The sequence below is a fragment of the Carettochelys insculpta genome, chromosome 29 (genome assembly GCF_033958435.1).
Source record: "Carettochelys insculpta isolate YL-2023 chromosome 29, ASM3395843v1, whole genome shotgun sequence".
Classification (NCBI taxonomy): domain Eukaryota; kingdom Metazoa; phylum Chordata; order Testudines; family Carettochelyidae; genus Carettochelys; species Carettochelys insculpta.
In genome coordinates, this window is record NC_134165.1 from 15,554,110 (window position 1) to 15,655,484 (window position 101,375).

The window sequence follows — 101,375 nt, forward strand, 5'->3', positions numbered from 1 at the left end:
GCCCCACCCGAGCCTCTGCTAATGGATGCACCGAGATGCCAGTGAGTAGCCCGGGGGGAATGGAGGCAGCTTAGGTTTCCAGGAGCGCAGAGAGACGCCAGGTGCCTGGGGTGGGGGCCGTACCCTTCCCTGCTGGGGGAGATCAAAGCCAGGCTGGCAGCGGGCTGGGGGGCCTGGGGGGTAAGTGGACCCTCCCATGCCCCAAATCTCAGCTCTCAGGGTTGGCGTCTCCCTGACTCTGACCTTGGCACCAACCCCCAGGCACCCACCTCACTCCCTGCCCTGCACCTGCTAGAAAGACACTCTCTTCCCACCTGTTCTTGTTAGGGAGCAGGGTCTAGTGGTTAGAGTGAGGGAGCCAGGCCTCCTGGGTTCTGTCCCAGCACTGGGTCGGCAGGGGAGGCCAGGATACATGTGATGGCACAGCCTGAATCTGACATTTGAAAATGCAGCTGGCCCAGCCCACCTCTGTCACACAAGCAGGGGCTGGGGGCGCAGCTGAGTCTGCAACGAGCAGGAAGGGGCCTGGGTATTCTAACATGGGGGGTCAGCAGCTGGTTCAGTGCTACGGGGAGGGGGTGGAGCCCTGAGCAGGACTAGATCCCAGGCAGGTGGCAGAGGGTGAGGGAGTGGTTCTGGCTGGGGCAGGCCAGGAAATGGCTGCATGTGACCAGGCTGGGACGAGGCAGAGCCCTACACTCACCAGTTGCTGGGGCTGGATGCGGTGGCTGAGTCGTCGGTTACTGAGCCCAGCCCCAGAGGAGGGCTGGGATCAGCCACAGGAGAGCCCCAGATTTAAGGCATCTTGAAGAGGGGAAACTAAAGCAGGATGCCCTCAGAGCGGCCCCTGGACACGTGGGGGCAGCTGAGCCTGCTACGGAGGGGCCAGACGCAGGTGCCTGCTCCCTAGCATAGACACGTCTCTGTGCTAACCTTTTCTCATTGGCGGTTTTTAATGTGATGTCAAACCCTTCTATAGCCTGGGGTATTAAGTCTTTTTACATGGAAGTGTTGGAGAAGAGATCCTAGAACTAAGTAAGGCAAAGAAAATGTCTTTGGTTGTTTGCCCAGTTGGGAGAATGTGATGTGACTGGTTGAGGAAGAGGCCGACCAGCACCTCCAGGTACTTGCGAGGGATGAAAGCCAGATCCCAGACCAAGGAGAAGAAGAAAGGGACCTGTGCAGTGGGCGCACTGGAAGAAAACTGGACATGGTGACACCTTGGGCCAGATGTCCAGCTGCATATGTCGATGACAGCTCTCACAAGCTATGCGTAAGCATGAGCTGGCTAGCTGGTGTCGGCCTGCAGGCAAGAGAGAACACTATGAGCCTACGGCATCTTGCGGCAGGACCCCCCCCGCCCACCACCGGTCTCGTCAGCACTGGAGCATCCATCCAGCTGGGCAGAAGCCCAGCTCCAGCCCTCCTCATCTGGCCAGTGCAGTTAGGGGGAACGACTCCTGGTAACAGCAGCAAGATGGTGTGTGTGTGGGTGGGTGGGGGTGCGTGAGTGTTTGAGTGCAAGAGAGGGTGTGCATGCACACACATGTGTGTGTTCATGCGTGAGCATGTGTGTGCATGCGTGAGTGTGTGCATGAATGGGTGTGAGTGCAGGTGAGTGTTTGCATGCATGCATGAGTGTTTGCATGCATGCATGTGCAAGTGTGTGTGCATGCATGAGTGAGTGGTTGTGCATGTGTATGTGAGTTTGTGTGAGTGTGCGTGCAGGCATGCATGAGTGTGTGTGTGTGCATGCATGAGTGTGTGCATAAGTGGGTGTGCATGCATGTGTGAGTATGTGTGCATGCATGCGTGAGTCTATGTATGTGTGCATGTGTGAATGTGTGTAAGTGGGTGTGCATACATATGAGTGTGTGTGAATGCAAGTGAGTGATTGCATGGGTGTGTGTGCATACACACGTGGGCATGCACCTGTGTGATTGTGCGCATGCATGAGTGTGTGTGTGTGCATGCATGCATGGGTGTGAGTGTGTATGTGAGTGTGTGTGTATGTGACTGCGTGCATGTGTGTGTGTGTGTGTGTGTGCATGCGTGGGTGTGCATGTGTATGTGTGTGTGTGCATACGTGAGTGTGTGCATGTGCATGTGTGCGTGTATGTGTGTATAAGTGCACACGACATGTGCTATATGTAAATGTGGCGTCCCCCCCTAAAGACGGGGTGCCATAAGTGCCATCCCAGGCAGCGGGATCTCAGACGAGCCATTTTGACTTTGCCGCTGTTGGCTCCACGCCCCCCGTGAGGCCCGTGTAGGGCTCAGAACCTTGGCCACCCCCACACGTCTGCTGGGCACCCTGGCTCCATGAGCCTCAGCTCGGTCCCTGGAACGCCCGAGTGGCTCTGCCCCGCTTGGGCCTGCCCGGGCCCCGGGCCCTCTCTCCCCTGGCTGCCAGGCGAGCTGGAATTTCAGAGCCTTCAGCATTTCCGCCGGCTGTCCCCTGACGCAGCGCTGCCTCTATATATAGCCAGGGCTGGGGAGAGCTTCCTGCCCATCCAGTATCGGGCCGGGGGGCTGGGCTGTCTCCCCACAGTGCCCAAGGTCCAGTGCAAAAGTCTTGCCTGGCACAATGTTCCCAGCATTGCTGCAGCTCCCGGATGCACCCCCAGCCACCCCCCCCTGCTCCCAGCCTTAAGGATGAGGCACTGCCCGTGTCTCTACCAGTGTTAGGGCAGGGGGCTGGGACTCCTGGGTTCTTGCGTTTGTTCTAGAGGGGAGTGGAGTCTAGTGGTTACAGCAGGGGCTGGGACTCCTTTGTTCCCTCTCTGGCTCCGGTGGGGAGAGCTGTGGTTAGAGCAGGGGGCTGGCTGAAAATCTAGGTAGGATCTGGTAGCCAGGACTCCTGTGCTCCCCCGTCACGGCTCTCCCCCTGAAGCTGGACTGTCGATGGGCGCAGCAAGGAGCAGTTTGCCCCACGAGTACCTGGGCAGGGGGATGTGGGGGACCGTTGGCAGGAAAGCGCTACTGTGTCTCTGCTCTGACCGGCTCTCCCCCGCCTCTCCGCTCCTGGCTCAAAGCCCCACACTCCTCATTGCCAGATTTACACCATGCAGCTGAGAGACGAATCCAGCCTTGCATCCACCGGTGGGTCTGCCCATGACCCCCTGGAGCAGGCGGCTACCCCAACCACCCGCTGCAGCAGGATCCCAGCAGAGAGACAAGAGGGTTTGCTGGCTCCTACTTGGAAGTACGTCAGAGCCCCTGCATTGTGCAGCACAGGGTGGGAGGCTCATGGGGGCACAGCAGGGCCCCCACCCCCTCCCTATCTAGGGCAGGCCAGGGCGTCTCCTGCAGCTGCACAGGCCTAGGAATTAAGGCATCTGGGGAGCACTCCAGCAACCTATGAATTATTGAGCAGCTGTCAGGCAGATTTGCAGAGACGCCTTCCCCTGGGCGGCCACAACCCCCGCCCTGTGCTCCCCCCCAGCCACCGTGGAACACACCAGCCAGGCTGCTGGGAGGGGCAGCCCAGGACAGGGGTGACCACAGCAGAGGAGAGGGGAGCCCAGGGCTGCCCCTCCTAGTGTGTGTGTGCCGGGGGGTTGGCCATGTCTGGGGCACCTCTGCTGCATATCCATGGCCCACGTGACCCTGTGTGCGGCTCTGTACCCTGCAGGGGTGCAGGCTGGAGGCAGGAGACCCGGAAGCCAGGCAGAAGGACCTGGGCAGCTGCCAGCTGGGTGGGGTGCCTCATGGGTATGTCAGTGTCACAGGAGCCAGGACAGGGGCAGGAGGGGCGTCTGCTCGCCCCACACTGCAGCGTCTGGATGGTGCCAGGTGTGTCGGGGGGGCTGCCTGGTGAGTGTGGGACTGTAGCCCCCCCACCATGAGCACAGTCCCCTGGCTGGTGCGAGCAGCCGCATGCACAGCTGAAACATTCACCAGCAGCAGGAGCTAATGCAAACGTGCGCCTGGGACAGCCAGGCCCGTGGCCTTGCACACTTGTGCCCCTGGGGCGCCTTGGTCGCCCAGCTCTGTTCCTCACCCACACTGCACGCCTGGCCCTAGCGCGAGTTCTGGCTCTGGGCCCAGGCCTTGTTGGGCCACTGGCTCGCAGGGTGCTCTCTCGGAGCAGGGCAGCCTGGCAGGGGTTCGAGCCCTGCCTACCTTCCGGCACCATTGACTCCATCTGAGCTCAGACACTGGCCCCTGGTTTCATGTGGATGCAGAATTCTTCTTTGCTTCCTGACCTATGCTGCTGTCAGCAGCTGCCCCAGGCCCCCCCAGAGGTGGCTGCATTTTAGTGCCAGGCAACACCTGGAGTGAGCTCCGCACTCTGGGCCCCGGCTGGCTTTTCAGGGGTTGTTTCCCCAGGGTTTAGAAGGCTGGTGGCTCCTGTGGAGCAGGTGCATCCCCTGGGTGCAGTGAGGGCCCTAGGGTGAGAGGTTCAGGGTGCTACCTGCCCCCTCCAGCATGGCTGAACCCCTCAGAGAGCAAGTGGGGCTGGGGGCCTGAGCAATGGCCTGGAGTGTGGGGATCACCCTGGTGGGACCTGCCGCCCCTGGGGAGATGAGCTTGAATCGTGTCTGGGCCCCAGTGACTCTGCTAAGTGCTCATTGCCCCTTTCCTCTCCCCTTGCCCACAGCCCCCATCAGGGCCCTGGCTGTGCTGTCCCAGGCAAGCTGGCCCCACCCACGCCTAGGGCTGGAGGCCAGGGCCTGGCCAGGGCCAGGAAGTGGGCAGGGGTAGGCAGTGCGGGGCTGCGAGTGGGGCAGTCTGGGCGTGAGCGGGAGAGCAGGGGAATGGGCAAGGTCTGGGGGACAGTGGGTGTTGTGCCCCAGAGGGGGCACCCCAGGGCTAACGGGTGCAGGGCACGGCCCCCACGTCAGCTGGCAGCAGCAGGGAGAGGCCACCAGAGGGCGCAGGGAGCTGTGAAATCAGCTGTCCAGCCCTGCTGCAGCTGGGCCAGTGCACTGCAGCCCCCCAGCCCCCAGCCCCCGGGCCAGGCCTTAGCACCACACTGCTGGTGGGAGCGGAGCCCCGGCCACAGAGTCCAGCTGCCGGGCCGGGGGGGGTAGGTGTGTGTGCGGCCGGGGGGGGGTGCCTCCTGGGGGTAACCTGGCAACCAGGTGACACCTCTGGGCTGCAGACAAAGGGGGAGGTGGAGCCTGAGGGGTGTGAATGGGGACCGGGCGTTGGGGAGCAGTGAGTCTGGCCTGGGAGAGGGAGAGACACAGGAGGGGGCCAGGCCCCAGCTCTGGGGACCCCTCGGGGCCTCCTCTCCCCAACATGGATGGGACTGGCTGTCTCTGCCGGCTGCACTGACTCCTCTGTACCACGCTCTGTCCTGCCAGCTCATAAACCCGCTGTTCTCCTGCTGAGTGAGAGTCACTCCTGCCAGCAGACGGGTGCAGAGCTTGGGGACCCTGAACCCCATCACAGTGGGACCTAGCGCCAGGGACATCTGGGCTCAGGCTTGGAAACGTACAAGTCACACACGCACACCTGCGCACGGTCGCGCTGGTGCGTGCAGACACACAGCAATGAGTGTGCATGCAAATACATGGACGCGGGTGCACCCCCACTTTCTCCTGCCCCCGGGGCTGATGCCAGGAGCAGAGAGGGTGCCGGGTCGTGTGCTGCGGGGGGGACAGTTCCAGCCATTGCGCCTTGTGCCCTGTGGCCCAGGTGTGTCAGAGTCACTCGTGTGAGCCCTGTGTTCCAGTGGGGGAAACCGAGGCACACGGCAAGTGGTAGTTACTGGGTTCTAGTGGAACCGTGAGGCGGGGAACAGAACCCAGGAACCAGCGCCTGGTTGCCTGCTTTGATCACTGGGTCTCACTTCCCTCCCTTGCAGGAGACGCTGCCTCCAGACCAGAACCTGTTGGGGGCTGGGGGTGGCTGGAACCCCTCCCCCTTCACAGCCTGGGACAGGGTCTTTTTTATTATTATCCTTCCTGTGAACTTCCACCCTCTACACTGGTTGCCATGGCAACTTTGTTTACAGCGTAATTCGGATCAATCGAATCCGAGGCAAAGCCGGGGACAGGTCTGTTGCTAGGCGATGGGAAGCCCAATGGAGTTTGGGTTCCGCTAAGCTAAGGCTGTTCCAGGTGCCCAGGGGGCTGGGTGAGGGGGCGTTGGCATGGTGGGGGGGTGCCTGGGGGGCTCAGACTGGGCTGGCAGGCTGAGAAGCACCGAGCTCTGGGGTCTGAAACCACAGCCAGGAGAAAGGCCTTGCTACTCCTTCCCTGGCTTCTCCCAGCCGGGGGCGCTCGGTGCCTCGGTTTCCCTGCCTGACGAAATGTGGAGTTGCCTGCTCCCAGGAGCCTGCCTTGGGACCAGCGCTGGGTGCTGCAAGTGAAGGGGTTAATCCAGCCGGGGGCTGGGGCTTTGCCACTGATCCTGGCTGCTGCTTTTCTGGTTTGTTGGTGACTTCTGTGCACCTTGCTCCAGCTGCTGGACCCAGCGTCTCCATACCCTCCCGGTTCCCTCCCTGTCCTCCAGGCTGCTGGCGTCCGGCAACCGAAACTGCAGGGAAATAGTTAACAGCTGAACTATGAGACTCCTGGGTTCTCTCCCCGGCTCTGTTGCTGATTCACTGCATGACCTTGGGTGAGTCCTGGCACCATCCCCTGCCTCAGTTTACCCCCCGCAAGGGGAAAGGTTATATCCACCTTCTGGCGGGGAGGGGGAGCATAGTTAATGAGTGTTGGGTGCTTGGCAATGCATTGGCTTATTGCCGCTCTGGAACCTGGCAATGAAAATGCCATTGTAATAATTAATCCCAGAGAGCTCCCAAAGGTGAGGAGCTGGGAACTGAGCTGTGTGCAGGAACTGCCTCGCCTACCACTGAAATGCAGCTCCTTCTGGGCTGGGAGGCAGCCGCTGTTTAACAGCCGCCAGCGCCAGCACCGGGCAGGAGGCAGTGAGGAATTCCCAGTGTCCACAGAAGGAAGGAAGGGGGCTCTGTGGGCCCAGGACACCTGGATGACTGTCTCCCCTCGGAAGGCTGCCAGCGACTGCAGAGCACACGCGCAGAGTTCCCAGTCTGGGAGGGTGGTGGGGTCCCTGGGTCAGAGCACAAGCCTGGGTGCCCAGAGTCCAGGCTTCTCTTCCTGGCTGGGCCAGGCACTGTGGGGAAGCCACTGGTTTTGCCTTTTCTCCTTGTGGGTGCTGCAGGGGTTCATGGCTCCGATGTGATTCCCCTGCCCTGATCCCAGGCAATGGAAGTTTAGGAAGGAAGGAAGGGAAAGAAAGACACAAATAAATAAATGCCGCAGGCCGGAGCCCCAGCAGCCCAGCTCCGGGTAAAGGCTCCGCAGCAGCCTGGCCGCTTGGAGCCGCATGTAGGACTTTTCACAGCATTGTCTGGGCAAAAATCAGTCTGTGGGGAGCAGGGCGTGCCGTGCCGGGCAGGGCGGAGGCTTGGCGCCCAGATGGGCTGTGCCCTAGAAAGAGGTGCCAACCCCCAGAGCGGTGCGCTGTGGCACACCACAGCGGAGACCTGCTGGCACCCAGGAGCTGCCGGAATTCCTCGGTAATTAATCATTAAGCCTCTCTCCCCCAGGAGCTGGGCTGGGCTCAGGCTCTAGGGCCAGGACACCACATGCAGGCCTCATTAATGCAGGGGCAGATCCAGAGCAGGGCAGGGGAGAAGAACCGGGTCACTTTCTCACAGGCTGCGCCCGAGATAATAAACAACAGATCTTAACGTTGGGGAGCCAGGACAGGGGGGAGGCCACTGCCTCAGGACTAGGGCACCTGCGCCCCGGCATTCCCCAAAGGCAGCCCCCATGCTCCAGGAACAAGCTGGGCCCTTGCTCCATGGATAGGAGGGGGGCTCAGTGGGATGAGTTATCGGGCTCCCTTTTGGGGCTGGGGGCCCATTAGTGGGTTGGATGTGTATTCCGAGGGTCCCCTACATGTGTGTTACCGCTCGCCCTGCAGGCGTGTGTGTGTGTGTGTGGTGGTGGGGGGAGTTACGTATGAAGTACAGCTCCAGGGACCCGGGAGGGCTGCGGTTGCAGGTCCTGGCTCCAATGCTAACAGGGAGAAGTAATCTTTCCACTTGCGTCCCAGCTCCTCTGCGTGTGAGTCTTTGTGTGTGTGTAAATGTGTGTTGCTGCCCCTTTGCGTTTGTGATCACAGGTGTGTGTTCACTGTTTGGCTGGTGTGGCCTGCGGCTGAGCCGACACGCCTGTGTTGCTCTGTTGATGTGTGTAAGGGTATAGGTACCCCTATGCCTGCGTGAGTACTCGTGTGAGTGGTTGTGTGTACAAGCATGTGGGCGTGTGCACGCGTGGAGGTGTGTGCCTGGTGGGCACGTGCGTGTGCACGCGGTTCGGTGTGCGCGTCCACACACTTGCACGCGGCTCAGCTTGTGCACACGTGTGTGGCTGTGTCGGTGTGTGCTCACACGTGCGTGCGGCCGTGTGTGCACGCGTGGCGGCGCGCGCGCGGCCCCGGCAGCCGGGGGGGCGGAGGGGCCCTGCGCCTTTAAGGCGGCTGCCTGGCGAGCCCCGCGCCGGCGAGCTTGTGGATTCGGGCTAGAGGGCGTTTTCCCCGCGCCGCACCGGCCCGGCTCGGCTCGGCCCGGCCCGGCCCCGCCCCGCCGCGCCATGGAGCCAGGCTGGGGCCGCCGCTAGCCGGGAGCTGCTGCGGGACGGGAGGTGAGCGCCAGCCGGGGCCCCGGGGGGCTTCCCGTAGCGCTGCAGCCCGGCCCGGGGGGAGAGGGGCCGGGGCGGCCCGGGCCTGTGCGCAGCGCCTGTAGCAGCCGACGGCCCCGTTGTCTTGTTCCGCCCGAGCTCGGGGGGCGGCAGTGGGGGCTGCAGGTGTTCGGGGGCAGACGCGCCCCCGTGCTGCAGGGCTGCGGCTGCGGCTGCGGCGGGTGGCCAAGGGTGGCCCGGGCGTCAGGGTTGTGCGCCCCCGGGGCCTGGCCCCGCTCCAGCCCAGCGCTCCCCCCGGGCCGGAGCCACTTCCCGGCCTGAGGCGTGGTGCGGTGCGGTGCCTCCCCCCCCCCCAGAGCTGGCTGCATTTTGGCGCTGGGCGAGGGCTCTCTGCGGGATGCGCTGGGGCAGGCGGCCGCCCCCCGCGGCCAGAGCGCTGCAGATAAGGGCCGCAGTCACCCTGCGAGACGGCTGGGGCTGGGGCCGGGGCCGGGGCCGGGGCCGGGGCCGGGGCCTGGCCGCCATTCAATACAAATAGAGTTGGGAAGCGGAGGCCGGTCTGGCTCCTGCTGCATGTTAAATTCCTGGGGCCGGGTGAGTTGGAGGAGGGGCCCCGGGGGCCACGGGAAAGGGCTCTGGGGGCCTTTCAAGCCCTGGCCCGGCCCGGCCGGCCTCACCAGCCCTGGGAACTGGGAGCAGAAGCCCAGGGCTGGGCGTGCAGGGCCCTGGGCGGCGCACGGAGGGGCTGGCGGGCTGCGTCCTGGTGCCCCTAGGCCTTACCTCGCCTGCTCACCTTAGCCACCTAGGGGCAGCCCAGGTGTGGGGAGACACTGGGCAGGATCCTCCCTGGGGCTGGAGCTCGGCTCGTGGACCTGGTGGTCTCCACTCACCAGGCCTCATGAGCCTCCTGTTCTCAGTCCCCTTCTGGGCGCAGGAGGCGCTCGTGGGTGCCATCACTGTTCACTAAAGGGTTCCAGGAAGCTGCCTAGAGGGGCCCCTTGCCCTGTGCAGGGATGCAGCCACCTCTGGGGTGGGGTGCAGGGGCTGCTTAGCAGCCACCTCTGGGGAGATCCGAGCGGCAACTGAGCAGATGCCCCATGTGTGTTTCATCCCCTCGGCTGCCCTGGGGACCCTGAGCTGAGCAATGGGGGTCGCCAGGCTACGTAGGAGCTGAACAGGCCGGGATAGGCCGTAGCCGTGTTAAGGAGCGTCTGCCGCTGCTGGGGGCACTGGGCCGTGGGCTGCTTGTTGCAGGGGGTGAAGTTGGCGTGGGAAGGACTCCTTTGCGGGCGACTGGGGCCCTGAGTTCTCCTCACGGCCTCTCCTGCCTCCTCTGCTTTCAGGAGCCCAGTGCAGCCTGCCCCATGCCCAGCTGGACGCAAGGTGGGGCCTGCTCATGGGGCCAGGCCAACCCCCTGCTGACTTGTTAGGCTACTGCCAGCTGGTCCTGTCCCAGCTCAGTGCTCCAGGCACAGCGCAGCCCCTCCAGGTGTGTGTTCGTCACGGTGTAATTGTGGGGCTCTTGCCAGGTGGGGGGTGGAATTGGGAGTGGGAGGGAAGTAGGGCGGGTGGAGACCCCCGCCGTGTGCCAGCTGCGGGGGGGTCACGCTGCAGTGGCTTGTCCTCCATGGGGGATCATGGGCCACAGCCCCCAGCATTGTCCTCCGCTGCCAGTGCCCACATTGCTTCATCGTGGAGGCATCCCCACCTCACAGCCCTCCTGGGTGCCCCCCACTGCTCCATGTTCCCTACTGGCCTTTCCTGTGCCCCCCTGGGCACACGTGGGTTCTGCCACGCCTGCACCCTGGGTGCTGACATCCCCTCTCGGCCCCTGCAGCATGTCCTGGTTTAGCGGCATCCTGGTGCCCAAGGTGGACGAGCGGAAGACGGCATGGGGCGAGCGGAACGGCCAGCGGACCCGGTCCCCGCTCTGCGGTCCCCGCTACATGAGCTGCCTCCAGGACCCCGAGCTGGAGCGCAGCGCCCGCCCACGGCCCGCCCTGGGCCTGCCCTGCTCCTGGCAGGAGGACCACTACGGCAAGAAGGGCCCTGTGGTGGTGGGTGCCGGCGACCTGGGCCTCAAGTCGGTGGACTTGGGCTTCGAGGACGGCGAGGCCAAGGGGCCGGCGGGGCCGGGGGAGCGGCTGTCGGCCGGCGAGTGCTGGCAGCGCCTCCTGCAGGTCTTTCGCTCCAAGCGCTTCCGCTCGCCCAAGCTGGAGCGGCTCTACCAGCGCTACTTCTTCCAGATGAACCAGAGCAGCCTGACGGTGCTGCTGGGTGTGCTGGTGCTGGTGTGCGGCGTGATGCTGCTCTTCCACTGCGCCCCTGGCACCCCCCGCGTGCCCTACGCTGCTGCCCTGGCTGCGGCCACCGCCCTCTTCCTGGCCCTCATGGTGCTGTGCAGCCGCAGCGCCTTCCCCCAGGACTCCATGTGGGTGGTGAGCTACCTGGTGCTGGTGGCGCTGGCCGGGGTACAGGCCCTGGGCGCCCTCATGGCCTCGCCGCGCAGCGCCTCCGAGGGCGTCTGGTGGAGCATCTTCTTCATCTACATCACCTACACCCTGCTGCCCGTCCGCATGCGAGCCGCCGTGGGGGCCGGTGCCCTGCTCTCCGCCCTGCACCTCTGCATCTCCTGGCACCTCAACGCCGGGGACCCCTTCCTCTGGAAGCAGGTAGGGTGGGGGCTCCTTTGGGGGCTGCCCTGCCGGGGAGAGGTGGCTTCCTGGAGGGGTGGGGCGGGGGGGGCTGCCCCCTGTGTGGTCAGAGGGTGCCCCCTAGGAGCGGCGTGACCTGACCCCTCTGCCTGGCTGTGCCCAGGGGCACTGGGGCCAGGACGGCGTGGGGCTGACGGGCATTCTGGGCACAGGGAGTCCCCCCCACAACTCCCGCTGTGACGTAAGATCGTTTTCTTTAGAGATGGGGACCTGGAAGGTCACACGGAGGCTGGGGCTGACTCGGGGAGACTCCTGGCCTGGCCAGGGGCTGGCAAGCCTGTGCCCACATCTGCGGGGGCTGGTTGGGCCTGAGCTGGTTTCTCTCCCCAGCGGCCTTACTGCTGTTCCCCGGGGGCCCAGGGAGTGAATAGTCCTGGAGTTCCCCCCCCCCCCCCGCCCTGCTGCGGGGCAGGGCTGAGTCGGGGAGGCCCTCCCCTGTGACTGGCCCCTGGGGGGCTCTGGGGGGAGCCATGGTTGTCAGGGCCTGGCGGCAGCAGCCAAAGAGGAAGGGTGGCTGTGCCCCCCAGGAGGGTGATGGGCTGGGGGTGAGTGCCGCAGTCCCCCCCGGCCCCAGGGCTGGGCCCCAGCTCTCTGGGGGGCCGTTGTGCCTACGCTCTCATTCAGCAGCTGGTTTCCATGGCAATATACCAAGGGGCAGCTTCTGATTAGAGCCCTGGGTTTCTGGAGGGATGCTGCGCCCCATGGGCTGTGGGGCTGGGCCAGGGCTGAGAACAAGCAGCCAGGAGCTCTGCACCCCCTCACTCCAGGTACCAGTTAGCCCCCCCCACCTCTGTACACCCCAAACACCTTCCCAACGGGCAGCTGAGCTCTGGTGGGGGGAGCTGGGGGTGCAGGCAGGGCTGGGCTGGGGGGCTGTCTCCTCCCAGGGCCCCCACCCCAAGCCCAGGAGAGTTCATGCAGTCTGGGTGCTGAGGGTGGGTGGGGTCTCGGTCTGCCCCAGGGAAGGTTCAGGCCCCAGGACGTGGGGTCCTTGAGCAGCCGAGCCGGGGCCTGGTCCTCTTTTGGTGGCTTGCAGCGCGGGGGCATCTCCAGGCTGCAGCTCCTCCTCGGGGTCTTGTCTGTTTTCATTCCAGTGTTGATTGCCGGCAGTGCAAGGCTGCCCCCTCTGCCCCTTCCCGGGGTGGGTGGCTGGGACGGGACAGGAGTGGCTCTGGTGTCTGGCCTTGGGGGGAGGGGGTGCACAAAGCCCTCGATTATGGGGCAGAGGGGACAGGAAGTTGGGGTGGGGGTGTTTCAGTCTTGGGCGAAGGGGTGAAGAGCCCAAGGCCTCCTCTCCCCCGCAGCGCCTAGCGGGGTTAGTGAGTGAGGAAGCCGGGCGCCTGCTCCGGAGGAACTCACTTGAGGGCCCCCTCTGGCTGGAGGGACCCTGGGGGGGCTCGGGTGGGGCAGGAGCCTGTGGGGTCTGAAGCCGGGAGGCTGGTGATGGCCGGGGGCTCCCGGGACATGGATGCCACGAGGGCCCTGCCTGGCCGGACAGGCCCAGGGCCAACGTTCCCGCTAGTCTTTGCCGTCCGTGCACAGTCAGTGCCACGCGCCGCGGCCTGTGTGATGTGCACCACCCGAGCCTGGCTGGGGCTCTCTGCTGAGCAGCCCTGCCAGGGCCCAGGGCTCACCCAGCTTCCCATATTCCTCAAGGCGGCTGGTCTGTGCAGCCTCCAGGCCATAAAGCAGGGCAGGGGCTGGGTGGGCTCCAAGGAAGCCGCCCAATCCTGCTGGCTTCTCCAGGACCCTGGGGCTGCGGGGCTGTAGCTAGACTCTGGGCCTATTGGGACAGGTGGGGCTGGGGGCAGCCGGGCCCCGCTGCTTGGCTGGTGGGAGCGAGCGGCTGCCCTTGCTGCCCCCAAGGCAGGAAATCAGGGCATGGGGGGGTGGAGCATGGAGAGGGGGCTCCTGCGGGACCCGGACTCCTGGGTTCCGCTCTTGGTGCTGCTGCTCCATTGACCCAGCTCGGAGTCAGGACCCCAGGTTTTCTGGCCCTTACAGTGGAGGTGGGGCCCTGGGGGAGAGTTGGAGGCTGCCTGCCACCCGCACAGGCAAACCTCCCCTGCGCCTCCCAGGAGGGGCAGGGGCAAGCTGGCATCCCTGCAGAGCCGTGGGCGCAGTCGGGCTGTAGCTAGCGGCTCACTGGCCCTTGGGAGCCTGTGCAGCCACGGGGGAGGGGGGAGCCTGTCTCTCACCTCCCAAGGGCCTTTCCCTGTCCCCCTTTCTGCCCCTCTGTCTGAGCCAGCCACTCCAGCTGTGCGGCCAGTGCTGGGGTGGGACACGGCCGCCGCATGTCATGGCAAGCTGCGGGGGGGGGGCTTTCACAAGACCACTTCTAGCAGCGCACTGTGGCAAACCCCAGCTCCCCTTGGAGAGCCTGGGGGCGCAGGCATTGTGGGGGTGAGGGGTGCCGGGCAGCAGGGCGTGTGCAGGGGACCCAGAGCGCTGTGGGCGGGGGTCACTCTGCAGGGTGGTGGGGCGTAAGCGGCGGTGGCTCTGGGATGGCAGTGGTCCCCTCTGGGTGACGTGCCAGCTCGTGGGGTTCCCCGTCCCCGGCCTGAACCACTGGCCCCCAGGAGGGGCCTCAGGCAGGGGGAAGTGGGGTTAGTGCCAGACTTCGGCTGACCTTCCCAGCGAATGGTTGCTCCCGCCCCACATGCCTGGCGCAGCTCAGTCCCATGGGGGTGGGCAGCTGGCTCTGGGCTGGGGCGCCGTGCCCACCCCCAGGTCAGGCACCCGTGGAGGACCCAGCTGGCTGGGGGAGGGTGGGTGGGAGATCAGTGTCCCAGGGAGTGTGTTGGGGGGGGTGTAACTGGGCGGCCTGTGGGGGGCAGTTATTTTTGGCTGCTCTGGTGGGAGCTGTGTTCCCAGGCCCTGCTGACCGGCGGCCCTGGGGGCTCCGTCCCCCGCTCGCCCTGGGGACCTGGCAGGACTTTCCATGCTGCAAAGCGAAACAGCAGTTGGGGGCGGGGGAGTGTCCTAGAGCCCCAGTGGGGGGGTGTCCGGCGGAGGGTGAGGCCTGTCCCTGTGTCCCATGGAGCTGTGGAGGGTTGGGGGGGTCTGTTGATTGGAGGGTGCACCAGGCGCCACTTTAATCCTCAGTAAAAATCCCAGGTGGGGCTGTCAGACCCTCCCCGCAAGGATGGGGGCCCCCGCCCCGAGTAGAACTGCTCTGCACGCCTGTAAGACTTGTCTCCTCTCCCCCCGCGCCCTGTGCACAGCCTGTGGGGGGGCGCTGAGGGAAATGGGGCTGTCGGGGCATGAGCTGGTGGATGGGGCTTGGGTGAGACCCATCAGCCCCCGGGTGAGCCCCCCGGCAGCGTGGGGCTGAGTTGCTGTGTTCATCTGGCCAGGATGCGATAGCGCTGACCCTGCGCCGCCCGGCTATAAATAGACCTGGCCGGGGGCCCGGGGGCGGGGAGGGGGCTGGGAGAGCAGCTTCTGCTAAATCCACCCCCCAGCTTCCTCCACTTCCGAAAGGGCCCGTCCCGTCCCGGCTGAGCGCTCGGGCGCTGCGTGTCCCGGCCCAGCTGGGGACGGAACAGGACTGGGGTGCTGGGGGAGAAGGGGGGGCCTTGGGGGCTGGCACGTCCTGCCCCAGTGCCAGCGCTGTGTCTTGGTGAGGGGGGGGGTCCCAGGGTTCGGCTTGGCAGTGGTGGGGGCCGGGGGGGACGGGACAGGAGAACGTGCCTTGATGGTGAGTTGAAGGGGTGAGGACAGCAGAGACCCTGCCCCTCACACTGGGCACTGCTGCGAGGAAGTTCGCAGCGAGGGGAGGCACGCCCTGCTGCACAGAATGTGGGGCTGTGCCGGGGCCCCCTCCCTCATCTTGCTCAGTGTCCCACCATGAGGCCCCGTTCTCCAGCCCCAGATCTCGGGTGTACTCCGTTCCAGCCTGCCCCCGACAGCTGCTGGCTGGGTCAGGGCACCATGTCTTTGTGGGGGGGAGGTGTGGGGGGCTGGCTAGGTCGGGGCTTTGTGCCCTGCTCGGGGCGCCATGTGTCTGCAGGGGTAGGTGTGGGGGGGCTGGCTGGGTCAGGGCGCCATGTGTCTGCAGGGGTAGGTGTGTGGGGCTGGCTGGGTCGGGGTGTTGGGACTGATTCTTTCCCCCCATCCCCATTTCACCCCCAGCTCAGTGCCAACATCCTGATCTTCCTCTGCACCAACCTCATTGGGATCTGCACCCACTACCCGGCCGAGGTGTCCCAGCGCCAGGCCTTCCAGGAGACCCGCGGCTACATCCAGGCCCGGCTGCACCTGCAGCGGGAGAACCGGCAGCAGGTGGCATTGGGGGCAGAGCATCCTGGCCCCACTATGCAAGGGGCAGGGAGGGGGTCGGCTGGGGCTCGGCTGGGTGTCACGGGAAGTGGGGTGCACGACCTCGGGAGGGCTGGGCTGTGTTCCCAGGGTGCTCCTGCTGGGGCAGGTCTCTCGCTGCCTGGCTGGGGGTGAGGGAACAGGAAGGAGCTGAGGTTCGAACCCCTGGCCTGGGAGGAGCGGTTCAGACAGGGCAGGGGGCTGCCGACTGTCCCCCCCACTGTATGGCCGCTGGGAGGGGGCTGTGGTGTGTCCTGGGGGTCAGTGATGGGGTGTGAGTTAGGAGGGTCGAGGGTGTAGTGGGGGGTTATGTGGAGGGGTTTGGGTTGGGGAGGACCGAGGGTGTAGTTTGGGGGTGCCAGTGAGGTGGCTGCCAAGTGGTATGGTTTGGAGGCGCTGAGGTTTGGGGACACTACTGATGGAGGTAACTGGGTTGCAAAGGGGTGGGGCTTAGGGGGTGCATGCTGGAGGACTACTGTAGGTATTTGGGGGTGCATGTGATGGGGGTGATTGAGGTTTGGGGGTGCAGATGATGGGGATGCGAAGGGAAGGTTTGGGGGTGCCAGTGATGGGGGTGCCTGTGAGGGGGAGGTTGGGGGGTGTCGGTGATGGGGCTGCTGGAGATGGGGGGTGGTGGCAAGGGGGAGTTTTGGGGGTGCTGGTGATGGGAGGTTTGGGGGTGATCTGGGGGTGCTTGTGAGGGGGAGGTTTGGGGGTGCTGGCGAGGGGGAGGTTTGGGGGTGCCGGTGATGGGGGTGGTTTGGGGGTGCTGGTGAGGGGGGTGCCGGCGAGGGGGAGGTTTGGGGGTGCCGGTGATGGGAGGTTTGGGGGTGCCGGCGAGGGGGATGCCGTTGGGGAGGAGGTTTGGGGGTGCCGGCGAGGGGGTGGTTTGGGGGTGCTGGCGAGGAGGAAGTTTTGGGGTGCCGGTGATGGGAGGTTTTGGGGTGCCGGTGGGGAGGAAGTTTTGGGGTGCTGGTGAGGGGGAGGTCTGGGGGTGCCGGCGAGGGGGGTGCCGGTGGGGAGGAAGTTTTGGGGTGCCGGTGATGGGAGGTTTTGGGGTGCCGGTGGGGAGGAAGTTTTGGGGGTGCCGGTGAGGGGGAGGTTTGGGGGTGCCGGTGATGGGGGTTGTTTGGGGGTGCTGGTGATGGGGGTGCCGGTGAGGGGGAGGTCTGGGGGTGCCGGTGATGGGAGGTTTGGGGGTGCCGGTGGGGAGGAAGTTTTGGCATGCCGGTGATGGGAGGTTTTGGGGTGCTGGTGGGGAGGAAGTTTTGGGGTGCTGGTGAGGGGGAGGTCTGGGGGTGCCGGTGATGGGAGGTTTGGGGGTGCCGGCGAGGGGGATGCCGGTGCGGAGGAAGTTTTGGGGTGCCGGTGATGGGAGGTTTTGGGGTGCCGGCGGGGAGGAAGTTTTGGGGTGCCGGCGAGGGGGAGGTCTGGGGGTGCCGGCGAGGGGGATGCCGGTGGGGAGGAAGTTTTGGGGTGCCAGCGAGGGGGAGGTCTGGGGGTGCCGGTGACGGGTGCGATTTGGGTGCAGGAGCGCCTCCTGCTGTCGGTGCTGCCCCAGCACGTTGCCATGGAGATGAAGGAGGACATCAGCACCAAGAAGGAGCACATGATGTTCCACAAGATCTACATCCAGAAGCACGACAATGTCAGGTGCGGGGGGCTGTGGGGGGGGCGGCTGCGGGGGGGGCGGGGGAGCTGCGGGGGGGGCGGATGTGGGGGGGGGCGGGGGGCTGCGTGCAGAAGGGGAGCCCCGGGCTGGGGCACTGAGGAGGTGCCGGGTGGGGTCCCTCTCACTCTCCCCTCCCGTCCCCGCAGCATCCTGTTTGCAGACATCGAGGGCTTCACCAGCCTGGCCTCCCAGTGCACGGCGCAGGAGCTGGTGATGACGCTCAACGAGCTGTTCGCGCGCTTTGACAAGCTGGCCTCGGTGAGCGCGGCCCCCGGGCGGGGGGGGGGGGACCGGCCGGAGCGGAGGAGGGTGCTGACGAGGGGGGGGGTGCAGGAAGGGGGGCCTGGGATTGGTCCCCGTCCTTCTGAGCCCCCCGCCCCCGCCACCTCTCCCAGGAGAACCACTGTCTGCGCATCAAGATCCTGGGCGACTGCTATTACTGCGTGTCGGGGCTGCCGGAGGCGCGAGGTGACCACGCCCACTGCTGCGTGGAGATGGGGGTCGACATGATCGAAGCCATCTCGTGAGTCGGGGGAAGCCCTGGGCCCAGCCGCTTGCTGCTCATGTCACATCTACGTGCTTGTGCGCCGCACGTGGCTCCTGCTTTGCACGTGGCACACCTGCCCTACGCACCCCATGCGCCCGCTGCGGGTGCTTGCTGTCTGCTCACCCAAGTGCCCCCCACTAGTGCGAGGACCACGCCCGCAGCTGGGACACTCACGAGGGGCCTGTTTACGTTCGCTCGCAGGCGCCGTAGGTGGTGGTTTGCCCTCCCCCCGGGACGCATTGGTGCCTGGCAGCGCCAGCCTGGCCCGGGCATCCCTTCCCCGGGGCTCCTCGGCCCCTGCTCTGACACTGTCTGTGTTCCCCCAGGCTGGTGCGCGAGGTGACGGGGGTGAACGTGAACATGCGGGTGGGGATTCACAGCGGGCGCGTGCACTGCGGGGTGCTGGGGCTGCGCAAGTGGCAGTTTGACGTCTGGTCCAACGACGTGACTTTGGCCAACCACATGGAAGCCGGAGGCAAAGCCGGGTGAGTGGGGCCTGGGGAGAGTGGGGTGGGGGGCTCACAGCCAAGGAGGGTTGGGCTGGGGCGGCACCTCCCTGGGAGGAGCCTGCCCTGCAGGGGCTGTGTGTGGGGGGTGCTCGGGCAGCCCCAGGGCAGGGCTAGGGGGTGCTGTGCTGCAGGGAGCGGGGGGGCTCCCTAGGGGGCGCTGTCCCCAGCAGTGAGCTCTGGGCCCAGTGCAGCACTGGGGGGCTGCGGAGCAGGAGGTGCTCGCACAGTTCCCGCCTGTGGCTGTGGGTTAAGCCCCTGCCCAGGGCTCCTGCACCGGGGTGGGCTGGGGGAGGGGCGGACTCGTGAGCTCAGTGCTCTCCCTGCTGCGCCCACAGGCGCATCCACATCACGTGGGCGACGCTGCAGTACCTGAACGGGGACTACGAGGTGGAGCCCGGCCATGGGGGCGAGCGCAACGCCTACCTCAAGGAGCACAACATCCAGACCTTCCTCATCGTGGGCTGCAGCCAGAAGCGCGTGAGCTGGGCGCCCGGGCTCAGGCGGGGGGTGCGGCCTGGGCTGCCGAGGCAGTCGGGCCGGGCTGCTGAGTGGGGGGCGTTGGGCACACGCTGAGCGGGGGACGTTGGGGCGCACGCTTCGGGCTGCCCAGGGTTCTTGGGCATTCGAGGCAGGCTGGGAGGTGAGTACCACGGGCAGGGTCCTGGGGGGGATTGCAGGTGCTCGGGGCAAGGTGGCTACTGGGGCAGGGCAGGTCGGGGCGGGTGGGTGCCACTATGGACGGGGTGGTGCTGCAGAGGGAGGGCTGACCCCAGGGGTGCTGCGTGGGTGGATGCACCGGCTGCCTCCCCTCACCCTGCTCCTGCTCGCCCTTGGCAGAAGGAGGAGAAGGCCATCCTGGCCAAGCTGCAGCGGGCACAGGCCAACTCCACGGAGGGGCTGGTGCCGCGCTGGGTGCCCGAGCGCACCTTCTCCCGCACCAAGGACTCCAAGGCCTTCCGGCAGATGGTGAGCGGGGGGCCGGGGGCCGGGCCTCAGTGGGGGAAGGAGGGGGGGTCTCTTCCCCACCTGGCTCTGGCCTGGGGCTGGGGGTGGATTTGAAGGGCCCTGGGGTGCGGGGAAGCATCCCCTGAGCAAGGCAGGGAGCACATGGGGGTGGGAGGGCGGCAGGAGCAAGGCGTCTCCCCCCCCACGCATGACCTGACCCATATTAGTACTTCATGCCTCCTCCCGGGCTCACCCAGCCCTGTCTGGAGGGGCTGCAGGGCCCCCCACCCATCAGCCAGTGCACCCCCCCCTTTCTGTATGTGGGGGGATGTGCTGGTGAAGGGCAGCCAGGGCACAGTTGTGGTGGCTTGTGCGCACGCATGCCATGGTGCAGTTGGTTGTCATGACGCTGGGCACCAGGGCACAGTCTGCCCTGCCTGTTGCTGTGGGACAGGGTGTTAACGAGAGGCCGGCTGATATGGGCTGGTCCATCTGTGGTCAATGACAGGCTTGCAGTTGCCATGGCGCTGGTTGCCATGACATCTCTCAGCTGTTCGATGCCGGTTGCCACAGCCTGTCTGGATGCTGTTGCACTGCTGGCTGCCATGGTGTGCTGGCTGGCCATGGGGTGAGGAGCTGACCCCCTGACGCCCTGTCTGTTTGTCTGTCTGCAGGGCATTGAGGACACCAGCAAAGACAAGTAAGTGTGGAGGGGGCTGGTCTGGGCTGGGGCTTGGCCCTCGCTCTGTGCAGGGGAGCAGAGGGGCCCGGGAAGGGGCGGCCGCTGTACTCACCTCCCCCCGTGACCCCCAGCCGCAGTGCCCAGGAGGCCATGAACCCTGAGGACGAGGTGGATGAGTTCCTGAGCCGTGCGATTGACGCGCGCAGCATCGACCAGCTGCGCAAGGACCACGTCAAGAAAGTCCTGCTCACGTTCCAGACGCCGGAGCTGGAGAGGAAGGTAGTGGGACGCCCGCCCCCCCACCCCCACCCCCACCCCCACCCCGGCAGGGCCTCTGTCCACTGCTCAGCTCCTGCCCTCTCGCGCCTGTTCCTCACCTCTGTGCTGGTCCCGCTCCCGTCTCCCCCCAGTACTCCAAGAAGGTGGACGATCGCTTTGGGGGTTACGTGGCCTGCACGCTGCTGGTCTTCTGCTTCATCTGCTTCATCCAGGTTGTGATGTTCCCACGGTAAGCCCCCGGCGAGGGCCGCGGCCCCAGTGTGGGCCTGGCTGCAGCCCCAGACCCCACCCCGCATGGGGCCAGAGCCTGGTCGGGCTCACTGAACCCCTCTCTCCACAGCTCCCCGCTGATGCTTGGGGCCTACGTCAGCATCTTCCTCATCCTGGCCAGCACCCTGTTCGTCTGCGCCATCTATTCCTGCATCAGCGTGAGTATCGGCGAGTGTGCGTTGGTGCCCCAGTGTGTCTGTGCGCACACTCGGCTGCTCCAGTGTGTCTGTGGTGAACGTGCCCCAGTGGGGCTGCTGTGTGCACACTTGGCTGCCCCAGCGTGTCTGTGCACGCGCTTAGCTGCCCCAGCGTGTGCATGGTGAGTGTGCCCCAGCGTGTCTGTGGTGAACGTGCCCCAGTGGGGCTGCTCCCTGTGTGTTGTGTTGCGTTGCGGGGGGGAGACACACTGTCCACTCCTCCTGGAGTGGACACAGGACGGTGACCCCTCTGCCGTGGGACTGACTGCGGCTGTTGCCTGGGGCCTGTGTGTGCGGCGGGGAGGGGGCAGTTGTGCAGGGTTGGAGACCCCCTCAGCCTCTTTCTGTCCCCCCAACCCCAGCTCTTCCCCACAGCCCTGCAGCAGGTCTCCCGGAAGATCGTCCAATCTCGCACCCACAGCACTGTCATTGGCGTCTTCGCCATCCTCCTCGTCTTCGTCTCGGCCTTCGTCAACATGGTACAGCCTGGCAGGGGGAGGGGTGCAATGCAGAGTGGGGGAGGGGGGACCCCGGCTTGAGTTGGGGGGGTGCAGTGCAGAGTGGGGGAGGGGGGCCCTGGCGCGACCTTGCGGGGGGGGGGGGGCAGTGGCGACCCTGCGAGAGGGAGTTGAACAACTTCTCATCCATGTCCTGGGGCCAATGACTGGGCGGGAGGGGGTCCTGGGGCGCTGTCCTCCTCCCACCTCCTGGACCCGGGTGGGAGGGGGGCTCCTGGTGTCCCGGAGCCCTGCCCCCACTGTGGCTCTTCACAGTTCGCCTGCAGCCACGTGGCCCTGCGGGACTGCGCCGCTCGCGCCCTCAACGTCACGCCCGAGGCCGTGGGGCCCTGCCAGGTCCGTACCCTCAACTACTCGCTGGCCTCGTCGGAGCCGCCCTGCGACAGGGATGCCCCCGCCTGCAACTTCCCCGAGGTGAGAGCCCTGGGGCAGGGCCATGGCTGGCGAGGGCGGGGGCCAGAGGCCCACGTGGTGCTGGCGGGTGGGACAAGGCTGGAGAAGGTCCTGTGGGCTGTGGAGGGGGTGAGAATGGGGCCCTGGGGGGGGCTCTCCCAGGGGTGTTTCCAGCCATGGCACCAGGGGACCCAGCGCTTGGCCCTGCCCACCATGGGGCTGGGAACGAGCCAGGGAGACCCAGCGTTCGGCTTGGCCCTGCCCGCCCGGGTCTGGGAATGAGGCGGGGGGGACCCAGCGTACAGCCCGGGGGGGACCCAGCGTTTGGCTCGGCCCTGCCCGCCCGGGGTCTGGGAACGAGGTGGGGGGGACCCAGCGTACAGCCCGGGGAGGACCCAGCGTTCGGCTTGGCCCTGCCTGCCCCGAGTCTGGGAATGAGGCGGGGGGGAACCCAGCGTTCGGCTCAGCCCTGCCCGCCCGGGTCTGGGAATGAGGCGGGGGGGACCCAGCGTTCGGCTCAGCCCTGCCTGCCCCGAGTCTGGGAATGAGACGGGGGGGACCCAGCGTACAGCCCAGGGGGGACCCAGCGTTTGGCTCGGCCCTGCCCGCCCCGGGTCTGGGAATGAGGCGGGGGGGGACCCAGCGTTCGGCTCAGCCCTGCCTGCCCCGAGTCTGGGAATGAGACGGGGGGGACCCAGCGTACAGCCCGGGGGGGACCCAGCGTTTGGCTCGGCCCTGCCCGCCCCGGGTCTGGGAATGAGGCGGGGGGGGACCCAGCGTTCGGCTCAGCCCTGCCCGCCCGGGGTCTGGGAACGAGGTGGGGGGGACCCAGCGTACAGCCCGGGGGGGACCCAGCGTTCGGCTTGGCCCTGCCTGCCCCGAGTCTGGGAATGAGGCGGAGGGGAACCCAGCGTTCGGCTCAGCCCTGCCCGCCCGGGTCTGGGAATGAGGCGGGGGGGACCCAGCGTTCGGCTCAGCCCTGCCTGCCCCGAGTCTGGGAATGAGACGGGGGGGACCCAGCGTACAGCCCAGGGGGGACCCAGCGTTTGGCTCGGCCCTGCCCGCCCCGGGTCTGGGAATGAGGCGGGGGGGGAACCCAGCGTTCGGCTCAGCCCTGCCTGCCCCGAGTCTGGGAATGAGACGGGGGGGACCCAGCGTACAGCCCGGGGGGGACCCAGCGTTTGGCTCGGCCCTGCCCGCCCCGGGTCTGGGAATGAGGCGGGGGGGGACCCAGCGTTCGGCTCAGCCCTGCCCGCCCGGGGTCTGGGAACGAGGTGGGGGGGACCCAGCGTACAGCCCGGGGGGGACCCAGCGTTCGGCTTGGCCCTGCCTGCCCCGAGTCTGGGAATGAGGCGGGGGGGGACCCAGCGTTCGGCTCAGCCCTGCCCGCCCGGGTCTGGGAATGAGGCCGGGGGGGGACCCAGCGCTTGGCCCTGCCCACCATGGGGCTAGGAACGAGGCCGGGGGGGGACCCAGCGTTCGGCTCAGCCCTGCCCGCCCGGGTCTGGGAATGAGACGGGGGGGACCCAGCGTACAGCCCGGGGGGGACCCAGCGTTTGGCTTGGCCCTGCCCTCCCCGGGTCTGGGAATGAGGCGGGGGGGGACCCAGCGTTCGGCTCAGCCCTGCCCGCCCGGGTCTGGGAATGAGATGGGGGGGACCCAGCGTACAGCCCGGGGGGGACCCAGCGTTCGGCTTGGCCCTGCCCACCCCGGGTCTGGGAATGAGGCGGGGGGGGACCCAGCGTTCGGCTCAGCCCTGCCCGCCCCGGGTCTGGGAATGAGGCGGGGGGGACCCAGCGTACAGCCCGGGGGGGACCCAGCGTTTGGCTTGGCCCTGCCCACCCCGGGTCTGGGAATGAGGCGGGGGGGGACCCAGCGTTCGGCTCAGCCCTGCCCGCCCCGGGTCTGGGAATGAGGCGGGGGGGACCCAGCGTACAGCCCGGGGGGGACCCAGCGTTTGGCTCAGCCCTGCCCGCCCCGGGTCTGGGAAGGAGGCGGGGGGGGACCCAGTGTTCGGCCCAGCCCTGCCCGCCCCGAGTCTGGGAACGAGGCCGGGGGGGGACCCAGCGCTTGGCCCTGCCCACCATGGGGCTGGGAACGAGCCAGGGAGACCCAGCGTTCGGCTCAGCCCTGCCCGCCCGGGGTCTGGGAACGAGGCGGGGGGGGACCCAGCGTACAGCCCGGGGGGGACCCAGCGTTTGGCTCGGCCCTGCCCGCCCCGGGTCTGGGAATGAGGCGGGGGGGGACCCAGCGTTCGGCTCGGCCCTGCCCGCCCGGGGTCTGGGAACGAGGTGGGGGGCACCTTGGGCGTGTCCCATGGTGGGCCCCTGCCTGCCCTGACGCCTGCCCGCCTCCCAGTACTTCAGCTACAGCTTGCTGCTGAGCCTGCTGGCTGGCTCCGTGTTCCTGCCCATCAGCAGCCTGGGGAAGCTGGGGCTGGTGCTGGCCATGGAGGGGCTGTACCTGGTGCTGGCCGAGGGGCCCGAGGCGCCACTCTTCGACAACTACGACCTGCTGGTGGTGGCCAATGCCCTGTGAGTGCCCCCCCCACCTGTGCTGGGCGCGCCCGAGGCAACTCCCCTGCACCCCCCCAGCGTGCTCTGGTCTGGCCGGAGCAGTGTGCCCAGCTGAGCACCCTGTGCAGGGCCGGCTCCTGGCTGCAGCGCCAGCATTTAGCCCGGGGCACCGTGGGAACCCCAGCAGAGCCCGAGGCCCAGCCAGGCTGCCAGAGGTCCCATGGGCGGGAGCACGGTTGAGCGGCTGCGTCCCCTCGTCTGCTGCCGCTGTCCCAGGCTTAGGGTGCCCCTGTTGCGTTGCCTCCCTGCAGCGTTGCCTCCCTGCAGCGGGCGTCAGCGGCCATCCCTGTGGCAGAGCAAGGCGACTGGCACGCATGGAGAAAACCTCTTCCCCTGCCCCCGGTGCAGCAGGGCGACCCGGTGCTCGGCCGCACCGTTGGCCTTTGGGGACTGACTATACGTCCCAGGTCGGGGGAGTCCAGTCACCCTGGCCATTGGCAGGGCTTTGGGGGGCAGGCACAGCCCACGCCCTCTTGGTGTTTGGGGGGGGGCGGTGACAGCCATTGCTGTTATGGCCCTTGGCACGGCTGCCTTTGGGGGTGCCCCGTCCCTCCCTTGGCCCCCAGCTGCTGCTGGGGGTCTGGCTGTCCCTCCCCCCAGCCCCTTCATGCAGCTCCAGCCCCAGCACCCTACCCCCAGCTCTGTAACCTCTGTCCTGCCTCTCTTCTAGGCCGGCCTTCAATGAGACCCAGTGGGCCCCGGGATGGTGAGTGGGGAGGCGGGTTGGGGCAGCTGGCACAAGGGGCCCAGGGGATGGGAGTGGGGTGAAGAGGTCTGGGGCAAGTGAGGGGTGGGAGGTTGGAGCAGCTGGAGGGGCCTTGGGTAGGTTGGGACCTGTGGGGCACTATGGGGGTCGGGCCTGGGCCAGGTGGGGGTTTTGGGGTCTCCAGGCAGAGTGCCTTGTGTGGGGACAGGGAGTCGTCCCCCCACCCCGGCTGCAGGCACCCCATGCTCCCTCTGCCCTCCCCACAGCTGGGTGGACGTGGGGGTCACTGGGGCCTTGCTGCAGCCTGACCCCTCCCCCTGTGCCCCCAGCCTGGTGGAGGGGAAGGTGGCGCTGAAGTACATGACCCCTGTGATCCTGGCTGCCTTTGCCCTGGCGCTCTATCTGCATGCCCAGCAGGTGGAGTCCACTGCCCGGCTCGACTTCCTCTGGAAGCTGCAGGTGGGGGGCTGGTGTGCTGGGGGTGGGTGCAGCCCACGGGGGGTGCATCCTGGGAGATTTGGGGGGGGGTGTCTGCAGGTGTGGGGGGTGCATCCTGCCGGGGGGTGCATCCTGGGAGGTTTGGGGGGGGGTGTCTGCAGGTGTGGGGGTGCATCCTGCGGGGGGGTGCATCCTGGGAGGTCGGCGGGTGGAGTGCTGGGGGGGGGTGTCTGCAGGTGTGGGGGTGCAGCCCGGGGGGTAGGGGGCACTGTGTGCTGGCTGGGAGTCTCTCCTCCCCTACGGAAGAAGGGCCTGGGGCCCGAGGAGGGCAGGGGCCCTGAAGGCTGGTATGCGCCCTCATGTCTCACTTGCAGCACTGTGCTCTTCCCACCCCTCACACAAAGCTGGCCAGGCCCCTCCCCTCCTCTCCCCTCCCCACCCCACCCCACCCCGGCACGTGCACGTGCACGTCCTGCTCCCTGCATGGTGGAGAACGAGCCGCATGCATGTGAGCGGCCAGCGCTGGCTGCTCTCAGTGTCCCCTGAGGCAGAGCTGGTGCCCCGGAGACGGGGCTTTGGGTGGCGGGAGCGTGAGGACGGGGCTTGGGCAGCCTGGGCCAGAGCTGCCCAATGTGGTTTGGTGCTGGGCCCTACGCTGATGCCCCCACAGGCCACGGGGGAGAAGGAGGAGATGGAGGAGCTCCAGGCCTACAACCGGCGCCTGCTGCACAACATCCTGCCCAAGGACGTGGCCGCACACTTCCTGGCACGCGAGCGGGGCAACGACGAGGTCTACTACCAGTCCTGCGAGTGTGTGGCCGTCATGTTCGCCTCCATCAGCAACTTCTCTGAGTTCTACGTGGAGCTGGAGGCCAACAACGAGGGCGTGGAGTGCCTGCGGCTGCTCAACGAGATCATCGCTGACTTCGACGAGGTGCCAGTTTGCGGGGGGCTGGAGCCAGCGGAGACTAGGGCTTTGGTGGTATGGGGTGCAGCGACCAGGGGGCTCTGCGGCCCCAGGACCCACCTCTGGCCTGGGGGCAATGGGGGGCGCAGGCTCTGATGCGGGGGCGGCTCGTACAGCGAGGGTCGTTGCTGCAGCAGGGCTCCGGTTCCAAGCGGTCCCCTGGGTATGGGAGCGGGGTGTGTGGGATCCCCGGGAAGGGCCGTGTGTGGAGTGCGGGGACATGTAGTGCTCCCAGCCCCACTGCAGCCACTGCCCCCGCCCCCCCTCAGATCATTAGTGAGACACAGTACCGGCAGCTGGAGAAGATCAAGACAATCGGCAGCACCTACATGGCCGCGTCGGGGCTGAACGACAGCACGTACGACCGGGAGGGGCGGAGCCACATCACTGCCCTGGCCGACTACGCCATGCGCCTCATGGAGCAGATGAAGTACATTAACGAGCACTCCTTCAACAACTTCCAGATGAAGATCGGTGAGGCCCCCCCCCCCCCCCCAGCCACACACCGGCCGCTCCTAAGCGCTTCCCCGTAGCATATGCCACAGCATAGGCGTGTGCATGAGGATATGCCAGCATGGACGTGCAAACAATCACGCACTCTTTGCATGGCTCCCTGCCCTCCTGAGCCTGCTGCCTGTGGGGGATCCTGGGCTGAGGGGGGCGGGGCTGGGCTGGGCTGGGCAGGGCAGGGCAGAACAGAGCCCAGGGCCATGAGCTCTGACCCCCCTGCCCCCCCCCGCCCCCCGCAGGTCTGAACATTGGGCCGGTGGTAGCAGGCGTCATTGGGGCCCGCAAGCCTCAATATGACATCTGGGGGAACACTGTGAATGTCTCCAGCCGCATGGACAGCACAGGGGTTCCTGACCGCATCCAGGTGAGGCCCGAGTTGGTCTATAAGCGGCCAGCCTGTCCTGGGCCCCAGTGGCAGTGGGTCCTGGTGCCCCAGCCTCTGGGGCCACGAGAGGTCCTGAGCCTGGTGTGGGGCGTTGCTCCCCAAGGAACCAGGTCAGCCTATCGGTGCTGCACATCAGCACATGCCTCTGGGCCCCTGTCGTGGGTGTGGGGGTCCCAGGCCCTGCCCCCACCCACAAGCAGATGTGACTCTGGCTCAGCAGGGAGAGCAGGCGGTTATCAGGCCCCAGGGCCCCGGCGTAGCACAGACTTGTCAGTACAATCCATCCTGGGGAGAGGGGCCCAGAGGGGTGTTCCTGCTCCAGGGCCCTGGTCCCCCTCCAGGCCGACCACACTGCCCCCCACCCCCAGCAGCCCAGTGCCCATTCAGATGAGCCCGACTCCTCCTCTGTGCTGTTCCCTGGCGGGGGAGGGGTCACCTGGGTGCCTGTGCTGGGCACACCTGGAGCCCCATCTCCCACTAGCGTTAAGGTGGTACCTGGGGAAACTGAGGCACTCACCTGTAGTTACTACAGGTCACTAGGAAACACTGTAACCCCCACTTCGTCCCAGCCCTGGCGCCAAGGTGTATTCCCCCCCCCCCCCCCCCAGGCTGGAGAAATGGGGGGCGGACCCTGGCCCCAGTCTGTGGGTGGGGGTGGCCCTGGGCAGATGGGGGGGCCCCCCCCACCGGCTTGCAGAGACCAAAGCCAGGCCCCCTTGCTGCCCCTTGTTTGCTGGGCCTGCTGCTCTGCTCAGCTGCAGTGAAGGGGCCCACGTGGCTGGGGTCCCACCTGCTGCCACCGGCGTGGGACTAGGTGCTGAGCCCCGGCTGCTGCCCCTCACCCCGTTCCACCCCAGAGCCCGAGCCCTGAGCTTAGCTGCCCTCCTAGGGCTGTGGTGCTGCTGGGGGCAGAGGAGACGTCCGGCTCCCTGCAGGGTCACTGACCAGGAGGGCTGGCATAGGGGCACAGTTCTGCCAGGGCCCTGGTCTCACCCACTTCCTCTTCACCTCCCCAGGTGACAACGGACCTGTACCAGGTGCTGGTGGCCAAGGGGTACCAGCTGGAGTGCCGGGGGGTCATCAAGGTGAAAGGCAAAGGAGAAATGACGACTTACTTCCTGAACGCCGGCCCGCCCCCCAGTTAGCGCCCGCCGGCCCCGGCCCTGGCCCTGCCGAGAAGGAGCCCACGGGTGGGAGGGGCCACCCCAGCCCAGCCTCAGGCCCCTTCCGGGCGTGGGGTCGTGCAAAGGGCTCTGGATTTGGGTGAGCACCCCCCCCCGCCCGCCACTGCTGCCCATGGGGGGGGAGGCGGGGTGGGGGCAAGGGGGAGCTGACCCCCTGGGCGCTGACTTCCTGTTTGTTTGTTTGAGGGCCGCAGCCAGTATGTGGGGGCGCCCGGGGGGCTGACCCAGCACTCTTGCCTCTTCCTCCCCCATGCCCCCAGTGACTGACCATGAACTTGACAACCGACCAAAGACGACGGCTGCGAGGCCCCCAGGTGCAGCACCAGGGCCCTCAGTGGGCCAGGGGGGAATTTTACAGGGCGTGGGGGCTTCCAGTGGCTCTGAGCCCCTGCCTGGGGGAAAGACAGGGGTCTCAGGCCTCCTGCGTTTCCATGGTAACCCCCCCCCCCAGTGTGAAGCTGGTAAGGGGGGAAGCAAATAGTTCTCATTTGCCAAAATTACCTCCTGTGGTGGGGGGGGCAAAGGGGGGTAAGCAGCTCACAGCAGGGCTGTTGGTGCATGAGGGGCAAGGAGTGACCGCTGGGGGGATGGGGCTCGGCCCCCCCCAATGCTCTGGCAGAGCGAGGCTGGGGGGGTCCTCACCCTGTCGGGAGTGGCTCTTTCAGCCACCTTGAGAATGGGGGCACTCCAGCCTGGGGCCGTTCCCCCTTCTCCAGCTGGGACCCCGCCAGCCACATTCCCAAGTTCCAGGCAGCCCAGGCTGGCTCCGGTTCACCCCCCAGCATTGCTCCCCATGGAGGGGAGGGGCAGCTCACTCCCCCCTGCAGCTGGGAAATCAAGGGTTTGCCTGACCTCCCTTTATCTCCCCGCCCCCCATTCCAGTGGGTCCCTGCTCCCCTGCACATGTGGTACATGCCCCCCCTGGAGGGGCAGCTCCCCGCCCCCCCCCACACCCACCTGCCCCTGTGACTCCAGGCCCAGATGCGCAAGGGGCATGCCTGTGGCCCCCCCTGGGCCTGAGCCTTTTGGGGGCTTGCTGACCTAGCTCGGGGGGCGGGTGTCTGCAGACTAGAGCATCAGGCCCTGGGCGGCTCTAGGCGTGTGGGATCCAGGTCCCAGGGTGGAGGGCTGCTCAATTAAGGGGCAGGCAGCAAGGCCCTGGCTCTGACACAGCCCCGAGCAGAGCAATGATGAACCAGCCCAGGAGGGTGAGTAATTCCAGGGGGGGGCAAGGTTAGGGCTGTGCTGCCCCTCCCCTCCTAGGTCCCAGGGGCGAGAAGAGCTCCTCGCCACAGCTGCAGCCCCGCAGGGGTAGCTGATCTGTCCTGACCACGCCACCTCCCCTGCTGCCAGCCAGCCCTGGGGGCCACACACCCCTGGCAGCAGGGCAGAGCCCTGGCTCAGCAGCAGGCCCCTCCTGGAGGCAGGCGCCCCAGCAGTTCTGATCCAAGCTTATTGTGCTGCCGTCAGCCCTTGGACCCCAGGCAGCCAGGTTTCCCTGGCCTGGGCCCTGCTAGGGGCAGAAGGTCCCTCCACAGGCTCCCCCAGGGCTGGGCCCTTTCCATTGCAATGGAGAAGTGACTGCTGGGTGTGGCTTTTTAGCAGTCTGGGGCGTTTTTATCTCCGGGATGAGGGCTGGGGCGTTTTAATCGAAGGCGGGAGCCGTGTGGCTGCCCCAGCTGGAGTGGGCCCAGGCAGCTGGACCGAGGAGGGTGGGGCTGTTGCTGTGTCAGGGGGTGGGGGGCACTTCTCTGGAAGTGCAGCTGAAGGTACTTTTTTTCTTGTGTGTACATATAAATTATATATAAACTCACTTTCTATAAGAAGGGCCGTGTCCTGTCCCTGGGCCCCTGCATGGAGGGTGGGGGGCTCTGGCTGGCCGGACACCTCCCTGAGCTGTTAGGGCAATGGGCCTGGATGGGCAGGGGCGGGCCTGCAGCTTCGAATTCCTGCTCAGCCCAGTTGCTTGGAGGGCCGGGTGGTGAAATGGGTGATGCCAGGGGCCCGGCCTGCCTGGGCTCCCTGCACCAGAGCCGTCCCTGTGCAGGGTGGGTGGGGGGTCTCCCCTGGGGATGTGCTGCTGGCTCTGGCCGGGGTTTCCAGGGGGTCAAACACCGTGGGAGCTGATTGCTCCACACCCTCACAGCCGGCGGCAGCCAGGAGTTGGCCTCCACGTGTGCTGGGGGGACGCTGAGGTGGGCTGGCCTGTGGTCCGGCTAGCAGCTCTCCAGTGACTGTCTTCGCTGCCAGATCTCGCCCGGCACCCCTTAGCTCCTCTGCTTGGTGCATGGGGACAGAGGGGCCCTCTCCGCTGTGGCAGGAGCAGACACCAGGGCCTGCTATGCTGGGGCTGCAGAGCACAGGCCCTGGGGCTTGCAGGGAGGCCCTAGCAGCAGCAGCAGCGACAAGAGCCTCCCTGCCCACCCTGACCTACAGCTGTCGCTGCCCCCGGAGCAGAACTGCCAGTTCGGTGCTGGTATGAGTAACTGCGCGAGACGCCAGGCTCCAGGGCAAGGAGCAGCCTGTGGCCAAGTGGGAGGGGGACCAGGCCACACTCACCCAGCTGTACCTTTTCACCACCGCAGCGCCCCAGAAGCCACTCGGGGGCTGAACTGCGCAGCCTCTGGCCCATTTTCCTGGGGAGGGGGGTCCAGCGGGCTGCTGGTGCCAGGAGACAGGCGCTGGCAGAACAGCAAAGGGGGCGGAGCCGCACTGCCCACGCAAGGGCTGGGCACAGCTCATCACCTCTTCCACCCACCCCAGCGGCCGTGCCAGGGCTGTCCCATGCTCGCAGACGTCCCTGCCTTGCGCTCCCGAGCAGCCTCTGTGCGCACGGGTGCTGGTGAGACGTCGAGGGCACCTCTGCCTGTTCTAGTCCACACAGGATCCCCCCCTGGGACCAGGGCTCCTGCCACTCGGGCCCCCTCTGCTGTGCCTGCCCCCATCCTGGGTGGGCTGTTCTTGTCCCTGGGAAGGGGGGGGTGGCCTGTGGGCAGGGCAGGGGCAGGTTTGGCAGGTTGTGTTTACACGTCCGTAGTGCTCTGTGTGGGGTAGTGATGTGCCCGGCACAGGCGCTGGGAGGGGTCCTCGTTCCTGGGGAGTTTATCCCAGGCTGGAACCAGCCAAGGGCACAGCTGGGGGGTGGGCGGGCAGGCAGCTCCCACGTGCCGGAGAAGCAGAGCTCTTCCCCAGGGCTGGCAGGTGGGGTTAGAAGCATGGTGGACCCAGTACTAGGGATAAAACCTGAGATCTGTCCCTGCCCCAGTTCTGTGTGCGCCAAGAAAGACAAACCCCAGGAACTCAGGGTCAGCCCTAGCCCCTGGATTCTCCAGCAGGGCTCAGGTTCTGGCTCCATCTGTGACCTGCCAGCCCCACTCCCTATCCCACCCCTGTCCTTCTCCCTGGCTCCTCCCCATGAAATCACCATCCTGGGCCCAGTTGCCTCCAAGCCTTTATTGCCCGGCGTCTACCAGGCCCGAGTCCGTGGGGTGGGGGAGGACTGGATATGCCCAGCTGCAGCGGGGGCTGGCGACACGCTCAGAACAGGCTGAAATAGGGGTGGCTCAGGCCCATGCTGTCCACAAACCTAGGGCAAAGGGATGGAGCCGTCAGCTGCTGCCCCCGCCGCCAGCCAGCAAGGGGGGTCCCCTCTGCAGGCCTGCCCAGTGCCACCCTCCAGCACCTGCTTCAAGGATCCTCCGGTCGCAGCATCAGGGTGTCTGGGCTGCAAGGGTCTCTGTGCCCACAGCCTGCCCCTGCCAGGGCAGCCCAGCTCCCCCTGCTGAGCCAGAGGGGAAGGGGTAGGGAGCAGCAGGATGGTGGGGGATTAGTCAGGGCCTCCCACCTTAGGGAGCTGAGCTCCCTCCCCAGCCCAGGTGCCCGTGCCAGCCTCAAACCCGGTGTGCTCCAGGCCTGTGGGTGGGGAGAGGAGCTGCCGGTGCCCTGCTGCCCCCAGTGGCCGCTGGCTGGGCCAGGCCATGCCAGCACTTGGCGCTGCCATGAGCATTGGCTGTGGGTTGGGTTGCGCCCTTGCCACCTTGCACAGAGCTGGCCAGTGACGTGTGGGGCAGGTGCCGTGCGGCTCACCTGCCGGGCAGCAGGGTCAGACGTGCTCCGGGATGGAGGCAGGCTCCCCTTCCCTGTGTGCTAGCAGCACAGTGAGGGGTGCCCTCCCCGCTGCCGGCAGCAGTACAGTCTCACCTGGTCATGGGGCTCCTTATCAAGGGATGCCTCTGTGTCGTCATCCAGGGAGTGGCCTGCGCTGCTCGGATTGCAGGATCCCTGGGCAGCCACCAGCCACAGTCCTGTGCACAGGTTACTGGGACCCTGAAGATTTGGTTGGGGGCTGGAAGCCAACAGGGCAGGGAGCAAGTTAGGGAGGGCATCTCAAGTGCAGGTGGGGGCAGCTGGCACACCCTGCCCTGGGCACAGCAGAGCACTGCAACTTCTCAGCAGGTGCTGGGGATGGAAACCCCAGTGTCTCCGACAGCTCACAGTGCTTTATGGAGGCGAGTGAAGTGCAGCTCTGGCCATTGTGGGGCCCAGGTGTTAGTATCTTTCTCCCTGCACTACAAGTATGAAGGGACTTGCCCAAGGTTATGCAGGGAGGCTGTGGCAGAGACTAGCCTAAAACCCAGGAGTCCTGACATCCTAGTCCCACCGATATGCTTACTCTGTTCACTTACATCTCTGGAACTGATTCCGCTTCACGGCCTCTCGGTAGCGGGCATAGCTCCCCTGGTGCACCGTGCTGTCCAAGCGCCCCAGACCTATGGGGGGCAGCTTTGGGTGGAACAATCCCCCCTGGCGCGGCTTCAGCCCTGAGCAGCAGGACAAGAAGGAAACGTAAAAACAAAGCCCAGAAGAGCTGGACTGAGCGGCACTAACCTTGCTCCACAGTGGATGAAAATCTCCCCGTTGGCCTGCCCCACCAGCAGCCTGGGGGTCAGAGTTCTTCCACGTCACCCAAGAAAACGCCTCGTGTCTGGGACCCCTGTAGGGAGCCACAAGCTGCCCGCTCAGGCGCTTGGTCTGACAACCAGCGTTCTAATGCACCCATCACCATGGCCGCTGGGCTCCCTTCTTACCATCTGCATCAGGCTTTTCGCACTCCAGCGTTCTCTCCCGCAAGGGCTCCTGGTACCCCAGGGACGTTAACCCGAAGAAAGCCATTTCCTAAGCTGCCTGCTTCCACCTGGGCAGCCACCGAGACAGCCTGGCGCACCGCCTCCAAGCAACTGTTGATTCTGTTGCCATAGAGATGCCCTGCAGCCCGGCCAACCTCCCAGCCCCTTGCAGTGTGGGCTTGTGAGGCTGTAACAGGAGGCGGTCCTGACAGCAGTTTGTTGGTTTTGTGTTGTATTAATCCTGAGCTAACTGGGCCCAGGCTCGAGGAAAGGGTGCAATGGGGTGGGTTGCTCAGAGCTGTGTCACCTGGGGTTTGTGTAATATGAAAGTCTTGGCAACTCAGGCACCCTGCACTCCAGCGCCTCACTCGGGGGCTGGGGGGTGGCACCACCTCTAGCCCATTGCTTTTAATCCAGGGCAGGCTGCTAGAGACTTTGGCTCATGCCAAGCTGTCTGATAGCCACTGGGCCAAGTGAAGGGAACTGCCGTCCATCCAGCTGTATAAAAATCCTGCGTCATTTGGAGCCACGAAAGGGTGATCAGGGACCTTGCAGCGGCCTTGCTTCTCAGGGCATCGGGCTGTGTGGATGCCAGCAGGGTCACTTTGTCCTTCAGCCTGCAGAGGGTAGATTAGCTCTACGGGCTGGGCCAGCAACACTTTCAGAAATAAGAGTCTGGAGTCCTTGGTCACAAATCAATTCCCGCTCTGGAGCTGCCAGCCTGCCCCAGGGGTGTATGTGTTGGTGTTTTGGGAGCGGGGGAATTGTAGGCTAAAGCTTCTGGCATCCTGCTATCTGTGGCTTTCCTCAGGCACTTGGAGATGCTTGGTGTCTAGATTGAGGGAACTTCAGGGAGCAGATGATCTCCTTTCTGTATGCACAGAGCGCACAGCACAGTGAGGGTCCTGTCCCCGCCCCCCGCCCCCAGGAGGTTTTGGGGCACAAGAGCACACAAACAGCACAGTAATAGAAGGGAATGCTAGAGAACTCGCGTGATACAAGGAAGATTCAACTTTCCCAGCAGTCTTCTTTGTCTCATTATTTTGTGCTTGCCCTCTGTTGTAAATGAATGTGGCTAACAGGAATTGCCCTGGCTGAGCAGGCTCGTGGGTTGTCTAATCCAGCATCGTCTCCACATCCCAAGGGCAGAAGGGTAACACATTCTGGAGTGAATAGTTGTAGAAAACCCCAAGGAAAGTGCCCTCCTACCCCACCGCTGAGTGGAGGTTTTACCTCCACCACCAGCAGCGTCTCAAAGGGCTGGGTTCACTCGTTGGCCATAGGAAGGAGGGCTTGTTTTAGCTCACCCTCCTATTAGTACTTTGTAGAAAGCAATGTCTGCTCAGAGTGAAACCCCCGTCACAGGAGACAGCACACCCCAGTGCCTTCACCAGAGTTTTCCTTACAAACTCGGTCACGTCTCTTCTTCCTGTCAGTAGTCCTAGTCCGTGGGCCACCCTCACTGCCTCTCTCTGACTCCCTCGCCTTGCTCCCACTCAGACGCAAACGTAGGAAAGAGACCGTGTCCCAGCCAGGGGCCCTGGTGCAGGGCGGCACTCTGTTTTCTGCCTCATTCCTTAGTTATCTTTGCCTCTCTGAGCAGTGCTGTGCACTGAGGAGGGCAGCTAGTCCCTGGGGGTTTACCCCGCGAAGCTGGAGCCAGACGCCGAGCTCTAGGTTGGTGGGAATCAGACAGGCTGGACTAAAGACAACTGTCATTACCATAGGGAGGCCTGAGGTCATGGGGGCTGGGTCTCAGGAGGGGTCATGGGAAGCAGGGCTGACACTTGGAGCCATGGGGGTAGGGTGAGAGCTGTGATCACAAGGGGCTGAGATGGGGTCACCGGAAAGTGGGGTGACGGGGGGGAATCTGGGGAGTCACGTGAGCTGAGGTCTGGGGGTACACGTGGGGTCACTGGGGCAGAGGTCTCAGGTGGGGTCACAGGGAAGTGGGGTGACAGGTGGGGATCTGGGGAGTCACGTGAGCTGAGGTCTCAAGGGGTGGGGTGACAAGGTCGAGGGGGGGTGAGGGGATTCCGGGGGTCACGTGGGATCGCTGGGGGCGGAAGTGTGGGGTGGGGTCAGGGTGACTGGAAGGGTCAGAGGTCAAGCCAGCTACGCCCCGCCCCGGGGCCTGACTCCGCGCATGCCCACTTCTGTTCCTGAGGCGCCCCAGGTCGCACGCACGCGCAGTGCAGCCCTGCTCCTGGGCCTAGCCGCAGCCCGCGCTCCAGCCGGACTCGCGTCCTGCGGCGGGGGAGGGGGCGTACGTGCCGTCCGCATGCGCAGTGCTGCCCGGCTCCGGCGCTCGCGCGCGGAAGCGCATGCGCACGTGACGTCCCCCCCGTGCGTACGCGCCCGGGGCGTGCGCGCGCCCGCGGATCGCCATGGAGGCCTCGGCGAGCGGAGGGGCCGGCGGCGGCGCGGCGAAGCGCTGGTACTTCACCCGGGAGCAGCTGGAGCGCAGCCCGTCCCGGCGCGCCGGGTTCGACCCGGACAAGGAGCTCTCGTACCGGCAGCAGGCGGCCAACCTGCTCCAGGACATGGGCCAGCGCCTCAACGTGTATCCGCGCCGGGTAGGCCGCGCAGCCTGGCGCTCGCGTAGCGGGCCGGGCCGGGCCGCGGGGTCGCACCGGACTGGACTGGACTGGGGGGAGTGGGCCGGGCCGGGCCGGGCCGGGCCGCGGGGGGGGGCGTCGCGGGGTCGCCGCGGGGTCGCACCGGACTGGACTGGGGGGTGTGGGCCGGGCCGGGCCGGGCCGGCGCTTCGCTGCCTTCCGTGGGGCGGCCTCTGGGCGTCCCCGCTCCGCCCGCTTTTCCTTAACCCCGCGCCCGCCAGCTCCCAGCTCACCATCAACACCGCCATCGTGTACATGCACCGCTTCTACATGGTCCAGTCCTTCACCCAGTTCCATCGCAACGTAAGTACCAGCGGGACGGGCGCCCCGAACCGGGGTCTCTTCCACCCACGGCAGGTAAACTTTGCTCTGCACGCCCAGGCCTGTGCTGACGTGCCCGACCCATAGGAACAGCAGCTGGTGGCTGGGGGTGCACGTGAGCCTTTTGGGTGGCACAGACCACTGCTGCCCTGGCCGTGGGCGAGCAGTGGCTCAGGCCCAAGAGTGGGAGGTAGGAGATCTGGGCTTTCCTCCTGCTTTCTCCTTGCCATGTGGCCTTTAGTGCATCACTTCTTTGGATCTCCATTTACTTAGCTGTAAAATAGCAGTAACACCAGCTTACCTCAGGGGACGGCATGTTGTGAGCCTGGCTCGATTGTCAGGTGCTTTGATATCTTAGGGTAGAACATGTCAAGTAATTGTCACTCTGTAACTTTGTCAAAGTTAATAAACAGTCATGTGGTACCTTAAAAGTTAACTAATTTATTAGGTAAGGGTTCTTTGGCTCTTTAAAATATCTTTTTGATCATATGAATGATCTCTGTACTCAGTATTAAAAGTTGCCTTCTTGTAGCTTTAATCTTGAACTTTTACTGACTTTTCTTTTTAAAGAAAAGCATCGTATTTTCATACTATAGACCTCTAAAGGGCACCCAGGAACAGTATCTACAAAAATCCATATCTCCACCTTCTTTCTGTATTTGAGCCCTGGCAAAAATCACTGAAAACAATTGTTTTGTAGCTCTGAAATTGCTCAGAGTCTCATATCAGCAGAGCCCACCTGGATACTGACACTATAAGCTTGGGAATATTTGAAGCAGGAGGCAACTTTTATTATTTTTTTCCTCTCTCCGTGAAGTCTGTGGCACCAGCGGCCCTTTTCTTGGCGGCCAAGGTGGAGGAACAGCCTCGTAAGCTGGAGCATGTAATCAAGGTGGCACATGCATGCCTGCATCCTCAGGACACCCTTCCAGACACTAGGAGTGAGGTAGGTGTCCAGACACCAGCAGAATGACTTCCATGCTCGAGAGTGAGGAATGCGAAGGTACTCTCAGTACTGTGTCTGGAAACGTAGAATCTTGGTAATATCAGCAGCTTGTGAGCCTAAAGCATCTCGTTAACTTCAGTTCATAACCGTCTGGTCTGTAAACGAGTGGTTAAATTGCAGATTGTAGCCTTCAAATCAACCACTGTTGTACAGCACATTTTTCAGGTGTCTTCAAAGGAGATGACCTGTGTCTCCTGTTTCCCTTTGCTACACAGATATCAACGAAAGAAGCGAGTGTGCCATTTAGATGTGTCTGCATTCGAAGTTTCTGAGCAGGGAGTGAGTGTCTGCCAGGCACTTGTGACAAAGAAAAAAATGGTGTTTGTAGTTCAACCCTGTTTCAACCCACCTAGTGATGGGATTGTTAAAATATTTCCATTTCCCCGTCTCTCATGACAGCCCTTCATAACTGGAACTGTGTGTCCAACCCTGCTGAAAGGGACAAGTGTAATGCAGGAGTCAAAGCTCTAAGGAGTGGGTGTGGGGGAAAACAGTGAAAAGATTACATTTTAACCCTCACTGCTCACACTGACGTATCCCTTCATGTTTAAAACTCTTCTGGCGAGACAGGGATTACAACCTATAGCTCCAGCTGCAGCATGGGAAATGAACACGAGCAGAGCAGTGTACCCATCCAGCACTCTGCTTTCTCTCTTCTGGGGAGGAATCTGTGCAAGTTCCCTCTAGTACTGAGTGGGATAAAGATTTCCCCCTTGATTTTTATTTTTATTTTTTTTTTGGCCTTCCTGAGAGAAAGAGAGAGAGTTAGAAATGTGCAGGCTTTATACAGAGTGCCTCATCGTGAGTAACTTGCCTGTCCTCTCAACCCCAGGCTTACCTGCAGCAAGCCCAAGACCTGGTCATTCTAGAGAGCATTATACTGCAGACCCTGGGTAAGTTATTCAAAGCGGACGGGCTTCCACTCGAATCCCAGACCCAGGAGGGTTCCGCAGAGCGGAGAGTCTCTAATCCCAAGTCTTCTCCACAGCTGGAGGGCAGCTGCACGGCTGGCCAATGGGAGAGCAAGAGTCCAGGCAGCAAACTTTTCACACCACTAGTTCACGATTTGTTTCTAATACATGTGCTTTCAGGTTTCACTTGCTTTGTTTTAACAGCTTAAAATACGCACAGTTTGTCTTTTCTATCCTGAACAGGTTTGGTCTGCTTGGATGTCAGTTACTCTGGATACAAGTGTTACAAAGGGTAGCAGTGTGGCACTCTAATCTAGTGGCTGGAATGGGTGACGGTCTGCTCTGGGGTAGTGCAGGGATTCTAGAATGAGTGTTGGTGTTCTGATGACGTTGCGTGCTACTCACATTCAGATGGGTTATTTTCGCGTCAGTGTTCTTTGGAGTATTGTTTTATCGTGTATTCCTTTACTACTAAGATCCGGCCTTTCCTGAGTAGCCGTGACTCAGAAAGGGCAAAAAGAATCTTCTGTTTTAAACAACCAACCTTTCCTGATTCATTCAAACTCTTGTCGCTAGATTTTTTTTTTTTTTTTTTTTAAAGCTGGATGTTAGTTAATACCACTTTACATCTTTAAAATAAATTGCCCAACTTCACTACTCCTACCTGACCCATAGAGTGAGTAAGCATTCCTATCTTGGAGTGGGGAAGTGAGGGCAGAGTTGTTGAGTGGCTTGTCCACAACTACACAGCAAGGTAGCTCTGGAGTCAGTGTCTGAGGCGTAGAATTCCTGTGCTCAGCCCTCCCAGTTGCCTCCTCTTGAATTGATGTAGATATGTGCTGAGAGAACAAACAGATGCAAGTGGATGCTCAGTGCAGCACAGTTTTCTTAAAAACTACTCACAGAATGAAGTGGAAAACTGAGACCAGGATTAACCTCATCTGACGTGCATGCTACAGGCTCCCTCTAATGGAAGATACCTGCTTCCTTATGGCTCTTTGGGGGAGACATTATTTTGATCAGATGTCAGTTTTCTTCCTTCCTTGTAGCTGCTCCAAGAGGCTTTATCCTACTTAAAATCCCTAATAGGTGTTTCGTTTTCAGTGAAGTCTCTTCAGCAATAAGCTATTTATCTGCTTGGAAACCACTGACCTTCAGGTTTATGACTGGACAGCTTGGTCCTGCTTTATTCCTGCTTGCTTTGGCATAGGAAGTGCAAGCTTTTAGTGCAGAGGGGAAGCTGATGGTGCCTTCCTAGGAGCAGGAGGCACGTGCGAGATGTAAAACCACAAGGATGGTGGGTATGCTGCCTAATGGCTGTGTGTGTCTGCTCTTCTTTCAGGGTTTGAGATCACTATTGATCACCCCCATACGCACGTGGTGAAGTGCACACAGCTTGTGCGAGGTAAGAGACCTAAAGGGTGCTTGTTCACGCTTTTTGCCTTCCATCACAAAGGCAGCTGCGTTGCAGTGCTAGGTGAAGTATTTCCTCTGGGGCAGGTGCGCAAGGGGAATGAGAGGGGTTCCCACCCCCCCCCTTTTTTTCTGTCGCGGACCGTGGGTGTGGCGTTTTTTTTTCTTCTCAGTTGTGTGGCCCTGATTGATTTTCCCCCCCCCATGGGTCAGTGGCCCCCAATCCCCCCAAAAGTTCCCCACCCCTGCTCTAGATTGCTGGGTTTAAATAACGCGGGCTGTTTGGGCTGGCGCACCATGTAAGCATGAAGTACAGCGTTAATGTATTGTTGTTAATGTGGCTGACCTGAGCGCTCCACAGAGGGTGTTTGAGTGCAATATCTCGCTTCAGAGTAAAGAGGCTGCAGTGCCAAATTGCTGAAATGGGTGGGAGGAACAGGTGTGATTTCTGAATTGTTGTAAAGCCCAACTCAGCGTTTGACTTGCAGAAGTTGCTGCATTTTTCTGTAGCTGTGGGGCAGAACTGAACTGGGTCTTTCCTATCCAGTTCCGAACATGCTGTGGCCACTGTCTTCAGTAGCCTGCACTTCTAACCTACTTATGCCCTGGGAGTCTCTGCTGCTGGTGTCAAGCTAACTCTTGGTTTTTTCCTTTCCCTTTCTAGCCAGCAAGGATTTGGCACAAACTTCCTACTTCATGGCGACCAACAGGTTGTTGTTTGAATTGAGTTCTGTATTTTAGCCGTGGGCATTGTCTGGAGGTGTGCCGGGGGGAAGTACCAGTTGAACGCTTTGGGGGATTACTGTTCAGTGACTTTGGGGTGTTGGTCAGTGCTGTAGGACAGGAGAATTGTCTCTGTCCCTTGGTGTGCTCCACAGCGGATGAGTGGGCAGCTCCTGGGCAGTGCTGACTTCCGGCTGGTGTGTTAGAAATGGAGTTTAAAGTGAGCACTTGAAGTATTTGTAAGAGCTTATGGGCATTACTGTAATGCCTGTGAGCCCCTTTCCTGGACTAGAACCCACAGTGCTCAGTGCTGTCCCAGCCGAACAAAACATACCTCCTGCTGCAGAGAGCCTTACGCTGACCAAGGTGGATACAGATAGATGGGGGACTGGGAGGAAGCTCTGAGAGATTTGGCAGCATGCCAGACAGTGCTCTAGTGATAGACATTTGCTCCTAAAGAGGTGGACTTAGAAAAGAACTAGACAGTTTGGCTTCTTTCTCTGGAGGTGACTTCAGGTTTACGAGTGAGGATTGTTCACTCCTGTACCAACAAGAGGCCCAACCTGGAAGCTCTTTTTAAAAAAGAAGTAGAACATGACAAGTCCTGCAGCATCACTCCATGCAAACACAGGGAATCGGGGTCTGTGAAAAGCTGCGTAACATCCCATGTGTACTTGGAAAGCCCCAGGGTTGTCTCTGGAAGAGGCGTGGGAGAAAAGCACAGCAAGATAGTGAAAGGTGTAAAGGCAGAGATGTGCCCTTTGGTTTGTGGCTTTCTGCGGCAGAAAGGACGGGTTCCGCGGGGGAGCTTTGGCTTTGGTTTAATATGTTTAAAAGTCCAGCCAAAGAGACCTGTGTTGATGGGGTGGGGGAAGGAGGCAGGGCCACACTTCTAAGTGATGTAGCTTTGCTGGTGTAGCTTATTTTGGGAACAGTGTAAGCGCATCTCCATTTGGGGTACTTGCTGGCATGGCTCTGCCAGTAGACGGTGTCAAGCATAGATATGGCCTCAACTGGAAACTGCTCTGCCACACTCAGGGGGCGGGGGGGGGCGTAATTTTTTCCATACATGTGCAGAATAAATTTTTATGTGCGCTGAGCCATGAGCCTATGTGCACCACTGGTAGAAACAAAAAAATCTAACCCTCTAGCTAATTTAAATAGATTACAGCAGCTTTCCATCACCAGAGCAACTCACAGCAATCCTACGGTATTGGGAAATCTGGCTCTTAATTAGTACCTGATTTAATGGCTTAAAGCTTATGTTTTGTGAGCCCAGTTTCTGTGAAGGGTGAGTGTCGGTTGCACGCCTCTGTCCATGAGCCCCAGCCTCTGTGCTTTACATGTTCTTGAAACGGTGTTTTGATGTTCAAGGCAATGGTGACAATTGGGCCAAGTTACAGACCAATGAAAACCCTTGACACAAGAACAGGCTCCCTTATAGACCTCTGAAGCATCCACCAGGAGACTTGCCCCATGGCAGCTGGCTGTAGAGCAGTGGTGGGCAATCTGCAGCCCACAGGGGTTCCACTTGCAGCCTGTGGATCCCCTGTATGCACCCCTTCCCCAAGTGCCTCTGAGGCAGTGGAGCCCTACTCTTCCCCCTCCTGTCCAGCGCTTCTGGGGTGCCAGGAAGCCACCAACTCGTGCTCTGTCCCTGCTCATCCTCCTGCCTCCTAGCGCTTGAACAGCCGCAGATCCTCTGGGAAGCAGAGGGTGGAGAAGGATGTACATAGCTCCAGTGCCCCACTGCACAGGAGGTACCTGTTGTGGGGGAGCAAAGGGGAGCCTCAGTGGGCCACGGGCTGCAGGTTGTTCACCATTGGTTGTGCGGCCCACTGAGATGAAACGGGCACTCGTGTGGCCCACTCACTGTTTTTGGTTGCCCATTGCGGCTGTAAAGACTATTGCTTGGCTGAGTTGCTTGTCACTATGATCTCATTTAAGTTACCTGATCCTGTCTGGGGGCTATACAATAATCAGAACAGTCACTGCAACTGTGAAGGACTTAGCTTATTGTGCGACTGAATTTTGTACAACTGTAGATTTGTACAACGTGCTAGATCTATTTGTAAGTAAAACAATGGCTCGAAGAGGCCACGCTGAGACAATCATTCAGAGAGCAGAGACCAACCTGTATCAAATCATCTAAAGAACTCGGGTTTTAATACACTTGTCTCCTGAGAACGTACACGCAGGTTAAGCTAGGAGTCACTCTTGTATTCAAAGAATGGGTGCTGTAAATCATATAAATCAGAGGTTGAATCCCTATGAAGTGGAGCCCAGGCTTAACTTTGATGTCATGACTGGCACCTCCCTATGAGAATGTCCTGTGAAGTGCATTTGAGGCTTTTCTCAACCAGTCCTCCCCCAGGTAGTCTTTGTCATTTCCGAGGGGCGTCTTTGAGGTGGCCATATTAATCCCCCAGCTCCTTTGACATTCAGAAGCTGTGTGGTTTGAGAAGGCTGAGGTGGAAGTGGAGGTCTCTGTGGGCTTTGAACTGTTGAGTGTTTGGTGTCTCATGACAGTGCATGTGTTGTTACTAATCACATTGATTTCCCGGGCGTTTGGCTTGGGAACCAGCATTTTACAGCCGTGTGAATTTGCTTCAGGAGGAGTGGAGCTGTCTGAATCTCTCCTCAGGCTGAGCAGTGTCCACTTCCCAGCCGAGGCTCTACAAGAACCCAGCTGCCCACCATTTCTCTTGGGTTCTGATGTTAGAGCTCAGGGGACTTCTGCAGAAGTGCAGCATAATTTAACTTCTTTCCCCCTGCAGTGGGCCCCAAAGCTGGAAGGTGCTTGTGGAGAAGCCTGGCACTGAATTGGTTTGTGCAGCACAGGGCAGGAACAGGTGACTTGGCAGTGCGTAGAGATGCCTTGACAACAAGTGATGCATTGGGGGAAGAATTGCCCCTTTCCCTTCAGGCGTTCCCACCAGGCCCACCTCTTCCGCAGTGTCTGTTCAGCGGGGGATTGTGTGTCCTGAGGTTCAGGCTTGGGAGTTCATGGCTTTCTGTTTCTCTCTCCCTGCTGGTGACGTCAGCCTGCACCTGACCACCTTCAGCCTGCAGTACACCCCTCCCGTTGTGGCCTGCGTCTGTATCCACCTGGCTTGTAAGTGGTCCAACTGGGAGATCCCAGTCTCCACGGATGGGAAGCACTGGTGGGAATACGTTGATGGCACTGTAACTCTGGAGCTCTTGGACGGTAAGTTTTGGAGCAGAGGCCCCTCCAAAAGACACTCTTATTATCTTGGCATCTGTTCCTGGGTCTGCCATTCTGACACTGCCACTGACCAATTCCTGGACGTCAAGGGCTTCTGATGTGCCAAGGCTTTCAGTGTGGCTGCTTCTGTGGTGCAGTAGAGACAGCAGAAGTCATGAAGTGGGATGAGTTGAAATAGTGCTGCTAGCTCCTTGGACTTCCCTTCCTGAAACAGCTCTATCCACCAGTGCGCAGTGAGCCACAGGCCTGTGGCGGCTCTGTGCCCACCCTCTGACCTGCCTGTCTGTGTTGTGTGTCCCCTTTGCAGAGCTGACTCATGAATTCCTGCAGATTCTTGAGAAAACTCCCAACCGGCTCAAGCGGATCCGCAACTGGCGGGTAAGGATCCCCTCTGTTGGGTGGCTGTCCCTGGCTGTGCCTCGGAGTCCCCTGTCTGTGCCGCTTCTGAGCCATGTAGTCTCTAGTATTACAAATGGTCGGGGTGGAGCACATCAATACCAAGGGTTAACAAACGTGTGTTTCTGTAGTCTACCTTAGTAACTCGGTGAGCTTTTTCCTTTCTAGCCCTCTTGAGAAACCCATTCCCTATGGAGGAGTGTGATACCCTCCCCATCCATGAGCGAGTGAGGTGGGCTGGGGGGCTCTAACTGTACTTTAGACCTGTGGGGTTATAGAGACTTTCCCAGCCTGACACTCTAGGGGTGTGAACTGCCCGAAGCCCCAGCATGCAGGCAGGTGCAGGCTGTCTGCATTTGTAAATGTGCAGTCTCTTTCCTGGGACAGCTGTGTGTTCCAAGAACAGTTTTCCTCCTCGTTTGAGAGGGATGAAGCCGGGGAGACATACAACTTGTTGCAGGTCCAGCTAGTGCCATAGGCCCACTAAGAGGGTCTCAGCACAGCCGTGAGTACCCCAGGTTTGCTGCTAACTCTGCAGCTCGGCGGTTGCTCCCTTTTTTCCCCAGATTTAGTAACAGGGCTGGTGTCCATTTCACAAAGCCACCGAGGTACACATGCCCTTTCTTTTATTTTAGGCCTCCCAAGCAGCCAAGAAATCCAAAGCAGATGACCAAGGAGAAGATGAGTGCCTCTCGGAGCAAACTATTCTCAGCATGATCTCCAGGAACAATTCTGACATGAACATCGCAGGCTTAATGAGTATGTCAACTTCCTCTACTGCAACTGCCGGGCCTGCTCTCCCGGCTGCAGAGGGCTTGCCTAGTGATCTGAGCAGTACGGATGTGTTGCCATCAGAGCACTGGTTGTCCCACCATCCTGCACACAAGCTAGAGGGTGGTCAGATTCACAGGACTAACGATAGTTCAGCAGCCACCGATCATCCCCTGCAGCAGGATGGCGCAGCGTACCAGAAGCAGAGCAGCAAGAGCGCACCATCAGCAAAGGTGTCGCTGAAGGAATACCGCGCCAAGCATGCTGAAGAGCTGGCCGCGCAGAAGCGGCAGCTGGAGAACATGGAAGCCAATGTGCGGTCTCAGTATGCCTACGCTGCACAGAACCTCCTGGTCCAGCAGCAGAGGGAGAGGGAAGTCCAGCAAGAGAACAACCTCTCCCCAGTTGTCCTGAAGATCCCCATCAGCGGCTCTGAAAATGCAGAGCGCCCGCCTTTGGACAAGAGCGACAAGGCTTCTGCTCTGAAGATGAGGCTCCCTGCGGCAGGGGGAGGAGGGGACAGACCATCATCCAAACCAGAGGAGATCAAAATGCGCATCAAGGTGCCGACAGCCTCGGATCGGCACAGCTCCTCGGATGAGAGCAGCGGGAAGAGCCGGGAGCACAAGGAGAAACACAAGGCTCACTTGTCCAACCACCACCATCACAATCATCACTCGCACAAACACTTGCACGCGCAGCCTGCAGCTGGGGCCAGTGGCGCTGGGGGCAAGCGTCCAGGAGACTCTAAACACAGCAGCCAGCAGAGTACATTGGCCCACAAGAGCTACAGTTTGTCTGGGGCCACTCGGAAGAGGCCCCTCCAGGAAGAGGCATCGGCTGCCGCACACGAGCACCAGCCAAAAATCAGTAAAAGCTCCAAAGCTGCTGGGATGCAGTTCCCCTTCGCCCACCTTCCTGGGGCAGCCCAGCTCCCTGCGCACAGCTTGGAGGCAGGCGGTCTCCCCTTTCCGCAGGCTGGCAAAGCCAGGGGGACCCATGGAAAATCGGACAAAGGCCCCAGCGGGGCCAATGGGCACAACACAAACCAGGCCATTGACTACCAGGATACAGTCAACATGCTGCACTCGCTGCTGAGTGCCCAGGGCATGCAGCCCGCCCAGCCCCCAGCTTTCGACTTCGCCCACTCATACGGCGAGTACTTGAATCCAAGGGCCACTGGCAGCTCCAGAGCAGCCAACACGGACAAGCCTCGACCGCCCCCACTGCCCTCAGAACCCCCTCCCCCCCTCCCTCCCTTGCCCAAATAGAGTCCTTTTTACTACTGAGTTTGTACAGACATGCCTGGCATCTGGGTCGCCCCTGCAAGGTGGTCCGGCCCCACTGCCTCACAAAACTATTTTATTATTATAATTTTATTATTTTTATTATTGGTCGTAGAGTGTGGAGTCCTCCAAGCTGTGAAAGGATAAGAAATGTCCTTCCTCTTCCCCGCTCCCCCATCAGAATCCCGCTGGGAGCAGGGGCTTGCCCCCCTGTAGAAGTGGAGCCACCGCGGGGCGGGGCAGCGGGCAGGGCCACCAGAAACGTGGTGCAGAATCTCTTACAGACACTTTTAAAATAATTTAAGCAGTAAGTTATATCTGTTCTTAGTATTTTGTTCACTTTAATTTTGTGATGCCGACAGGTGGTGTAAAGTGCCCTGGGGTTGCTGCAGGAGCTGGGGGAGGGACTTTTGTGTGGTGCTCGCATGGTGTGTTCCCAGCTCACCTGAGCTGGAAGTGTGCCTGGTGGAGTGGGGAAGGGGGACAGGAGCCGGCAGTGGAAGGGAGCAGCATGCTTGGGTGGTGGTCGAGTGAGGGCATTACCTGGGCTGAGTGAGTCTCTGCAGTATCCTCCTTTGTGAAATGAGGTTGGTGCTGAGCTGCCTCCGTCCACTTGCAAAGGGCTCTGCCTGCTCACTAGCATTGGCTCTGGCTGCCTTGCTATGCCCCCAGTGTCACTGGGAGGCCAGGGCAGTTCCCTCTCAGGGTGGGCTGGTGACTGACTCCATCTGCAGTGTGACGGTCACGAAGGGGCGACAGGGTGAGAGTTCCTGGCTGCCATGCGAAGGGTCTGCAGCCTAGAACAGCATCAGGAGCCGTGCTCCAGTCTCCTGGTGGGGGAAGCCTGCTAGCAGAGGGGAGCTTGGGCATGGGGGAGGGGGAAGGTGCTGCGCCCAAGAAGGTGGTGAAGCAGAATTGCAATTGGGCGGGCTTCAAAGTGTATTTAAATCGCATTATGGAATGAGATTCTTCATATTTGTTATTACAGAGAAAACAATACTGCAAAAAGTGAATGGTTTGGAAATGATCCTTTCCAGGGCTCGGGGGTTGAATGTGAAAGGACCCGTCAGGCTAGTATGTGATGTGCGTTTTCACTGCCCAAGGGGCTGGAGTTTCCAGTGGGGCTGTTAGTCCTGTGGCGTTTGGGAATCTGGCTGTATCTCCCCTACCTGTCTTTCTGGCATGAGTACACCTGCTCAGTTGCCTATTGAGACAAGCAGCCACATATGCGGAGCTGGCTGGACTTGTGGGATTGTATTTGGAGCAGGAGCCCCCCCAAGGTGGCAGTGGCCAAAAGAGGGCTGGTGATTGTTTCTGCCTAATGCAGAATCATTCTTGCGTCTCTCCGAATGTGATCATTTAACATCCCTGCCTTCCGTGCACTGGTGGCTAACACTGCAGTTGAGAAGCAGAGTATGTGGGCCAAAGATGCAGTGCAGGCATCTCCTAGAATCTAAGGCAGCTGCTGGAGACAGGTTAGTCTGCAAGCTTAATGGCACCCTCTCGAAATGCACAAGTCCTCTGCAAACTTGGGCTGGAATTTGTTCTTATTCTGGTGTAAATTGGGATGGAGGGAAAACTGCTGAAGTTTTACCCAGAGGAGTGTCTGACCCAGTGCAGAAGGTGTCTGTAAAGCAAAAGCACCAAACTAGAGATCAGCTGAGGGAGGGGGTTTAGAGCAGCCCACCTGTCTCCAGTTTGCCATGCAGAGAGGAGTTGAGTTTCTGAGGGCACTCCTAGAAGTGGCTCAAAGGTTGTTCTCTCTCGAACTTGGACGCATAGTTGCTGTGGAAGCAGTGGAGCCCGAGCTCTCTTGGGGCAAGCTTTCTGGTTTTGTTGGTTAATCTCAGAGAATCTGGAGTCTGTTGTGACTCAGTCTGTTGTGACTCAGGTTATAATTTCCCAAACTTCCAGTTAACTGTCTCCACAGGCATCTTGGAAACCCTCTCTTCTGCACTGAGTTCTGTTCTCACCTCGAAGTGCACTGTCCCAGGCCAGGGAGTCTATCTCAGTACTGGGCTTTCAGCCGGTACCACCCTCATCTGGTTTTGGATGCAAAACTTTTATTCCCTCTTTACAGCTGTAGCACTGAGAATCCCAGCAGGGATTTGGCCTCTGCTTAACCTGCAGGTTTTGTGGCACACTAGCTCTTTAACCAAGCCGTTACTGCGGCTTCTTTTTTTAAATCGGACACAGGCACTTTGTAGCTCTGCCCTTTTGCTATTAGTGATTTTGAGCTGTTCGCCATTTCACAGTAGCCTCCTCAGCAGGAGTTGGATGGAGCAGATACTTCATAGGGTTCATCATACTGGGGTTTCTTGGTGGGAGGGTGTCTTGTCATTTTTGGGGGTGGGGAGGGAATCAGTGACTAGTTTCTAGCACTTCCCGCTGTCTGTTCCCCCTGGGATTGGTGCGCTGCTCTTTTTGCCCTCAGCCATGAATAGAGGCATCCCACGTGCGAGCTGCAGGGCCTGCGTTCCCATCTAGACGCCTAACGGAAAAGGCCAGTCTTTCAGAAGTGCTCAGCACTTTGGCCCTTAAAGCGCAAATCCGGCTTTGGCCGATTATGTAAAACTTTGAGCAGCCATAAAGGAAGGGGAGAACCCAACTCTTCTTAAATTTTATCTCCTTCACAACGTGTGCAGCCTTGCAACTCCTGCATAGCTCATGGTATGCGAGGGGCCCAGGCCTTGCGGGTATTTGTTCTGTATGGTGAGTCCTTTTAAAGGATGGGGCCTGGGCTTGAAAGTGGGACACAAACTCTAGGTGGAAAAAATGTTTTCTAGGTTTCCTTACCTTTGAGTAAGAAGGGAAAAAAAATAAAAGGTGAGACTGGTACAAAAAGCTAATTGGCTTGCGAAGGGGGGGTTCCCTTTTTAAGTTGTGGTGAGAGTTTGGTTTGAATCGTGAGCAAACGTCTTCTGGCATCCTTGTCCGCAGTGCACCTCGCATTCCCTGTGGAAAAAGAGCACACGGCACGGAAGAGAGAAGTCACTAGTGTTTCAGGTGCTCTTCAGCTCCTGATCTCAGTGTTTGCTGTATCAGCTGAAATTGTCCTTAGGCTTTATCCAGGTTTCTTAGTGATCCTGTAAGAGAGCAGAGAGTCTGATGTCCTGTGTGCTGTGGCGCACCTGGGCTGTGATGGCAAGAGTAGGCATAAGTGGAGCAGGAGGCCCTAACTTAAGCTGTGTCACCACATGAACTTATACTAAACTTTCCTCCTGGTGGTGGGGAAAAAGGCAAAGGTGTGTCATGCACTGGGAGCTGGAGTTAATATTCCCTGGATGTCAGGCGGTGGCTGCTCTATCTTGAAACACTTTCTCGTTGCTCTTCTGCATTGTCCCTCTCTGTGAAAGTTACCTGGCTGCCTCACCTACTGAATGCTGCGTCTGGCAGAGGAGGCTACTCTGTCACTTTCACGCAGTGTGCACTGTAACACTGCTGAAACTGGCAGAGCCTGTCCATGCATGTTCCAGTCTTCCAAATTACATTGGTCCCCCTATTTCTTGAGGAGGTGGGGCTGGAGAGGGTGCGTGAAGCCTCCGCAATGAGAGAAGGGAGCTCTGCTTGAATTTTCCATACCACAGGGGTGAATCAGCTCCCTCTTTGGCACAGGGACACTGAGGCAAACCAAGTGTGAAGATAACAGCCCTGCCCCGATAGGACTCCATGCTGCTTCCCCTCCAAGCACCTGTGTGGTCTCAAATTTTCCATTCCTTTGGGGAAGTGATGGGTGGGGAGGATGTCTGCAGGGGAGGGAGGGAGGGTAATTTAATACTATTCTGAACTGGTGAACTATTTATAGACTTGGGACACTGTTTTTAAAAAGATCCGTGTTTGCTACACTTCCATGGTAAACTCCCTTCTTTCAAGACATGGCTGTCTGGGACAGACACAACTGGCCTGAGCCTTCAGAGTCCGCCACTCTGGAATGCTTGACAGCATGCAAAGCTATTGGTGCTTCCTGAGATCTCTGCCTCCTGGCAGACTGTACCTGGTGAGGTTCTTGGGGTAGGTGGGAGGTACAACTGCACGATTGCTAAGCTTGTTTCTTTCTGCTCTTCTCTGAAACTCACATGGGAGTCAAATGCTACTTCTTTTTTTTTTTTCAAGCCCACATCAAGCCAAAGAGCAAAGCCAATGTGTTTTCTGATCTCACACTCAGGGTCTGCCTTGTGGTTTCAACCTGACCAGTTTGGGTTTTTCCCCTTCCTTTCCACTCCTACTGTTGCCTGTCTCCTGGTACCCACTGCATCCTCTGCACGCCACCGACCCCTGCCCCACCACAAAATGTGATAACTTCCTGCCCACCATGAAGCAGGGTAACTAATTTGGCTACAGGTATTTGGGATCGTGCTGTCAGGTGCATTCTCTCTGTATTTATCCACATCAATAAAAGTTAAAGGCAAAGGAGTCAAAATTCAACTGTGTGTGTGTGGGTTTTTTAACCTGTAATTACAATAAGCATGAAGGGGGGAATGTAGGCTGGCCTAGAGGTTACAGCATAGGCTTTCTAGTGTGGAGTCTGCCCTAGGCTGTGTGGCTGTTCCTCAGATTCTCATATTGAATGGATATTGGAGTATTGGCCTCTTGTTAAGATGCCTGGAAAAAAAGGTAGTGAGTAATCTACAAGAGGGAAACCCCTCTCTGATCTCAACTGTTCTGTGTGCATATACAAAAAGCAGGGAGGCATCTCCAAGCCTGTGATGGTACACAATGGCAGTACTGTGTTCGTAGCTTCTTGTGCATAATTCACTCTTCAGCTTGCGTTGCAATGAAGGATGAACATCGGGCCAGGGAATGGAACTCCAGAGTTACAAGGTTCACAGTGAATAATAGTCACCCCTTGCTCATGCATTAAACAGCTGGAATTTGCTTGCCTCCCAGTGACTCTGATAATGGTTCAAGATGGCTATTTTGTCCAGCGAGGCATGGTTCCGCAGCCAGAGTTGTTCTGAAACGTGTTTAGTTTGGCTGAGGTGGTGAAGTCACTGCCTTTAGCATCTTTGTACCTGTGCGAAAGGCTAGCCTGGTCTTCCTCCCCAAAGCTAACCTGTCTCGGTTCCCCCTGCCCTGCAGGTCTGAGGCGAGCTAGCTGGGCCCATATTACTGGCCCTGGGGGGTTGGTGGTCCAGTTTCGTCGGAGCCAAGCAGAGGCTGGGTGTTGAGGCGTGGAAGGTAGAGGGACAAAGGCCAAGTGGGGCCCTGTCCATAGAGGGCACTGCTGAGCCAGGAGCAACAGAGGAAGGGAGGGCTATCACTTGTTTCTGCACTCATGCCTGCCCTCTGAGGCCATGCTGCACAGGATCACGTGCTAGCCTTCTGCCAGGGCCTGGTGGCAGGCAGGCGCAGAACCGCTCTGTGCCTAGCAAGGAGGGGCTGGGGATCAGCCCCAGTGTCCTGAGTAAAGAAGGGGCTGTGCAGCCAGACCGTAACCATTTAGTCTGGAAGGGTGTGATGGAGTTGAAGGATAGGTGTGTGTACGTGTGCAGGTCACAGAGGGTGTGGAGCTCCTGCTGGGGGTAACAGATGACAAGGTGACACCTCTGGGCTACAGACAAAGGAGGAGGTGGAGCCTGTGGGGTTTGAATTGGAACTGGGCGTTGGAAAGCAGGGAGTCTGGGCTGAGAAAGACAAAGGAGGGGGCCCGGCTCCGGCTCCAGCTCCGGGGGCCCCTTGGGCTTCTCTCCCTGACATGGATTGGACTGTCTCTGCCAGCTGTACTGACTCTTCTGTGTGACACTGTGTTCTGTCGGCTAATAAACCCGCTGTTCTCCTGCTGAGTGAGAGTCACTCCTGCCTGCGTACGGGGTGCAGAGCTTGGGGACCTCTGAACCCCATCGCAAAGAGTTCTTGCAGGTCAGGAGCAAACCAAAAGCACAGAAGGGAGGGGAAAGCCATAGCGCAAGATCGTGGCAAGATGGCGAAGGGGCAGCTATCAGAGCAACTAGAAGCAGCTAAACTTGCTCTAGAGAATGACCATGCTGGCTCATACCAATCGTACATCCAGCTCAGTATCTCGTCGTCTGACACTGGCCAATGCCAGGTGCCCCCAGGGGAAAAAACAGCAGAGAATCAAGTGATCCCTCCCCTGTGGCCCATTCCCCGCGTCCGGCAAAGAGAGGCTGGGGACACCAGTCCTGCCCTTCTAGGCCAATATCCCCCATGGACCAGTCCTCCCTGAGTTTATCTAATTCTTTTTTTTTCAATCCTGTTACAGCCTTGGCCTTCCCAACATCCTCAGGCGAGGAGTTCCACGGATTGTCAGGGGCCTCTAATGATGCATTTCCTGAGGCTTGTCCTTCGGCCCGGGGGGCGCTGGGCAGAGCTGGCTGACAGCGTGGACAGCAAGGGAAGGGAGGCCCACAGACCTAACACATCCTCTCGAGTCAGGAACTGGACCTCGCTTGGCCACGTCCAGCCTCAGCTTCTCTCCGTCTGCAGGCATTACTGTGTGCGTGGGGAAGGGGCCACATGGCCCATGCCTGCGGGCTGGGCAGCTTCAGCACCAATCCAGCTAGTGGCGCTTTGCGAGGTGGGCAGCAACACATGATTCCTCTGCTTCAAAATACACCGCCAGCTCCTCCCCCCATAGCTGTACCCGCTCCATCTCCACCCCGTAGCCGTACCCTCCCCCACTCCTCCCATAGACGTACCCTCCTCCCCTCCCCCCACCTCCTGTTCTCCCATAGCCATACCCTCTACCACATCCGCCACCTCCCCCCATAGCCGTACCCTCCTCCCCTCCCCCATAGCCGTACCCTCCTCCCCTCCCCCATAGCCGTACCCTCTCCCACCTCCTCCCATAGCCGTACCCTCCTCCCCTCCCCCCCACCTCCTGTTCTCCCATAGCCACACCCTCTACCACATCCGCCACCTCCCCCCATAGCCATACCCTCCTCCCCTCTCCCATAGCCGTACCCTCCTCCCCTCCCCCCACCTCCTGTTCTCCCATAGCCATACCCTCTACCACATCCGCCACCTCCCCCCATAGCCGTACCCTCCTCCCCTCCCCCATAGCCGTACCCTCTCCCACCTCCTCCCATAGCCATACCCTCTCCCACCTCCCATAGCCGTACCCTCTCCCACCTCCTCCCATAGCCGTACCCTCCTCCCCTCTCCCATAGCCGTACCCTCTCCCACCTCCTCCCATAGCCATACCCTCCTCCCCTCTCCCATAGCCGTACCCTCTCCCACCTCCTCCCATAGCCGTACCCTCCTCCCCTCTCCCATAGCCGTACCCTCCTCCCCTCCCCCATAGCCGTACCCTCTCCCACCTCCCCCCATAGCCGTACCCTCCTCCCCTCCCCCCCACCTCCTGTTCTCCCATAGCCACACCCTCTACCACATCCGCCACCTCCTCCCATAGCCGTACCCTCCTCCCCTCTCCCATAGCCGTACCCTCTCCCACCTCCTCCCATAGCCATACCCTCCTCCCCTCTCCCATAGCCGTACCCTCCTCCCCTCCCCCATAGCCGTACCCTCCTCCCCTCCCCCATAGCCGTACCCTCTCCCACCTCCCCCCATAGCCGTACCCTCCTCCCCTCCCCCCCACCTCCTGTTCTCCCATAGCCATACCCTCTACCACATCCGCCACCTCCCCCCATAGCCATACCCTCCTCCCCTCCCCCATAGCCGTACCCTCCTCCCCTCCCCCCCACCTCCTGTTCTCCCATAGCCGGACCCTCCCCCACAACCGTACCCTCCCCACGTGACCGTGCCTCCAGGGGGCTGGCCCTGGACACACTGACTGATGGTTCTCTTTTCCAATGGCCGTGAGCAGGTCGCCTCCTTCCCGTTCTCGGATTGGTGGCGAGCTGGACCAATGGCGCGGCGAGGGCGGGCGCCGGCCGATCCGCGCGCGGGCGAGGTAAGATGGCGGCGGCGTTTGCTTGTGGGGCGGCAGCGCCTCCCCCCCCCCCCCCGCGTCGCAGCAAAATGGCGGCGCCGAGGGGCACGCGGCCGGGGGGGCGGGATGGCGGTGCCCCCGGGGGCTCTGAGGCGGAGCCCGCTCTGCCCCTCCCCCCAACTCCTGCCGGGCCTGGAGCGTCCCTGCCCCCGGGGAGCCCGAGCCCCGCAGCGCCGGTGGCGCTGAGGTGGGGGGGTCCCCCCGGGCTGCCACCTTCCTGCCGGGGCGCCCCCTGCGGGAGCTGGGCGGCGGGCCTCGCGCGTGGGGAGGGGGCGCCCCCTGCGGGAGCTGGTCGGCGGGCCCCGCGCGTGGGGAGGGGGCGCCCCCTGCGGGAGCTGGTCGGCGGGCCCCGCGCGTGGGGAGGGGGCGCCCCCTGCGGGAGCTGGGCGGCGGGCCCCGCGCGTGGGGGGGGGCGCCCCCTGCGGGAGCTGGGCGGTGGTGGGGTGCATCCGGCTGTGCCGCACCACGGGGTTTGCCCCAGTCCCGCTCAGTTACCGCGGCGCGTCTGTTGCAGGCGCTGGCATGAACAGGATCCGGATCCACGTCCTGCCCTCGAGTCGGGGGCGTCTCACCCCTGTGCCAAGACCCCAGGAGCCCGCGCCGTGCGCCTTCGCTCACCGCCAGTGTTCCCAGCCTCGGCTGGAAGGGCAGGAGTTCTGCATCAAGCACATCCTCGAAGACAGGAACGCTCCCTTCAAACAGTGCAGTTACGTCTCCGCTAAGAATGGGAAGCGGTGCCCAAATGCGGCTCCCAAACCTGAGAAGAAGGATGGGTACGTGCTAGTAAAACTAAAGCCCCCTGGCAAGAGTATTTTGTCGTGGGAACAAGTATCAGCGAGGTAGCTGTGTTAGTCTGTAGTTATGAGAACAACAAAAAGTCTTGTGGCACTTTATAGACTAAAATATTTTGGAGCATAAGCTTTCGTGGGCAAAGACCCACGGGTCTTTGCCCACGAAAGCTTATGCTCCAAAATATCTGTTAGTCTGTAAGGTGCCACAAGTCTTTTTGTTGCCATGGGAAGGGTTTGTCCTGTGGCGAAGGCACACAGAACTTATGGGCCAGGAGTTCCAAGTTTTAGTCCTCGTCAGTGCGTTCTCATTATGGGACCTTTAGCAGTCACTTCTCTGCTCTGAGTCGCCCTTTAGCTGTCTTCAAAGTGAGACTCGTAATCCGCTGACAGACGAGTTAGACGTCCATTAATGCATTGAAAGTGACTGGAGATCCTTGGGTGAAAGAAGCCGGAGAACTGTCTAGTGTTTATTTCCTGGTGGTGGTGTCACAGTAAAACTTTATCTTCAGTTGTCATAGCATTAGTTTTGACATAGCAACACTCTCTGAGCTAACAAATATCTGAATCCCAGGAGCTCTGAGTGGGGTCTTCATGAGATACAGATGTTCAGGCCTTTGCATGTAGGTCAGTAAAAATTCTATGTCCCATTTTTGTAAGAGTGAGGCCTAGGTCCATATCCTTTGCCCAAGAATCACTTCCTCCCCTCACCTCACTGCTAGGCCATGTAGCTGCCACCTTCCTGACAGAGGTGACTGTCTTTCTTTGGTCGCACATATGGTTTGTAAAGCATTTAGGGTCCTGTAGTATACTAGGAACTGTATAAGTGACTGTCCCAGTTGCTTAAATGTATCCTTGTGTCAGAGGAGAGACATGGAGACTCTTTTTCTAAGCCAAGGGCCACTCAGAGCTTTTTGCTTCATTGCTGTGCTTGCCTTGCTGGTTGGAAGCTAGGGATTCTGCAAGCCATCCTGCATTTTTTGTTTTGTTCCCTCAGGGTGTCATTCTGCACTGAACATGCCCGCAGGAACATGCTGGCTCATCAAGCCCAGATAAAGAAATCCAATCCTGGACCTATGGGTGAGACTCTTCTTTGCCAGCTGAGCTCTTATGCGAAGACGGAGCTGGGCTCCCAGACTGCAGAGAGCAGCCGCAGTGAAGCTAGTCGAATCCTAGGTAAGAGATTTTTGAATGAATGAGAAAAGAGAGAGGAAATTTGGGGAAGCTGCCTTTTGTGGACCTAAAATATAAGCGGAACCAATAACAAAGTCACCCACTTAAATCCTGGAAATTAACACTTCCAAGGGATTTGTAGTAAAAAAGCAGGAGAAAGGTTTAGCTTAGTGGTCTGATCACTGGGCCTGGCATCAGGATCTCCTGGTGTGATCTACCTAGTTAAGGCACTTCACCTGTTTGGACTTAAGTGTTCCCCTCCTGTAAAACATAGAGCAGTGTGTGCAAGAGAAGTTATTGAGTTAATAAACATCTGTTGAAGTGCTACTCTGTGTCTTACTAGAAGAATCGTTTTACTATTTTGGCTTGCTGGTTCTGTGCCCTGTACAGTGGCGCTCAGCCTGCCCAGCATACCGGATCCTTTGCAGGAATCTGATTTGTCTTGCGTACCCCCAGTTTTCTTCTCATTTAAAAACAACTTGCTTCCAAATTTAGACATAAAAATAAAGAAATGTCACAAAAGGCTATTACTGAAAAATTGCTCACTAGCTAATATTTACTATGTATGTAGTTTATAGAAAATTAATTGGACTATTAAGATTGTATTTCTGTTTCAAAGTATACTATCTAGAGCAGTATAAACATTTTCTTGTTGTACTGACTTTGCTAGCGTGTTGTATGTAGCCTGTTGTAAAACCAGGCAACCGTCGAGATGAATTGATGCATCTCTGGGAAAACCTCTGCGTACCCGTGCCTGAGAATACTGCCCTAGCAGAAGGACACAGTTAGCGCCAGGAGGTACAGCTTCTGTTCTGCAGGGTCAGTTCAGCAGGGAGTGGGCTGGCAGTTTTCAGCTGACCACCCATGTTTAACTGGAGACTTTTCCATTCAAACTCTGGCACTACCCATGCTGTTTTCTGTTTGGAAATTGGGTTGTCTTTGACATGACCTGTTTGTCTCTTGAAGAGTTTGATTGTCTTCCCTCCTGCTGCCGCAGTCCTGCCAGGTTCTTGGCTGTGCTGTGCCTGAGTAACTGCTTTCTGGACATGGGGTTGAAAGGCCTGCCCCTATAATGGGCTTCTTTCCTTTCAGATGAGGACAGCTGGAGTGATGGGGAACCAGAACCTGTGACAGTAGATCAGACATGGCGAGGGGACCCCGATAGTGAAGCTGAAAGCATTGACAGTGATCAGGAGGACCCTCTGAAGTAAGTGAATTCCCATCAGTGGGACAGGAGGGGCAACTTGCTGCTACAGGGTAATAAAGCATTTAGAGCGTCCTTAAGACACAGATCTAGGAAGGGAAATGGCCTCTTCAGTAATACTCCAGCTGAAAATGACAAAAGGTGTTTCTCATGAGTTACACCATGTGCTGATCTCCAGAGAGGGGCAGGAGGACGTTCCCCTGGTGAGGTGTGCTTGAGAAGAAGCTGTTGCCTTTTTTGTGAAGTGTCTGGTTTTTAGCCCTCACCAGTGAGTTGGGTGCTGGGCTAGGTGGGCCAGTGGTGGGCTGGTCTAGCCTTTGAAGTCTGACACCAATGCAATGCTCCATATTATGGAGGGTACGGAAGAAAATCCTGTATTGCTCCAGCATGACTAGATCGGTCTCCTGTCTCTCTAGAATTTAACCACTCCCTGCCCTTAGAATCTGTGGAGCTCACTGATTGGTAGGTAGCTTCACCCTTGCAGGTGTGCTGCTCTAGGCTGCCTTTTCTCAGGTGCTACATCAGGACTGTTGGCTAGTGTCCATGAAGCTCATGTCTCACTGCCACTCACTCATGACCTGTTTGTTACAGACACGCTGGCGTGTATACAGCGGAGGAGGTGGCATTGATCATGCGGGAAAAGCTGATCCGTTTGCAGTCCTTGTACATAGACCAGTTCAAACGACTCCAGCACCTCCTGAAAGAGAAGAAGCGTCAGTACTTGCACAGCCGGAAGGGGGAGCACGAAGCCATAGGCGAGTGTTGGCCCAGAAAGCCGAAGCACTGTTACTTCTCGGACTGCAGGGCATAGTGTGTGTATAAGCCGCATGCTTCCCTTTGGTTGCCTGGCAAAGCCTCTTCATGTACATGTAGCATATATTATACCGGCTTGATAGGCAAATAAGCTATGCCAGCCAAAGGTTTTGGTGCTGGTGTAACTGTATCTTCATCGAGGATTTTGCTCGTATAGAAATGTTGCTAGAAATCATGTCCCAGACTTAAGATATGTTTACGCTACGCTAGGGATCAACCCACTGAGCATCAATTTGTCATGTGATTGAAGCGCTCCCATCAGTGCTGGTATTCCAGCAAAACGAGCAGAGTAGCCCCTGACGACTTTACTGGGTGTAAGGCACTGTGGGAAGTATGTCAGTTTGCAGAGCTGAAGTACACCCATTACACTGCTGTACTACAGAAGTTCCTCTTGTAGATCTGTCCTGTGTGGGGTCTGAGGACTTCCCCTGCAGACACATCACAGGACCCATTTTCTGACAAGCACAGTAGACTGCCATGAGCAGCACTATTTTATAAAGCGGTGACTGGGTGAACGAGTCCATGGCAAACAGTCAGGTAAATGCAAAGTTAAGAACAATTGCATCACAGCATCTGCATTTTAATAAACTTTTAAAATAACCCAGGAAGTCCCCTTTGGAATTATCAATAAGCCAAATCAAATTGCAGTTCTGATTGCAGGCGTTCATAAGCTGTAGTCCGAAGGCAGGTATAGACCCATCAGCAGTTTGACTATTTACCTAAGGATTCTTTCTCTACCCTTGGAGTTGTTGTGGTAAGCTATTGGAAGCTGCACTGTGCTATTCAGACGCTTGCTAAAGGTGTAGTTCCTACCTAACCACAGAGCTCATTGGTACCTGAATGTGGAGGTATTCAGTACTGCTCTAAGCAAGGAGTCAGCAGCTGGAGGCTCCCCACAGCTGGCTGAGTTGTCTGGCCCCCTGCATAGGAAACAGACACACAGTCTCCTTTAGTAGTGAACAAAGGAGTCCTCTTCACATGGAGGCGTTTTGTTGACTCTGACAAGGACGCTGCCACAGTCTGGGCAGTGTCATGTAATGCCGATTACCTTCTGTCTGTCTCCCCCAGGGAGCAGCCTTCTGACAGGCCCAGAGGGGCTTCTGGCCAAGGAACGTGAGAACCTGAAGCAACTGAAGTGTCTCCGGCGCTATCGGCAGCGCTACGGCGTGGAGGCCCTGCTGCACCGCCAGCTGAAGGAGCGTCGGATGTTGGCCACTGAGGGTGCGGCCCAGCAGGTACTTTGTGCTGGGCAGGGAGGTCGCATCTCTGGCCTGTTTGAGTTCCAGACTCACTCAGCTCCCAGGTCTCCTCTCCCGCCCTTGCTCATGGGGATCGTTCCAGCAAGCTCCAGGTGGTTCCAGCCCTGCCAGATTTCCCATTGTAAAGCTCTGGCTTTGTGGACATGTACATCAGCCATTGGTGCTCACTCCTGGCAGATGCTTGCTCAGTGAGTGTGGAGTTTGGTGCAGCTGCTTTTATTAATGGGACAGAAGTGGTTATAATGTGACCCCAAAATGTAGATCTGGAGAATTTTTCCCTTTAAAGAAAGGGGCGCAGGGAGAGAGGGTAATAGGAGTAGGTTTGTGTCTCTTGTCCTTCAAGAGAAGTTCTCTTTTGTAGGAGAGGGAGAGTTAAACGTTCCTCGGGAGCCTTGGGAACCCACACGTAGCCACTAGTGTTGTGCCCGAGAAGCCAAAATTGAATGGATTGATGTGGTTGTTCCTGTCAACGACATAAATGTTAGACTGGAATTAGAGGCTGGGACTGATTTTAAACGTCCTTGGGTGGTGGCTCAGCCTTTCCATAACGACACCTCCCTCCTCCGCCGCAGTCTCAGAAGGGCAGGCTGGTTCTTAACCCTCTGGCTGAGAATCTGTGCGGTACCAAACTTCCTTCCTCAGAGCACTGGGAACGTGAGCTGCTTCGGAGTCTGAACTCTTCCCGGCAGCAAGGCTCACATCCCTGAGGTGCCGCTACCCTTGAACCTGGCTCTGAAGCTGTGTGGGGCAGGTCTCTGGGGTTCTGATCTGTCCTCTGGGGCTGCATTGCAGGCACACACGACTCGCTCCAGCCAGCGGTGCTTGGCCTTTGTCGATGATGTTCGATGTGCCAGTCAGTCTCTCCCAATGACCAGACACTGCCTGACTCGTATCCTTATCTCCTCCCAGCTGTATGGGGGTGTGTGTGTGTGTGTGAGAGAGAGAGAGACAGAGAGAGACTGCTCCAGGAGCAGGAGGTACACTGGGGTGACTGCTGTTCTGATCTTCCTTTCTTTTGGCCCTGAATGAAGGCCATTGGCTTGGTGTAGCCATTGGTTTCAAGCAGGAGCCTAAAGGAATGCCTTCCTGTGGTCTGTTGGCTGTTCCAGGGCCTCCAAAGGGAACAGCCAATTCAGTTGGAAGCAACAAGCAAACTGTGGAGGGTCACCAGACAGCCACAGGCTGATTTCCAGCTGCGTTACACTAAGATGGAAGTAAATTGGTCTTGAACTCGTATAATGTAATCCTTGAAGAATCCTGGCTGTGGATGCTGGTAAACATCTAGAACAAGGACGTATCGGGCGGAGGCTTTTGTGAGCTAAGAATGAATCTTAGTGTGCCTCGAGCTGCCCTGTTTGTTTTATTTGAATTCCTTGCAGGGTGCTGTTTATTCAGGTGTACTTTTTCCACTGACCAGCGAGTCTCATGATGTCTCCATGGCATGTTTGTCGGTGACTTCTGAGCATGTGTGCTTGGCTTGCGTATAAAATGGTGGCCTGTCCCTGTAGATTCTCACTGGGTTCTCTCCAGTGCCCAGATCTCCATTGTAACAGGCCCTGTTCTCTCCCCCCGATATACCCATCCAGCATTGCACTAACTGCAAGTGGAATTTGGGGCTGCATGCAGAGCTCAGGTTTAGCAGTTGCAGATGACATGAGGCAGAGTAAACTACAGCATCCTCTCCCAGAATCATGGTGGCTGAGTGAAGCTGGCATCAGAGGAAATTGTGAACCTTTTGTTACTCAAGTCAGCAGATCTGTGCCCAAATATACACAGGGAACACGTTTGTCGGACAGGAAGTGGCCATTGTTTCTGCACAGTCACGGTGCACTGTAAAATAAAACACCCTTACGTTAAAACACCCCTTAAATGGCGTAACGTAGGGGACATGAGCAGGCCAGGCATTGAAAGGCCTGTACAAGACAGGTCTCCTCATGTCTGATTCATTTCTGTTTACTGACACAAACAAGATTCTAGTTTGGCCAGACCTACTGAGCTGCTAGGCAGAGGAGAACCATCTGTAATCTGTTCTGCTTCATGCAGTGTTGGTAGACTCCTCAGCTCTGCTTGGGTTTCAGGAACCTAGATTGTTGGTAATGAGTCATGAAGCAGACAGAATTGAGCTGGACTCTCCTGTTCCAAGTGGGATTGGTGAGTTTGATAAGTTGTGTTCTGACCTGTAAACTAAACACTTGATCTGGAGTTACTGGGAGAGGTTAAAATCTGGAGCCCCATCCTGCTGTTTGTACAAAGCCTCTTTTCTGACTCGAGTCTGCCCTGGAGCCTCTGATTAAACCTAGACTCTTCTGGTGTCAGCTCAGTGCTGAGTCTTTTAGTTCGAATTGCTAGCCGCTTTGTCTGACCCAGAATCTTGCTGGGGGTACCAGGGGATTCCTATGTGTGCATCCCTGGTGGATTTAAGAGGAAATGGTCCACTTTAAAAAGGGAGTGAAAAGCTGTTTCAGGTCCTTTGCCTGCATTGGCATTCCCTGCCAGTTTGTGCTTTACTATCACTCGGCTTTTAATATTTTTCTCTATTGTTGCCTTTCATTAAAAGAGATGCAGTGCACGTAACTGCACAAAGGTCTAGAAACTAGTTATTGTTCTGTGCCTTGACTTTATGGGTGGGCTTGATCTGAGACACCTTAAACAAGCCCAGTTTCTCCAAGAGTGCTGAGCACCCCATCTCTGACAAGCCAGTGAAGCACCCAAGTCACTAGTCGTCTGAGGTGGAGTGCTGTCATTTTAAACTGGACAAATGGGGGGAAAATGTTGCTCCAGTTTTTCACTTACAAAGAACTCCCATGAGTACGGTGACAGGAATAGCCACAAGCTGCTCCCCAGGGTGCGATTCTGTGTGCTTTAAGTGGCCTTCAGTGGGGGATTGTTCTTATTCGAGGTCTAGTTCCGGTAGCGGGAGAGTGGCAGTCCTCGGCTGCTGGAAAGCCTTAGAAGTGGGCTGCCATTGGTGTGTGTACGATTAAAGGCAGGACATCCAATTTATGCTCTTGGCAGGAAGCGATTTTCCTCGGGGTGCTTGGAGGTACGTGGGGATGAGCAGCCGGAATGAGAGTGCCCGGTTTGGAGAAAGCTGTGTGCGCGTTGGAGTGAACACGGAGCTCTCTACTGTTAGGGTCTGTGCAGGCGCTTACGCTGGAGCTGCGATTGCGCTTGCAACAGCGCACATCGTGGGTCTGGGTGGGAGAGCTTTACCAGCATGCAGCTAAGCCTCCCAACCCCCTTTCCCTCCCCGACGGTTATCGGTAGTATCCCTGTTTTGTAGTTGGGTGTGCACACATGGACACGGTCACAGAACAGGTAAGGGCTAGTACCTGGTCTTGAGTCTGTGCTTTGGCCTCTGCTTTCTGTCCCAGGACAGAGACGCCTTTTGGTAGCTGGTTTCTCCACCAGGCTCTGTCTGTTCCCCTTGACTGCATCTTTCCAGATATTTGTCAGGACGCCAATCAGACGTTGTTTAAGCTGTGCCCAGGGTTGAAGGATGCGCCCTGCAACAAGCCGGTTCCTGTAAGCCTCTCTGAGAGTCCCTGCTGTCCGCTCCATCTCCAGCTGCCACCTCAGATGTATGTGCCCGAGCAGGTGCTGGCTGTTCCCGAGGAGCTGGGCGCTGCCCCCACGGATCTGTACTTGAGCACTGCCGAGCTGCAGCCCACAGAGAGCTTACCCCTGGAGTTCAGCGATGTAAGTGGGAGCAGCTACCCAGGCAGCCTTGTGGGCGTGCAGACATGTCTTCCAGCGCTGCCAGTGGGCAGAGGGGCGCTGCTGTCACCACTGTGTGCTCAGGCCATGGCAACATCTGGTGAGGGGTCAGGTGCTGCAAAGCTACAGAAACCGATGCCTTTGCAAAGCATAGTACCAGGTGTTTCCGAGAAGCAGGGGAGCACGTATAGTGCTCTGTGCCATGGGCCGTCTAAGTAGCTAAGGCAGAGATCCCCTGTCCTCAAGGAAAGAGCTCTGGGGTCTCTGCTCGCCACACAGTGTAAACAGGGCTTCTAATTTGGGGTTGGGGGAAGAATTCCTGCAAGCTCTGGACTCGGATTACAGAGCTGCCCGCTCACTGGAGCAGTTACGAGTGGGCACTGGGGGTGAGCCGAGGCGTTTCCTGCCACTTGCCTAGGGTGACGAGACAGCAGGCGTGAGAAAACGGGACCTGAGGGTACAATTGGCGCCTCTCTAAGACAGAGCCCCCAGTACTGGGACGGTCCTGGTAGTGTCGAAAAGCTTGGTCTGCCTGCCACTGGCCTTTCGTCAGTACCTCTGCCAGTGCCTTGGGTGCGTTCGAACCACGGAAGAGAGAGCCGCCTCCTGTGAGGTGAGAGAATTCAGAGGGCTTGGGGTGGCGTGTAGGGGGTTAACCTACTGCCCCTTTGGAGCTGGGAGTCTAAAGCCATACTTAGGGACTTTTTTTAAAAGCAGCTTTTTGCATCCATGCCAGAAGGAGCGCGAGGGCCTTAATCCAGGGGTTACAGAGATGTGCCGCATGTGGGTTAAGCCTCCATCTTGAAAAATCCGAATGAAATGTATTTAAACAAAAATACTCTGAATGAGACATGTTGTGCTGTCTACATCAGATATCACCCAACTCCCTGTCCACATGATCCCCAGGCAAACTGTCGGGACCACTTAAAAATTAGCTGGGCAGAAATGGTGAGAGAGCCACCTTAACCCCAGGAACCGTAGAAGCCTCTGTATTTAATACAGGACACCACGTGCCTCCCGTCCAGTGACACGAAAGCCCCTGAGTGCTCATTAGGAGTCTAGGCAGCTGTGCAGATGCTCTGCCACAGAGACCGGAGCTGGCACCCATTAGGGTCAGTGCAGCTTTTCAGTGACTTGGGTGGGCATTGGGTCAGGGCCTGTGCTTGCTTTGCCCTGGGCTGGAGCGGTCGCAAGTGGGCATGGGGATGCTGCATGTGCACAGACAGTCTTTTCGGGAGGGCTTCTCTCGGGTCAGAAACGTGCCAGAGAGGTGACTGCTCTCTTGGCCTGTGCAGGGCACTGATGGCTGCTCAGACAGGAATTCAGTGGCTGCCTCTCTGCTTCTTGCTGTGCTGAGAGCTGGGCATGACGGCAGACTGGGTGGGTTTGGAGCACCCATACTAGCCTGTGTGAGATAAGCAGGGGTCTGCTGTGCCAGAAGCATGCAAGTGATCTGAGACCAGGCCTCTCCGACTGGAATTCATTCTGCCGTTAAGGGCCCCCAGGGAATCTTTCCATGCCCTTGCCGGAGAGGACTCAGCTTTGTCAGACACCAGAGCCCCGTTCCACATTTTATCTTACAGTACAAAAACCTCCCGTAACAGTGGCCTCTGCCCAGTCCTGGCCTCAGTGTGGCAGCATTGGCACCAGCACATGCAGCAGGCAGAGCAGCAGTGCAAGGCGGCGTGGAGGAATAAAACAGTGGGGTGTGGATAGGTTTTTGCAGTTGTCTGTCTGGGCACCCAGCGGGAGCTCTACTGGAGTGTGATAACCTGGGTAGGGCCCAGGAGTCTCCTGAGAGATGGAAGTGAGCCCCTCGCCCAGACTAGACAGTGGTCGGTCACGAAGGGCTACTGATCTCAGGGTCCTCAGACTTGTTGTCAGTGGAAGTTAGCATTTCTGTCCCAGATTGAAGTGCTGCTGGCGGGCGATGGCTTAGCGTGCTGCACCCAGCGCTCTACTCTCTCGGTTTTCAAACAAGTGAAGGCCCAGCCCAGGTGGAAGATGCAGAGGGGCTGGGATAGGGTCATCCCTGCCTCCCTTGCCCTCTGGGTGAGGCTGTTTCTCTAGCAGCCTAGTGGGCTTAGGATCTGCTCCAGCTGGTAGCAGGGATTGCTGGGACTCTGCTAGCATGGCTGCCCCCTTTGGATGCACCAAGGACTTGGCGACTCACTGAACCCCTGCAGTGGAGTTCTGGGTGCCTGGCGCTTCCCATGTCAGACCCACAGTCTTTGATGTAAATGGGTAACATGGAGAGGGGTTCCACATCTCGCCTCTGTTTCCCACGCAGCCCCTCGAGCCCTGCCAGTGGGTGTTTCTCTTGCAGGACTTGGATGTGGTGGGAGATGGCACGCACTGCCCCCCTTCCCCTCTGCTCTTCGACTGCTCCGGGGCCGCGCAAGATCGCTCTGTCAGAGGTGCTGCTGCGGCCACTGTCAACGCACTGGACCACCAAGACCCTGCTCAGCCAGGTGGCCCGACCCAGGTGGCCCAGCTGGAGAGAGGGAGCTCTTCTGGCCAAGCCGCCGTGCCGGCTGTGGAGTCCCGTGGAGCACCTTCTTCCCAGGTACCACGCTGGGGAGTGCGCCTGGGGCTTCCAGCTGTGCAGCAGCAGCAGTAAAGCAGAGTCACCTCCAGTGCTCTGTGATGCGTTAATGAGGCACCAGCGCGTTGCTCCCCTTTAACAAGCTGCTGGGTCAGCACTAAAGCTCCATGTGGCTGCTCTGCCAAGGAGAGCCTGGGCCTCACTCAGCCCAGCCATGTTACGCCCTGCCAGGGGTGAGTGCATGTTTCTGGGCACTTGCTAGTTGCTTGCGAGGTCAGGAAGGAGCCTGTCCTTTGCGCGCCCTGGTTTGGGTGGGGCGAGGGGGAAGCAGACAGGATACATGTCTGAGGCCCTGGGGTGTGGTCTGTAGTGAAGCTGGGAGCCAAGGCTGTGCAATGAGCTGCTGCGGTAACTCCTGTCTCCCATGTAGTGATTCCAGAGGAACGTTTACTCCATCGCTGGCTTGTTTTTTCCCTGCTCCACACCCCCTCCCCACCCCGTGCTCCCAAAAGCATCTGGCTCAGACACAGCTTATCCAGGAGATTGCTGAGGCTTCTGCTTCCACAGCCAAAAGGGGACTCCGAAAAGTGGCAACCTTCCCCTTCTCCCAGGAGCTGAGCAAGCTGCTCCAGCTCTTCCCAGCCTGGGGAGCGGATTCGCCTGGCAGTCCTGAGGTGCACAGGTGTCAGGCCCTGAATCAAGGCTGCTGGCTTGCTGTAGCCATTGGTCTCAAGCAGGAGCCTAGAGGAATGCCTTCCCCTGGTCTGCTGGCTGTTCCAGAGGCTCTTGAAGGAACGGCCGATTCCTTTGGAAGTAACAGTCTGCAAGGGGAGGCCTCCCCAGGTGTGCAGCGGAGGTGGGGGTGCTGCCGGACTGGAAGTGTTGGGGACGACATCTCCTCCTCCAGCCTGCAGCTCTTCTGGGGGCAGCACATCATGCCCCTGTGCTGAATGGTGCTCACGCCCCTGTGTGGGGCTGTCAGCCAGGCCCTGGGATTGTGACTGGATTTTCTGTCTTTAACAGAGTCACCTGCAGCCTGGAGGGGGTGGGCCTGGCCCAGGGGGAGACAGGAAGCTGGCAGGAGCTAAAGCCTCCACCCGGTCACATGGAACGCTGGCAGCAGCCAATGGGAATCCAGAACCAGGCTCCATCAGCTGATAAGATCTTGGATTGGAACCGGACACTTCCGAGCCCTTTTTCTTAACCGCCCTCTCGTTGCCCTGTGCGTGACATACATGTGGTTGGTGGGCTGGTAACAGCACTTGCAGCTTTGACACCCTTTTCCACCCGAGAATTGTGGCCAGGCCAGTGGAACCCGAGAACGGCGAAATGTCTGCCCAGAACCCTGTGTGACAGGTTCCGGTTGGTTGCTTTCCTGCCAGACCCTCCCCCTCTTATTCAGTTCTGGTCCCTTTTGGTAAAGCCTGCCAGCGGCACAGCTGGCTATGCCGGCTGTTCCCAGGCAGGGCGAAGAGGCATGGACAGGGCGCAGCAGCTCCTAGGATGCGTGCGCAGTTAGGGAAGTTGTGATGCCTGCATGCAGAGGGGGAGAAGTGCCAGACAGGTAGGGACTGAACAGTCTGCGTGGATTGCTTGTCAGGGATGCAGAGCTAGGCAGAGGGTGGCTTGTTCACTCTGTAGCACCTTGTAGTAAGGCAAGAATGTGTCCGAACTATATCCAATTCTGGTGTGCAGTGGCTGTCGTGCCTCTGGCACGGTAAGCCTGCAAGTCCATGCGTGATCCGAGCTTTAGCTGATGTCCCAGCCCTGCGGGGGGCTAATCGTGTGTCAGACCGCAGCGTTGAAGTGTACTGTACGTAGTTTCCAATGGGGGAAAATTCCCAGCCATGCCTAAAACAAAGCAGCAACACAACCAGGCAATAAAGAAATCAGATGAAAATAACGGTCTGTGTGTCTCCTCCTGCCTCTGCTGCCACAAAGCGCATGGAGATCCTCCACCGCGAGAAGAGGTAAAAGGGTTCATACTACTGCCTGGAATAAGGGGCCTCGCTTACATTCAGGTGGTGAAGGAGCTGATCCTGTGAGCATTGAAGAAGCAGCAAAAACTCCTGCTCTTGGAGACCGTATGTAAATCAGAGCGTGAGAACTCGGAGCAGAAGCTCCTGCAAACCTGAGATAGGACTGCTGTTCTGGGAGCTGCTTGGCTGGTCATAAATAGTGTGCGTGTGCAGGGTGGGGGCGGGGGACCTAACGAACCTCCCTCTTGCCAGGAAAAGATGCAGCTTTACGCAGCTTGGCCCCGTGTGACTTGAGAGCAGCCAAACGCGAGAGGTTGCAGGGGCACGTCGCCCTCTGTGTCGGGCCATGGGATGGGGGCGGGGGGAGTCTGTGCAATGAGAAGTATGTGGCCACAAACCTCCCAAGCCTCACCCTGTCCACTAAAAGTACTTACTGGTGGTTCACTCCCTCCTGTTTGGTGCCTCTCACGAGGTGCAACCCCAGAAGCTGCACTGCGGTGGTGTGGTGAGCGCGGCGCCTGCGTAGCCCTGCTCTGGGCAAGGGCTGCCAGCCTTTCCCATTACAAATCTCCTTTTCTGAGGGCAGCAGAGCTCAGCCTGGGAGCCAGGGTGCGAGGGGTGTGTGTGGTCTCTTCATACCGGTGACTGAGGGACGATGTGTGTTCAACCCACTCCGGCATTCGATTTGTGTTTCCTGAGCGGCTGCGCCTAGCAGGCCCCAGCCCAGGGGAGCCATTTCTGCCCTGCTCGGCTGGACTCTGGCTTCCTTCTGTGCGTGGCTGGATGCAGAGGTTAGCCTGTTCCTGCCCTTAGTGCGGCCCGTGTGCGACACAGGCCCGGCTCTGCCGGTGATTCAGACAGTGCCCCGGTGATGGGAGAGGAGGCAGAAGTGAGGCCTGTTCAGCAGCCTTGCTGGTGGTCTGTCTTGCAGCCCAGGCCTGAACCTTTCGAGCTCTCTGGGCCAGGGCCTGCTTGGCCGTGCACGTCCCACCCTTGGCTGGGTGGGAGCCGTGGCTGGCGGCCTGTCAGCGCAGAAGGCTGGGGGGAGCTGTGCAAAGGGAGCTTGGTGTGCCGCGGCTCAGGCGTTTCCCCTGCGTGTTTCCTTTCATGCTCCTCTCGTGGCAGGTGCTGGCGCGGGTGCTGCAGCGTCCCAGCCCTGGTGCTGCTGCTCTCGTTTGCTTGCCGCCAAGGTGTCACATGGCCCGGAGCAGTAAATGGACTGGGCGTGGGGTGTGTGTTAGGTGCATTACGGTAGCTGCCAGCCCGGGGCTCCTGTTGTATTGGGCCCTGTACCCCCAGAACACAAGGCCGTCCCTGCCCCAAGGTGCTGTCAGGCTGGGGCGGGGCAGGGCATCTTCGGGCCCCCCGGCATGTTCTCCCCACCACGCCCATGCCGCCGCTGCTGTGCAGGGCAATGGGTTGCCTTAACCAACAGTGCGAGTCGCAGTGCAGCTTTCGGGGGGCCCCCAGAAGTGGCATGTGGGGGGAAGGTGCTGGGGTAGGAGGTGCTGGCCTGACCCCTCGTCCTTTCAGGGTCCCAGGGCCCCCTTTGCGCCCTGGAGGGAGGAGCGAGGTGCAGGGGCTCTGCTGGTGGGGCGGGTGGCACTGGGGGTACAGGAGACACGTCAGAGAGCGGAGGGGCAGGGTGGCCGCGTTTGGCCTGTGCCGGCTGGAGCGGGTGCGAGTGGCCCTGGCGGGTGGTGCAATGGAGCGGGCAGGGGACTGACGGGGCGAGGCGCCCGGCCTGCGGGTGCAATGAGCGGGCCGGCGCTGGGGGCACCCCAGGGTGTCAGGGCAGAGCTGCGGCGTGTCCCGCGTGGTCCCTCCCGGGCAGGGGCTGGGCCCGGCTGCCCCCCCCCCCCCCCGCTATGCCGTCACCCCGCCCCCCGGCACTGCCGCTGGTGAGTCCGCGGCGAGCTCCGGGCGCGGGGGGGCGCCCCCGAGTCTCAGCGAAGTTGGGGCGGGGGGAAGGGCGCAAACAACTGTCTGCGGCGCCTGCGTGTTCCGGGCTGGGCGGAAGCTCCTCCCCCGCCTCCCCCCGGCCAGACCCTCGGGATCGGGCCCCTCGTGCAGCCCGGCCGCGGCTGGCGGGAGCGCTCCAGGGGGGCGAGGGGCTCTGTGCCCGGGGCAATGCCAGCAGGCTGCCCCCGGAGTGCCAGGGACGGGGGGGTCTCTGCTGCTGTTCGCCCCTCGCTTCCCGCCGCCCCACCGGTAGAAAGAGCCCGGCTGAGGGAGGCAGGGAGCCGGGGAGGGGAGTCGCAAGCAAGGTCGGGGAAAGTGAGCGCTGGGTTAGCTGGGAGAGCTGCTGGGGCTGAACCCATTACGCAGATGGAGAAGCTGAGGCTCAGCAGGGCAACCCGGGGAGCTCAAGGTCATGTGCTGAGTCAGCGATGGAGCCAGAAATGGAAGGCCGGAGTCGTGGCTCCCAGCTCTGCTCTAACCACTGGACCCTGCTCCCCACACTGACTGCCTGCGGAGGCTCCATGGGCCCTGCTCCAGAGTGCGACTCCTGTGGGGTGCTGCCAGCCGGGGTCGCTCCGGGCTGCTTGTCTCCCCAGCAGGGTGCAGGCGCAACTTACTGCCCCTGTGATCCAGACAGGGAAACCGAGGCAGGGAGCAGGCCCATCGCATGGCCAAGCTCACATAGGGAATCAGTGGGAGGCTCAGAATTAGACCCCAGGGGTCCTGGCTCCCAGTGCCCATCCTGACCCCAGCCCTGTGCTGCCAAGGAAACAGAGCAGCCCAAAGTGCCAGTGCAGGGAGAGGGGAAGGGCTGGGTGTAGGTCTCCCGGCAAACGGTCCTTTGGGCACTTCTGGGCAATGGGAGTGAGCCCTGGTCCTGCCCTGCCCTTTTGGGGATCCCCCTCCTCCGACAGCAAACCAGCCAGAGGTCCACACCTGAGGCTCCCACTCCCCCCTCACAGGGTGGCTCCCCTGGACCCCGCCTGGGGCATGGGGGTGCAGGGACTGAGTCTGGCAGCAGGGTGGCCCCACAGCCCCCTGCCCCAGCCCCACAGCTCTCTGCCATCCAAGTTTGCCTCCCTGCCCTCCCAAGGCGGCGTGTCCCAGTGAGGGGCACAGCGCTGGGACCGCCCTTTCCCTGGGGGGCGCCACAGAGCTGCCAGCTTGGGCGTGTGTCCACGTTGCAGCGAGCCAGCTATAAATAACTCGCAGCGGCCCCAGCCAGGACTCCTGCACTATTTCTGCAGCTCTCATGTCTGGTCCCGGCTCCGCGCTGAGCTCAGGGTTTGTCTCACATCCTGCTGTGGCCTCCCCCGGGCGCTCTGCGTCCCCTTCCCGACGCCGGGAGGCGTGGAGCAGAGAGCCCTCCCCGAGCGGTCCTGCCCTCTGCGTATCCGGGCCGGGCCCGGCTGGGAAACATCCCCGCCTGCCCAGGGCGCTTCCTCTGCATGGACGCCGGCCTTCTGCAGCTCCCGCACGGAGTCGTAGGCCTGGCTGCTCTCACCGGCGCCAGGCCCGGGCGACTCTTGGCTTGCAAGGTAAGAGACACCCGTGTCTCGCTTAGATGTCCTCTGGGGCAGTTCCCTTTGCTTCACAATCGGCTGCATCTTGCCCCGACCTCTCGCCGTTTGCTGGAAGTAGCTGCTGTGTCCTAGCCCAGAGGTGGCTGCATTCACTCTGTGTGTGGTTGACAGTGCCGGCATGTCAAGCCCTGATCTCCAGGGGGCAGAGCAAATGCGGCTCCCTGGACCTCCGAGAGCCCTTGCGGGTGTCCTGGGTCACGGCTCTGCATGGGGTGAAAATATCTGAGTGTGCATGGGGATCCCTCGTGCCCGACTGCGAGAGCAGCCTCGCGGCGTGCGGCCTGCAGGGCCTGTAGCCAGACAACATTCGGGGTGCAAAACCTCGGGACCTGGGAGAATGTCTTGTGTGGCGGGTCGTGTTGTGCTCACACCCGGCATGCGGATTAGTGCAGTAGGCGGGAGACGGGCTGGGCAGGACGCCTGGGTTCTGCTGACTTACTAAGAGGCAAGTCGATTCACCTCCTGCTGCCCCAGTTGGGGTAGAAGTGAAGGGACTCACTCGAGTCCAGCAGAGGGCAATGAAAATGACGAGGTGCTGGAGCACAAACTGCCATCCAAGTTTGCCTCCCTGCCCTCCCAAGGCGGCGTGTCCCAGTGAGGGGCCACAGAGCTGCCAGCTTGGGCGTGTGTCCATGTGCTGAGTCAGCGATGGAGCCAGAAATGGAAGGCCGGAGTCGTGGCTCCCAGCTCAGCTCTAACCACTGGACCCTGCTCCCCACACTGACTGCCTGCGGAGGCTCCATGGGCCCTGCTCCAGAGTGCGACTCCTGTGGGGTGCTGCCAGCCGGGGTCGCTCCAGGCTGCTTGTCTCCCCAGCAGGGTGCAGGCGCGACTTACTGCCCCTGTGATCCAGACAGGGAAACCGAGGCAGGGAGCAGGCCCATCGCATGGCCAAGCTCACATAGGGAATCAGTGGGAGGCTCAGAATTAGACCCCAGGGGTCCTGGCTCCCAGTGCCCATTCTGACCCCAGCCCTGTGCTGCCAAGGAAACAGAGCAGCCCAAAGTGCCAGTGCAGGGAGAGGGGAAGGGCTGGGTGTAGGTCTCCCGGCAAACGGTCCTTTGGGCACTTCTGGGCAATGGGAGTGAGCCCTGGTCCTGCCCTGCCCTTTTGGGGATCCCCCTCCTCCGACAGCAAACCAGCCAGAGGTCCACACCTGGGGCTCCCACTCCCCCCTCACAGGGTGGCTCCCCTGGACCCTGCCTATGGAGCACATGACCTATGAGGAGAGGCTGAGGGACTTGGGCCTGTTTAGTTTGCAGAAGAGCAGAAGGAGGGGCAACTTGATAGCAGCCTTCACCTTCCTGAAGGGGCCCTAAGGAGGACGGAGAGAGGCTGTTCTCAGCCGTGGCAGACGGCAGAACAAGAAGCCATGGGCGGAAGTGACAGAGGGGGAGGTGCAGGTTGGATATTAGGAAAAGCTCTTTCCCAGGCAGGTGGGGAAGCTCTGGAATGTGTTACCCAGAGAGGTGGTGGGATCTCCATCCCTGGAGGTTTTTAAGTCGCAGCTGGACCAAGCCCTGGGTTGGGGGCTGGACTCGAACCCTGAGGTTTCCTCCAGCCCTAGAACTCCATGGTTCTAAGTTTACCTGGTGGCTGGCAGAGCTTTGAACTGAACCCGCTGTCTTGACACCTGGTCCCCTCGTGCAAAGGTAGCTCAGGGCCCAGAGTCAGATGCCCCAAGGACACAGGCTGAGAGGCGATCTCCATGCTGACCCCATGCCACGGGAGCCGGAGAGAGCGAGCTGCATTTCCCCATCTCTGCTCTGGAATGCATGACACTTCCGTGCCCACCACTGAGCCTTCTCCTCTTGGGCCTGTTGCTGATGAGCCTGGCATTGCTCACTGGGCTTTGCCAGGCCCTGCCTGTGGCTGGTGCCCACCCATCCTGCAGCTACCTGATGGGTGGAGGAGCAGCTGTGGGTCACTGGCCAAGCCAGCGATGGCAGGTGGTGGCAATCAGGAGCTTGTCTCTGCCTTTGCCAGGGTGGGAGCCTGGCCTGCTCAGGTCACGTGTGAAAACAGCCTGGTGACACAGAGCCTACCATGAGCCCAGCTAGTGCATTCTGGTCACTCGGCCCTGACTGCCTGGGGGCTGCTCCAGGCCAGCCCCGATGGAGAGGCCATGTGCTTTGCCAGGGAGTCAACAGGGAGGTCTCCTGCCCCCTGCCGTGCCATCTGAGTGGCGCAAGGAGTGCCTGGCACACATGGCACAGTGCTGGATGGTGGCAGGCTGGTGCCAGGTCTGTCTGCACAGACTCCTGGAGACGGCTGTGGCCAAGGGACACTGTCACCTTCAGACCCCGCTGCTGGGACCCAAGCACCTCCTTCCCATGTGTCCAGCGCGCCCAGCCCAGTGCGCTGCCAGGGATCCACTTTTCTCATCCCCGTCTCTGTGCCAAGGTCCCTGGCTACATTTCACCCTGTGGGCCATGGGGACAATTCCGCTGCTGCTAGTGCTGCACTGCTGGGAGCCTGGCCTGGTGGGGGGCATCAGTCTGGGGTGAGTGAGCCCTGCGCTTGGCAGGGCCCTGAGCCACCCCTTAGCTCAGCCAGGCTCCGGAAGAGGGGAACTAGGCGGTGGGGTTTTGCTCCTGCCTTGGGTCTGCACCGCAGGCTGGGTGGGAGGGCGCCAGCGAGCCGCTCTGTGCTCTGGGGTGAGTGGCGCTCCCAGGAGGTGCGGCCAGGCCTGTGGCATGGGCGCTGCTCCCCCGCCCTCCAGCAGCATGCCTGGGCCTTCCCCATCCGTCCTCACGACCACCTTTGCTCCTGCAGAGCGGACGCCCGGGGAGGGCTGTCAATCGCCCCCTTGACCTCCGCTGTGGACAGGCAGGGCCCTCCCCAGCAATGGGCTGCCCTCTCTCCGTGCACACCAAGGAGCCAGCGCCCAAAGAGACTCGCAGCTCCTGTGGATCGGGGCACAAGAGGCCGGCTGCCTTGGGGGTTACTGCTATCGCTACCCTGGGCCGAGAAGGTCCAGCCCCTTGGTCGTGGCACCTGAGGTGCCAGGACCCACAGCCAGGCTCTGTCCCAAGGTAGAGGGAAGTGGGGCACCCAGGCAGTGTCTCGGGTACAGGGCAGGTGGAAGCCAGGGGCCGCCCAGCCGCATGCTCAGCTGGCAGCCAGCAGGACTGAGGGCGCTGTGCCAGAGAGGCAGATTCTCTGCAGCAGTGCGAGACATTCGCCCAGCCAAGCTCAGAGCTGTGGTGCCCCAGGCCAGTGCCCTGCGGTGGCAGCTCTGCCCTGTGCTCGGAATTGCACACCCTGGTCCGGGCCTGGGCCTGGGCCAGCAGCTGCACTGGGCCGGGCACGAGGATCCAGGTTCCCAGGCTGCACTCAGCCGGGGCTCTGCGACCTGCAAGGGAGGGCACGTGCAGGCTGAGGCAGCTAGGTGGGGGGAACTGGGGGGGTCGGGCAGAGATCTGTTCCAGGGCTGAACTCTGCTCCTGTGGGTCCCACCCAGAGCTGTACCTCACCGCAGGGGCAGAGGAACGGTGCTGTCTTCTCTGGCCACAGGGCCCCTCGCCTTTTTTCCACCAGCTGCAGCTAGTGCTGGGCCCAGGGCTCAGCGGGGGGCTCGGAGGGCAGCAGAGCTGGGTGGGGGGCTCAGCCCTGACAGCACATCAGGCCCTTCTGAGGGGTCACGGCCCAAGCATGGTGGGAAATAGCGGGTTCCTGTGGGCGGCCCTGGGGAGCAGGGAGAGGCTCTGGAGTGTGCTCCTGCTCCCCCCAGGTTTGGGGGGCAGCTCCCACCTTTCACCTCCTGATGTACGAGCACTTGGCCCGCGGGGGCAGGCTGTGAGCCCCACCAACTGATGACTGGGTGGGTGCCCCTCTCTGCCATGATTCAAGGAGTTGGGGTGCAGTCTGGGGTCCCCTCCCCCATGTGCTGGCGGCGGGTCCTGGTTTGGGGGTCCCCTTCCCACGTGCTGTGAGGAGCTGGTCAGAGGGAGCATGTTTCAAATGCTGCTAGTGGGGGTTCTCCTTTCTCCATGTCATGCGGGGGTCTGAGCTTGGGGCTCTCCCTCCCCCCGTGCTTGGGGGTCTGTACAGGTCCCCCTATCCTGTACTGGGCTCCCCCTCCTGCCATGCTTGGGGGGTCACATGGTGCAGGGGGTCTCCTATTCCCCCATGCCCCGGGTTCCACCTCCTCCCTGTGTCCGAGGTCCCAGTCGGGGCTCCCCCTAACCCCCAGGTGGGGTCCTGGATTGCCCCCCGTGCTCGGGGTCCCGCCGCGGGTGCCCCCGCCCCGTCGGGCCGCCGCTCGGCCCGGCTCCTCCCCCGTAGCGGCGGGAGGCGGAGCCGCAGGCCCGGGGGAGCCGAGGCTGGAGCGGCAGCAGCGCCGCCTCTTCCCAACAATAGCGGGGCCGGGCCGGGCCGGGCCGGGCCGCAGCGGGAGCGGCGGCGGCGGAGGATGCTGGGGAGCCGGGCGCGGCGCGCTGGGGGGCTGTGCCCGGAGCCCGGCCCGGCCTGGGTGTGTGCGGGGCGCCGGGCTGGGGGGTCCGGCGGGTGGGAGCGGGGTTGGGGGGAGGTCGGGGCCGTGTGTGTGTGTGTGTGTGTGTGTGTGTGTGTGTGTGTGTGTGTGTGTGGAGGGGTTCAGGCTGGGGAGGGGTTAGGAAGCTGTCGGGGTGCCGTGTGTGTGTGTGTGTGTGTGTGTGTGTGTGTGTGTGTGTGTGTGGAGGGGTTCAGGTTGGGGAGCTGTCGGGGTGCCGTGTGTGTGTGTGTGTGGAGGGGTTCAGGTTGGGGAGCTGTCGGGGTGCCGTGTGTGTGTGTGTGTGTGTGTGTGGAGGGGTTCAGGTTGGGGAGCTGTCGGGGTGCCGTGTGTGTGTGTGTGTGGAGGGGTTCAGGTTGGGGAGCTGTCGGGGTGCCGTGTGTGTGTGTGTGTGTGTGTGTGGAGGGGTTCAGGCTGGGGAGGGGTTAGGAAGCTGTCGGGGTGCCGTGTGTGTGTGTGGAGGGGTTCAGGTTGGGGAGCTGTCGGGGTGCCATGTGTGTGTGTGTATGTGGAGGGGTTCAGGCTGGGGAGGGGTTAGGAAGCTGTCGGGGTGCCGTGTGTGTGTGTAAGGGTTCAGGGTTTGGGGTGTCTGGCCAGTGGTCCCCCGTGCTCTAGACCCCATGTGCACACATACCTGCCGAGGCCGGGTGATGGGGCGGGGGCAGCTGGCGGGGGCGCAGTGCTGGCGGGGGGCTGCAGTATCTCAGAGGCTGTCCTGCCCCCGCTCGCCCAGGAACTTCTTTGCTGATGCTTGAAGTCAGCAGCTCTGTCCCCGTGGGGCACCTCGCCCCAGTTCTGGGCCCAGTGCCCCCACTGGGTGCTGGGTCCAATCTCCGCTCCAGCCCTGGGCCCCCTTTGCGTTTGCTCCCAAGGTGCTGGAGCCATTGCTGGCCCCAGCAGCTTCCCTGCCCTGACGTGCCTGGCCCCGGAGCCCCCGGCGAGCTGGCACCAATGCCCCCGCGGCTGTGCCGTGCATGTGGGCGCCAGTCCTGGTGAAGGGCCAGCTGGTGTCACTCAGCTCCAAGGGCTGTTAGAAGTGGGGCAGGGGAGCCTCATGGCTGTGCTGTGCCTGCAGGGCCTGGCCCTCCCATGGCTCACTGCTCCAGTGTCACCCTCCACCCCCTGAGCCAGGCCTCCCCACCTCCCAGGAGGGGGCTGCGGTCATTACGCCCACTGCACACATGGGGAGACTGAGGCACAGTGACTTGCATAGGAGTCTGGCAGTGCTGGGACTGGAACCCAGGTGTCCTGACTCCTGTTCCCCCCCTGAGGCTGGATTGTCCTGCCTCTGCCGGTAGCCCAGTGGCCGAAGAGGGTCTGGTGGGTGCAGCATGCCAGGGAGGCGCTGCCTGGCCGGGTACAGCGGGGTTGGCCGGTGTGCGAAGGAGGGGTGTTGGGGCATTTGGCACTGGGCATGGAGGGGCCAGGCGGCTGAAGGAGCAGGACAGGCTGGCCTGAGAGCACTTGGAGTCACCTCCAGCCTCACTTCCCCCTGCTTGGTCGCTTCCTGGGGTTGCATCCAGCTGGGGTTCAGCACGAGTGGCGCTCAGGCCCCGGACTACCCAGGCTGTGGAGCTGCAGCCTTCCTGGGGGTGGAGACGCGCTGGCTGATGCATGGCTCGAGTCCCGGCAAGGTCCAATCGGATCTGCAAGGACGTTGGTTTGCCAGAGACTCTTCCCCACCTCCTGCTGGGGGCTGGTGTTCGCCGCGGCCTTGGGCTGGGGACTTGGGGAGCCGGGAGGGTGTTCCCAGAGTGGTCCCCCCTCCAGGCTCCTTGTACTGGCCCCGTAGCCTGTCTCAGGTGGGGGCGAGTCTCGTCACTGGGCTTTGTCCCTTGCAGGCTGGCGGGCAGAGGTGACGAGGGAACACTGGAAGGTGCTGCCTGGGCTGGGGTTGCCCCCCTGGAGTGAGGTAAGGAGGGACAGAGATCACCCCCTGGCTTTGCACACGCGTGTGTGTGCACCTCCCTTTGCATGCCTGTGTGCATGCCCTCTGCCTGTGTGCATGTACCCCCTGCTCCTTTGCAAATGTGTGTACCCTCCTCCCTTTGCACGTGTGCGCACACCCTCTGCATGTGTGCATGTACCCCTTACCCCTTTGCAGATGTGTGTATCCTCCTCCCTTTGTATGTGTGGGTGTGAGCTTGCACCTCTTTTGCCCCCGCCCTCCTGTGCATGCACGTGTATGGAGGCACTTTCTGTTTATGTTTGCACATGTACTCATCCTGCTTTGCACATGTGTGGCTACACCTTCCTTTGCAAGCCTGTGTGTACTCCCCCTCTTTTGTACATGCAGGCACATGTGCCTGCTCCTTTGCACAAGTGTGCACACACTCCTTTGCACATGTGTACATGCAGACTTTGCACAAGGATATGTAAACACTGCTCACGTGTATTTGCTCCTCCTCCTTTGTATGCACACTCATTTACATGCTCTGCTTTGGAGATTTGTGTGCATATCTTCCCTTGTGCATGCACGTGTGCAGGCCCCCCTTTGCACATGCGTGTGTGTGTGCACATGGCCTCCTTTGCCCACCCGCAGGAGCCCATGTATTCTGGAGCAAATCCCCCAGGCTGCCTCCTGGCCTAGCCCAGCTGCTGCTGTTTGCAGGGGTCTGCTGGAGGCTGGGCCTGGGGCAGGCTGCACAAGGGGCCCATCCTGGGTGCTGAGAGGATGAGCCCCTGACCAGGCTCCATGACCCCCTGCTTTGTGTTGCAGGCCTCGATGTCGGGAGACATGAAGCCAGAAGAGGGCGGCAGCGAGCCGGGAACGAGCCAGGAGCTGCTGCAGAGACTGCGCGAGCTGGAGGTGCGGAGCCCCTCGCGAAGGGCACGTCGCTGCCCCGCTGGCAGCGTCCCTCTCAGTGCCGTTCTTCCAGCCCTGGGCGCGCTGGGCACGTAGCAGTCACACGGAGGGTGGGGGCGGCCCAGCGGTGAAGGCTGGGTCGGTGCACGGGCTCTGGCTGCTGAGCTCGGCCTCATGTGGCCGCCAGCTCAGCCGGGCTCCCTCCCGCAGGCTGCAAAGCTTCTTGCCCCTGTTCTGCTCAGGGGTTGTTCCCAGGAAAGCCCCCCCGCAGCAGGGCTTGCATCCGGGATCTAAGGTGGCTTCGTGGGTTCTCCCAGGGCCCTGCAGCTGGGGGACCAGGGACTTGCCCAAAGTCATACAGTGAGTCTGGCGAAGAACCCAGGAGTCCTGCCTCTCAGCTCTGCCTGCTCTAACCCCTCCACTCCCAGAGCTGGGGGTAGAACCCAAGAGTCCTGGTTCCCATCTCCCCGTTCTAACCACTAGACACCACTCCCCTCCTGGGAGTGTGAGATCCCAGGGGCAGCGTAAGTGGGCCCTTGACCTGCGGCTCCTTCCCCCTCTGTCCCAGGCGGAGAACTTGGCCCTGGCTCAGGCCAACGAGAACCAGAGGGAGACCTACGAGCGCTGCCTGGATGAGGTAACCTGCCCTGGCCACATGAGCCCTGGGCCACTGCCCGTCTTGGGACTCCCTGTACCTGGTGCACTGTCTGGGGGCAGCTGGCTGTGCCGTTAGCTGCTTCTGCCCCCTGCCCGTGCCCCACACCTGCTCTCATGTGACCTCCTCATCTTCCAGGTTGCCAACCATGTGGTGCAGGCTCTGCTCAATCAGAAGGTCAGTGGGTATGGGAGCCTCCCACCCTGGGGAGCTCAACCCCCCAGTGCCCCTCCCCCCAGGGGTGGGGGCTGGGCACAGGGTCCGGGGTGGGGCTCAGCATTCTCCCTGCTCGGCAGCCTGGCGTGCCGTACAGGCTGACGCTTGCCTGGCCCTGCTGCACAGTGAATCAGGGCCCAGGACAGAACTGAGGAGTGCTGAGCCATCCCCGGTTCCACCCCCCTCTAACCACAGAACCCAGGGGTCCTGACCCCTCTCTGCACAGCACATCCCCCTGGGCTGGGACTAGCACGCCAGAGCCCACACTTGAGGGGCAGGGACATAGCTCAGGTAACACTGGAGGACTCTGTGCAGCTTGTGGGTAACGTGGGGCCACCTTGCTCTGCTTGCCCAGGCCCTGCTGACGGGGAGGTGGGAGCTGCTGGTGTGCCTGGGTCTCTGAGTCAGCCCTGGGCTCAGCCCAGACCCTTCCCAGTCCCTTTACCGCGGTGGGGCTGGGACCTAGGGCATGGGGGGGCCATGTGGGCAGAGGGACAGGGCTAGAGGGTGGTTGTGGGGGACCCTGCTAGCTGAGCAGGTGGGGAGGGGAGAGCAGGGCCCAGCACCTCCCCCGTCGCTGTCCGGGGGCCTGGCGCAGACCCTCTGCTCTGCCCTGGGGCCGCAGGACCTGCGCCAGGAGTGCCTCAAGCTGAAGAAGAGAGTCTTTGACCTGGAGCGCCAGAACCGGACCCTGAGTGACCTCTTCCAGCAGAAGCTGCAGCTGAGCACTGGCTCGCTGCCCCAGGTACTATCCCAGCCAGCCCCCGGCTGCCCCAGCTATCACCTCAGCCCCCGGCTGACCGGTACCCCCAGATGCCTGGAGCATGGGGGTCCTGAGGCCCTGCCCCCACCCGCGACTCAGCTGGCAGGTAGAACAGAAGGTTTGTTAGTCGAGAGCCTGGGGGCAGCATAGAGCAGACTTGGCAGCATGGAAACCAGAAGCTCTCAGCACCATCCACCTTGGAAAGAGGGGTCCCTGAGCCGGGCCCTGGTCCCCCTCCTCCTGCTCCAGCCCAACCAGACCGCCCCACCCCACGGCTCCCTTCTTATTCAATCCACCCTGGCCCCTCCTCTGCCTTTGTCCTGCTCCCCCCCTCCCTGGAACAAAGGGATCACCCAGTGGCAAAGGTCAGGGACTTCCATTGTCTAGGTGTGAGAAGTCATCACCCTGAAAGTCCCAGAACCACTGGGCACTGCTGCTGGGCCTGGGGAAACTGAGGCACCCTCCTTGGGTAACTACAGGACAGTGGGAGCCACACACAACTGAACCAGGGGACCCCACTTCATCACAGCCCCTCCCCCACCAGCCACTGGGTACAACCTAAACTCCCGCCCAGCCTCCCCACATGGCCTAGGCCCCCTCGCTGCCCTTGAGGGCCTCTTCAGCCCCCTCCCCCCCCTGCTATGGCCAAACTGCCGGCAGCAGGAGCTCAGCCCTTGAGAGTCCCTGTGAGTGACCCTGCAAGGCCCCAGCTCTGGGCTGGCCTTGATCACCCTTCCCCCATGGCCCTTGGCCACCTCCCAGCTGCAGCTTCTGGGTCCCCCCTAAACTCGTCCAGCTGCCCCGGCGCCCGGTGCACTCCCCTACCCCGCCGGAAATCGCTCGCTGGCCCTGCATCTCAGCCTTGCTTTCCTTCCCAGCTGGCACTGCACCCGGTGCCCGTTCTCTGCAGCCCTCCCTCCCGGCTCCAGCTGGGCACGGTGGAGAAGCTGGGCCCCTCGCTGCCCCTGGGACGCTGCGTGCCGAGAGAGGTACGTCCCCCGCCCCAGCCGGGAGGGGAGCACACACGGATCAGTGCCCACGGCGGGCAAGCGGGTGGACGCTGCGTTCAGTGGGGAGCCCTGATGCAGTGGGGGGCAGGTACTGGCCAGTAGCCTGAGCAGGGTGAATGGGAGCTGGCAGGCGTGCGGCTCCCCACAGTCTCCTGCCCTCCACAGATGCAGCCAATGCCCCCCCCCTCCGTTTTGTTTCCCAGGAGTTGGGCCCAAATACAGCAGGCCTCGGGAGCCAGGACTCCTGGGTTCTGTGCCAGGCTTTGCCCCAGAGAATGCTGGGATGGCTGTGCCCAGGCTGTCCGCTGCCGAGCTGGGGGAGGCGGCTGCACTTGTGGGTTACTCCAAGGGGGAGCAGGCTCCCTGCCTGGCTGGTAGTCCAGTTCCCCCACAGCCCAGCCTGCTACAGGGTCAGCCGACCCCAGCCCTTGCATGGCTGCCTTCCCCAACCACCTGGGGACCAAACGGGGGGACCCAGCACCCCTGTTCTAGGCCTGGGTCTTCCTGTTGTCTGGCTAAGCTGGGGTGTGGATGACCTGGGGCATTGGCCTCAGGGGAGCCAGGCCCCGGGTGGGCAGCTCATGGCCCGTCCTGCCCCTCTTCCCAGGTGGGGTCCGGAGGTCTGCGGGCGGGCAGCCCCGGCTCCCCGTCCATGGAGGCGCTGTCTCCCTTCTTCAAGAAGAAAGCCCAGATCCTGGAGGTGCTGCGGAAGCTGGAGGAGACAGACCCCCTGCTGTGCCCACCACCATGCCAGCTGCCCCCCTGGATGGAACCCAGCCAAGCCCCCACCAAGCCCGGCTCCCAGCCATTCCAGATGATGCCAGCAGAGGCAGGGAGCCCGCCCGAGTCACCCCTGAATGGGGAGGGACCCCCGGCTGAGCCCCCAGCCCCCACACACCAGCTGTGGCCGCCCTGCCTGCTGCTAGCACCCGCCGGCCTGGAGGAGGCGCTGCGGTGGAAGGGCGAAGAGGAGGGGAGCCAGGGTGGAGGCCTGAAAGCTGAGGGCGGGCGCCCCCAGGTGCTGCCCCCACTGTGCTGCCCACAGAAGGGCGAGGGCAGCTCCTCCTCCTCCTCCGAGGAGCTTGGGGAGCTGGGCCCCTTGGAGAAGGGGCCCCCAGGCGAGGCCCACCTCAGCGCCCTGGCCCACAAGGCGCTGGACTGGGTGCTGCTGGAGGACACAGAGTGCTACCTGCAGCACTTCCTGAAGGAGGGCTGCCCCCTCACCAGGGAGCCGGCACCTGCCTACCGGCTGGAGGGCTCCCTGGAGCCGCTGGGCCCGGGCCTGAGCCGTGACGCGCTGCCTGGCCTCTCGGTCATGGGCAGGTACCAGCCCATCGCGCCGGCGTCAGGCCTGGCCCAGGCCAGTGCGGCCAAGCTGCCTTTTGGCACTGCTGCTGGAGAGCAGGCCCTGGAGCGCCAGGCCTACCTCAGCGTCTTCCTCTCCGGAGACAAGCCCCCAGAGGAGAGCGCCGAGGGCCTGGCCCAGCTCCCAGCCCAGGAGAAGCCCCAGCTGCAGCCAGGCCCACCGTCCGCAGGTAGCGGGGCACTGCCTGTGCCCTCCCCTGGCAAGGTGCTCAAGTTCCTGAGGGTCCCCACGCCCGGGGAGAAGCCCCAGAGCTCCCCCGCCCTGCGCCTGAGCCCCCAGCTCACCCGCAGCTCCAAGATCCCCTGCCGCAGCAGTAACCACGAGGTGTGCCCCTTGCCCGGGCTCAGCCACAGGGCCTCCCCAGAGGGGCCCACGGTGCCCTCCTGCCCTCTGCCCCCCGGGGCCGAAAGCCAGGCCTCCCCCAAGGCTGCCAGGCCCCTGGCCCCCGGGCTGGCTGAAGAGTCCTTCAGCCAGGGCTCCCCGAAGGCCCACAACTACGAGAACCTCTCGGAGCTGTCAGTGGGCGGCCTGGGGTCCCTGCAGGAGCAGCCCAAGTGTTCCCGCCTCGTGCCCCCCTGCCCGCCTGAGCCGTGCCCCTGTGCTCCTGCCAAGGAGCGGGGCGCCGAGTCCCCTCTGCCCGCCCGCCGGGGTGCTGGGAGCTCCGGCGGGCCCAGGCGGCCCGTTAGCAACCCTGGGAAGAAGGCGCCCGAGCCGGGCCAGCCGCCCTTCAAGGAGCGGCTCTCGGCGCTGGGGAAGCTGAGGAGTGCGGAGGGCGGGGAGCGGAAGGAGGCGCCAGCTCTGGAGAAGGGCAGCTGCCCCGGGAAGGGACGGGCACCGCTCCGGCCCTGCGAGGAGGCACTGGAAGCCCGGGCACAGCCCCGGCCTGGCGCGGGCGGCAGCCTCAAGCACCAGGAGCCTGCCGGGCGGTGCTACTCTTCGGGCTCGGTGGGCTCCCGGCTGGAGCTCGAGTCCTGCTCTGCCAAGCAGCCCACAGCCAAAGCCCGCCAGCCCCCCCCAAGCCCCAGGACCCCCCCAAAGCCCCTCCAGTGCCCCCTGCCAAAGGCACCAAGAGCCCCCATGGGAGCCCCACCAAGCTGCCCTCTAAGTCACCCACCAAGGCGGCGTCCAGAGCTGGGGCTGCCCGCCCACCCGCCGAGGAGCTGCAGCCTGGCAGCCCCCAGCAGCACCCCCCAGCATCGGCCCTGGGCCCGGCGCGGCACTCGGCCATTGAGGAGAAGGTGATGAAGGGCATCGAGGAGAACGTGCTGCGGCGGCAGGAGGACAAGGCGCTGGCGGGCGAGGGGAAGGCCCGGAGCTCCAGTGCCCTCGCCAGCTGGTTCGGGCTGCGCAGGAGCAAGCTGCCTGCCCTGAACCGCCGGCCGGAGGTGCCCAAGGCCAAGGAGGAGCGGAAGGACCGGGGCCCAGGTGCCAAGCGGGAGGCCGAGCGCCTCAACATCTCTCGGCTGATGGAGAAGGCGGAGGGGCTGCGCAAGGCGCTTGAGGAGGAGCAGGCCTATGTCCAGGGTCTGGCGCTGGAGAAGGGCCGGCCCCATGCCCGCGGGCCGCCCCCGCCCAGCCAGCTGCAGGTCATGTACCAGGAGGTGACGGCCCAGGACTTCATGCAGCAGCTGCTGGACAGGTACCCGGGCAGCGGGGGTGTAGCTGACAGAGCGATGGGCCAGTGGTGGGGTGGGGGACAGACATGCCTGGGCTGCGGCTGGGAGCCCGGACGCCTGGGTTCTCTCCCCGCTCTGGGAGGGGTGTGGAACAGGTGGATTAGAGCAGGGGACCCCCAGAACCCTGGGACTGGAAGGGGCCATGAGAGGGCATTGAGCCCAGCCGCGACCCTCACAGCAGCACCAGGCACCGTCGAGACCATCCCCGCCAGGTGTCTGGCTGAGCTGCTCTTCCATGTCTCTGGTGATGGAGACTCCAGGACCCTCCCAGGCGCTGTGTTCCCGGGTGGAAGCGCCCTGCTGGGCAGGAAGCCTTTCCTACTGCCCAGCCAACCCCGCTCCTTGTCCTGCCCCCAGAGGCTGAGGAGAACCATTTCCCCTGCTCGGGGTGCTGGGAACTGCTGTCATGTCCTCTCTCAGCTTCCTCTTTTCCAAACTTTGCCCCTTGCGCCCCGACCTCCACTGCCCCAGCAGTGAAGTGGGGACAGGGCTCCTGGCTCCATTGCCCAGCCATGGGGGATTCCCTGGGCCCTCTCTGGGCCTCAGTTTCACCGTCTGTGACGGGGGCTCCCGTCCCCGCCCGCTACCCAAGCTCTGGCGCGCTCAGAGCACGAGGGAAGAGGGGGTGGAGTGCGGGCAGCTGGGTCCCTCACAGAGGGGGGGTTGGGCTTCCCATGCTCCCTGGCCTGGGCTCTGCCCCCAGCGCCGCACCTCACACCCGTCTCTGCAGGGTGGACGGGAAGGAGACCTACGGGGACAGGCTGGAGCAGAAGCGTGAGCTCCGGGATCTCCAGAGGGTCTCGCACGACGCCAAAGACCCCCGGCTCTGCCGGCCCCCCCGGAACGGCCTTGTGTGCCACCTGCGGAGCTGCCAGGAGAGCCCTGAGAAGGTGAGGGCGCCCCCGCCCAGGGAGGGAAGGAGCCCTGGGCCCATGCTGAGCCCCTGCTGCTTCCCGCTGCAGGGGGAAGTCCCGTCAGAGAGCCTGGCCGAGGCAGTGACCGCCCAGCACTTCACAGGTAACCCCCCCGGTTCCGGGAGCCTCCCGCGGTGTGGCCCAGATCCCGGGTTCTGGCCCGGTGGGGGGTTCGGGGCAGCTGGGTTCTGTTCCCCACTGGGAAGGGATGTGGCCTGCCGGGGTGGGCGTGGCTTGGAGCTGTGGAGGTCTGGGGGCAGGAGGGGCCTGGCAATGGGGGGTGGGAGGGGCAGGGGTGGGTGTGGTTGGAGCCGTGGAGGTCTGGGGGCAGGAGGGGTGTGGCGGTGGAGGGAGGGAGGGTATGGGGGCAGGAGGGGTTTGGCAGTGTGGGGTGGGAGGGGCTAGGGGCAGGAGGGGCGTGGCCTGCCAGGGGTGGGCGTGGTTGGAGGTGTGGAGGTCTGGGGGCAGGAGGCGTGTGGTGGTGGAGGGAGGGAGGGAGGGTCTGGGGCTAGGAGGGGCGTGGCCTGCTAGGGGTGGGCGTGGTTGGAGCTGTGGAGCTCTGGGGGTGGGAGGGGTGTGGCGGTGGGGGGCGGGAGGGGCGTGGCCTGCCGGCAGGGGGCGTGGTTGGAGCCGTGGCGGTCTGGGGGCAGGAGGGGCGTGGTAGTGGAGGGTGGGTGGGGCTGGGGAGGGACTCCAGCCGTGATGCCCTGTGACCGTGGCTGACCTCCCACGTGTTGCAGGTGGGCGAAGGGCGGGCTGTGGGTGGGGCTCCAGGAGGCCTGCCTGGACTGGCCCCGCCCACTAATGCCGCCTTGGCTTGCTGCTTGCAGCCTGCGGCTCCCTGACCCGGACCCTGGACAGTGGCATTGGCACTTTCCCGCCCCCTGACTACTGCAGTGGGGCTCCCAGTAAGAATCCCCCGAAGCCAAAACCTGGCCTGGAGCCGCCAGCCAGCGTGGCCCTGGGGCGGCCACCGGGGCTTACCAGAGTGGCCCGCAAGGCCCGGACACTGGAGCGGGAGGTGCCCAGCACAGAGGGTGTCCTGCTGCCTGGGAAGCACCAAAGCCTGCCGGCGGTCCAGGGGGTGCTGGCAGTCCCAGAGCCGCCCCTGCGCCGCTGCGGCCCCCAAGGTCTGTACGGCGCGAGCTGCGGTGGGGCCCACTGAGCTGGGAGGGCTCTGCCAGGGCTGGGGGGGAATGGGCCCTTCCTGGGAGGACGTGAGGAGACCCAAAGAAGTGGGGGAGCCCCGGCGGGTAACCTCCCTGCCCGTGCGTCTCTCCCACGCCCCCAGGCTATCAATGCCCATTCTCCCCGACCCCCGCCGTGCCAAGCTGCCTGGGGTGGGGGATGGGCGAGGGGTGCTAGAGTGGGGCAGGGAGTGAGCCTGCCCCCGAGGCTGCCGGTGGTGCCCCTCGCTTGGGCCAGGGCTGCGCCCAGTGTGACCCGGGGGAGGACAGGGAGAGGGGTCACTACAGGGAGCCGTCCGCTAACCCCCCGCACCTCTTCTCTGGCGCCAGACCCTCGGGTGGAACCCGGCCGAGCTCGGCGAGTGGGGCAGAGCAAGAACTCGACTTTCCCCAACGCCAAGGCTTGCGGTGGCTCCGCTGACCCCTTCCTGTGCGCGGCCAGGGCCCTGGAGGGGCTGCACGGGCTGGGCGGGGTAAGGAGCACCCTGGGGGCGGGGGGGGGCGGGGCTGGGACTGGGACTGGGACTGAGCTGTCGGGGGCCCAAGGGCTGGTCTGTGTGTGCCCCGGGGAAGCACCGCTCCCAGCTGCCTGGATTACCCAGAGGGTGCATAGGGCCCCGCCGGAGCAGCTGGGATGGGCTGTTCGGGGATGGGCCTGGTATTGTGGGGCAGGGCGAGAGGGGATGGGAGGGGCCTCTGCTCAGCCCCCAGTTCTCTCAGAGGGCGGCTGGTGCTGGTGGGTGGGGGCCCCTCTGCTCCCCACCCAGAGGGCTCTGCCCGGGGCTGATTCCAGCTCGCTGCCCGCCCCCGGTCTCGGGCCCCCTCATGCTCCTGCCTGTCCCCGCAGAGCTCAGTGCGCAGCACAGCCCAGAGGGAGAGCGCTGCCGCGGACCTGCCCTGCCTGCGGCCCCCCTCCTCCCTGGCCTTCAGCGCCAGCGGCAGCAGGACGCCCAGCGCCTCGGACGTGGGTGAGGACGGCAGCACGGACCTCAAGTCCCGGGACACGGGGCAGGGCCAGCCGGGCCTGGAGACCTCGGAGTCGCTCAGCGACTCTCTGTACGACAGCCTCTCCTCCTGCGGCAGCCAAGGCTAGCAGGGCTCAGGCTACTGCTGGCGGGGAAGGCGCTACCCAGGCTCTCCTGGGCTCCCCCAGCCCCTCAGAGGCCAGGCGCTGGGGCTGACCTGCTGAGGAGGTGTGGCTGGAGGTCACCACCAGGCTCCCCCAGGGCCCGGCCGGAGCGGGGCAGAGCAGCTGCCTTGCCAGGGACGCGGCCCCCAGCCATTGCAGTGCGGGGAGGACAAGGCGCTCGGCTGGGGCCAGTTCAATTCCTCCTGCCGGCTCCACACGCTCCCCACCCCGCCCCAGACGCTGATGCAGGCGCCTGGGGGCGCAGGGCCTGTCTGCACTGTCGGACCACCACCCAGGCAGGCCATGTGCAGCCCGTCTCCTGCACTGCCTGCCCCACATAGGTCCCAGGCATGGCCAGCCCACACTGGACCACAGCCCGGTAGTGTGTTCCCCAGGGTGCTGGTGGTACGTGGCACAGGCGTAGCCAGCCCGCACGGGAGCAGGCCCTGGAGTGTGAGTTCCCCAGGGTGCTGGTGGTACGTGGCACAGGCGTAGCCAGCCCGCACGGGAGCAGGCCCTGGAGTGTGAGTTCCCCAGGGTGCTGGTGGTACGTGGCACAGGCGTAGCCAGCCCGCACGGGAGCAGGCCCTGGAGTGTGTGTTCCCCAGGGTGCTGGTGGTACGTGGCACAGGCGTAGCCAGCCCGCACGGGAGCAGGCCCTGGAGTGTGAGTTCCCCAGGGTGCTGGTGGTACGTGGCACAGGCGTAGCCAGCCCGCACGGGAGCAGGCCCTGGAGTGTGAGTTCCCCAGGGTGCTGGTGGTACGTGGCACAGGCGTAGCCAGCCCGCACGGGAGCAGGCCCTGGAGTGTGAGTTCCCCAGGGTGCTGGTGGTACGTGGCACAGGCGTAGCCAGCCCGCACGGGAGCAGGCCCCGGAGTGTGAGTTCCCCAGGGTGCTGGTGGTACGTGGCACAGGCGTAGCCAGCCCGCATGGGAGCAGGCCCTGGAGTGTGAGTTCCCCAGGGTGCTGGTGGTACGTGGCACAGGCGTAGCCAGCCCGCACGGGAGCAGGCCCTGGAGTGTGAGTTCCCCAGGGTGCTGGTGGTACGTGGCACAGGCGTAGCCAGCCCGCACGGGAGCAGGCCCTGGAGTGTGGGTTCCCCAGGGTGCTGGTGGTACGTGGCACAGGCGTAGCCAGCCCGCACGGGAGCAGGCCCCGGAGTGTGAGTTCCCCAGGGTGCTGGTGGTACGTGGCACAGGCGTAGCCAGCCCGCATGGGAGCAGGCCCTGGAGTGTGAGTTCCCCAGGGTGCTGGTGGTACGTGGCACAGGCGTAGCCAGCCCGCACGGGAGCAGGCCCTGGAGTGTGGGTTCCCCAGGGCCCAGAACTGGCGGCTGCCGAGCTGCGCTGCAGTGGTCGGGTCTGGGCAGAGGGACCCTGGGATGCCTGTTTGGCCTGTCTGAACAGCGGGGGCACGTTGCCCCGGCAGGGAGCTGAGGGCTCTTGTCCTTCGCTGCACCGATGGGCCACTCCCCTTTCAAGGCCTCCTTTGCTCTTGTGGCAGCGAGTCCCACAGGTGTGCTGGCTGGGGGGAGATCTGCTGTCCCTCCCTGCCCCAGCTGGGGGCCTGTGCGGGAGGGAAGCTGCTGCAGCTGAGTCGTTGCTGTAGGAACCAGGGGTCCTGACCCCCTGGGTGTGAAGGGGCTGGGGCGCAGGGGTCTCTGGGGGTTGCTCAATGGACCAGCCCCTCTCTCCCCATCCTGCCGGTGCCACAGTGGGGTGTAGGAGCAGCAGCCCCCACATTCCGCTGCCCAGCGTGCGTAGCCCTGTCCTGCCTGCGCCCCAGCAGGTCACGCCTCTCCACTGGTGCTGTGGGGTCTGCTCCTGCCCCTTGTGCTTTGTGTTTCGGGGGGTTGCCCTTGGCTCCTGTCTTGTGCCTCCCTGGGGGGCTGGCCCCTCGCCGGGCTCTCCCCAATGGTGCTACTGCCTTGTACAGACGCCCCTGCCCTGTCTCCCCTACTGGCTGGGTTTTCTGCTCTCCTGCTTGGTTTAATTTATATAAGTTATTGTGAACCCAGCTGTTTGTCTGCCTTGGTCTCCCACCTGCCAATAAACGGTTAAGAGCTGGGCTGGCGTAATGCGTGGTTTCCTGTCCCTGCCCTGCCTGCTGCTGGCTGACCTGCAGCCACCCTGCCATGCCAGGCAAGGCTCAGCTCCCAGGGTTGCAGCACACAAGCCCTAGCAGGGGTGTGGAAGTGGGCTCAGAGTGCCCCGGGACAGGAGGGGGGCTCAGTCCTGCTGGCACCTTGCAAGCAACGGCAGTGGAGGCTGCTGGGGCTGGGTTTGGCAGTGGGGTTGATGGACTCAATGTGAATCTGCACAATCACCTCTGCCCACTCCAGGCGTGGTGCTCAGGGGGCACATGGGGACGTGGGCTGGGCCCTTTCTCTTCGGAGCTGCAGTGGGGTAGCCCAGGCCCTGGCCATGCCCCCCCCCCCCCCCCCCGTGTGCAGGACAGGCTAGAAAGGGGGCGTTGGGCCCCTCTCTGGGGAAGCCCACCCGCTGCCACGCAGGCTTGGAAGAGCTGGTGCTGCTGCAGCACCCCGCCCAGCACTGGAGCATGGCATGGAGCAACCCCCTGCAGCGAATGTGCCCTGGTCCCAGCACGCATGCCCAGCTTAACGAGGTAATGGGCGGCTGGGCCAGGGTACTGCTCACCCAGCCCTGAAATGCAGCCTCCACGGGGGTGGGGCATAGCAGCACTGCTGCCCCATGCTCGCGCGGCCAGTGCTGAAATGCGGCCAGCTCTGGGGTGATCACAGCAGCCGCCAGGTGGTGGATGGGTCGGTGGTCAGGCCGCAATGGCTGGTGAGTGTGATGGGAGTGGGGTGAGGGATGGCGCTGGTGCACACCTGGGGGCGGGGCAGGGCTAGCATGCAGGCAGCAGGGGTGTAGGGTAAAGGGTGGGTTTCCACAGACGCCCCCCCCCCCGCCCGGATATTTCCCAATTCCGTGGGCCCAGAAGGGGACTTGTCTGACCTGCTGCATTACGAGGTGACCCACTGGGTCCCTCTGCCTCAAGCAGGCCAGGCCCCTTCCTGCGCCCAACTGCCTTGGGCTGGCGGGAGGCCTAGCTGCTGCCTGGCAGGATCAGGATCAGGCCCCAGGGGCGAGGTGTTGGCTGGGGCGGGGGGGCAGCGCACCCGGCCTTTGTAGGGTGTTTTTTTTTTTGGGGGTGGGGTGGGGGGGGGGGCTGTAGGCTGGGTTTGCAGCTCACAGCTTTGGCAAAAGCCCCATTGCCAGGGCTGGGTGGGTGTTGGCGGGGGGGGTCCCCATCCTGGGCCCCTTGCCCTGGACTCATGCCTTCCCAGAGCCCTGCAGTGGGCAGCAGCACCCCCAGTCCCACGACCCTGCCCCAGCACCCCAAGGCCTAGAGAGGCCCGGGGGGGGGGGGGGGGAATGAGCTGTCTGCTGGGAGCCCGGGATGTGCCCCCCCCCCCCCCCCCCGCCGCCGTAGGGCTGTAGGGACAGGGCACTCGCGGGGAGCTCCCGGCACGAACCGGGGGCGCCCCCTTGTGGCCAGCCACGAGCCAGCGGCGCTGCTTGCAGGGCAGTTGCATCACCCCCTCGGGCAGGGGGCGGGGCGACTTTTAGACACCCCCCCCCCCCCCCCCGCGCAACTCGTGCTGCACCTTGGCCCCCCCCTCCCCCCCCAATCTCCCGGGGTAGTGCGGGGGGGGGGGGGGGGCCTCAGGCGGGCCAGGCTGGGGTGGGGCATGTTCTCGGGCGGGGGGGGGGGGGGGGCCGCTAGCCTGCCCCCCCAGCAGCCACAAGAGCAGGGCCCATGTCCCAGCCCCCCCCCCCGCCCCCGTCCCCAGCTGTGCCCATGACTGCCTGAGACGCTGCTGCCTCCTTCCAGTTGGGGCGGGGGGCAGCAGCAGGGCCTAACACCCCCCCCCCCCCGCGCCCTGGGCTATCAGGCACAGGCATCCATAGGATGTGCTGGGTAAGGCAGTTGTGGGGCTCCAGGCCCCATGGCAAGTGCAGCCCCCCCCCCCCCCCAGCCCTGCTAGGGGCGCAGGGCTGTGTGGCCTCCTTGGGGTGGGCCTGGCTGAGACCCCAGTGCTGTCCACTGTCCCCCCCAGACCTGGGCCTGGTTCTGCTGCACCCCGCTCAGCCTGCACAGGGCCCCGCCTGCCCCCCAGGCCCAGCCGTGTGTGGCCTACAGGTGTCATTCACCTTCTAGAACAGCCCTAACACACACTCAGCCCCTGCTGCAATGCTGCTGCGTGGGATGGGGGCTGGCCCCACAGCCGCCTACCAGGGCATGCAGGCCGTGAGCCAGCAGCAGTTTTTATTGGCAGCCAGCTCAGAGCCGCCCTCTGGGCTGAACTCCGGCCCTGCACGTACCTGTGCAGCTCACCTGAGTGAGGCCACCTGCACTAGCCCCTCTATGGCAGCCCACCCTGTCCTGCACAGATCCCCTGGCCCCCACCAGCTGCTGCTCCCCCCAGCTGCAGTGCTGGGCTGGTTTGGACCAAGGCAGGGCTGAGGGAGAACGCAGGGCCCTTGGCTTTCACAGGGAAACTGTGCCTCAGATCCTCCCCCCTGGACCCCAGCTGGGGCAGGCCAAGGCCCTAGTGACAGGGGAGGCTTGGAGATGTCCCTGCCCCCAGGGTAAGGTGATTAAATGCAGCCAGTACAGGCTCTGGCTTCCCCCCGTTGACTCCCCCTGGCACACACAGGCCCTGCAGCCCCCCTTCCCCTGGCACACTGGCCACAGCCCAGGATATTCCTGAGACGGACCAGCCCCCTGTAGCCTCAGCCAGGCTGTGGTAGCAACCCTCCGACAGCATCACTGCTGCACCTGTCCTTGGCCCAGCCCTGGCTTCTCCTGCTGTCCTACACCACCCTGGCTGCTGTGAGGGACCAGCCTCATGCTGAGACAGGTCCAGGTCCCAGCAATGCATAGTGGACCACTGGGCCTGTTCTGACCCTTGGACTTTGGGGTGTCCTAGAGCAGCTGCCACGACAGGCAGGCCCCCCAAGCAGCAGCCGGCAGCATGGCTGTAAAGGTTAAAGTCTGAGGATTTTTATTTATTATTTTTGTACAAAGTAAGACTATGGAGATTTCGTATTTCTGAATCAAACACCTTTGTCTTCACAGTATGAGTCACAGAACGCAGCCGGAGCTGTCACTGACGCACAGAGGAGAGAGAATCACACTCGTTACGCCATTAAAACCGGTTAGACGTCTTATAGAAGTGGATTATTTCTTCCATTGTAATTCTTGGCACTGGTTCTAGAGCGCGCGAGTCCTTGAGCCCGAACAAGCAGAGGGGGAGTTTGGCCTCGGGAAGGGGAGGAGGGCCGGGCTGCCCGGGAGAAAGAGGGACCTTCTCAGGAAGTCCTGGGGGCCCAGCTGGGGGAGGAAGGGAAGATTGGCCGTGGCAGCAGGGAGATGGGCTCCAGCACTGGGCAGAGGTGCACACGACAGCCCCCTCGGCAGCAGGTGGTGTTACTGCCAAGGCGCCTCGCTGGGGAATTCCCCACAGCCCTGCCTGGCCGCCAGGCTGCTCTACCAAGCCAGGGACTAATCTCTGCTGGTGCCAGCTGAGGGGCAACCCCCACCCCCAGAGCTGGGCCCCACAGGTCACAGAGCCTCGTTCAAGGTGGAGCTGGGCCAGCGCTCGTGGGCGGTAGCTCCTGGGAACAGGGATGTGCTGCCAGCCTGAGCCAGAGCCGGCCTGGCCAGGGCTGCAGCGAGCCTGGCAGAAGCATCTCCGTGCTCAGGACCTGGGGGGATAGGGGAGGTGAACCCTGCCTTGGGGGTGCATCCCGCAGCAGGGCTCTGTAGCCAGTGCCTGGCCCCACTCTCACGAGGAAGGCAGCCAGGACTCGGAAGGACCCCACCCTGGAAAGATTCTTGGCCAGTGGGGGAAAGAGAGCCAGGAAGAAGCTGCAGGGCAGGAAGGGGAAACCAAACTCCAGCAGGAGCTGCTAAGCAGCTGGGGTCTAATGGAGAAAAGCTCAAACAAGAGAAAACCCCCAGGAGAGGAAGGCGCCAGGCTGCCTGCGGCTGGCAGAGCGCTGCCCCTTTAATGTGGGGGGTGGGGGGACAGACAGGGGCTCCGCCCAACCGGCATCTGGCAGCACCTCACTTCTCCTTCTTCTTCTTGTTGCTCTGCAAGAGGAGAGGGGAGTCAGAGCCTGGCCCAGTTGGAACCTGCCTTGCTGGGGGCCCAAATGCCTCCACCCTCACGCTCCTGGTGGGTGCTGGTAGCGCCCCCCTCTCAGGCGCCCTGCCCTGCGCACACACCCCACCTCCCTCCCTGGCTGAGCTGTGCCCAGGCCTGGGGCCTGCCCCACCAGCGCTGGGCTGCAGGCAGGCAGAGACTCACCTCGTTCATCCCCAGCAGGATCATGAGCTCCCGGAAGATGTTGATGAAATCCAGGAAGAGATCGACGCAGTGCCTGGGGGCGGGGAGAGAGGCAGAGACGCTCAGGGGGGCTCGGCCCGGGGCTGGGCTCTGACACAGCCATCCCTTCCCTCCATTTTGCTCTCCTGCCCCCCCGCTCCCCCCACCTCACTCACCAGATGTAATCCTTGTCGCCGCTCTCGGCCTTCTCGATGATGAGCTGCGTGTCGAAGAGGACGAAGCCGCACATGACCATCAGCCCGAGGTACAGGTTCGCCTGGCGGGAGGGAGGGTGAGGGATGAGCCCTCTCCCGACTGTTGAGCACAGCTCCCTGCAGTCCACCAGCTACAGTTCCCGCCCAGGTCTGTTCTGGGCGGTGCCTTTGCTGCACGCATTTTTATGAGCCAGCTCTAGAACCAGGCTGGCCACAGCTGGGATGAACCAGCCCCGGGCAGCGCCAGCCCCTGGTGGGTGCCAGGGAAAGCAGGCTGGAAACATGGCCTAGCAGTGGATGTGACAAGGGCCCAATTGTGCCTCCCCCGCCCCGCATCACCTTTGAGCTCCCACTGAACCTGACCTCCCAGGACTGGGCAACAGCTGGGCCCAGGCGCAGACAGGTTCTGTCAGTGCATGGCCCAGAAAGGCTCATGCCCACCTCGGGCTGCAGCTGCCCTGGCCCGGCCTGGCCCATGGGCAGCAGCTGGCACTGATGGTGGGGCTGGCAGGAACCTAGCGCAGAGGGACAGACTCACCGTGAAGAGCCAAGTGGAGCCCACGAAGATGTTGATCAAGGAGAACAGCAGCATCAGGAAGAGGCCAGAGAGCAGGACGCCTGCAAGCGAGCGAGAGCAAGAGTGGGGGTGAGCTGCCTGCTGGGCAGGGGCGGGGGCAGCTGGGGCTGGGCCTTGTCCTCACCTCCCAGGTACAGGAAGCTGCGGCGCCGGGCGTAGAGGGCGCTCAGCGAGAAGCAGCTGAAGATCACAGCAGTGCCCAGGAAGGCTGTGGGGATGATGCTGCAGGGAAGGAGCACAGGTGAGAAGCGCAGCACCGCCAGCCCCCCCACCTGGCCACACCCCCGCCCTCGGCCACGGCACCTACCTGGGGTTGATGTTGATGCACATTTCCAGGAGAGGGCCCAGGTTGGCTCCTGCAAGGGCAACATGACCTGTGTCAGTGACAGGACCCGCCCCCACCCTGGGGCTCAGAGCAGGGTGCCCCATGGCACACCTGGGTCTGCTGCCCACAGCCCACGGACCCCAGGGCCTCCATGAGGGAAAGGCTCCTCTGTCCCGGGCAGGTCAGTGCCACAGGCCTGGCAAAGGGAACCCAGCAGATCTGGTCCCACCGCCCAAGAGGCTGAGGGGGCAGCTCCCCCACGTACCAGTCAGGAAGGCAAAGCCAGCCAGCATCCCCAGCCTCTTCTGCTCCGTCTCCCTGCTGTGCGGCGTGGCCGTGAGCCAGATCAGCAGTCCCAGGGAGCCCAGGCCAGTCAGCAGGTTGAGCTGTTGGGCAGACAGACAGACAATGAGGAGCCAGGCACGGCGTAAGGCCTGGACCAGACGCAGCACCAGCCGCCCATCACAGGGAACAAGGGCAAGGGAAGGGGCTGCAGGTGCTCCCGGTGCCTCAGGGACTGCTCCACCCACAGGCCCTGCCCTTGAGCGCAGGACCCTCATCAGCCATCTGCCAACGGCCACAGCTCGTCCCTGCCGGGTACCAGTGCTCAGGCCGGGGCAGGAATCCCCTCCATGAGGTCACATCAGGAAGTGGCCTGGGCGGTGGTGGAGGTGCGCCTCACCCGGATCACATGGGTCACCACGTTGATGTAGGCACCGGCTGCAGCCACGAACATGCAGAGCGCAAAGCTGGCATAGACCTTCTTCAGGTGCTGCTGGGTGGAGGCGGAGCTGCAGGGCAGAAAGGAGCAGGTCAGCCACACCAGCGCCCGGTGGTGCAACTCAACCCATGGCCACTTGGCCAGAGAGGACAGACACCGGCATCAGCAGCCCAAAGGGGCAGGAACGCTGTCCTGGCACCACAGCCGAGGGTCATCCCGCCCCATCTCAGGCAAACAGGTTAGTGGCAGAGTCAGGACCAGAACCCAGGAACCCTGACCCCCAGGCCCCACTCCTGCCCAGGAGGGAGCCCCACACTCACATGTGAGAGAACTTGAAGAGCGCATTGAAGTCAATGTTTCGGTTGAACACGTCCATGGCGCTGCAGGAGGGTCAGACGCACCCCTTGCTGTGTGGAGCTGCACCAGCTGGAAGAGACGGGGTGAGGGAGGCACATCAGCAGCAGGGGTCACACCTGGGCTGTGCCAGCCCGCTCTGCATTTAGCTCACTCCAGAGAGCTCTGCCGGGAGACGCCCTGCCCCACTGCCAGCATCCCCCCTCTGCGCCAGCTGGCAGGGGGCAGCCACCTGCACAAGCAGCCCACCTCGGGGAGTGACGAGGCAGCTTCTGGGGCACAGAGTAAGGAAATAAAAACCGCTCCTGGGAGGGAAAGATGACGCTGCTGTGCTAAGCCAGCAAGGTCTGGTGCCATCACCACTACCCACCGAGGCTGCAGCCATCCGTCCTCCCCTGAGCGGAGCACAGTGAATGACACAGCTGGGCTCGGAGCCCCTGCTCCTGGAGGGGCTGGGGCCTTTCGCCGCCCCAGCTGGGGGGTGTCTGACTCACCAGGGAGCTCTTCTCCCCCAGGCTCAGAGAGATGGGGCTTCCCTTGGCTCCAAGCCAGCTCCCTCTTGCCCTGGCTCCGGAGAACAGGCCGGCAGGAGCTGTGCAGTTGTGAAAACCTCTCGAGCTTCTGCAGCCTCAGCCCCTGACCCAGGGCTCTGGGCCCGTTGTTTAGATGGTGCAATTATTGCAGGCTGTTGCAGGGCTAGTCACAGCTCCCCGCGAGCCCAACTCCCCCGGGTCTCCGCTCGGCAGGCTGGAAAGTGTCTTTGTTCAAGGCTTCCATTAGTGCCCCTAATGACATCCCCAGGCGGGGCCAGCACCAAGCAGGATGGTGGCGCTGGGTTCAGCTGCCCAGGCAGGGAGTGAGGGTCCCTGCCCTCCCTGGCTCAATGGGGCTGCCACAAGCCTTCTGAATTCCTGCCAGCACGGTGACCAAGAGCACGTCTTTCCCGCTGAGCTGGCAGGTGCTACTGGAGGAACCCGCTACACACAAGCCCATCCAGCATGGCCTCGGTGGGGCACCACGACGGGCTTGCAAGAGGTTTCACGAGGCGAGGGCCCCGCCTGGCACAGGGAACAGGGACACAGCTAGGCCTGGCCACTCCTCTTCTGAGAGGAAGAGGGAGAGTGCCTCATGCCTTTGCGCACCCAGTCCCCAGGACCGTCACTGGTGTCTGGGCCCAACGCACACGCTCAACCAGGGTTCCCCAACAGTTATTCAGCCACCCAGGAAGTTGGCTCTTCCGTGTGTGGGACTCTCAAGACAAGCCACCTGTCATGGACACGCGTCACGATGCAACCAGAGGGGCACAGGGCTGGACATGGCAATGGCCCTGGCAGGGGCTGGAGAACAACTGCCTGTCTCCATTGGGGGCTGCCCATGTGCAGCTTGACAGCACCCCCAGCCAGCCCAGAACGGCCATGCACGGTCCCACTTTGGCAGCAGGTGCACAGACAGGTGGTGGTGCGGTACGGCATCGGCTGAGCCTCGCCTGGCTCTCCTGCCCTTTGGGGGAAGCAAAACAAGGGCAGTCCTAGGGCTGGGCCGGGGCCCTCAGCCCACTTCAAGAAGGGACCAAACAGAGCCAGATCCTGCCCTGGACAAGAGCACCAGCTCCTGGTTTCCAGAAAGCCCAGCCCCCCACTTCCCAAGCCCGGTCCACAGCAGGGTAACATTACTTCATCCCACAGGGCCTAGAACGCAGCCGATGCCTCAGCATCGCCCACGCGGGAAGGAGGCAGGACAGCACTTACGCCCTGGCTGTGGTGAGTCAGTGCAAGGTTCCAAACTGGGTCGGTACCTGGGGCGCTTGGCAGGCTCAGACTGCGCCAGGACTCGCCCACCTGTTTCTCCCCAGGTGATGGCACTGGCTCACTGGGCTTGGGTTTCAACTCGGGAGTGCGGCTCACAGGCTCAACTTGGGCTGCCGTGGGCCCTGCCTTTGGGCGCAGGCACTGGGAAAGCAAAGGAGAAAGAAGGGGCTGGCCTGGCCAGGCCAGGGCAGGGAGGCAGCTGAGCACAGGAACTGTGCACCTGCCTTGCTCCAAGTTCACCTGCTCCCCCTCTGGACTGGTGGGATTCTGCCCCCACTCCCCGGTCAGCCCTAACAGGAACTCAGCTACAAGGGCAATATCTGAATTCACAGGGGTGTGACAGGGCTCAGGCTCCAGGCCCAGGGACGACCTGAGAGTAGCAGGACCCAGCATCCAATTGCTGGTGCCAAACCAAACAAGCAGGAAGCTGCCCCCTCCACCACCAAGGCACCCAAACCCAGGCTCATCAATAAATAACCAGCAAACCCAGACACCCCTGCAACCTTTACCCACCCAGTCCTGGCTTTGCTGCGCCTGCACCAGGGAGAGCTGCTGCCACCGCCTGCCTGAACCCCTGAGCCGCCCACAAGGAGAGGAGGGGAGAGGAGCAAACACCACACGGCCCCAGACTGCACTAGGCAAACCAAACACCCACACGGCAGACCAGAACTGCTGGCACAGCCTGCCCATGGCATCACAGTTCCCCCTATGACATCACAGCCACCTCCCAAGCCATTATCCTGCCGCCTGTGGTAGCTGGTCTGCCAGAACAAGCTGCGCAAAATCCTACAGGGACCATTGAACCAAAGCCCTGGAAGCAGCTCTGTGCACAGCCACAGAGGGAGCAGCCTCATGGCTCTTCCTTTTACACCCCAGATCTACCAGCACAGCCTCGGCCCTCCCACTGCCAACCCTCAGGCCATTTCAGCCCCAGAAGCCACAGACACACCAGCTGTTCTCCCCCAGCTTAGAGTCCAGAGAAGGCACCCCAGCCCCCAGGAGCCTTGGCTGGGGGCTCCTGACCAAAGCCCAGTGGTACGACAGCCAGGGCCTGTGCTGCAAAGGAGATCCAGATGCTGCTCTTTGTCATTCCTGTCGTCCCCAGCTGACTTCAGTCACGGGGTTGCATCCCTGCCTATCCTGGTTTATAGCCATGCTCCACAAATGGAACTCGCTTCTGGCCATCGCAATATCCTCCGACAAGGAGTTCCACAGGTTAGTTCTGCAGTGTGCGAAAACCACTCTCCTCCGCTGCTGCAAAGCCTGCTGCCTATTGGTCAGCCCTTGCTTCCAGATTGTGGGAATGGATGAATACCACTTTCTTCATGCTGATTTTACAGATCTCATCACATGCCCCCACCGCGGTCTCTTTTCAGCTGAGCATCGCTAATCTTTTTTGCTCCTCGGCGTGAAGCCGCTCCATACTCTTGATCATCTTTTCTGCCCATTTCTGAACCCTTCCACTGGGTGCTTTCTGAATGGGGCAACTGGAGCTGGACGCAGTGTTCAAGACACAAGTGCACCATGGATTACAAAGCACCATGTGATAAGACACCATCTCTCTCCTTCTGAACAGTTTCCTCCATCCCATTCGCCTTTTGGGCTGGGGCTGTGCCCTGCGCCGCACTTGAGGGAGAATTAATCACAGTGGCCCAAGATCTTGTTTGTGGGTGGTAAGGGCCAGTTCTGTCCTTATCACTGTAGCCATACGAGTGGTGGTATTTTTCCAAGTGCATTGCGCTTAGCAGGTGAAAGTCAGTGCTGATATTTTGTTGTCCAGGTTTCAGATCTCTCTCTGTGACTCCTCACGCTCTACATAGCATTTAACTGTCTTCAGCAGTTCTGTCTGTTTCACAAACTTCACCACTTTATGGATCGCCCCCTTTTCCAGATCTGTAATGAATATGTTAAAGATGACAAGTCCTTGGGGCATCTGTTGCTCACTTCTCTCTAGTAGAGAAACTGACCACTTATTCCTACTGTTTCCTAGCCCCCAAGCCTTTCTGGCCCAGGAAAGGCCCTTCCCTCACGTCCTATGAAAAACCATGCAAGGGCACGTTTTCCTTTTTCAAAAGCAACCAAACTGCACTTGCCTGTATGCCTGGCAAAGCTTTCTTCCTACCAAGCTGTCTGGTGCCACAGTCAGGATTCCTGGTCAAGAGGGCACGGACAGGCTTTTTTAAATCTAAGCCTCACAGCAGCTACCTTCCAGTCACCTGGGCCAGAGGCTGCTTTAAGCATTAAGCTACATTCCAGGCAGCAGTGCTGCAATTTCACATCTGAGTTCCTTCAGAACTCACTGGTGAATCCGGGCTGCTTCCAGAGCTTCATTCCTGGCCTGTTGCTCACTTTGTTGTGAAACCTCTTCCAATACGTCATTACAGGAGCACTTTAGGTTTCTTGCTCAACAGCAGGGCTGTCGGGAGCCCTGCTCAGCGCGAAGCGAGCGCTGCTCCGGAAGGGCCTTATCTGCCTGGCGTTCTCCTTTCACGCCACGGCCGTCCACTGCGTCGGGCCTCCCTGCACATTTGGAAAGCGTCCTGCTGCGGTTGTAGGTGACAGCACTTTGAGTTAAACGGTGCCATTTTAGCCAGGTGCTTTTTCGATTCCTTCCTGGCCTACTCCCCCCTTTCCCACATCCGAGTCTTTGCTACTTCCCGTTTCCTCAGCAGGCTCTCGCTCGGGAGTGCGACAGGCTTAAAGGGGAAAGAGCCATTAAAGTGAACTTCAGACGCGCCCACGTCCCACTTCTGCGGCGTCGCTCACAGCCAAGCGTGAAACTCTGCTCCTGGCCTGGGCTGTCTGGCGAGAGCCAGCCAAGGGCGCGGGAGCCAGGACGCCTGGGTTCTATCCTGGGCCCTGTGCACTGCTCGGGCCCGCTGCAAGCGGCAAGGCAGAAACCAGGCTGGGGGGAGGGGGACCAGGCGGGGCTCAGGGGCGAGCGACCAGGGAGGGTCGGGGGGAGGCCCCTGAGAAAGCCGGGCCCGACTGCAGCTGGGCAAAGTGGGGATGTGGCAGCAGGGGGAATGGGGGGACCCGAGGGGCAGCCTGGGGGGGGGGCGCAGAGAACGGGGCCCCATGAGGGAGGGGAGAGGGTCGTGGGTGATGGGCGGGGCCGAAGGACGGGGGCCCGTGGAGGGGCCCGGGATGGAAGGGTTTGAGGGGGCGGGGCGGGGGGGCCCGGGGGTCCAGGGCCCTGAGGGGGCGGGGGTCCGTGGGGGCGGGGCGGGGGGGCCCGGGGGTCCAGGGCCCTGAGGGGGCGGGGGTCCGTGGGGGAGGGGCGGGGGGGCCCGGGCCGCTCTCACCTGCCACCTCCGTCCCCGCCGCGCTCGAGCCCAGACGCCCCTCGGACCTCGCTCTCCTGTGGCCTCCACCCGCCTAGGCCTCGCCGGCGATTGGCTCACCCAGGGTGGGGGTCCCGCCCCTCTCCGCAGCTTATTGGGTGCCCCCGCCCAAGGCTCGCCGCCGGCCATTGGCTAACGCTGCTCCTTTCAGCTCCGCCGCTTCCCATAGGCTGCCGGCCGCACCCAGGCGCCGCCATTGGCCCCTGGGGACGCAAACAGGAGCCTCTGGCGCGCACCCATTGGTCAGAACTCCTTCCCGGTGACCAATCAACACCGTCCAATCAGTGGCC

General features: G+C 61.8%; 6 protein-coding genes and 2 non-coding genes across 10 annotated transcripts; 6 read left to right on the forward strand and 2 right to left on the reverse strand.

The window, feature by feature from the left end:
* Nucleotides 1-8,435: 8,435 nt before the first annotated feature.
* ADCY6 (adenylate cyclase 6) lies at nt 8,436-30,179 on the forward strand. Of its 2 annotated transcripts, none has more exons than XM_074979583.1 (23): nt 8,436-8,630; nt 9,971-10,116; nt 10,465-11,299; nt 15,476-15,625; nt 17,193-17,314; nt 17,480-17,591; nt 17,729-17,856; nt 18,207-18,365; nt 18,725-18,866; nt 19,227-19,355; nt 20,009-20,034; nt 20,148-20,295; nt 20,427-20,524; nt 20,636-20,723; nt 21,125-21,241; nt 21,536-21,694; nt 24,032-24,207; nt 24,920-24,955; nt 25,285-25,414; nt 26,064-26,327; nt 26,630-26,834; nt 27,110-27,234; nt 28,272-30,179. In XM_074979583.1, exons 3-23 carry the CDS (start codon nt 10,466-10,468, stop codon nt 28,398-28,400), a joined length of 3,477 nt encoding a protein of 1,158 aa, XP_074835684.1. In that variant the 5' UTR covers nt 8,436-8,630; nt 9,971-10,116; nt 10,465; the 3' UTR covers nt 28,401-30,179. The 2 variants fall into 2 exon arrangements, with proteins under 2 accessions (XP_074835684.1, XP_074835685.1); XM_074979584.1 differs by lacking the exon at nt 8,436-8,630 and adding an exon at nt 9,204-9,221.
* A 1,698-nt stretch (nt 30,180-31,877) lies between these two features.
* SPMIP11 (sperm microtubule inner protein 11) lies at nt 31,878-33,679 on the reverse strand. Its single transcript, XM_074980226.1, has 4 exons — nt 33,527-33,679; nt 33,125-33,259; nt 32,640-32,784; nt 31,878-32,025 (listed from the first exon to the last, which is right to left on the reverse strand). The coding sequence occupies exons 1-4, from the start codon at nt 33,609-33,611 to the stop codon at nt 31,977-31,979; spliced, it is 414 nt and encodes a 137-aa protein (XP_074836327.1). The 5' UTR covers nt 33,612-33,679; the 3' UTR covers nt 31,878-31,976.
* Nucleotides 33,680-35,926: 2,247 nt separating this feature from the next.
* Nucleotides 35,927-46,547, forward strand: CCNT1 (cyclin T1). 2 transcript variants are annotated; one of them, XM_074979586.1, is made up of 9 exons: nt 35,927-36,128; nt 36,405-36,486; nt 37,322-37,450; nt 38,343-38,403; nt 39,764-39,826; nt 40,499-40,544; nt 43,602-43,765; nt 44,091-44,161; nt 44,815-46,547. In XM_074979586.1, exons 1-9 carry the CDS (start codon nt 35,953-35,955, stop codon nt 46,219-46,221), a joined length of 2,199 nt encoding a protein of 732 aa, XP_074835687.1. In that variant the 5' UTR covers nt 35,927-35,952; the 3' UTR covers nt 46,222-46,547. The 2 variants fall into 2 exon arrangements, with proteins under 2 accessions (XP_074835687.1, XP_074835686.1); XM_074979585.1 differs by lacking the exon at nt 35,927-36,128 and adding an exon at nt 37,726-37,789.
* Nucleotides 46,548-52,756: 6,209 nt separating this feature from the next.
* Nucleotides 52,757-67,547, forward strand: KANSL2 (KAT8 regulatory NSL complex subunit 2). Its single transcript, XM_074979587.1, has 11 exons — nt 52,757-52,771; nt 54,020-54,106; nt 54,660-54,918; nt 55,931-56,109; nt 57,199-57,313; nt 57,902-58,069; nt 59,196-59,358; nt 60,175-60,271; nt 62,828-63,081; nt 65,426-65,665; nt 66,668-67,547. The coding sequence occupies exons 3-11, from the start codon at nt 54,668-54,670 to the stop codon at nt 66,800-66,802; spliced, it is 1,602 nt and encodes a 533-aa protein (XP_074835688.1). The 5' UTR covers nt 52,757-52,771; nt 54,020-54,106; nt 54,660-54,667; the 3' UTR covers nt 66,803-67,547.
* LOC142003484 (small nucleolar RNA SNORA2/SNORA34 family) lies at nt 60,398-60,533 on the forward strand. The gene has a single exon (XR_012642837.1). It is a non-coding gene; the product is annotated as a small nucleolar RNA SNORA2/SNORA34 family (small nucleolar RNA).
* Nucleotides 66,331-66,466, forward strand: LOC142003485 (small nucleolar RNA SNORA2/SNORA34 family). The gene has a single exon (XR_012642838.1). It is a non-coding gene; the product is annotated as a small nucleolar RNA SNORA2/SNORA34 family (small nucleolar RNA).
* A 3,298-nt stretch (nt 67,548-70,845) lies between the features above and the next one.
* On the forward strand, nt 70,846-89,575 carry NCKAP5L (NCK associated protein 5 like). The gene is given in 13 exon segments (XM_074980094.1): nt 70,846-71,123; nt 77,502-77,572; nt 78,380-78,469; nt 79,035-79,103; nt 79,260-79,298; nt 79,963-80,082; nt 80,979-81,089; nt 81,718-83,491; nt 83,494-84,115; nt 84,883-85,169; nt 85,897-86,196; nt 86,584-86,726; nt 87,101-89,575. Coding segments are annotated over 11 exon segments (3,795 nt in total). The 5' UTR covers nt 70,846-71,123; nt 77,502-77,572; nt 78,380-78,385; the 3' UTR covers nt 87,347-89,575.
* A 2,817-nt stretch (nt 89,576-92,392) lies between these two features.
* On the reverse strand, nt 92,393-101,156 carry TMBIM6 (transmembrane BAX inhibitor motif containing 6). The gene is made up of 10 exons (XM_074979976.1): nt 101,047-101,156; nt 95,900-96,005; nt 95,541-95,649; nt 95,124-95,244; nt 94,841-94,889; nt 94,658-94,755; nt 94,495-94,574; nt 93,918-94,018; nt 93,724-93,796; nt 92,393-93,506 (listed from the first exon to the last, which is right to left on the reverse strand). The coding sequence occupies exons 2-10, from the start codon at nt 95,953-95,955 to the stop codon at nt 93,480-93,482; spliced, it is 714 nt and encodes a 237-aa protein (XP_074836077.1). The 5' UTR covers nt 95,956-96,005; nt 101,047-101,156; the 3' UTR covers nt 92,393-93,479.
* Between the last annotated feature and the right edge of the window lie 219 nt (nt 101,157-101,375).

Bases quoted from the DNA above. Each gene is read 5' to 3' on its own strand.
- CCNT1 (XM_074979586.1), top strand. From the start codon at position 35,953: ATGGAGGCCTCGGCGAGCGGAGGGGCCGGCGGCGGCGCGGCGAAGCGC. The intron at 36,129-36,404 runs GTATCCGCGCCG...CGCGCCCGCCAG, and splicing joins ATGGGCCAGCGCCTCAACGT to CTCCCAGCTCACCATCAACA. The intron at 38,404-39,763 runs GTAAGTTATTCA...CTCTTCTTTCAG, and splicing joins CATTATACTGCAGACCCTGG to GGTTTGAGATCACTATTGAT.
- KANSL2 (XM_074979587.1), top strand. From the start codon at position 54,668: ATGAACAGGATCCGGATCCACGTCCTGCCCTCGAGTCGGGGGCGTCTC. The intron at 54,919-55,930 runs GTACGTGCTAGT...TTGTTCCCTCAG, and splicing joins AAACCTGAGAAGAAGGATGG to GGTGTCATTCTGCACTGAAC. The intron at 65,666-66,667 runs GTACCACGCTGG...TGTCTTTAACAG, and splicing joins GTGGAGCACCTTCTTCCCAG to AGTCACCTGCAGCCTGGAGG.
- ADCY6 (XM_074979583.1), top strand. From the start codon at position 10,466: ATGTCCTGGTTTAGCGGCATCCTGGTGCCCAAGGTGGACGAGCGGAAG. The intron at 20,525-20,635 runs GTAAGCCCCCGG...CTCTCTCCACAG, and splicing joins CAGGTTGTGATGTTCCCACG to CTCCCCGCTGATGCTTGGGG. The intron at 27,235-28,271 runs GTGAGGCCCGAG...TCACCTCCCCAG, and splicing joins GGGTTCCTGACCGCATCCAG to GTGACAACGGACCTGTACCA.
- SPMIP11 (XM_074980226.1), bottom strand. From the start codon at position 33,611: ATGGCTTTCTTCGGGTTAACGTCCCTGGGGTACCAGGAGCCCTTGCGG. The intron at 32,785-33,124 runs GTAAGTGAACAG...GTTGGCTTCCAG, and splicing joins GCGGAATCAGTTCCAGAGAT to CCCCCAACCAAATCTTCAGG. The intron at 32,026-32,639 runs GTGAGACTGTAC...CCTTTGCCCTAG, and splicing joins ATAAGGAGCCCCATGACCAG to GTTTGTGGACAGCATGGGCC.
- TMBIM6 (XM_074979976.1), bottom strand. From the start codon at position 95,955: ATGGACGTGTTCAACCGAAACATTGACTTCAATGCGCTCTTCAAGTTC. The intron at 95,245-95,540 runs GTGAGGCGCACC...TCTGCCCAACAG, and splicing joins TGGTGACCCATGTGATCCGG to CTCAACCTGCTGACTGGCCT. The intron at 94,890-95,123 runs GTACGTGGGGGA...TTGCCCTTGCAG, and splicing joins TGGCTTTGCCTTCCTGACTG to GAGCCAACCTGGGCCCTCTC.